At 35.7% G+C, this 144,179-nt stretch overlaps 1 pseudogene; it reads right to left on the bottom strand.

Moving 5' to 3' along the window:
• Positions 1–46,238: 46,238 nt before the first annotated feature.
• Positions 46,239–116,712, bottom strand: LOC131490967 (large ribosomal subunit protein eL39-like; annotated as a pseudogene).
• Positions 116,713–144,179: the final 27,467 nt, after the last annotated feature.

The raw sequence follows: 144,179 nt of genomic DNA, 5'->3' as shown, positions 1-144,179 counted from the left end.
GTTTTGCCGCTAATGTTAAAATGTGATTGAAATGTAAATACAGTAGCAAGTATTGCAGATAGCAATGAGTTCTAATATTTTTATTTAAAAATGTAATCAAATTGGAAGAGCAAGTTATAAACAATTTAATGAATAATTTAGGGTAAAACTGTATCTCTTCTCACTGAACATTGATTAGCTATTGCATTAATCCAATAATTGAGATGTTTTGCTTTTTTATTGTCACTTTTATCACACGGCAGTATCTATTTTGAATTAATCAGTGACATTGTCAGGCAAAAAGGCTTCCAACATTTAAAAAAATCTTATGCTTTTTATGTGAAAGACCTTTTTATATCTTGGCAATGTAATATAATTCTGCACTAAAGGTAGAGGAGAGATATGTGTGCCATTTTTGAATGAAATATTCATGTTCAGACTTTTTTTTTTTTTTTTTTTTGCTTTTTCTTTTCTTTCCTTTTTCATTTATATGATAAGATGAGGTTTCTCTTTTGGTAAAAGAGAAATTGACCGGCTCTTTAACAAAGGATTTTTCATACCAGTTTTGAAGCTTTATCTCTGTTTATCAGCTTATATCTTCTTCAGCTGTTCCTACCAGTACCATAGATAAATAAGTGAAATCAGTAGCAAGAGAATTGTTCTTTATAGATTGAGTCCTGCATCAGGTTGGCACTATCACCTCTTTGGGTCATCACCTTTTTTATGGTGATTGGCATATCTGATCTGACATTTTCCAGCCTGCCTTTCCATTGGCTGAATTTCTCTGTTAGCCCTCCCAAAGGCACAACCTTGGACCCTGTGCTTTGTCCAACAGCTGTGCTTCTCAGGAGTAGCTAAGCATTTTCATGAGGAAAGGACAGAGAGGTTAGGAAAAAGTGTCAATCATCTCTAGTTCTATTGCATTCCCCACTGCCCTGGAGATAAAAAGAATATCATTTAGGTGACTTCGGCATAAATACTATTATGTTCACTTATGTCTAATTGTATCATCTTGTCTGGCCTGGTCCAATTAATATAATTTGTGGAATCACAAGTCTATTTCAAAATATATATTAATTAGGAGATTATTGTAAATAAATATATATGTGATGATGAAATAAACCTTTTAGAAACTAATCACATAGAGTTCCTAAACTACTTTTACATGTCATTATACTTTTATAAAACTATTATAAAAGATAATGGTTTACTTTAGGAATAGGACTTTGTATATTCTATAAAGGAAGGTTAATCACTAAAACTTGCCACCAAAATTCAACTGATTAAATTAGAAGATCTAATTGACTTTATTCAATGATTCATGAACAGGTAACATCCCATCTAGCACACAGAAAGGAACTTCAAGGAGCTATACAAAACAGAAGACTTTTAAACAAAGACTTTCAAAGACTTTAAAGGTGGGAAAAGGAGGTTTCTGGCAGAGTGGATTGTTTCAGGCACAGTCTCCTTATCTCACTAGAGCTAACCGGGTAATTCCAGACTGTGCTAGTTAAAGATCACCTTTCTGGGACAGGCTGAAACTGCAGTTAGGTTGGGTATTATGTATTGGTTTGCTGATGTGGGGCTTAGCAGGAGTGACTCCATTAGGGCCTGGTGTTTCTTTCTGTCTTTAACAAGCTCTAAAGCAAACAGTCTTTCCCCAGTGACAGAAAGGAACCTTTCAAATGCTAACATATGTTTGAAATTAGTATAGGAAAAGATTTGTAGCCCCGTACATAGATTGCCTAGAAATTTATGCTTAAAGATGAAAAAGTAAGATATACACAAATCAGTTAGAAATAGCGGCATATTTTTCTGAATTGTTTCATATGATTTTTCCTTGGTAATATGAAGTAAGCATTGAGCTAAAATTTATTTCTACTTTTATTGATAGAGTTTTGTTTCCAAAGTATTAAAATATTCAAAGTAAAGAATAATAGAAATTTATTGAAGACATAGGAAATCATAAAAACCCACTGATGTGAAATTATGTCACATCCAAGCAAATATGCTTTTGTGAATGTCTGCATTTTAGCTATATTTTCTTGCCTGAAAATTTTCAATAGCCACACAAATTCATTGTAATCACAAAAGCATTTAAGAAAATTAAGTTGCAATGTAGCACAAGTATTTTATCTTTTACAAAAAAAAAGTTTCTAAAATGATCTCAAGGGATTGCGTTTCTTTTCTTTTCATAAGGATTCTTAGCAAATCTGGTGGGGAAATGTTTACCATAAACACACTAGTAACTTTGATGAAATAAATTATTTTGCTATCGGGGGTAGGAGAGGAGGAAAAAGCCTGTTCACTTTGTTAAGGAGCTGATCTAAAATGCATCAGCTGTCATCTGCGCTGTCCCCGTTTGACAGTTCAATACCTCCTCATCTTCTGAGAATGGCATTGCTGAACTCTGAGTAAACGGTGACTGTATGCAAACTGTCAAAGGGAGCCTGACATATCATTAGTACTGACCTCCATGATGACAGTCACAACATGAAACCAAACAGCACAGCTAATTTTCATTAGAGTTCAAATTAATCTCTAAATCTTTCCATCCCGGACTGTGCAAAGCAAGTCCCAGAAAGAAGGCATGTGATGAACTGTGTGATAGACGGACATAATCTTAATGCTTAGGAATCCTAACATAAAAGTCTGCATTCTAAAAGGCTTGTGCGATTATTTTCATAACTCAGGCAAAATGCAGCCTTTGCGACCAACAGTGGGATTAAATTAGTGTGTGGTAACTCACAGCAAGTATTACAAATTGCCCAATCTCAGCGGCACTGCGGCTTTAATACCCTCCGAGCTCAGATGCTTCTGAGGCACGCAGGTATGGCGTGGCGTGCCAAGCTCTCCGACGCTTCTTTGCCCAGCTGCTCCCTGGCCTTACTTCAGCATGAAGTGCGTGGGGAAATGCACAACACGTGACCTCCAGTGTGAGAGAGCCAGCAAGGGAACAGGACCAGCAAGTGTCATATTGAAAACACTGTGCAGTGATGCAAATGCACCAATTTTCTGGCGTTTGCTCTTCAGATTTCAAGAAGTCACAGAGCTAGGTCATCTGGGGGAAACAATCCTCCTCCTAGCCCCAGGACCTTAATGATCACACATGACCCATCCTCTCACCCTGGGAGAGTCAAACCAAATGACCCTTGGTCCTGACAAAGCCTGTTTACTAAAGCCATCAACACATTCGGCTTCAAGTTGTCAAGTCATACATCCAGCATATGTGATTCTCGGAGTATTTGTTCAACTCCATCTGGGGGAAAATGCATTTTAAAGATTAAAGGATTGATTTCAAATATTTAAACTGCCTATTTCTGTATCTTAATATATAAGTTGATTTTTTACAGAACAAGCCAAATTTTCCCAGAAAAGTATATTGGGCATCTTTCCAAGAGCATTAAATCTTTGAGGTAGCCCTGGTCCTGTTGCTCAAATTACTGCCTCCGTGCATTAAATATTGGCCTGTTTAGTGGCTCTGGGTATGCAAAAATAGGTAAGCCACGATACGTACTGGAAAACAAGCTCAAAATCTGAGACATTAACTGTGGGATATTGAAGGGCAAGATCAGCCAACTAAGTTGGGAGTTTAGCAATCAGATATGGAATAGTTCATTTTGTGCAAAGGCTCTGGACAGCTGGTGAGGGAAAGTGGCAGAGCTACAAACAGTGACAGGCTCTGGAGACAGTGACTACATTAGCAACAGTGATGTATATACAGTGACTCATTTTTTTTCCACTTTCAGCCATCCTCACATAAATAGCAACAGCATCAGCAACAATAACTAAGCTGAGATATGAAACATCAATGATATATTTTACATTTTCTCAACATTGGGACATTTGTCATAACTTAATGGAAGCCACATGGCATAGTAGAGAGAGCACAGGGCTTTGAAGTCATATAGACTATGGTTTCAATCTTGCTTTTTGATCCTTCCTGGTTTTATGACCTTGAAAGGGTTAAACTCTTTTATTATCAGTTCTTCTTCTGTAAGATAGTGATAATAACCTCCAAGTTACTTACCTAAGTATGGATTAGAAATGATATATGTGAATAGAGAGTATCTCTGGCGTATCAAGTGCTGATTATAGATTTTGCTTGGTGAGGCTGGATTTCTGGAGAGTATTATTTTCTGCTCGAGGCTTGAACTAAAATTTAGGTAACGGCTAACAGGTTAAGACTGTTTTGACTTGAATTTTGTGTTTTGAATATTTGGGTTTCCCCCGAAGTACAATTACCTGTGTCAAAAGTAATTTAAACTTTTTATTTACTCAATTTTATTTTTCTCATAAAATTGAGGATAACTAGTTAATGGCACATGTTGACCACAAGGAGGAGCTCAAGATTCCTTTATCCTCTCACTCATTCCCTTAGAATGGGATAAATCAAAGGACAGCAGAGGTCCAGGTGTCATGGGTAAGTTTGTCTCTGTCTATACCTTAAGACTGTCATGCTGTCCCATTGCAGCTTCTCTTCAGCTTCATCACACTGGAGCTGTAATCTCTGAGGTAATTACAAGGTTATTGGATTAAGTGAAGGCCTCTTTCAATATGAAGGGCTACATCTCTCAGAAGGCCTTGCATGGGGAGAATTCATGTAGTTGTGCTCCAAATTCTGAAGAGGGAAAACACTTTTTATTTTCTTTACTCTTCTTTGATCTGGTCTTTTCTTCCCCCTGGAGTGGTAATTTTTTAAGAACTATGATCTGGAAATAGGTTTAGGGAGAAAGAGATCAAGTAGGTTGCTTGACCTACTTAGTTGCCTTGTTTCAATGACAAGAATCTTTGCTATCCTACAGAGATCAGGCTGATGACACACAAGGAGATTTCATCAAGAGTTGTGTTAGTATAAGCTTTACTTGCAACTTAATACTACAAGAGATCGATTGCTGCATATTTGAGCTTTCAGGATCCTAGATCAGGATGCCAGGCAAAAAAATCATTCTTTACCTTAGTCTCTTCTTACAGGCAGCCATAGTGCATCCTCAGAACTTGGGTTCAAATCATGGCTCTGCCATTTGTTAGTTGTATGAACTTGGGTGAATTCCTTACTCTTCATGTGCTTGTTTCCTGATCTGTAAAATTAAGATTATAAAAATACATTTCTCATAAGGTTGTTAATTCATTTATTTATCAGATATTGATTGAGCCCCTGCTAGTTGACAGACACTACTCTAGACTTTAAAATATGATGTTTAACAACAAGCACTTGGTCTGCACAAGCTATGTTTTAATGAAGGATATTGACAATAAATGAATATATACATTCAGTAAATGAATTATATATATTTAATATAAATATAAAGTAAATATATAATTAAATATAAATATATATATATTTCTGTCTCTCTCTCAAAAATGAATATAAATTTAAAAAAATTCCCTGAGCAAAGGGGAAAGTGTAAGTGATATGGTCAGAAAGGGTCAAGAGACAGATAATGAAATGTCCTTTTGGGCCATTGAAAGAAATTCGGCTTTTATTCTATGTATGATGAGAAGGTATGTCCCTTTGAGCAGAAAGTGACCCAATAGGATTTCCATTTTGATGACATGTGGACAGTGAAACTTAGGCAAGTCCAGATTGGATGCACAGAAACATCGGAAGTTATAAAAGTGGCCCAGCCAATGATTATGGCTTGGACTGGGGCATACGTGTAAACATAATGGGGGAAGAAAGAGATTAGAAATATATTTGAATAGTAGAGCTAACAGAAGTTTCTCATGGATAGATGACATGTAGGGTAGAATATGAAAGAAATGTGAATGTGAAGTTTTTGCCTAAGAATGAATGGCAGTGCTAGGAGAGGGGAAGAATAATACGTATATCAAGAGTTCCTCTGAGGTGCTTGCTTAACATCAAAGTAGAGATTTTAAGAATATTCTGATAATTACTAAAGTCTTAAAACCATGTTTTACACATTAGAAGAACTCAAAGAACCATAGCTATTATTTCTATTTCAATTTCTGCTTTATCATCTGACATAATATTGACAGAGAAGGTGAATATGTGCACAGATCAAGGATAAAAGTGCTGCATGGGGACAATAGGGCTACAGTACTGAGAGCTGAAATTATTCTGGATGAAATCCCCTGTCTAAGTAACAGCATCTGGCATTTGCAGGATTAGCATTTATTAAGCAGGCTGGATGTATGGAATTTAGGGATTCAGATGTGCCCTGGTCAATTCTTTATGGGCCTCACTGGAGACAAAATTAGATGAATAGAAGCTATCTTTATTTTTAAGTAATTGTTCAGAGGAAAAAAAACACACACACACACATACCTGGATAAAATTTTTTACTGTATAGACCACCAACTGTTTTTTCTTCCTGTATAATTGAAACTATTTCTATCTTTAGGTCTAGTAGAATATATTCTTCCAACTCACCTAGGATCCTTCTAATATTGTCCATGGTGCTTTTGAACATGAATAACTTTGTGTCAAAGACTATTGCAGAGAATTTCAACTAGCTTTTTAAGTTATATTTTAATATTTTAAATAGAGAGGGTAAAGTACTTTCAATATAAATGGAGATATGGGTACTAAAATTATTTTGAATATATATTAGGAGACATTTTTAACACAGAAAGACCTAGAGAACAAAATCATGGGTAGTTATGTCCCTACCACAGAACATTATCAAAGATAAGCATTTTTTCCATAATCACTTCAGAATTTTTTGAAGAACAAAACTCTATAGGCACAGTTGAAATCCCTTATGGTTGTCTCCCAGGTCTCATTCTTGTTGACTACCCCAAAGAGAAAAATTACCTTGATTTGGAGTGTAGTTTTTCTTACACATCTTTCTAACTTGTGTTATATAGCTATGTATTCAAATACAGACTTTAGTATTTTTGCAGGCATATGGCTTTATCTAAAGAGTAACAGTCCACACCTTAATCATTTGCACTCAACCTTATACTTGTAAAAGTTATCCATTTTGATACATATACCTTTTGGCCATTTATTTTCATTTTTGGAAATATGCTGTAATGCATTAATATAGCATATTACTTCATTCTCCAGTTTGTAGGCTTTTAAGTTGATATAGTTTTTCAATATTAAAATGAAGTTGCAAAGAATTTTTTCCTATATAATCTCCTTGTGCACAAATTCACTATTTCCTCTCAGGCACAGACTATTCCCAGTGTGATACAAATGGATTTGAGTATATCAATATAGTTGTGCCCTTGGGCCTCTGAGCAGCTGGTGGCAAAGGAGAAGGAGCCTCCACATGTTGCCTCCTAGAACAGCTTAATTTATTTATAGGTGATCCTTCAACAGTATGGGGTTAGGGATGCTGACCTCCCAGACAGTAGAAAATCCAGGTATAACTTTTGAGTCCCCTAAAACTTAAGAACTACTAATAGCCTATTGTTGACCAGAAGCCTTATTGATAAGATAAACAGGCAATTAACAGATATTTTATATGTCATATATATCATGTGCTGTAATATTATAATAAAATAGAGAAACAAAAATGTTAGGAATATCATAAGAGAAAACACATTTACAGTATTGTACTGTATCAAAAAGCATCTGTGTGTAAGTGGACCCATGTAATTCAAACTCATGTTGCTCAGGAATCAACTTTAGTAGGTTTTCAAATATCATTCAGACATGTTTTATGGCAAGGTAATATTTGGGAAACACACATTCAGCTTATGTAGCTAAAAATGGAATTTGTAGTAATCGGGTGTGCAGAACAGAGTTGACATGGCAAGACTGAATGTTATCTTTTCAAAGGCCTGCTTATGAGGTTGGTCCTTACCTGACATCTGACATCTCTGAGAACTTGGATTCCAGGACGTTTTCACCACTCCCAAAACTGATAAAAGCATTTCACTGTGCCTAAAATATTTGTATAAACAATACAACTACTACTGAATACCTGCTTTCCGTCTGGGGTTCTAGAATTTTGGTACATGCTGGGCAGAAGACAGTATGTGGCTGGCCTCCAATAAAATCCCTGAGCACTAAGTCTCTAACAAGCTTTCCTGAGAGATACCCTTGTGTTGTCATAAGTCATAGCTTTGAGAGCTATGTGCATCCTCTGTAATGCCACTGGAAGAGGACTGCAACCTGTGACTGGTGTCTGCCAGATTTCATTCATGTGGCTTTTCACTTTGATGATTTTACTCTGTATTCTTTTTGCTGTAACAATCATAGTAATGAGTATGATTCCATGCTGCGTCCCGAGAGTCCTCCTCTTGGAGAATCATCAGACCTGGAGGTAGTCTTGGGGATTTCCCAACATGGAATATTGCTACATTATTCTTATTGTGAGAGATTCATTCGAAACATTTCTGGATTGTGACTCGTAAACCACGTGTGATGTGTTCTGTCTTGCAACTCGGAAGATCCTAATTCTTTTTTTTTTTTTTTTTTTTTTTTGAGAGAGAGAGAGAGAGAGAGAGAGAGAGAGAGAAAAGTGGAAGAGGGAGAGAAAAAGAATCCCAAGCAGGCTCCATGCTCACCACAGAGCCCAATGCAAGGCTCAATCCCACAACTCTGGGATCATGACCTAAGCTAAAATCAAGAGTCAGATACTCAGCCTACTGAGCCACCCAGGCACCCCTGAATATTCTGATTCTTTATCTGGATCCCAGAGCTTTCAGTGCAGATCCTCTGAAAAAAAGGAAGCTTCTTCTTGGTGGGTGCCCTTATTAGTGAGCAAGCAGCCAGGCTTCAGTAGGGAAGCTGAGTGTGTGGGCCATCTGTTACATCCTTTGCTTTTCTGTGCACCCCTTATGATTCACTTGTTTCATTTCACATCATAATATTTTTCCACTTCAGGAATTTCCTTATGGCTTGATTTCAAGCCACTTCTGTAACACCCCTCCTTTCCATTACTATTAATCATTATTTAATACTTTGCTTATAATTATCTCTGTACTTCTCAATAAGTACCCCAAAGATGAACTGTCTTTAAATGTCTTTTAAAAAAGAATATTTTTGTCTCATTAGTTTAATAATATCATAAATTTAACTGATTCTTTTCTCAGTGTATTCACTTTTCTATTCATTATACTTACTGAACTAAGGATAGATAGGTATATATGTATGTATATATGTATATGTATCATACTACATACATACGTACAAAGCACACTCTAGAATATCTCAAGCAAATGCTCATATTTTGGAAAAGCACTTAGATTGACGAGTTAAATATCCTCATCTCTTAAAGGATTAATTGCTGATTACTTAATTAAGTATTTAATTTAATTAAGAGGCTTTACTTGGAATAGATACATTAAAAACACCTGTTTGGGTTTTCACTGTTGCTTTTGTTTCTGAGAAATCTTGTTTTGCCAATATTTTGATATGAAAAGTGATTTCTAACCAAAGAAGCCTCTCAATTAAATTTTTTTCTTAGAAATAATAAGGAAAATGGAAGAATAACTTTTGAAGTTAGTCATTATATTTTTGTCTTAAAAAATTTTACCCAGACTTCAAATTTTGCTCTCTACAAAATGCTCTGAGCCACATTATTCAAGGTAATGTATTATCATTTCTGAGAGTAAATTTGGCAGCTTTGGTAGGTTCTTTAGTTGTTTCATAGCACATAAATGCATTTAGCAAGTAACATCCCATAATAAGGCTTATTTTACCAAGTAGGTTATAGATTCCTGGATGATAAGGAGACATGATATAAGGAGCTAAGGTAGGGTGTCATAATGATGCCTGGCCTTGTGATAGATGCACAGCAGCTGGACACACACACACACACACACACGCACACACACACACACCACTGCTAAATATATAAATAGGGGGATTACTGTTGACAAAAGAATAGAAAGTATATGATTTTTTTTTAACTTCATCAATGAGTCACCAAAGGGAAGACATCTTATAATGACTTTTTTTCTAAAGTTTCCAAGTTTGGACCAAACTTCTCCCAGACACCTCATCTGGGATCACTAGGGCCTGGGAAAGTCAGTAGGCTACTCTGACTTCCAGACTTGTAAAAATGATGATGCCTCATTCTTAGAAGTGATTTTTCAAAGAGTTCTCATCCAATTTCACTTTCAAGGCTTGCTTGCTGTGGTCCATCCCTCTTCTATTTACTGCACAGCATCCACTTAGATACCCTGCAGTAATTGTTAATGTAACTGCTATTGAAAAAATAGTGCTGCCAAGGGATAGAACACATGTTGCCTGCATTAGAACTTACTTAAAAATCAAGTGTTTTGGATGTCAAAACCAGTACAAACCTTAGGGACCTGACACTTAGATATCAATTCTTTGCCATTATGAGATAAATGCTTCAAGCAGAGTCAGAGATTTCTAGATGGTCCCATAAAAGAAAATATTACATATTAAAGGTTAATAAGTAGGTAGGACTTTTTATTGTGTACTTCACTGGCAAAGGTGAAAAAGAAATGAAAATAATGATGCATTTTTTGAAAATATAATGAAATCTGGAATAAAAAGATAGATTTGTTTTAGTGTTGTCATGGGTGCATTCAACTCATATGAATTTGAGTAAAATAGTTTACTGAGTGTCAATGAATCCTATAATTTTAGACAGGAAGGAGCTAAATTGAAAACCTACTTTGGAGATGTCAAAATTTTTTGAACATGAAAATCTTTTATTTTTTTTTAATTTTTTTTGACGTTTATTTATTTTTGAGACAGAGAGAGACAGAGCATGAAGGGGGGAGGGGCAGAGAGAGAAGGAGACACAGAATCGGAAGCAGGCTCCAGGCTCTGAGCCATCAGCCCAGAGCCTGACGCGGGGCTCGAACTCACGGACCGCGAGATCGTGACCTGAGCTGAATCGGACACTTAACCGACTGCGCCACCCAGGCGCCCCAAAAAAATCTTTTATTTTAAAACATCAAACAAAAAGGTTGTGTTTTCAATGCCTGATAACTTACAGAACATTTAAATATTTTTTAAGCTAGTATAATTTCAGTAGTGTTACTAAGTGTATACATACCTTTTCAAGATATTTTCTCTATTATGTATACACTCAGCACTTGGAGCATATGTGGATTCACCAACCACTTGCAATTATACCATTACCCTCCTCTTCTTCACTCCTGTAAAGTATCTGATCAAAAAGTTCAGACCCATGATTTAGAATAAGAAAAATCTGAAATCCAGGAAGTAAGTGATTTACATATAACTATGGATGTTCTAATAAAAAGACAAAGCCAGGACTCAATATCAGGTCTTCTGATTTTTAAGACTGCTTCCTGGGGTGCCTGGGTGGCTCAGTGGGTTAAGCATCCAACTCCGGCTTAGGTCATGATCTCACGGTTCATGGGTTCGAGCCCCATGTCAGGCTCTGTGCTGACAGCTCAGAGGCTGGAACCTGCTTCAGATTCTGTGTCTCTCTCTCTCCTTCTCTCCCTGCCTCTCCCCTGCTCATGCTCTGTCTGTCTGTCTCTCTCTTTCTCACTCACACACACAAATAAATAAACATTAAAAAAAATTGAAAAAAAAAAAAGATTCTGCTTCCTGAAGACTAGTCCTTTGCATTAAGGATATTGTTGTATAGCCAGAAAGGCATGAATAAACTTTAGTCTGGCTGGCATTTCAAAACAAGGAAAATGCTATTACTACAATCAAGGTCAACTTAATCTGACCTTTTACTTTGTAGTCTAGGTAATGAGGTCCTTCCCAGAATGGGAAGAAATGGGTATGCCAAGAGGAGAGGAAGAGCAGAGGAAAATACCACTGGTCCCTTACTGTCAATTATCCTTTGTTTTCCATATCTGCTCTGGCTTATTTATTTCCACTCAGAACTGGTCCCTGAGAACAGTAGCTCCAAAAGAGAGGGTCTTCTTACTAAGGGTCTTTCTGCAATACTGTTATACCCTCATTATACCCCATTACAACCAGGGGTAAGTTTGTGTGGTGAGGTCTGCAACTTTGTACTGAGAGTTTCTGTTCTGAATTCAGTAAGAGAAAACAGCAGGTGATACACTATTTTATTCAGTTCTTTAAGTACGGAGGTATTGGTGGACAAAGATTGTAACTAACTATAATAGGTGTGGCTTAGAGAACTATACATGGTAGCTACCCACTAATATTTAAAGGCTGAGCAGCCCAGGGGCAGAGTGTAAATTTAGCCAGATTAAAACAAGTAGGCAGGGGGAGGAAATATTATTAAAACAAAACATCATAATTCAAATGGAGAGAAAAGATGACTCTACCTGTAAATAGTAGATTAAATAAGCAAGTAATATGGTGAGGTGGAGGTCAGATGGAAAGATACTTCTTTTACGGGAGGCTCCTGTTTTGGGAAAGGAGTTTTCTGGGATATGGGGTAGGCAATATTAAGAGGTTCATTGAAGTCAGGAAGAGATAGAGAACACAGGTTAACTGTTAGAGCAAAATGATCTCCCCACATTCTTCTCTGCCTAATGGAGAAATATTTTATTCTAAATCCAACAAGTACTGAATTCCTGAAAATGTATGTGACTGTTTTTTTGTGGGGTATGTTAAATGAAAGTATGGCAACTCTCTGATTTTGAAAGAAGTTCTACATGGCATGATTATTAATAGAATTTTGAATATACTGATTGCCTAAAGCCTTCAATTTCGCTGTAATAAAATAGAGCATTTCCTTTAAAGAAGTTAAATAAACTTTAACAAAAAGATAAGCCATACATCAGTGTTAGAATGGATTATTTTAACAGCCAGTAAAAAACTATATAACAATTGTTCACTGCAATCCTTTCCTCTGAGTCCTCTTTACCCACCAAGAACTGATTTGCTTATTAGGTCAGGCAGTGATTTGCAGAAATGTCACTTACGATGGGTCTTTCTGCAGTGCTGTTACACTATCTTGTCCCTTTACAGCCAGTGGTAAGTTTTTGAAGTAAGGCCTGCAATTTTGTACTGAGAGTTGCTATTCTGAACTCAGTAAGAAAAACCATTAGATTAGAAAGCAGGTGACACACCATTTTACTCAGTTTTCTGACTAAGGCCGGAGGGATTGATTTATGGACAAAGATTAAAAACGCACAATGGGTGTGGCTCAGCTAAATGAGAGCTGTAAATGATAGCTACCCACTAATATTTAAAGCCTGAACAGTCCAGGGGCAGAGTGTAATTTTAGCCAGGTTGAAGTAAGAATAAGGGGTAAAAGAGGGTAGAACAAAATCAGTATAATCTAACCAGAAGAAAATGTCACTATGAATTAGTTTGCAAGAAAGAAAGAGGAAGCACTTCATTTACACACATATATTTTTTTAAATAACAGTTTAAGTAAAGTACTTCCACACTTTGAAATGTAGCTTCAATTTACAATGATACTACCTAGGAAGATGAGAATGGAGAATGGTATGACCCAACATGTGAATGATTTTGGGGATGAGAAGGTATGTCAGGAACTACTGGCTATTAATGGCTTTGGGTTTGTTAAACCTTAATAAATAGAATTTTAGTGTAGATAGTTTGGGAAATATAGGACGGTTTTTATTTTACCTATCAGTAAGGAGGGGGTCATTTGCAACTGGCAATATTAAGAACCCAAACAAGAAGCTTTTAAAAAATGCTGGAGGTAAAAAACCTATATAGAATAATGTCTCTGATATGTAAAATAATAGATTTCTGTGTACTGGTGTATAATGTTTATTGCCCTACATATTCTACATCACTTACATTTCCACTCCTCTCCATTTACACATCACTTAATAATTTTTCATAAATCTTAGATCCCACTAATCTTAATTTTTCCTTGAGTTTTTAGACTGAATCTGACATGAAAATACCTCAAGCTTCTGCAAGTCCTGTCTTCATATTATTATTATTTGTTGTTGTTGTTGTTGTTGTTAAAATATAACTTTTAATATTTGCTTTGCTAAGGAAAAATGATAAATTGCTTTAGTTTTATATGAATGAAAATATATTTATTTGGCCAATATGCCCATATCATGTTATTTGATATAAAAATCAAACTTGAGGGGCACCTGGGTGGCTCAGTCGATTAAGGCTCTGATTTTGGCTCAGGTCATGATCTCATGGCTCCTGAGTTTGAGCCCTGCACATCGGGCTCTGTGCTGACAGCTCAGAGCCTGGATCCTGCTTCAGATTCTGTGTCTCCCTCTCTCTCTGCCCCTTCCCTGCTCACACTCTGTCTCTCTCAAAAATAAATAAACATTAAAAATTTTTTAAAATCAAAGTTGACATTTATTTCTCTCAGAGCAATTAATGTTTTAATTTATTGCCCTCTACAATGTATTTGTTAAAAAAGAATTTTTTTTTCTTTTTTGGCCTAAGAATGATTTCTTTATAGATAATCCAGATAATTCTCTGACAGCTTTATATATATATATATATATATATATATATATATATATATATATATATATATTTCATTCTTGCTGTTTTGCGGCTTTAGTGTATCCTCGTCCTCTTTCTATGTGAGCACAATTGTGATCTAAAGATGCATTAATTTAGAGTCTCAGCAACTCTCTTCAATGTTTCTCTCCCTTTTGACCGTCTTCTGTTGGAACTTCCCATTAGACGTGTGACTGAGTTTCAGATCCACCCTCTAGGTCTCCTCATTGCTATTTGCTTTGGTTCTTCAAATTTGTGGTATTTTCAAAATCACCACATCTCTCCTCAAATGAATTCTGTCTAAAAGTTTATAGAGTTCCATTTTTGTTCAAATCTAACCCTGAGTGTTTACGTAATTTACCTTAAGGTTTTTTTTTTTTTTTCAATTAACGGAAGCCTGTATTTTACATTATACCTTATACCTATACATTCTGTAGGTATAAGAAATATGTAGTGACATATATCCTTCCTTATAATATCACACAAAGTATTTTCACTGAATCTATGCTCCACCTACTCATCTGCCTTTCTTCTTTAACCTCTGGCAACGACTGATCTTTTTATTTTCTCCATAGTCTCCATAGGTTTTTGTTTTGTCCAGAATGCAAAAATCATACAGTATGCAGCCTTTTCAGATTTGCTTCTTTCACTTAGTAATATGCACTTTTCTTCCAAGTCTTTTCATGGCTTGATAACTCAATTCTTTGAATCAGTAATATTCCATTGTACGGAAGCCCCACAATTCATTCATTCATTCATTGGTCTTTTGAGGGATTCCTTGGCTGCTTTCCAGTTTTGGAAATCATGAATAAAATACCTATAGACACCTGTGCGCATGTTTTTGTGTAGACATAAGTTTCCACTCATTTGGGTAAATACCAAGGAGCATAACTGCTGGATTGTATGGGGGAAAATGTTTATTTTTAGTTTTATAAGAAACTGCCAATTGTCATCTAAAGTGACTATACTATTCCCACCAGCAACGAATGAGAGTTTCTGTTGCTTCCAAACTTTCTAGCATTTGGTGTTGTCAGTGTTTTGCATTTTAGCCATTAAAATAGGTATGCATTTGTATCCTCTTCTTTTATTTTTAATTTGCATTTCCCTGCTTACATATGAAGATGAGCATCTTCTGATATGCTTATTTTCCATATGCATATCTTCTGTGGTGAGGTGTCTTAAGAGCTTTGGCCCATGTTCAATTGGATTGTTTGTTTTTTTATTATAGAGTTTTAAGAGTTCTTTGTTATAGTTTGGATAATAGTCCTTTATCAGATAGGTGTTTTGTGAATATTTCCTCCCAGTCTGTGGCTTGTCTTTTTACTTGCTTAACAGTGTCTTCTGCAGAGTGTGTGTGTGTGTGTGTGTGTGTGTGTGTGTGTGTATAGTTTATATATATATATATATATATATATATATATATATATATATACATATATATGTATATATATACATATATATTTATATATACATATAAACTATATATATATATATTTAAGTTTTAAGTTTTAAAAGTCAAACTTCATGATGTTCTTCTTGCATGGATCATGCTTTTGGTGTTGTATCAAAGAAGTCATCACCACACTCATGGTCACCTAGATTTTCTTTAATTTTCTAGGCATTTTATTGTCCTGCATTTTGCATTGAATTCTGTGATCCATTTTGAGGTTTTTTTTTCTTTTGAAAATGTCTGTGTCTATCTATGATGATGATGATGATGATGCAGCATGTGGATGTTCGTTCTTCCAGCACCATTTGTTGAAAAGACTATTCTTTCTCCATGAATAGATTTTGCTCCATTAGTAAAGATCAGTTGACTCTATTAGGTCTACTTCTGTGCTCTCTATTCTGTTCCACCGATCTCTTTGTCTATTCTTTTGCCAATAGCACTCTGTTTTGATTACTGTAGCTTAATGGTAATCTTAAAGTTAGAAAAAGTCAGTCCTCTAACTTCAATATTGTGTTGATTATTCTGCATCTTTGGCCTTCACATATAAACTTTAGAATTAGTTTTTCAATATCCTCAAAATAACTTGCTGAGATTTTAATTGGGATTGCTAAATTTATAGATTCAAGTTGAGAAAAACTTACATCTTGACCATATTGCGTTTTCCTATCCATGAACATGGAATGGCTCTCCATTAATTTAGATCTTCTTTATATATATATATATATATATATATATATATATATATATATATATAAGAATTTTGTAAATCTCTTATACAAATTTTGTTATACTTATGTATAAGTATTTAATGTAAATACAATTATGTTTTTAAATTCCAAATTTTTCATTGCTGGTATATAAGAAAGCAATTGACATTTGTATACCAACCTTGCAACCTGCAACTTTGTGATAATGGGAGAAGAGGCGTGAGGTTTAAAGAGTAAGAGGGATTTAGCAATGTACTACTGGCTTTGAGATGACAGAAGGGAGGCATGAGCCAGGGAATGTGGGCAACCTCTAGGAGATGAGAATGCCCCTTAGCTGACAGATAGAAGGGATAAAGGGACTTCAACTGATTTTACATATATGTAGCCTAATAAAATAATATATGTCAATTCACAGATTTGATAAGAGGGCTCTCAAACCAATTTTAAAGCAAATCACCCAAGACTGTAGTCCAAAACTAGACCATAGATTTGGTTCAATAATAAATCTGCTGCTTTAGTGAACCATAAATAAATCACTACTGTCTCCACCTGCTGATACAGCTTTTTTACCAGGAACCTTATATTGCAGTCACTAGTAAAATGCTGCCATTGGCATCACCAAACATCCAACACTTCTGCCATCAGACATGGCAGCAAAAATGAAAGTTTCACAGAGTAGAGTTTTTTTAAATTGCTTACTTGTGAACTGAAGTCTTATTGATTAAACCTATTGGCAAACCCTGGATCATAGTCCCGTATCCTGGTTTGCAGGACCTGCCTAGAATTTGGGTTTCTACTCCTACATTGGGGAACTAGGATTCATTATGTCAGTGTACCACCAAATATGTTTTATGATTTCAAATATACTATATGTAATGTTGGTAAAAGGAGAATACTAAACTTGTGGATTTAGGATAACTTATCTGGGATAGAAAATACATAAATAAAAATGAGATATGTGAATATGCAGATAAAAGGACAGGTGAGTTTATGTAACAGGGTAAAATAGGATGGGAGCCAAGATTAATCTGGGTAGGCAGTGATCCCTGTTGCTTTGTTTGTAGAACTCTATCCTCCTTTCATGACATTATAATAAAAATAAATTAATTGAATAGTGACCATGAGCCATTCAAAGCAAAATCTTACAAACTTTGTTTTCAAGCATCCATTAAGAAGCATATCAGAAGTATTTCAATAGAGGGTAAAGGGATAAACCATATGGGGGATAGCTTGGATGGAAGTATAGCCAGATCTAAGTATTCACTATTGTTACTTCTATAAAGTGGTCATGTACACTAAATCATTGCTCATAAACAGGCTTCGATTCCTGCAAGCCTCTGATCACATTTTTATCGACTGATTAAAACAAACTTTTTATGTGTGTTTCTTTTTGAAGATACCTTATTTAATATGTATTATTGGTTCCTTGACATTGACGTCATGGCCAAGAGAACTATAACTCGTATCTGAAAGAAGCCTGTCTAACACAAGGCACATGACAGCCTTCTTGCACTTAGGAACACTAGGCAGAACCTCAGCATTATACTTTGGGACTATTTAAAACAGAAAAAACACCCAAAAAAGCACAGAAATGTGAAAAGCATGGCACTAAAAAGACTGTGAAAGGATGCTTGTTTATAGTAAAAGAGCTGAGACAGAAGGCAGAGGGTTGCCTTGTTTGACCTCTCAGCTGGGAATGTGAGTCAGGTGGCTTAATTTTTTTTTTTTTTTTTTTTTTGCCTTTCTGCATATGTAGAAAGCCCATGAAATACAATGATCATAGGTTTTGGAGGTAATGAAGTTTGCAGATATGGAAACTATGTATAATGAGGCTCAACTACACATGGAGAACACAGAGCCTGCATGCTGGTCTTTTCTCCCTCTAGCATCATCTCTACCATGTACATAAACCAAGTTTCCATGATCAGTGTTTCCTCACCTTTCCTTCTTGTTGATACCATGTCTGATAAAGAACCCCAGGACGTAGCCTGGCAGCAAGCTCCGTATGACACATAACGCAAAATTGGGAATAACCTAAACTTCCAAACAAGAGGGGCTTGGGCAATAATCTACATAAAATTGTCAATGTTGTGAGATCATCTGAAGCCATTAAATATTATGATATACAATTATTAAGCTTCAGTGATGTGGAAATACTTTCATGTATTACAAATGATAGATTCCATCCAGAATAGAGAAGAGTGTCATCAATTTTCATAATTAATATATGTGAAATATATTTTTCTATGAATAGGACTAACAGATTTTCATCAAAATTTCTATCATTGTCATTCTTAGATTGTGAACTTTGAGGTGTTGTATTATTTTTTAGGTTTATTTATTTTTGAGAGAGAGAGAGAGAGAGCAGGATTAGGGACAGAGAGAGAGGGAGGCAGAATCCCAAGCAGACTCCTTGCTGTCAACACAGAGCCCAGTGTGGGGATGAACTCACAGAACTGCAAGATTATGAACTGAGCTGAAATCAAGAGACGTTCAACCAACTGAGCCACCAAGGGGCCCTGAGGTGTTTTAATTTCCACTGGTTACCTTGATTTTCTACTTTTATACAATGATTACATTTTATTTGTGCATCTAAAGATACATATAAAATAGAAAAAAATTAGGGGGTTCAAATTAATTCAATGAATTACCAGTAATTATGCAGCATTGTCCATATGCAGAACTGTTTGTTTTCCTTCCCTTCCTGATTTTTATTTTCTTCTCATTTTCAGTACATATTTATGGTTCATCTAATCACATTGAAATGCTGTCAGTCAAAAATACAGGAGCTGAACTGAATTCACACTTTAGTTTATATATGGCCATTGATAAAAACTAAAATTTGAATTATTTTAGTAAAGACTAAGTTCAAAACTAAGAACATTATATAAGTGACATTATTTGAGCTTTAAAATAATCCTGTTAAATGAGTGAATATTATTTGCATTTTTTATAGATGTGAAGTGCTGAAAGAAATAGTTTATTTAACTGTCTAAGAATATACAGCTAGCGAGATGTGAAAGTAAGATTTGTAGTCAGGGAGTCTAATTTCAGTGCCTATGTACAAGCCACTATGCTATTGGGCTGTCTCCAATAAGAACTTCCTGTTTTCTGCTTCATTGTCACTGTTGGAAATACCCTATAAATTTGAAGAATATATTTTTGAAATGGACATTTTTTCCGTCTTGGGACAAAGAACTATTTGAGGAGGGAGATTAAGGTTTGGTGTGGGTGGAGGAGTTGAACAGGAAAGGAAGAGAGTAGAATTCCCTTGGAAACCTTGAAACAATCTAGCAGTTCCCCATGTTAATGCCTGCTTTCCATCTAACAAGTCAGAGAAAAATATCAATGGGCATTTTAGATTTTTTTGCTCATAAACTCATTTGATTAATGATGTTAGCTGAGGAACATCAATTACAAAAGCACACTTTGCTCTAGGAAATCCCAAGATCCAGTCACAAAGGGATATTTATGGGAGAACACAAGAGATTTATGCTGTTTATGTAAAGCACTATATGTCTTGGATGATAGTTTGTTTATCTTGTACTTCAGAACAGGGATTCCAAAAATATGTATGCTATGAAAGACATCATAAGAGAAAGAGGCCCACAGTGTGATAAATGCACGCTTGCTTCAAGAACAAATTACTACCAAATAAACGGATCTCTTTAAAAATTTATGAAAGCAGAATATCCACTCACAACCAAATATCATTGGCTGGAAGAGAAAAAAAGAGACATCTACAGTAGTATATGTGCCTGCTAACTTTATTTTTCAGATTTCACATTGGAGCATATAATTTGCAAATTGCATGTTTAATCTTCCAGTTCATTCTGAGTGATTCAAAAGTGAGGAAGAATGCTACCATTAGCCCCTTCAGTGAGGATTTATTCTGTGATGCTGAACACACTTAAATTGTGTGGAAAAAGTCTGTAGCTAACAAAAAGAAAACCAAATAAAAACAAAAACAGAACTATAACCTGTGATATATTACTGGTACAAATTATCGTTGCTATCATTTATCTAATGTCTGCCATTTCCCAGGCATGTATGATATAACACAATATCATTAATTTCCAAACTTCTGTCCCAGATAGCCATTTTATTGCATGCTGACAGTTTAGCAAACAGGGCCTGGGTGACTAAATAAGTGACATGCCTAATAAAACTCCATTGAATTACGATGTATGTATTTTATTTATAACATATATTGTTACATAAAGGTCCCGAACTTCCACACCAGGCACAGAGTTTATAATTGCTGAAATTCAGCTATATTAAAGTCCCTACAACAAATCTTTGATATCAAAACCTGGTTTTGAAAGTTCAGTTTGCTTTGCACTTCATCTACCATATTCCACTAAAAACAAATATTGGTGCTGTGAGGCAACAGCAGGTGGGGAAGAGACTAGGACAAGGATAAGAAGAAAATTTTAAAAAGAAGGTCCAACTTGTAATCCAGCAGAAGTAATGCAAACTAGTGGGAAACAGGAAAGGAGAAGTAAAGAAGAAAAAAAAATAAAATACCTTAAGTGTAAGATGTATACAAGATGACAGAAATCATTCCTAAAATAACCAGAAATTTAAAATGTATTTAAGTAGGATAACTTTAAAAATTAAAGAGACTTTCAGATGAAATAAAAAAATAAAATAAAACTGTAGAAATATGTGGTCCACAATGAAGACACAGAGACTGAAATTTTAAATATGGACAAATATGCATTAGGCAAATATGAAAAAAAAGAAAACTAGAGTTTAAATTTTAATATATATCATTCTATGTCTGGACAGGAAAATATAAGCCTCTCTAGGTTTTTCAAAAAGAGAGAATTTAATGCAAGGAATTGTTTTTATTTTTTTATTTTTTTATTTTGTAAAGTTTATTTATTTGAGAGACAGAGAGAGAGAGAGCATAGCTGAGGAGGGGCAGAGAGGGAGGGAACAGGATATGAAGTGGGCTCTAAGCTCTGTGCTGACAGCAGAGAGCCCAAGGCAAGGCTCGAACTCATGAACCATGAAATCATGTTCTGAGCCTAAGTCAGATGCTTAACTGACTGAGCTACCTAGGTGACCCAGGAATTATTTTTTAAATGTTGGAAATGTTAGAGAAGAAAAAGTGAAAAGGGGAGATACTTCCAAATAACCTCAGGAAGGTGTTAACAATCCTTAGACTCAAGGAACGTACATTGAAAATACCCTTTGTTGATGTTTGAAACACAACCCTCCCCCAAACCAAGAGCCTGCACTTGCCCACCTGCCCAGCTGCTCTGAGGCTGCAGTGGCACCTGTAGCGGCTGCTACTGGAGATGAAGCCCACAGTGGTTCCTTCTCCACCTGAGACTGAATTGCTAGGGACTTTGCTTCTTGAAAGAAGTCTCAAGTCTCCAAGTCTGCATTTGCCTGCCACCATTCATATCGACAGAAGTGCTGCTAGAGGAAGAAAACAAAAGTAGGGGAAAATATGTTTTCCTTCCTCTGCTTTCCATTGTCTTTCCTGTGCCTTGCACTGACAGAACTTAATGGGGATCTTGTTGGTAAAAGTGTTGATAAATGTCGTTTGCACAGACCCCTAGTATAGAGAGGAGATAGATCATTGTTGGGTGAAAGAGATTGTAGAGCAAATAAGGGATCACCTCTTGGGGGAATAAGCACCCGTTCTCATCAACAATGCAATTTACAATATATAGAACAGTATTAACAATAACAAAATTCTGCCTAATATGTTACAGCTCTACCTTACAAAGACTAATTCCACACACTTACCCTCTCCCCCCAACTCATGCATCCCATTATTCACTGCATCCCTCACTAGGTGATATTAATACCTTATCTAGTTCAAAACATTCAACTGAAATATCCTATAGTCTAGCAACTAAATTGTTGTTAAACCAACACTTTATAAAGATAGGATGGAAAGGACAAAAAGTGACAGAACTGGTTAATGTAAAATGTGTATGTAGTACAAGAAAGTCAGTTTGCACAGTGCTCAAGTTTTCATTGCAGGAACAATTCATGGACATGTGTACAGGGTTATTGATTATAGTATTATTTCTAATAACAAAATGTTGGGAAAAACTCGTGTCCAAAAAGAAATGATTGGTTAAATGGCATAACCACACAAGTATATGTGTGGTTATACCAGTCCTATAAAGAAATAAGAATAATCTCAATGAATTGGTATCTTTGAGGTACCCAGTGTTTAAAAGTAAGGTGCAAAGAATATAAATAGTATTCTGACTTTTTGTAATAAATGAAGGAAATTAAAGAATATATTTATTTATGGGCGCCTGGGTGGCTCAGTAGGTTAAGCGTCCAACTTCAGCTCAGGTCATAATCTCACGGTTTGTGAGTTCGAGCCCCGCATTGGGTTCTGTGCTGACAGCTCAAAGCCTGAAGCCTGCTTCAGATTCTGTGTCTCCCCCTCTCTGTTCCTCCCCCACTCGCACTCTGTCTCTGTCTCTCTCTCAAAAATAAATAAAGATAAAAATTTTTTTTTAAAAATATATTTATTTATACACATATAAATACAGTCTTACATTTGAAAAAATAGAAGAATAAATTTGAAACAGAAGATTGCTACGTACAGGAGCAGAGACTTTTGTATAATAATAGTTTTCACTTTTGACAAATAAATCCATTATATTTTCAAAAATGAAACAATTTACAAACTTCTAAAATTAAAAATAAATTGAATAAATGAACAAGCTATATATCTTACTGGTTAAAAAACACTCAGATAAATAATTCATCATAAGTGACTGTAAAACACAGGGTTTTGACTGTACAAACAGTGGAATATATTCTAACGGCAAAGGAAACTAATAAAAATTTGTAATTTTACTCCAAAATTTTAGTTTTTATGTTGATATTGTCATTTTAGAAAAATTTTTTATAGATTTTATAGCATAGATTTATATTATAGATTTCAGTAATTATACTTTTTAGGGATTAAGATATTCAGTCTGAAAGGTAAAATGTAATCATGAAACTTTAAATATATATGCATAGCAATATTAAAAATAATTGAGACAAAAAGAATGTTTTTTAATGTTTCAAGACACATCATTAAGCTCTGTCCACTGACATGAGCTAATGTCAATACCAATCCAGGAGCAGTGAGTTCCCCTAGGACCTAGATTTCCATCTTAAATATAATTTCTTCATGGCAGAGCGAAGACTCTTTGGGGAAAGGACTGATTGTAGGTCTGAGTAAGAAAAGGTACAAGGTAAATCCCAGATATCTTTTTTGAACCAGAAAGCAAAGAAGTTTCCAAAAAATTTGTTAGAATCACAGAAGAATTAGGAGCTGGCCTATAGGAGCCTGCACTGGTGAGAATGATGGCAGTATGTGCATCTAAAATAATGACATCTGGGGCATCTGGGTGGTTCAGTAGGTTAAGTGTCTGACTCTTGGTTTTGGCTCAGGTAATGATCTCAAGGTTCATAGGCTCGAGCCCCGCATCAGGCTCCATGCTGATAGTGCCAAGCCTACTTGGGATTTTCTTTCTCTCCCTCTCTCTCTGCCCCTCCCCCTTTCTCTCTCTCTCTCTCTCTCTCTCTCTCTCTCTCTCTCTCTCTCTCTCCCTCTCTCCCTCTCTCTCTCTCTCCCAAAATAAATAAACTCAAAAAAAATTAAAATAATGATGTTACTTATTTCAAATACAATGAATCAATAACAGCCATGAGTACAGAATGATACTCAAAAAAGAGAAATCTAGGAAAAATTTTCACTATTCAATGCCATTGATAAATCATCTCCTTTCTTTCAAATATTGTAACTAAAAGAAAAGATGCATGAGGGTTTTTTCCCCCTTTCATTAGGCACTTTTTTCAAAGTAGCTGAATAAGGACCAGGAAAGCTCTTGACTGGGGAAAGCTCTACTTTACAGAAGACTTCAAGGGAATATTTTGGTAGAACTAATGCCAGAATTAGAAAATCATTCTTGTTGTATAGCCCTTAATGAAATGGTTGACATGCCAGGATTATCAGTGAAATCGATTTTATGTATCTTGTCAAAGCATGCATTGTTATGTTATATATAGTATACATAGTATTATATATACTTTGTAAAGTAAATACAAAGTGAACTATGAAGATTACCCTCTATTCTCAAGGGAGGAAAAACAAATCACAAAGAAGGGATCTCCCATCATCACCTTAAGCCAGTGGTCAATATTAACCTTATTAATGGAGAGTCATCTAGATGTTCTGAGTCTCCTAAAGTGATGTATAATAACATTTAAGATTGTATTCTACCCAAATATGTTTAACTTGAATTTATCACACTTTTAAATCTAAATTTAAATACAAGTGACAGATAATTTAAATGATACTACAGAAAAAGCAACCATGGAAATCCAAAAAATGAGACACTTTGGAGGACAACTGGTATGGATGAGTCTGTTCAATGAATCAAGGGCATGAAAAATAAAATTAATCTGATGTTAAAAACAAAATGACCTAGAAGGACACTATACCACATACAGTGCATTTCTTTTAATTTTTTAAATGTTTTTATTTATTTTTGAGACAGTGAGAGACAGAGCATGAGCAGGGGAGGGACAGAGAGAGAGAGGGAGACACAGAATCTGAATCAGGCTCCAGGCTCTGAGCTGTCAGCACAGAGCCCGACGCGGGGCTCAAACTCACTGACTGTGGGATCATGACCTAAGCCAAAGTCAGACGCCTAACCAACTAAGCCACCCAGGCACCCCTACAGTCTGTTTTTATAGGCAAATCTAACAAGTTTTACAAAGGAAATTTTGGGGAAAATTCACTTATGAACTTGGGCCTTAAATGAAATAAATATCTATTTATTAGAAAAGATAAGTTTTGTTTTGTTTTGTTTTGTTTTTTTAACTGAAAAGAGCAGTCTGTATACTGGCATATAATATGTGATAGTGTTTTGGTTAAAATGCATATATATATATATGTGTGTATATAAATACACACATATATATAATTCATAAAAATAGGTGATCTCTTAACATTGTTTTGATCAAGAAGGTAAGGGTATGATTTAATTCTTATTTTTGCTTTTCATTATTTCCTATCATTTTACAGTGCATATATACTTCTTTTTGCATAATAAAAGCTTGTGTAACATTAATTAGACATTATTATGACATATTAAAATTAGTACAAATATGATAACATATAGATATTAAATTAATCTCTTGCAACAGCATACATTTAAATCCAACAATTTTGTGGGAATTGAGCAAAAATTTAGAAGATGACTGGTCTAGATGAAGGGGACTTATTAGGTTCTCCTTTGAAAAATAACAGGGAGAAGCCAGAAATCCAATGGAAGGACTGATATCAACAAATAGAATTCAGAAAAGGAAGGTCAAAAGTCTTAGGCTTTTAGAAGAAATGGTCACATTCAATGGTAAACAGAAAAGCAAATTAAACAGTAGGGAAAGGCTACTCTATACCTAGTCAGCTGGCATAACTTAGTTGATACAGCCATGTGATATAGGTGCGTAGTTTCTACTGCTGAAATATAATATGGTACATTCTTTTTAGGGGGGAGGGGCAGAGGAAAGAAGAGAGAGAGAGAGAGAGAGAGAGAGAGAGAGAGAGAGATCTTAAGCAGGCTCCATATTCAGCATGGAGCCTGACATGGGGTTCAATCCTATGACTCTGGGATCATGACCTGAGGTGAAATCAAGAGTCAGGCACTCAACTGACTGAACCACCCAGGTATGTCCACATTCTTTCTTAAAAACAATTTGAGAGTATACTGATTCTCGGAGTCTTTTTCTTTGACAATATTTTGATTCTGAACTCTCTCTTAAAGTTCTCTATTACTATTACATATATAGTACATATGTGTCTATGTATATATTATGCATTTGTACGTGTGTATGTATGTGTATGTGTGTGGATGTATATATATGTATGCATATATGTACATAAAACGCAAGTGTTTCAGTAATCTACTAACCTAGGACCCTGTTATTTAGCATTAGTTTGTTTATTATGTTTGTTTGCTTATCTTGCGCTTCTCTATATAAGTTAGCAGTGTAAATTTAATACATGAAAAAAGGACAGCATGATGTTATTTAAGAGAAATATCTTATCCATGATCCTATACCAGCACCAAGACAAAGAAGGGTTCTTGTCAACATTTTTTTCCATTGGGCTAATAAATTTCCAATACACCCTTTTACTGACTTTTTAAAAATTATCATTATTTACATTTTAGATAGGAAAGAATTTGACAGAAACAGATAATGAGTAAATGACTAATGAAAATTGCAAATGAGTGAAGAGCTAATTGCACTGAGATTCAAAAGAGGCCTAAAGCACTGGAATCAAGCATCAGGATGCAGAAGTAGGTTTTGCTGTTTGGAGGGTAAACAGACCTTGCTCTGAATGAAGCAAAGAAGGGGGAATCGTGAAGATAGAACAAATTTGCGGGGGGTGGGAGGGGGAGTGGGTGTTGGTAAAAGACTGTGAAAGTTTATGAGGTTTAGCTGTTCCTCACTCTTAAAAGGAGCAAAGTGATTTTCCACTGGAGGGAAACGTTAAGACTTTGGGCAGTAGTTCTTTACTTTGAATACACATTGGACTCACCTCTAGAGTTTTAAAACTACTGATAATGGATTCCCATTCTCAGACTTACAAATTTCATTGATCTATGTTGTGTCCTGAGCATTGAGATTTATAAAAGTTTCCTTCCCAGGTGATTTTAAGGTGGAGCCAAGGTTGAGAGGCACTGGCAAAGGAGGCTTAAATAAAGTTTGAAAATCAATTTATGCATAAAGAGATAAGAGGCCATTTGTGGTAGATACGGGATTGCTGGGCAAAGTGAAAGCCTACTTAAAACTGGACATGTCACTTTGTAGTATTTCTAACCAGCATAATGGTCTAACACTTTAAACAATGTTGACACGTAGTCACACAACTAAAGAATGAAAACTGGGGGGTTAATACTCTTAGAACCTGGAAATAAATTACAACCTACTTCTCCAAATATCTCTATACCCAAGGTAAAAGTGACTACATGAATTGTCCAAAAACTTTTCTTTGGTAATATAGATTTTACCTAACCCATATCTGTTTCACAACAAAGTCTTCATGTGAACCACAATTTTTATCCATGTACTGAATACTTCAAAGTAAAGTTAATGTATGTGGCCAAATTGAACTTAATGCTAACACTCTAGATCTGAGGAACAATTTATCTCACATCTGACAGCTTTGATGTCCTAATCTCCTTCCAGTTTGAAGGCAAATTAAAAATAAGATTTTAATTACTATGTTATTGACCTAATGGCATTTTTGGGGTTTCTTTTTCTATAAAAACAAAAGCAAATTCTTTGATGTGCTAGAAAATATTTGTGCTAGAAATTTCTGTGCCTTTAATCACTGCTCTCATAGAACTATATTTGCATGGTTATAGGCAGCATCATACAAAAGAAAAAAATCATGACTCTTCAGTGACTTAAATTATTTTATTATAATTTTTTTAAATACCAAAGACTTGGTATAGGTTTCTTATGATAATAGCTCTTTTATGATTAAAAAAATATTTGGACAAATTAAATATAACCAAATCAAACAATGAATCTCAAATTAATAATATTAAATAATAAATAACATTACAAATAATATTTTACTGATAGCAAATGCCCTTTTCAACAAAAATATTAATGCCTTTATGGGAAACACTTTCCAACCCCTGGCATTTCTTTTTACCTTTGTAAGCTTCATCTCTACCACCAAATCTAGGACTGCTGCAAAAACCTTTATATAGTGCTTCGTTTACACATAAAATCAGCCTGTGTTCTTTTCTCATTAGCCTACAATAACCAAGCAATAATAGGCTTAAACCAATGAGATACTAGGCACAAATAAGATGGGCCTCAAGAGGGGCACCTGGGTGGTCTAGTCGGTTAAGCATCTGACTTTGGCTGAGGTCATGATCTTGTGTTTCATGAGTTCAAGCCCTGCATCAGACTCTGTGCTGACAGCTCAGAGCCTGGAGCGTGCTTTGGATTCTGTGTCTCCCTCTCTCTCTACCCCTCCCCTGTTTGCTCTCTCTCGCTCTCTCTCTCTCTCTCTCTCTCAAAAATAAACACAACATTATAAAAATAAAATAAGATGGACCTCAAGAGGTTATTTTAGTTCTCAGTTGTAAGGTAGCCATTCAGGTATTGGAGACTACAATAATAATGAATTTTTGTTAGGTTATAATTGAAAAGAAAAAAAATTTTATGGTGAACTCACATAATTCTAAGATACACCCTTTGATTCTGTTTTAGAAATAATAATATAATTAGCCACATGAAGAGGTACTAAACTGAGTTATTGTTCTATAAATCATGGACAATCAAAGACAATAGCATTTTATGTGTACAGGTTACCTATGTAAACCTTAAACAGTTGGCTATCTCTATAGCTCAGTTCCTTCTAATACCAAACACAAATAACATTATTATCAATTCTGACATTATTATCAATTCTGGCTTCCTGCTGTGAGGGTCAACAGATGTGTCATAAACACAACGCTGTATTTTTTTTTTTTACAAGAACAGATTTGAGTTTTGATCTCATGAAGACCTTCCCCTTGTTAACCTTAGAAAAGTTGAAAAATAAATTTCTAAATGTAATAGATGTCAGAAATTCACATAATTTTTTAGATAAAAGAAAGCACAGAAGAACATCTCAGAATGAAAAGATAATTACACAGTAGCTAAATGAAATGTTAAATGCAGTAACTAAAAATGAACTTAATAAAAGATCATTATTAATTGTTTTATTCTTAATTTGACTGCCACTTTAATGTTAAAATCCCTAACTGGAAGGGATGGGTATATTAGTAACTTATGTCTACACTATTTTTACTTTATATACATAGTGAAGATGTCCTCACTTAGCAGGAAAACCATTCAACCATTTCAATCAAAGATTAAATATTCATTCAAAATATGGTTTAAAAAACATATTTGAAACCTCAAAAAAATTGCATAACCATTTTATACTAGGCATAAGTGGGGTTTCCACAATTGTTTGACAATGGCTATTGCCCAGACTCCAGAATAAATATCTACCAACTTAAGTTAATGAAACATTGTGAATAGTTTTATAAAATTTTCAGTATTATCCATAAATGTTGCCATCTAATATAATCTGCACTTACCCTTGCAAAACTGAAGTTAGAGTTGCTCACTATATCCCAATTATCTGTTAGGGAGAAAACAAACAAACCAATAAAATTAAATCTACTAAAATGTTTCTATTACGTTTGCTGTTCCTTATCTTAGAAATAGATTAAGCTAACCAGTAACAATATCAGAAATAGGTATTACAATTCTCTTTGAAATTTCACCTGCCTTGTTTAATACTTCATTTGTTCTGATATGTGCTTTTAACTTTGAAGTTACTAGATCATTATAATGTTAACTGAAATGCCAAGTGTGACTCTTAAAAGAGACAGAAAATCATTTCTGAAGTGCATTTACGTATGGGTATTTTAAATGACTTTAATAAGCTATGAAAATATGAAATAGACACATGTTTTAAAAAATCATGACTATTCACTGTCCATATCTCTTTGTTTCACATGACCTTTTTTCTTTTTTTTTTGCTTACTTTGCTATTCTTTGTTTTAAATATATGGACGTTTTAAGAATTCTTGTCTCCCCTATCATCAACAATTATATCACTTGATATATTTGCATTTACTCAGAATAATCCAGTTGGATTCTAATGCCCTCCATATTTATGGTTTGGCACATGTTCTGGATATGTATTCATTTTCCCCTTTCATTTTGTTTATTACAACTATAGATAAGCTCCTCTGAAAACTATTTCATGAATTGTTGCCAAATACCTATCCTTAGAAAGAGAAGAAGGATCTAAGATCAGTGATATGAACAAAGTAACTGAAAACTACAAATTAGGAATACATTTCTTATGTTACTCCTCTAAAAAGGATTTTCAGAGATCTACGAGAGTGTCAGTAGTTGGTGAAGTGGTTTTAAAGCACAGCTATGAAGTTTGATATATCTGGGTTTGAATTAATTATGTGTCATTGAAAAACATATTGAAATTTTCAGGGCTTCATTTCCTTATATGTAACATAGGACTATAATACTGCCAATCCCTTGAGTTAGTGTAAGAATTAAATGAGATAGCATATGAAAGCACTGAGCAGAATGATTAACGTATAGTGAGTACTCAAAAATATTTAACCGTTATGTCTCTGGTTTTCTATACCCATATGTCAAAACAAAACAAAACAACAACAAAAAACCTTTAAGTGAGAAAGATATACATGCCTACACACCCCTTTTCCCTCCATGCCTCTACCCCATTATACCAAACAAACAAATATTATAAACATTTACATACCCAAAGAGGGACCTCAGAAAGAGTGAAAAACAAACTGTATTGCCAAAAAGCCACAAATATTAGAATAGAAAATTGATAAAGCACATTCAGTTCTGATATGTATGAAACTTGGAAACTATCACTCTGTCCTCACTATTAAAAAAAAAAGTTGGACAAATTGAAAATCAGTAAGTTTCTTGGATCCATCAAAGAATTGAGGTTGCAGGGCAAATTGAAACCCCCAAATTCAGATAGACAGACTGGTCTACCCCTGTGATCTGCTTACCTGGAACAGAAACTGCTGGACACCATAAGTGGTAAGACCACTTACTTCACTAGTAAATGTGATGAATTTACTGAGTGTAGACTAGTCTAGTGTAAGAGTTTGGAACATCTAGGGCCAAAAACATAGGTGGAGTCTACATAATTTCTCAATCTTTTCCTCCAGAAACCACAGGGTGGGGGGTAGGGGAGAATAAAACAGCCAAAACAGAACGTCCAAGAACCATGAGACAATATCAAAAGGTGTAAAGGAAGTGAAATTGGATGAACAGAAAGAACTAAAGACAAAAAGGAACAGAAATAGTTGAGATAATAATGACTGAGAGCTTTCCCAAACGAAGGACAGACTGAGGAAGTTTAGAGAACATGACATGATAAAAACCAAATAAACACACCTAGGGATATCACATCCAGACTTCAAAGAATCAGACAAAGGGAAAATCTTAAAGAAAGCCAGAGGGTGAGAAAACATCACATCATATCCATATTGGAACAAAGATGAGAAACCACATAAGTAAGGATGAGTTGAGTGAAGTGTCGAAAGTATTGAAAGGAAAAAAAGAAAGAAACTACAAACCTAGAATTTCCCTTCAAAAAATATGGACAAATGACTGTCTCAAGCAAATGACAACTGTGGAAATCCATTGCCAGTTTGCACAGTAAGGCATATTAAAAGAAGCCCATTAGGCAAAAGGTAGGTGATAAAGGTCTGAAGATAAATCTACCCAGAGAAAAGAGGAGTGTCAGAGGAAGCATAAGTGAAGCTAAATTAAAATATGTACTCTTTCTTATTCTTGAATGATCCAAAAGATAACTGTTTAAAGTAATAACACTAGCAATGTAGTGAGTGAATATAAGATATGGATAAATTAATTGAATGCTAGCAATATCACAATGGATGGGAGAAAGGATGGGAATACTTGGTTACAAAGTCTTTCACTATTCACAAAGGGAAATCATGGCATTTGAGAGTACACCTAAATTATTTTTAGGTGTTATTGTAAACTATAAGGCAATCATTAAATAAAAGATAATTATAATCGTTATGCTAAAAGAAGAGATAAAATAGAGCTGCAAAAAGTGCTCAATTGAAACATAGGAAGTCAAAATAAAAGGAGATAAAAAATAAATAGCAAATATAAACAAAAGTTACTAAGATGTTAGATTTAAATCTAACTATATTAATAATGTGAAATTTGAATGGTATAAATATTCAATTAAAAGATAAGGAATATTGGATTGGATTTTTTTAAAATGTGTGTTGTCTACAAGAAAGTAATTTCATAAATATATGTATTAATATCTTTATTTTTAAATGTAACTTTTAGGTTAAAAGTAAAGGTATGGAGGGGTGCCTGGGTGGCTCAGTTGGTTAAGCATCTAACGCTTGATTTCAGCTCAGGTCATTATCTCATTGTTCATGGGATTGAGCCTTGCATCCAGCTCTGTGCTGACATTGTGGAGCCTGCTTGGGATTCTCTCTTCCTCTCCTCTGACCCTTCCCCTCTCTCTCTCTCACTGTTAAAATAAAATATTTTTTTTAAGTAAAAGTATGGAGAAAGATATATCATAAAAAACCCAATCAAAACAACACTGGGATGGCTGCATTAATTTGAAGAACAGTTAAAAACAAGATTATCAGAGATAAAGGAAAACAAGATTTTAAAAAAGAAGGGCATCGAAAGAAGTCATAACAATTCTAAATGTGTAAGCACCTAACAACAGAGCATCAAAATACATGAGGCAAAAATCTAATAGAACTGAAGGAAAAATAGACAAATCTGCTGTTATACTGGGAGACTTCAACAACTCTCTGTCAGAAATTGATAGTTTAAGTAGGCAAAAAATTAGTAAGGAAATGGATGAACTGAACAGCAATCAAATTGATCTAACTGATAAGCATGTAATACTTCATCTAACAATAGCAGAATTCATGTTCTTCTCAAGCACAGATGCAATATTCACCAATAGATTACATTTGAGCCATAAAACATACTTTATTAATTTAAAGGAATAGAAATTATGCAAAGTATATTCTCAGATCATTGTAATATATCATATTAATGCATTAAAAATGGAAGAACATATGATCACATTAGAAGATGCAGAAAAAGCATTTAAAAATTTTATTACTCAGTCATGATATAAACCAGCCCTGCAAGAAACTTTAAGGGGGACTCTTTGAGTGGAGAAAAAACAACAAAACAAAAAAAGATCCAAAGCAGCGAAGACTAGAAAGGACCAGAGAATATCACCAGAAACACCAACTCTACAGGCAACACAATGGCACCAAATTTATATCTTTCAATAATCACTCTAACTGTAAATTGACTAAATGCTCCAATCAAAGGACATAGGGTGTCAGAATAGATAAAAAAAAAAAAAACATAACCTACCTATATACTGCCTAAAAGAAACTCTTTTTATATCTAAAGACACTACAGATTGAAAGTAAGGGGATGGAGACCCATCTATCATGTTATGTATGTCAAAAGAAAGCTGGAGTAGCCACACTTATATCAGACAAACTAGATTTTAAAACAAAGACTATAACAAGAGATGATGAAGGGCATTATATCATAATTAAGATGTCTATCCATCAAGAAGATGTAACAATTGTAAACATTTATGCCCCCAACACGGAATACCCAAATAATAAGTCAATCACACACATAAACTCATAGATAATAATACAATAATAGTAGGGGACTTTTACACTCCATTTACAATAATGGCCAAATCTTCTAATCAGAAAATCAACAAGGAAACAATGGCTTTGAATGACACACTGGACCAGTGGACTTAACAGATATATTCAGAACATTTCATCCAAAAGCAGCAGAATACATATTCTCAAGTGCACATGAAACATTCTCCAGAATAGATCACATACTGGGTCACAAATTAGCCCTCAACAAGTACAAAAAGGTTGATATCATACCATGAATATTTTCAGACCACAACACTATGAAACTTGAAATCAACCACAAGAAAAAATTTGGAAAGACCACAAATAATTTGGAGATTAAAGAACATCATAGTAAAGAATGAATGGGTTAACCAAGAAATTAAGAGTAAATAAAAAAGTACATGGAAGTCAATGAAAATGATAACATGACAGCCCAAAACCTCTGGGATGCAACGAAGGTGGTCATAAGAGGGAAGTATATAGCAATCCAGGCCTTCCTAAAGAAGGAAGAAATGTCTCAAATATACAACCTAACCTTACACCTAAAAAAGCTGGAAAAAGAACAGCAAATAAAGCCAAAAAGCAGCAGAAGATGGGAAATAATAAAGATTAGAACAGCAAACAATGATATTGAAATTAAAAAAAAAAGCAATGGATCAATGAAACTAGGAGCTGGTTCTTTGAAAGAATTAACAAAATTGATAAACCCCTAGCCAGATTTATCCAAAAGAAAAAGGATATGATCCAAATAAATAAAATCAGAAATGAAAGAGTAGAGATCACAACCAACACTGCAGAAATACAAACAATAAAAGAAAATATTATGAGCAATTATATGCCAATGAATTGGGCAGTTTGGAACATATGGATAAATTCCTAGAAATATATAAACTACCAAAACTGAAACAGGAAGAAATAGAAAATTTGAGCAGACTCCTAACCAATAAAGACATTGAATCAGTAATCACAAATCTTCCAACAGAGTATAAATATAATATATATAAATTTATATATTATATATGGGTACCTGGGTGCTGGGTGGTTCAGTTGGTTGAATGTCCGACTTTGGCTCTGGTCATGATCTTGAGGTTCATGGGTTCAAGCCCCTCATTGGGCTCTGTGCTGACAGCTCCAAGCCTGGAGCCTACTTTGGATTCTGTGTTTCCCTCTCTCTTGGAAGTCCTATCTAGTACAAAAAGACAGGGGAAAAAAAGCACATAGCTACAAAAGAAGAAACAAACCTGGTTTTATTTGCAAATGACATGATTGTCCTTATAGAAAACGTCAAAGAATATAGAAAACCTAGCAAGCAAGTATAATATGGTCATATGCATATGAGGTCAGTATACAAAAGTCAATTGCTTTTTTTAATGTTCTCAGAACAATTGGAATATGATATTTAAAAAACAGTTTATAGTAAAATGAAAAAAATTGAATTCTTAGATATAAATCTAACATAAAATGTATAGGATCTGTACACAGAAAACTACAAATAATGGGTCTCCTGGGTGGCTCAATTGGTTAAGCATTTGACTCTTTTTATTTAGGCTCAGATCATGATCTCAGTTTGAGAGATCAAGTCCTGTGTCAGGCTCTGTCCTGATGGTACACGTGGAAGCTGCTTGGGTTTCTCTCCCCCACTCTCTCTGCCCCTTCTCCATGCATGCACTCTCTCTCAAAATAAAAAATAATAATAATAATAAGCATTAAAAAATAAAGCTACAAATATTGATGAAAGAAATCAAAGAACATTTATGTAAATGACATTTATGTAAATGGAGAGATTTTCTATATGCATAGATTGAGAGACTCAACATTTTGAACATGTGAAACTTCTTGATATTTAGAGATTCAATACAATACCAGTCAAAATCCTAGCAAGTTTTCTTTTATAGATGTCAACAAACTGATTTGAAAATTTATATGGAAAGAAAAAGAATGTAGAATTCCCAACAGTGTTTAAAACAAACAAACAAACAAAAAATTTGGAGGGCTCACTCTAATTTTGAAACAATAAAAATTAAGAATAATCATGACAGAGTGTTACTGATGAATTAACAGACATACACATCAGTAGAACAGAATAAAGAACCCAGAAACAGGTCCACACAAATGTAGGTAAACAAGTGTTGACAAAGATACAAAGTCTCAATGGAGAAAGTTGAATCTTTTAAACAAAAGATCCTAGAGCAATTGGATGTGAACATGCAAAAATTGAGCTAAAACATAGACCTTACATCTTTCAAAATAATTCATTCAAAGTGGATTATAGGTCTAACATAGGTTCTAGAAGAAAACATAGGGAAAAACTTGAGTGACCTTGGGTACTGGGGTCAATTTTTAGATACTACACTAAAACTACAACCTATGAAAGAAAAATTTGAGAAGTTGGACTTTATTCCAGACTTGCTCTATGAAAGACACTTGGAGAAATATTTGTAAATCACACATCTAATAAAGGACTTGTATCCAGAATATACAATTATTTCTTAAAATTTAACAACAGGAAATGAAAATTCAATTTTAAAAAATGAGCAAAAGATCTCAATAAATATTTCACCAGATAAACAGATGACAAGTAATCATATTACAAGTTGCCCAACATCATCAGGGAAATGGAAAGTAAAACAATACTGAGATAATTATACAATTCTTAGAATGGTTAGAATTCAAAAATTGGAAAAACCAATTGCTGCTGAGGATGTGGAGCAGCAGGAACATTTATTCACTGCTGGTGCGGATACAAAATGGCACAGACACTTTGGAAGACAGTTGGGAGTTTCTTACAAACCACACATAGTCTTACAATACAATTCAGCAATCTTACTACTAGGTGTTTATCCAACTGATTTGAAATAATCGAATCCACACAAAACACTACACACAAATGTTTACAGTAAGTCTACTTATGATTACCAAAAAAAAAAAAAAGAGGAAGCAGCCAAGATATTCTTCATAAAGTGAGTGAATAAAAAAAACTGTAGTACATACATATAACTGAATATTATTAGTGTTAAAAAGGAATGAACCATCAATCCAGACAATGACATGGATGAATCTTAAATAAATACTACTAAGTGAAAGAAGCTAGTGCAAAACTGCTGCATATTGTATGGTTCCATTTATTTTTTTTTATTTTTTTTCAATATATGAAGTTTATTGTCAAATTGGTTTCCATACAACACCCAGTGCTCATCCCAAAAGGTGCCCTCCTCAATACCCATCACCTACCCTCTTCTCCCTCCCACCCCCCCATCAACCCTCAGTTTGTTCTCAGTTTTTAACAGTCTCTTATGCTTTGGCTCTCTTCCACTCTAACCTCTTTTTTTGTCCTTCCCCTACCCCATGGGTTTCTGTTAAGTTTCTCAGGATCCACGTAAGAGTGAAACCATATGGTATCTGTCTTTCTCTGTATGGCTTATTTCACTTAGCATCACACTCTCCAGTTCCAACCATGTTGCTACAAAGGGCCATATTTCATTCTTTCTCATTGTGACGTAGCACTCCATTGTGTATATAAACCACAATTTTTTTATCCATTCATCAGTTGATGGACATTTAGGCTCTTTCCATAATTTGGTTATTGTTGAGAGTGCTGCTATAAACATTGGGGTACAAGTGCCCCTATGCATCAGTACTCCTGTATCCCTTGGGTAAATTCCTAGCAGTGCTATTGCTGGGTCATAGGGTAGGTCTATTTTTAATTTTTTGAGGAACCTCCACACTGTTTTCCAGAGCAGCTGCACCAGTTTGCATTCCCACCAACAGTGCAAGAGGGTTCCCGTTTCTCCACATCCTCTCCAGCATCTATAGTCTCCTGATTGTTCATTTTGGCCACTCTGACTGCCATGAGGTGATATCTGAGTGTGGTTTTGATTTGTATTTCCCTGATGAGGAGCGACATTGAGCATCTTTTCATGTGCCTGTTGGCCATCCGGATGTCTTCTTTAGAGAAGTGTCTATTCATGTTTTCTGCCCATTTCTTCACTGGGTTATTTGTTTTTCGGGTGTGGAGTTTGGTGAGCTCTTTATAGATTTTAGATACGAGCCCTTTGTCTGATATGTCATTTGCAAATATCTTTTCCCATTCCGTTGGTTGCCTTTTAGTTTTGTTGGTTGTTTCCTTTGCTGTGCAGAAGCTTTTTATCTTCATAAGGTCCCAATAGTTCATTTTTGCTTTTAATTCCCTTGCCTTTGGGGATGTGTCAAGTAAGAAATTGCTATGGCTGAGGTCAGAGAGGTTTTTTTCCTGCTTTCTTCTCTAGGGTTTTGATGGTTTCCTGTCTCACATTCAGGTCCTTTATCCATTTTGAGTTTATTTTTGTGAATGGTGTGAGAAAGTGGTCTAGTTTCAACCTTCTGCATGTTGCTGTCCAGTTCTCCCAGCACCATTTGTTAAAGAGACTGTCTTTTTTCCATTGGATATTCTTTCCTGCGTTGTCAAAGATGAGTTGGCCATACTTTTGTGGGTCTAGTTCTGGGATTTCTATTCTATTCCATTGGTCTATGTGTCTGTTTTTGTGCCAATACCATGCTGTCCTGATGATGACAGCTTTGTAGTAGAGGCTAAAGTCTGGGATTGTGATGCCTCCTGCTTTGGTCTTCTTCTTCAAAATTACTTTGGCTATTCAGGGCCTTTTGTGGTTCCATATGAATTTTAGGATAGCTTGTTCTAGTTTCGAGAAGAATGCTGGTGCAATTTTGATTGGGATTGCATTGAATGTGTAGATAGCTTTGGGTGGTATTGACATTTTGACAATATTTATTCTTCGAACCCATTAGCACAGAATGTTTTTCCATTTCTTTCTATCTTCTTCAATTTCCTTCATAAGCTTTCTATAGTTTTCAGCATACAGATCTTTTACATCTTTGGTTAGATTTATTCCTAAGTATTTTATGTTTCTTGGTGCAATTGTGAATGGGATCACTTTCTTTATTTGTCTTTCTGTTGCTTCATTATTAGTGTATAAGAATGAGCTGATTTCTGTACATTGATTTTGTATCCTGCAACTTTGCTAAATTCATGTATCAGTTCTACCAGACTTCTGGTGGAGTCTCCCAGGTTTTCCATGTATAATATCATGTCATCTGCAAAAAGTGAAAGCTTCACATTATCTTTGCCAATTTTGATGCCTTTGATTTCCTTTTGTTGTCTGATTGCTGATGCTAGAACTTCCAACACTATGTTAAACAACAGCGGTGAGAGTGGGCATCCCTGTCGTGTTCCTGATCTCAGGGAGAAAGCTCTCAGTTTTTCCCCATTGAGGATGATGTTAGCTGTGGGCTTTTCATAAATGGTTTTTATGATGTTTAAGGATGTTCCTTCTATCCCGACTTTCTCGAGGGTTTTTATTAAGAAAGGTTGCTGAATTTTGTCAAAGGCCTTTTCTGCATCAATTGACAGGATCATATGGTTCTTATCTTTTCTTTTATTAATGTGATGTATCACGTTGATTGATTTGCGAATGTTGAACCAGTCCTGCATCCCAGGAATGAATCCCACTTGATCATGGTGAATAATTCTTTTTATATGCTGTTGAATTCGATTTGCTAGTATCTTATTGAGAATTTTTGCATCCATATTCATCAGGGATAATGGCCTGTAGTTCTCTTTTTTTACTCGGTCTCTGGTTTAGGAATCAAAGTAATACTGGCTTCAAAGAATGAGTCTGGAAGTTTTCCTTCCCTTTCTATTTCTTGGAATAGCTTGAGAAGGATAGGTATATCTGTGCTTTAAACATCTGGTAGAACTCCCCTGGGAAGCCATCTGGTCCTGGACTCATTTTTTGGGAGATTTTTGATGACTGATTCAATTTCTTCGCTGGTTATGGGTCTCTTCAAGCTTTCTATTTCCTCGTGATTGAGTTTTGGAAGAGTGTGGGTGTTTAGGAATTTGTCCATTGCTTCCAGGTTGTCCAGTGTGTTGGCATATAATTTTTCATAGTATTCCCTGATAACTGCTTGTATCTCTGAGGGATTGGTTGTAATAATTCCATTTTCATTCATGATTTTATCTATTTGGGTCATCTCCCTTTTCTTTTTGAGAAGCCTGGCTAGAGGTTTATCAATTTGGTTTATTTTTTCAAAACACCAACTCTTGGTTTCGTTCATCTGCTCTACAGTTTTTTTAGATTCTATATTGTTTATTTCTGCTCTGATCTTTATGATTTCTCTTCTTCTGCTGGGTTTAGGCTGTCTTTGCTGTTCTGCTTCTATTTCCTTTAGGTGTGCTGTTAGATTTTGTATTTGGGATTTTTCTTGTTTCTTGAGATAGGCATGGATTGCGATGTATTTTCCTCTCAGGACTGCCTTTGCTGCATCCCAAAGCGTTTGGATTGTTGTATTTTCATTTTCGTTTGTTTCCATATATTTTTTAATTTCTTCTCTAATTGTCTGGTTGACCCATTCATTCTTTTGTAGGGTGTTCTTTAACCTCCATGCTTTTGGAGGTTTTCCAGACTTTTTCCTGTGGTTGATTTCAAGCTTCATAGCATTGTGGTCTGAAAGTATGCATGGTATGATTTCAGTTCTTGTCTACTTATGAAGGGCTGTTTTGTGACCCAGTATGTGATCTATCTTGGAGAATGTTCCATGTGCACTCGAGAAGAAAGTATATTCTGTTGCTTTGGGATGCAGAGTTCTAAATATATCTGTCAAGTCCATCTGATCCAATGTATCATTCAGGGCTCTTGTGTCTTTATTGACCGTGTGTCTAGATGATCTATCCATTTCTGTAAGTGGAGTGTTATTACTACATTCTTATCAATAAGGCCTCTTATGTTTGTGAGTAATTGTTTTATATATTTGGGGGCTCCTGTATTCGGCAGATAGACATTTATAATTGTTAGCTCTTCCTGATGGATAGACCCTGTGATTATTATATAATGCCCTTCTTCATCTCTTGTTACAGCCTTTAATTGAAAGTCTAGTTTGTCTGATATAAGGATGGCTACTCCAGCTTTCTTTTGACTTCCAGTGGCACGATAAATAGTTCTCCATCCCCTTACTCTCAATCTGAAGGTGTCCTCACATCTAAAATGAGTCCCTTGTAGACAGCAAATAGATGGGTCTTGTTTTTTTATCCATTCTTTTCAGAATGAATATGTCTTTTGGTTGGTGCATTTAGTCCATTTACATTCAGTGTTATTATAGAAAGATATGGGTTTAGAGTCATTGTGATGTCCGTAGGTTTCATGCTTGTAGCGATGTCTCTGGTACTTTGTCTCACAGGATCCCCCTTAGGATCTCTTGTAGGGCTGGTTTAGTGGTGATGAATTCCTTCAGTTTTTGTTTGTGTGGGAAGACCTTTATCTCTCCTTCTATTCTAAATGACAGACTTGCTGGATAAAGGATTCTTGGCTGCATATTTTTTCTGTTCATCACATGGAAGATCTCCTGCCATTCCTTTCTGGCCTGCCAAGTTTCAGTAGAGAGCTCGGTCATGAGTCTTATAGGTCTCCCTTTATATGTTAGAGCACATTTATCTCTATCTGCTTTCAGAATTTTCTCTTTATCCTTGTATTTTGCCAGTTTCACGATGACATGTCCTGCAGAAGATTGATTCAAGTTACGTCTGAAGGGAGTTCTCTGTGCCTCTTGGATTTCAATGCCTTTTTCTTTCCCCAGATCAGGGAAGTTCTCAGCTATTATTTCTTCAAGTACACCTTCAGCACCTTTCCCTCTCTCTTCCTCCTCTGGAATACCAATTATGTGTAGATTATTTCTCTTTAGTGCATCACTTAGTTCTCTAATTTTCCCCTCATACTCCTGGATTATTTTATCTCTCTTTTTCTCAGCTTCTTCTCTTTCCATAATTTTATCTTCTAGTTCATCTATTCTCTCCTCTGCCTCTCCAATCAGAGCTGTAGTTGTCTCCATTTTATTTTGCAGCTCATTGATAGCATTTTTTAGCTCCTCCTGGCTGTTCCTTAGTCCCTTGATCTCTGTAGCAAGAGATTCTCTGCTGTCCTTTATACTGTTTTCAAGCCCAGTGGTTAATTTTATGACTATTATTCTAAACTCACTTTCTGTTATATTGTTTAAATCATTTTTGATCAGTTCGTTAGCTGTTGTTATTTCCTGGACGTTTTTCTGAGGGGAATTCTTCCGTTTCGTCATTTTGGATAGTCCCTGGAGTGGTGCCGGACTGCGGGAACTTCCCCTGTGCTGTCTTGAATAACTTGCGTTGGTGGGCGGGGCCGCAGTCAGACCTGATGTCTGCCCCCAGCCCACCGCTGGGGCCACAGTCAGACTAGTGTGTGCCTTCTCTTCCCCTCTCCTAGGGGCGGGATTCACTGTGGGGTGGTGTGGCCTGTCTGGGCTACTTGCACACTGCCAGGCTTGTGGTGATGGGGATCTGGCGTATTGGCTGGGGTGGATGGCAAGGTGCACAGGGGCGGAGGAGAGGCTCAGCTCGCTTTTCCTTTGGTGATCCGCTTTGGAGGGGCCCCTCTTCCATGGGCCTCTTGTCTGCACTTGGCTCCTGAGACTCCATTCTGCTAGTCTTCTGGTGGTTTTCTGGGTTATTTAGGCAGGTGTAGGTGGAATCTAAGTGATCAGCAGGATGTGCGGTGAGCCCACTGTCCTCCTACGACTCCATCTTCCCAGGATTCCCCCTGTATGGTTCCATTTATAAGGCAAAATGATGTGGAAGGAAAGTCATCACTGGTTGCTGGGAGTTTGCAGAAGGGGTAGTTTTTGAAGAGTTGAAATTCTGCATTTTTAAGAGCTATGAAACTATTCTGTATAATACAAAGTGGTATATTACACATTTGTCAAAATCCACCAAACTCTATAGCACAAAGCGTGAGCCTTAATATAAGCAATTTTGAAAAAATTTGACATTTGGGGATCCCATAATGAAATTCAGACTGTGACAAAATATTCCAACTGTATTACAATTGTATGACATCACCTCACTGAAGAGGGAAAAATAAGTGCTAACCCAAATGACCATCAGACTGAAGACAACAGGAGCTGTACATAGGCACTGCCCTCTAGTTAGCAAAGTTGTTTCTTCCTGGTGTATGAGTTAACAACTCTGGAACCACTGTAGTTGTATTTTTGGATCTAATAAATCAGTAAGTGGATGGAAGATGGTGGGAGCCAAGTTTCTCACTGTTGGAGTCAAATGTTAAATACAAGCAAGGAGCAAAATCTGGATTGAGTCATGTGATACTGGCTTAGAGTTGGCAACATTAGTGTCAATTTATGGTAAGTATAATATAGATACAGATGGACAAGTATAGAAATAGGTATAAGTACATGGGTACATGGGTTAATATATACACAAACAATCCCAAATCTAAGAGATCCTAGAAATAACACTCAAGTACCAAGGAGCCCACCTATTGCCCAGATCTTGGTTTCTAATACTGCTCCAATAAAAAAAATTAGGGCTTCTTGGATAAATGGCTTATTATAATACTGGAACAATAAAGATACGAGATGACCCTGGAGGTAGTGTTAAAAATTAAGAAAGTATTCAGAAAAAGAACCTATTGAGAATATGTCGAGAGGACACAGATGCTGATGGCAAGAAATCCAATGGCCAACATTGGAATAATTTGAGCAGCGAAATATATAAAGCAGTATTGGATTATAATAAAAAATCTAAAATAAATATGCCCAAGTTCATGCTGCAGAAATGATTGAATAAATAAATGGGAAAATAAGTAGATTTCTCAGGTAAAATAATTCCAAATAATTTATGTTGGTATTTCCCCTCATGGGGGTGGCATAACTTTTCATTTCTAAGTATGGGCTATACACATTGACCTCCTAAGAATACAGTATGAAAAGCTGGGGAGAGGGATTTTATAAGTGGAATAACTTAATACCTCAACCAGCTAATGATGGTTAGCATCAATTGTGATAACTCATGTTCATAAAATGTATCTGTCATATAATGTCATAAAAATAGCACTTTACCTCTGTGGTCTTCCTCCCAAAAACTCCTAACTCCTGTCTAATCATGAGAAAATACCAGACAAGTCCCAGTTAGAGGACATCCTACAAATACCTGGCTAGCACTTCTTAAAATACTTGAGCTCATCAAAATCAAGGCAAGTCAGAAAAACTGTCATAACTGAGAGGAGCCCAAGGAGACATAATGATGAAATGTGATATGGTATCCTGAATGAGATCCTGAAACATAAAACAAACATTAAGTAAAAACTAAGGAAATATGAAAACAGTATGGACCTTAGTTAATAATGTATCAATACAGGTTCATTAGTTGGGTGATATACATCATACTAATATAAGATCTTAACAACATCAAACTCGATATAAGGTATATTTAAATTCTATAAATTATTTCTGTAACTTTTCTCTGAATCTAAAAGTTTTCTAAAATAAAAGAGCATATTATCAAAGCAACGATAAACAACTGGTGTCACCTCTGAAAAAGCTATCTGGTTTATGTTTGTCTCAAAAGTACAGGACACAAATAATGCACAGCCTCTGATCTGAAATTCCCTTTCTAAAATTAACTGATAACTAGTCATAGTAATTATAAAGGCATAATTTTGTGATTTTTTTCCATTGAGATTTTTACTGGAATGAAGCCTGGGGAGCAAATAAACACTCTTTTATTCAATAATAAATACTGAGAGTTTCTGGGACTTTTCTCTCTTCAGAATAGAAGCATCATTACCTCTTCAAATTGATAATAGTTTCCCATTTTTCTCTCTCCTTTTTTCCCAAGGATTTATTCATGGTGCAACTAGTGTTACATTCTCTTCTTTAGGCACACTGAGGAGCTCTTTCCATTACAGTATATCAAGTATGTAGTTCAATGCTCAATAAATTTGTTCAAGTATAGCTTGTAATAAAGGGAAAGTAGAATGAATTTTATTAACCATCAGATATGTATTTTTTCTAAGAAATCTGGAGTAGAGAGCCAATTTGGAAGGCACACATAAATCTTATAAATGTATTGGTGGAGAACCAGTGAGCAATGCTATCAAACACTGTATTTCTTATAATTTGATGATCTTTAAGTAGATGGGTGTGCAGAGTGTCTGGAATGATATCCTGAATATTATTCTCACAGTTCTTAATATCATTCTCAAGGCTATTCACATATGGAGTCGTTAGAAAACATTATAAAATTGTTTAATATCTCTCATTTAATATTAGAGATTGTCTTTAGAATTTCAACATTTCACTGAACTCTACATATTTTAGTAAAATAAAAAAACCAATCTTTAGTATAATCAAAATGTCCTGATCAATTACCAGGGATTGATAAAAAGCCCTGGCTTAGCTTGATTAAATATAACTATTAATAAAGAATAGAACAATGAACTCGGGACTAATGTGTTCAGATACTGCACTGTAGATATGTCAGAAACAGCTTGAAGGCCACATTTCTACCAACAGTCATAGGGAGGAAAGACTTTTAAATAAAAGCACAATTGAACTGCAGAAAATGTTTGAATACAAATAATTATCTGGAATGCTTTTTGCTAAGATATTCCAGTAGATTATTGTACTATGCTAAGATCCACCAGTCATTTTTAAAATAATTGTAAGCATTTCAATAAAATTTAATGCTGCAAATATTTGTGAGCATCAGAATAATCTATAATTGTTACCCTTGCTGGGTTGGGCATGTGTTAGGCTATACATATATTTTCTGTGTGCGTGTGTGTGTGTGTGTGTGTGTGTATGTAAATCTGTAATTAAATTTATCTTAAGTAGAAAAGCAAACAATGATGTTGTGCCTCTGTTCATGTAATCTGCAAATTATTAAGTGCCAGGCATCATTCTAGGTTCTTGGAATACATCAATGAATAGAACAGACAAAAATCTCCATCTAGGTTCCCCATGAAATATTTACATTCGAGTAGTAATTTGTAAGAGTAAAGGAGCAGTGGGGGGGGGGGGATACTACAAATGATGTATCTAATAAATAAGTACTTCATATTGTGTATTAGAAGATGATAAGAGCTGTCAGAAGATTTTTAAAAAGAGGGGCAGGATAAGGGAGACCTGAAATGTAAGGGGGGTGGGAGAATGGGTTAATATTTTTAACTTTTTTTTTTCCTAGTGAGTGTCATTAAATTTAAACAAATATCTGAAGAAAACCAGAAAACTAGCAATATGGATATCTGATGTAGAGGAGTCCGGGACAGTAGGAACAGACAGTACCATGGCACTGTCAAAACACTGCTATGTGCTCCAGGATGAATAGAGAAGCGAGTAAAGTTTTAGCAGAGTGAGCAAAGTGGAATATATCAGGATATCATTCTAGGTTGAAAGTAATAGAGGTCATGCATGACTTTAGAAGGAATTTATCTATCTATCTATCTATCTATCTGTCAGTCAGTCAGTCAGTCAAAAGGTCTCACATGTTTATTAATGAACCAACCTACTGGTGCAAAAGCATCATAACAGAGAAAAGCCATTTCCCTGATAAAACAGATCTACTGGTCAGGCAGTAGGGAGGCAATGCAATAAGAACACAGGACTTTCAGGCAGCATAAATGTGTGCCATCTCATGTGTGGTCCCTTACAGCCCCAGCGTCATTCTTCTCCAATGCTGCCTCTTGGAGTTGTATCTGATTTTATTACCAGTTTTCATCCAAATCCACTGGGAAATGGGACGATTCTGCTGTTGTTTCTTGGCCAGGAATCACTGGATCTTGGAAGTCTTGTGAGAAGACCTGGCAAGAGACAGTCAGCAGCACACACCGCAATGGCAGAGAAGAGGAGCTATTTTAGAGGGAATTTAGATAAGTTTGCATTTTACTCTGATTTAAATGGGAAAACACGGAAGGGTTCAGAGCAAAGGAATGACAGTTCACATGGAATGTCACTCCATCCTAACAGCAAGCAAAAACCTGAACAAACTGGCAAATCAACAACTTATCTTAGTTCTGTCAGGGATGTGAGGTCACAAGGCAAACTACTACCCCGCAAATTGGAGTTACAGGCAGATGAACACAGAGCAGCACAACTGAACAGAACAGAACGCTCAAGCTGAAAGCTCTACAGGAACTAGTACTGACGGGAAAATCTAGACTATAACTGACAAATTTCTAGAGAGTCAGTGTAGACAAGTCTGAGGATAAAAACCGCAGGATGGCACAGTCTTAGGGAGTAGGGAGGCAAACTTACATGAATTTTAGCTCCAATAGCTCTACCAGGTACTCACAGGGAATATGGGAGAAAAAAGGTCCCTTCAGCCTTCTAACAGGGGGAGGGGAAAATAACCATTTTGAAATACATCAGAGCATTCTGTTCTTTGGAACATGGCCTGGTCTCAAGAGAAACTAATTTATCAGACCCTAACCTATTGTAGTTTTATCAGAACTTAATCTACTGAGGGGAAGGAAAATATCCAACTCCAGCCCCTCTAGCCATCCTGTCCCACTTAAAGGGAGTAGAGGACAGAGAAACACTTGTGAAGTTTACAACCCCGGGGCTGAGGCTTACTAACAGACTGAGACACAATCCAGGACTGTAGAACAGACTATAGAACTCCTCCCCATACCTTACTATTACATTATTAAAGGGCTATTTATCATGTACCTTTTCCCCAGTACATCATTTCTGGCCCTCAACAACAAATTCCAATGCCTATGAAAATGCAAAACAAAACAAAACAAAACAACAACAACAACAAAAGCCACTCAGAAATGGCATGAATGTTAGCCTCACCAGACCAGAAGTTTAAAACCATGGTGATTAATACTAAGGTCTAAAAGTAGACAGCATATAAGAACTGCTGGGTAATGTAAGCATAAAGATGGAATTCTAATTAAAAATAAAAAAGAAATGCTAGGCATAAAAACATTCTGACAGGTATGAAGAACACACGTGATGGGCTCGTCAGTAGACTGGACATGGCTGAGGAAAGGATCTCTGAGCTTGAAAATACGCCAAAAGAAACTTCCAAAACTGAAAATGAAAGAGAAAGAAACAAGACTGGGGGAAAAACAAACAAAAGCAAAAACAAACCATGACAGAATATCCAGGAACTGTGGGGCAACTACAAAAGATATAACACATAGATAATGAGAATACCAGAAGGAGAAGAGAGAAAGAAATAGAAGAAATATTTGAAGCAATAATGGCTGAGCATTTCCCCCAAATTAACACCATGCACTAAGCCACAAATCTAGAAATCTCAGAGAATACCAAGCAGAAGAAATAGCAAAATTAAACTACACACCTAGGCCTGTTGTACTCAAACTGTGGGAAATGAAAGAACAGAAGAAATCTTGGAAGAAACCAGGGTATGTGTGGGGGGAGGGCACCTTATATACAGAGAGGAGCAAATATAAAAATTATAACTGACTTCTCAGAAAAGGAATAGGAAGAAAGGTTTAGATGAGGTCAGAATTTTAATTTCAGGTTTATTAGGTTTAATATGTCTGTTAAACTCCAAGCAGAGATGTTAAATAGCACAAATAGCTATCTGTAGATTAGGAGAGAGGTCTGGGCTTGAAATATGCATTTAGGCATCAATGTCATGTGGACATTTAAAGCCATTAGAGTGGATGAGATCACCAAGGTAGTGTTGATAAAAAAAAAAAAAAAAAAAAAAAACCAGAAAGCTGATCTCTGGGGCAATCCAACATGAAGAGTTCTTAGTAAAGATAAGCAGCTCAGGAGTGTAAAGAGTGATCTATGAAGCAGAAAGAAAATCAAGAGGCTTCCTGTATTAAAAACAATTTAAATAGAGTTTACAGGGAAGAGGGGCACAGTTGCTAACATGTGGCTAATAAGGTAATTAAGGTAGGAACTGAGAATTGACCATTGGATTTAACAAGATGAAAGTTATTGCTGATCTCATGGAGAGAAGTTTGATGGAACGATGCAGAATAATTCTAACTGGATTGAGATTAAAAGAGAAATATATATATATATATATATTTATTTATATATATGGAGAGAATATATATATATATATATTAGATATAAAAGATATATATATATCTATCTTTTATATATATGGAGATATATATATATATATATATATATATATATATATATATATGGAGAGAGAGAGAGTATAAATAATTTACCCAAGGAATTTTGCTGCCAAGGAGAACAAAGTACTTTAGTGGTAACTGATGGGTAAGTAGAGTCAGGATTTTTTTTTTTAATGTGGGATAAATATTAGCATTCTAAGAAAAGGTAAAAAAATTGATAATATGGGAGATTACGGAAATGATGGTCAGAGGAGATATATGTAAATTAACCCAGCTGTTCTAAGACCTACATCTAAACCCTCCATTGCTTAACACAGTAGGAGTTTGTTACTCACTCAAAAGTTTCATGAGGGTCTCCAGTAGGTTGTTTTCTATGTAAAGTTTTCAAGGGACAAAGGCTTCTTCAATACTGAGCCTCAATCTGTCCCCTAAGACCTGAGAGTTCCTTTTTTGCCCCCTTGACTAGTTATTGGAAGGACAGCATGGAGAAGATACATTTTTTTTCTTAATTACTTGCCCAGAGTGACACATATTTCTTTCACTCACATACGATTAGTAAGAATAATATCCTTTATCTAGGTACAAGGGGAACTGAAAAGTGCAAGCCCAGGATGAGTAAGTTTCTAATTATCAAAATTGTTTACTGTAGAAAGAAAGCATGTATCTTTTGTGATCTGTCAGCCCTCTGTCCCATAAGATGGAATCTAGTGTTGAAATGGAGGGCTTTACATAGGGGAAAGTTATCATCACAGAATAAAAATGGGAGACTTTGGGGGCACCTGGGTGGCTCAGTTGGTTAAGCATCCAACTTCGGCTCAAGTCATGATCTCACAATTTATGAGTTAGAGCCCCACATCGGGCTTTCTGCTGTCAGCACTTAACCCACTTCAGAGCCTGCTTTGGATCCTCTGTCACCCTCTCTCTTTCTGCCCCTTCCCTACTTGTTCTCTCTCTCTCTCTCTCTCTCAAAATCAATAAATAAACTTAAAAAAAAAGGAGACTGTGGTATATAGGTTTTCAGAAATGGGAAGTGAATAGACTAGACCATATCATATGATTGCCTGGTAAGATTAATGGCCCATTTGAATTTCATGTAAATTTATAATAAGAACAATTAACAAGGTTATATGTTCTATCAAGCCACATTCATCTATAGAGATGTATGTCAGGGAATCAGTGATAAGTTGAAATTAACTAGACTTAAGCAAATGTGATAAAACATGAAAGGTGTAAAGGAACAAAGGGTATGTGCAAAGCATGATTGTAATGATTGGCCATAAAATTTTATTTCATTTTATTTTTTAAAAGTTTGTTTGTTTATTTATTTATTTATTTATTTATTTATTTATTTATAGAGCACAAGCAGGGGAGGGGGAGAGAGAGAGAGAGAGAGAGAGAGAGAGAATATCCCAAACTGGCTCTGTGCTGTCAGTGCAGAGCCCAACTCAGGGCTCTATCTCATGAACCATGAGATCATGACCTGAGCTGAAATCAAGAGTCAGATGCTTAACTGACTGAGCCACCTAGGTGCCCTTTGACCATAATTCTTTTTAAGTTTATTTATTTATTTTGAGAGAGAGAGAGAGAGAGTAATTAAGCAGGGGAGAAACAGAGAGAGAGGGAGACAGAGAAAAACCCAAGCAGGCTCCACACCATTAGCACCAAGCCCAACATGGGGCTCGAACTCAGGAACCATGAGATCATGAATGGAGCTGAAACTAAGAGTTGGGTGCTTAACCTACTGAGCCACCCAGGTGCCCCATTGACCATAAAAATTTTAAACGGAAGAAAGATGACATTACGAGGATGAGGGACAGTGAAAAATTGATATGATTAATGGATTGGAGGGTGGAAAATGTACATTCAGAGCCCTAGGAAGGGAAAAAAAAAAACAACCAAAAAACAAAAAAAGCAAAGCAAAACAAAACAAAACAGGAGGCAGTGGTCACAGAACGAGCTGTACAAAATTGATGTTTCAGAGAGAGTGCAATTATTAGTAACAGGTATATCTACAGAGTAAGTGGCTGAGGTAGGGTGGAGGACAAGATTATTGGATGCAGATAATTTTAAGGAAGTTGAGGCCAGATGGGTAGAGCATTATCTACAATTTAATTGAAATCACCAAGAGTTAGGATAGAGGTAATTGAAGAGGGACAGCTAGAAAATGACTCATGGAGAAATGAGTAGGAATGATCCAGCATTTGAGAGATAACAGCTACAATTGCAGGATATGAGGTTATAAAATCGAATAGTATGAAATACAAAGCTTGGGGGTTTTAGTGGAATTGAAGGAAAATGCTCTGAAACATGAGAAGAAAACTCAAAGACATCTACCTCATTACCATTTCTAGCGGTACAAGGTCTATAAGAGGGAAAAATAATTTTATAGGCTACAGAAGAAAGCATGCACGGAAAAACTCATCATAATTTAGGAACTGGGGTCAAAAATTAATGACCTATATAGGAGGATTATATTTTTGCAAGATAAAGAAAGTTACAAAGAAGTTGTTTTAATTGAACCATGCTGTTATAAGAAACACAAAGGCAAAGACAATGGGATGTACATAATGTGTAATTGACCATAAACTGAACTGAATAGTCCCAAATCATCATAAGGCAGTGTCACTTACTTACTAGCCCTCCTCCCCATTTTCACCAGGAAAATAAAACTTCTTCCAAAATAGAACTTAAGCCATCCTTTTTTGGGGGGCGGGTGGGGAGCAGGGACTATGGGCTTATACAAAGGCTGAAAGTCAGTGATCAACTGACTTTCAAACTGGCGTTGTGACACAATTTTCTTTGCAACGTTTAATGTATTTCATTCTGATTGTGCATATCAAGGAAGGATTCTTGGAAGAGGAACACATAAATTTCATTCTTTAACATGAAAAATTTGTTTTGTTTCATTTTTTTAAGTTTTAACTTTTATTTAAATTCCAGTTAGTTAATATACAGTGTAATATTAGTTTCAGGACTACAGTGTAGTGATTCAACACTTCCATACAACACCTGGTACTTCTCACAAGTGTGCTCCTTAATCCCCATCACCTATCTAACCCATCTCCCACCCACCTTTCCTCTGGTAACCATCAGTTTGTTCTCTATAGTTAAGGGTCTGTTTCTTGTTTTGTCTTTCCGTCTCTTTTTTAAAACTTTTTTCCTTTGTTCTGTTTCTTAAATTCCACATATGAGTGAAATCATATGGTATTTGTCTTTCTCTGAGTTATTTCCCTTAGAATAATTTATTTCACTTAGCTCCATCCATGTTATTGCAAATGGCAAGATGTTTTGTTTCATTTTTTGAGAATGGACAAAAAAATATTTTGACTGATATCTCCATATGTTAGGTGACAAATCAGAGCTATAATCCTCAAATAATTCCTAGTTTACAAGTAATTTGTCCCCACTCACTCTTGACTGAGAATGTCATTATTTTCTATATATGTCCACCTACATATATTTTTGGAGGAAGGAAAAGCTGTAATATTTCATTTCTCTTTTAAATAAAAAATTAAGTCAAATTATAACATACATGCCAAAAAGAATGCCACATCATAACTGAACAGTTTGAAGAGTGAATACATCCTTGTATCCACCATCTAGACAAATAAACCAAAAGATTATTAGCACCCTAGAAACTTTCCTTGAGTTCTATACCAGTCATTACTATTTCTCCTTAAAGGCAGACACTGTTTTGACTTCTTTCCCCAACATTAGACTTTTGAATTTTGTATAGAGTTATACAATACAAATAGGCAGAATTCTAAGATGGCTCTCAAGATTCCCTCTCCCTGATATATATGACCTATATATCCCCTCCTTCTGGGTATAGGAAGAACTTGTGAATATAATGGGACCTCCTTCCTGAGGTTAAGTTACTAATTAGTTGACTTTGAGTTATGCAAATGAGAGATTAGCTTTGGTGAGCCTGACTTAACCAAGTGAGCCCTTCAGAGTAATGGGACCCTTCCTGAGAGAGTTTCAAAGCCATATATGTTCTCCTACTTGAAGAAATAACCTGTCATCTTATGAGAGTTTCAAAGCCATATATGTTCTCCTACTTGAAGAAATAACCTGTCATCTTATGAGAGTTTCAAAGCCATATATGTTCTCCTACTTGAAGAAATAACCTGTCATCTTGGACCTGAGAATGACTTCCAGGACCTAAGAGCACACTGTGGCCAGCTACCAGCAAGGAAACATAGACCTCAATCCTGCAATTGCAAGGAACTGAATTCTGCTAACAGCTTCAATGAGTTTTGAAGATGACCCCAAGCCTCAGATGAGACTGCAATGCCAACAGACACCTTGATCAAACCTAGTGAGACCATGAGCAGAGGAAATAGCTACTCATTCCTGGAATCCTGACCCATGGAAACCATGAGATAATTAACATACATTATTTAAGCCACTAAATTTGTGCTAAATTGTTACACAGCAATAGAAAACTAAAAAAAAAAGAAAAAAAGAGAATATTCCTTGTTGTTGCATGCAGTAATAGTTTATTCATTTTTAATTCTCTGTACTATGCCACTGTATGATATAAAAATACTTCAGATTATTCACTCTATTATTCCAAGCTTTTGGCCATTACAGATAGTTACATGATGAACATTCTTGCTGTGTTTTCTGTGCACATGCTCTATTGAGTAGGACTGGAATTGTGACTCTAGAGCATGTATCTGCTCAGCTCTAACAGACACAAACAGTTTTCCAAAACAGTTGTATCAACTTAGAATCCCAAAAACAGAATGAAAAGTTTCACTCCCTCCATATGCTTACCACTAATTGACATGTATCTTGTAATTTTGTTTGTTTGCTTGGTTTTTTAGAGTTTAAATATCCTGGTGGGTGTGCAGAAGGATCTGATAGCAATTGCTACTCCCCACATTGTGAACCATCTTCCCCTTAGTCTTCTGTTTGGGTCTGTGCACTGATTCGTAAATTGTATTCAAATCATGCTGCTGTTTTTAAGCGAGCTAGCTAGAAGTAAGGATTTGACTTATGTGGCAAAGGATGGGAAGATTATCCCTTTAAAATCAGCAGGCAGCTATAATTATAATTCTATGAAAAAGGCAAGATGTTCCTTTAATCAGTTAGACTCCTTCTTTTTACCTCTGACCACTTCTCCAGAGGTGCTCCTGAGCCCCACGGTTCACCCTTAGTTTCAACTCCTACACAGTGTAAGCACAGCTGTTATGCACAGACATTACCAGAAATTTTAGCTCGTCTTAATATAAACTTATCAGAATTCCAGTAGTAAATGAAATAAAATTTTTGCTATTATATCCTTTGAACATTTTATCTTTTGTGACAGTTGATTCCAATAGAAAAAAAGTGCAAAAACCATGAACCCTAAAAGAATGTAGTATTCTAACCTTTATTTAATTAATAGTAGAATCACTATAATATATTAATAAAGTAATGCTTTCTCTCAGAAGAAAGACATATTCATTTTTAAAGATCTTTTTCCTGGATTGTTCTTATTTACCTTTTGATTGCAAGGGTATATCTAACATAAATTATGAGAAAGAATTATACAAACTGCATAATTTCCCTGATGTGCTCACTCTGGATCTCATCACCCTACATGTATGCCTTGTTTTAAGCAGATTCCATGTATAATAAATTCTATGATTTAAAATTTTTTTAGGGGCGCCTGGGTGGCTCGGTGGGTTAAGCGTCCGACTTCAGCTCAGGTCATGATCTCACAGACCGTGAGTTCGAGCCCCGCGTCAGGCTCTGGGCTGATGGCTCACAGCCTGGAGCCTGCTTCCGATTCTGTGTCTCCCTCTCTGCCCCTCCCCCGTTCTTGCTCTGTCTCTGTCTCTCTCTGTCTCAAAAATAAACGTAAAATTTTTTTAATGTTTATTTTTGAGACAGAGAGAGACAGAGTGTGAGTGGGGGAGGGGCAGAGAGAAAGGGAGACACAGAATCCAAAGCAGGCTCCAGGCTCTGAGCTGTCAGCACAAAGCCCGATGCAGGGCTCGAACTTGTCAACCTCGAGATCATGACCTGAGCTAAAGTCAGATGCTCAACCGACTGAGCCACCCAGACGTCCCATAAATTCTCTGATTTAAAAAAAAAAAAAAAAAAGACTTACCTGGGAGTCCCTTACATAGTAAGCTGTACAAAGTTTTAAAAATTATTACATTTATATAATACTAATTAACACTTTTTTAGGCACAGCTAGAGTATAAAGAAACATACACTTGTCATGTGCAAGTAGAAACAAATCAGAAGATTTTATTTCCATGAAGCATTTCAAGCCTATAAAAGAGTATAATATAGCATAATAAATAGCAGCACATCCATCATTCAAATTTACAAATGTTAACATTGTGTCATATTTGAGTCAGAAATATTTACCCAGTAAATAAAAATTACAGATGTTTATATACTCCTCTCCATCCCTAAGAGAGACCCTGTGCCTGAACTAGTTGTATCTCATTCCTGTGATTTTTTAAAATCCTGGATGCAACTTCAAAGTCATCTATTTCATGATAATTACCTTAGATAATAATAATAATAATAATAGTAATAATAATAATAAAACTAAAATTAATGGGGACGGGCAGGATGGAAGCTGAAATGACCTCCAGAAATCCCTGAGAATTGGTAAGTCACCTGACTGGAAGTCTGTCAGGGAGATAAACAAAGAAAAGCGGGATCTTCACCCAGCTCTACCATAAACCAACCAGCTGTGGGAAGACACAACACAAGTAGCCTGCCTATTTGTGGAGCAGTTGTCCAGAAGTGCTTATTGTTTATTTATCTGTTTGGGTTTGGGGGGAGCACATTTGACACATAATGTTACATTGTTTTCAGGTATACAACTTGGTGATTTCACAAGTACAGCTACCATCTGTCCTGTTACATAGCTATTACAGTACCATTGGCTGTATTCCTTATGCTCTTTTTGTTCACATGACTCACTCATTCCAGAACTGGAAGCCTCTACCTCCTTCTCCCCTTCACCCATTTGCCAGGCTACTTATTCCCCTTCCCCATGACAACCATCAGTTTGTTCTCTGTATTTATAGGTCTGAATCTGCTTTCAGTTTGTTTATATGCTCAGGGTTTATATTTTGCTTTTTTTTTTTTTTTTTTTTTAACGTTTATTTATTTTTGAGACAGAGAGAGACAGAGCATGAACGGGGGAGGGGCAGAGAGAGAGGGAGACACAGAATCGGAAGCAGGCTCCAGGCTCTGAGCCATCGGCCCAGAGCCTGACGCGGGGCTCAAACTCACAGACTGTGAGATTGTGACCTGAGCTGAAGTCGGACGCTTAACCGACTGAGCCACCCAGGCGCCCCTATATTTTGCTTTTTAAAAAGATTCCACTTATAAGTGGAATCATATCATATTTGTCTTTATCATTCTGACTTGTTTCATTTCACATAATATCCTCCAGGTCCATCCATGATCCATGCTGTTGCAAATGACACAATCCCATCCTTTTCCATGGCTAAGTTATATTCCAGTGTGTGTGTGTGTGTGTGTGTGTGTGTGTGCATGTGTGTGTGTGTGTGTGTGTGTACATCTTTATTATATTTGTCTGTTGATGGAAACTTACGTTGCTTTCCTATCTTGGCTATTGTAAATAATGCTACAATAAACATAGGGGGACATATATCATTCCAAATTAGTGTCTCCAGAAGTGTTTTTTTGCTACAGAATTTTTTAATTCCAATGTAGTTAACTACTACAATTACAATTACTACTATAACTAATATTATATTAGTTTGGGGTGTACAATATAGTGGTCCAACAATTTCATACATCACCCAAGTGCACTCCTGAATCCCCATCACCTATTTTCACCCATCTACTGCAATACTTAATACTACAATAGTATTTTAGGAGTTAAATTGTAAATGTCTATAAATTGAGCCCTTTTCTTTTGTGTACCACAATTCCTAAGACTCCCTTTGTCTTACACCAACCCACTTTATTATTTGAGCTTAATTCCTCCTAGTTAAGCCATTTTAGTTCGGTTTATGCTAACCAAACTATTTACATTTTGTGGGCCTTTGTAAGTTGAATCCAGTGTGTTCCTTGGTCACAGTATCTTGAGAACTATATACAGAGGGTCTGCCTTCTTTACCACCATATCTCCAGTTCTCAGAGTAGTCTTTGACATGGGTAAATCAATAAATGATGAAAGAAAATGATCTATTTCCCCCCAAAAAATCTCAATCCAAGGAAATAAAGTTTAACGTGCTAAATTACTTGCATTCCTTGAATAGGCTATTCTATTACTTGATAAATAATTGGTTTGAAAACCAATAACCCTTGGGATGACAATAGTCTTTAGCTCTTTGGGAAATTATGACTAAATCTTTACATATGCACATAGTTGAGTGTGTCTTCAGAAGCCTCTACATGTACAAAACAAGTAAATAGAAATTACTTATTATGCCCATTTTTGTAAGCTATATAATGAGTACATTTGAGCAATATTTCTAGCATAAAGCATAGTAGCTGTCTTTATATAGTTAAACATTTCAGAGAACTTTATAATAAGTGGAAATATTTTCAAATGAAAATAAATGTTATCAAATTCAGTCTTTTATGAGACATGATGAGTCCATAACATTTATTATTATTGAACTTATTTTTGTTCCCTTCCAAATCTGTCATTAAACCCTAGAAGAAACATTTTATTCCTAGCAGCTTCAGATAATAAACTTCTGCCTTCGTATTTTCCCACCCAAACTCCAAGATTTCCTTATACTCTAGGCATTTCCAAGCATTTCCTTCTCCTAAGGCAGTAACTCTCAAACTTCAGGGTATAATTAACTAAAAGGCAGACTAAAACACAGATTACAGGACCGTAGCCTGAGAGTTTCTGATTCAGTAGGTCTGGTGTGTAGCCCAAGGCAATAGAGACTGACTCCATTTTTAATATCCATTTCTGAACAGCTTTCAAACCCCATCAGTCCTTTTACTCCTTCTGCCCTCCATCTGGACAAGCTGTTGAATGTTCAGAAAGTCTATGTGTTCCCTCTTTGGTACTGGTGGGAAGTGCAATGAAGCAACACCAGTTGCAATCTCACCCCCTAACCGCCATAAGAACCCATGCCAGTCTCCTTTCCCTGTTTCTCAAACCATTTTTGAATCTGCTTGAGAGTCTACCATGATGTCAGAAATACTATCATGTGAGTTACAAACTTTTCAAATGTTCTGTGGTGGGGGCTAGGGGGCATCCATCATCCGTAGTAACATACAAACAAAATTTGGGATGGGACTCCAACCCATATCTGTAAGGTGATCCTGACACCCAGGAATTTAAATTTCTAGACAATTTCCAAGGTATAGTTATGCCACTGATCCAGGTTCCACCTTTCAGAACCCTTGCTCTAAGGAGTCCCACCCATTCACAGTTGACCCATTCTATAGACTGCTTCTAAATCTCTCTTCCAGAAAACTTCTATTCCATTTCATTCTGTAATTATTTCCTTAGTAGTATCCTGTATCCACAACTAAAGTTCAATCTCATGATGAGTAGATACTATATGTCATTTTTTTAAAATTTGCTTTACCTCATAGTATAGTATTAGTTTAATAGAAGTATTCACTTTTTTCTTCATTCCATGTAGGTACTAAGATTAGTGATTTAAATATCAGGCCCCTAGTTCCATTGTGTGTATACAACACACACACACACACACACACACACACACACAATAATTATAATCTAACCATTGCATTAGGTATGTCATACAAGCTCATCTAATTTTTTGCTGAATTTCTGCAAGTATATTGTTTTCAGCCCATTTTACAGATAAGTGCTTGGAGAATCAAGAGTTTAAGTGGAAGATATAATAGTTAAACCCAGATCTGTGTGACCCTAATTCCTTTTCTTTAGTTATATTTCATACTGTAGTCAGAATATATTATGACCTAGCAACAGACTCATCATATAAAAAGGTAAGTAAATAATTTTTATAAAGCAGATTTGTGGTAGAGAGTAGTGGGAAATAAGTGTTTTTTTCTTTTTCTTTTAAAGTTACTATAAATTCACAGAATGTGGCAAAAATCATTCAGAAAGATCCCATGTACCCTTCACCAAGTTTCCCCCAACAATAACAAATTTGTTACTGTAGTACAATAACAATTCAAGAAATTGACATCAACAAAGTACATGAAAGTTTTATAAGATTACTCCAGTTTTACAAGTACTCATTGTGATTGTGTGTATGAATGTTTGTGTGTTTGTAGGTATGAGCAGCTTGGTTACACATACAGATTCATGAGACCACTACCACAATAAAATTGTCACATTGCCACAAATAACTCTTGTGTTACCTTTCATAGTTACACTGGTGTCCAGAGTGGCTCTATCATTTTACATTCTCATGAGTAGTGTATGAGAGACCCAAATTCTCTGCATCCTCTCCAACATTTGATATCGTTACTTTTATATTGTATTAGCTGTTGTAATAATATGTGTATTCCATATGTAATAATATGATAATTCCTTATGGTTTTGATTTTCATTGCTCTAATCATTAATAATGTTAAATATATTTCCATATGCTCATCTGTCATTTATGTATTCTCTTTGGTGAAATATCTGTTCATTCATTTAGCCCGTTTTCTTTTTGGATTGTTTCTTACTGTTGAGTTTTGACTTTTTTTTTTAATATATATATTCAGGATAGGATAGGATTCATTTGTCATATATGCTGTTTGCAGATATTTTCTTCCAGTCTGTAGCTTGTTATCTCAGCTTCTTAAATGGGTCTGTGACAGAGCAATTATTTTAAGTTTTTATTAAGTCCAATTTATTTTTTTTTTCCTCTATAGATCATGCTTTGTGTTTCAAATGTAAGAACTCTTTACCAAGTTCTAGGTCCCAAAGATTTTCTCCTGTTTTATTCTAAAAGGCTCATAGTTTCACATTTCACATTTAAATGATCTATTTTAAATGATTTTTCTATAATGTTTGAAGTTATTTTTGTTGAGGTTAATTTTTTAGCCTATGGAGGTCTAATTCGTCCAACACCATTTCTTTCTTTCTTTCCTTCCTTCTTTCTTTCCTCCCTCCCTCTCTCCTTCCTTGCTTCCTTACTGCCTTTCAAATATTGTTTTTTAAGTATAATTGACGTATACTATCTTATTAATAGCAATTCGGTATTTTTATACACTAAAAAAATTATCCCCATGATAAATCTAGTTTAATCTATCACTATATAGTTATCATAATATAATTGTAATATAATTGAAATATTATAATAAAAGAATTGCATAAAATAATGTAATAAAATATTATAATGAAAAATATTTTTGCACATATAGTTCATATCATTTTACATATATGTTTTTCATTATACTCTTTAGGTCCATCCATGTTGTCACAAATGACAAGATTTAATTTTTTTCTAAGGCTGAATAATACTGCATTTTAATATATCACATCTTCATTATCCATTCATCTATTAATTGTCACATAGGTTACTTCCATATCTTGGCTATTGTAAATAAAGCAGTGAACATACAATTACATATATCTCTTGAAATTGGTGTTTTTTTATTGTCTTGGGATGACTATCCAGAAGTGAAATTGCTGTATTGTATAATAGTTCTATTTTTAAGTTTTTTGTTTTTTTTTTTAATGTTTACTTATTTTTGAGACAGAGAGAGACAGAGCATGAACGGGGGAGGGGCAGAGAGAGAGAGGGAGACCCAGAATCCGAAGCAGGCTCCAGGCTCTGAGCTGTCAGCACAGAGCCCGATGCGGGGCTCAAACTCACGGACCGTGAGATCATGACATGAGCCGAAGTCGGACGCTCAACTGACTGAGCCACCCAGGCGCCCCCTATTTTTAAGTTTTTGAGCAACCGCCATACTGCTTTCCATAGTGGATGAACCAATTTGTATTCCCACCAGTAGTGCATGAGAGTTCCTTTTACTATACATCCTTGCCAACATTTATTTCTGGTCTTTTAGATAATAGCCATTTTAACAGGTGTGAGGTCATATCTCACTGTGGTTTTGGTTTGCATTTTCCTGATGATTACTGTTGTTGAGCATCTCTTCATATGCTTGTTGGCCATCTGTGTGTCTTTGGAAAAATGTCTGTTCCTCAAACATAAATAGGTTGTTTGTTTTTGTTTGTATAAAGTTGTAGAAGTTCTTTATATATTTTAGATATTAACCCCTTATTGGATGTATTATTTGCAAATATCTTCTCTTGTTCAGTTGGTTCCCTTTTTGTTTTGTTGATGGTTTCCTTTGCCATGCAAAAGCTTTTTATTTCAATGTAATCCCATTTGTTTAACTTTTGTTGCCCTTGACTGAGACAGGTCCAAAAAAACTTACCAAATACTCACCACCTATAGTTTCTTTTAGTAGTTTTATGGCTTCAAGTCTTACATTCAAGTCTGCAATCCATTTTAAATTTACTTTTGTGCATGGTATGTTAGTTGGTATAGTTTCATTCTTTTGTATGAAGCTGTCCTTTTTTTTTTTCCAACACCGTTTGTTGAAGAGACTCATTTCCTCATTGTATATTTTTGCCTTCTTTCTTATAGATTAATTGACTACATATATGTAGTTTTATTTCTAGGCTTTCTAGCTTATTCCATTGATCTATGTGTCTGGGTTTTTTTTGTTTTTTGGTGTTTGTTTGTTTGTTTGTTTGTTTGTTTTTTGCTAACACCATACTGTTTTGATTACTAGAACATCATAGTAGAGTTTGAAATGAGGGAGCATGAGACCTCCAGCTTTGTTCTTTTTCAAGATTGGCTTAGCTATTTGAATATTTTGTGGTTTTATACAAATTTTAGGATTCTTTATTATAGTTCTGTGAAAATCCAACATCATTTCTTTAAAAAAATATTCTTCTTGCATTTGATTGTCTTTGTAGTTTTGTCAAAATTCAGTTGTTGATATTTCTGTGGGTTTTTTTCTGGGTTCTATATTCTGTTGCAATGATTTGTTTATTCCTGCTACTAATACCACAATCTTGATTACTGTAGTTTTATGGCAAGGCTTAAAGTCAGGTAGAGTGTTTCTACTCTCATTTTCCCACATTTTACCCAAAATTTCCATATTGTTTTTCTCATTCAAACTGTTTTAGCTATTCATTTTAGAATAAAATTGTTTATATCTACAAAAAATCTTGCTGAGATTTTGATAGAAATTGAAATTAAATTGAGTATACATAAAGTAGGTCACAAATCGATTTGGGTAGATTTAACATTTTTATGAGTCTTCCAACCCATGAACACACTATGTCTCTCCATTTTTTAAAGCAATTTTTTAAATTTCATAATCATTTTGTAGTTTCCACCATATAGATCCTATGTATTCTGTTAAGCTTATACCTAATTATTCCATTTTTGGGGTACAATTGTAAATGATTTTGTGCTTTTAATATAGAAATATAATTGACTTATTTTATCTCTACCAAACACTGATCATTTGTATTGCTGTAGACAAGAATTATTTACATTGCTATCAGCTTTGCACAACTTAATGTTTATCACAACAGTGTTATAAAAAGGAATCATCACTTAGAAGCACAGAGGTGCACATCATATTATTTTTAATTTTTAAATTAATTAATTTTATTTTCTTTTACTTATTATTTCATCATGATAAGTGTCCCTTTAATTCCCATCCTCCATTTCTTCCATCTCTCTACCCTCCTCTCCTCTGGTAATCATCAGTTTGTTCTCTGTAGTTGAGAGTCTGTTTCTTGGGTTGCCTCTCTCTCTTTTATTCCCTCTGCTTATTTGTTTTGTTTCTTAAATGTCACATATGAATGAGATCATATGGTATATTTATCTTTCTCTGACTAATTTCGCTTAGCATTATACTCTCAAGCTCTATCCATGTTGTTACAAATGGCAAGATTTCATTCTTTTTTTTACGGCTGAATGATATTCCCTCATATATATATACCACACTGTCTTTATCTATTCATCTACTGATGGACACTTAGGCTGCTTCCATAGTTTGACTATTGTAAATAATGCTGCAATAAACATAAGGGTGCATGTATCCCTTTGAATTAGTGTTCTTGTATTTAGGGGGTAAATATTCAGTAGTGCAATTCCTGGATCATAGGGTAGTTAATATTGATTAATTAATGGGTTGTAATATTAATTACTACCCATAGTAGAGTCTGGAACAGCATGCCAACATCAAGCACATTAGTATTTTTAAACAAAAATTTAATATACACATCGAATATAATAAAGTTAGCAAATAACCTCACTTAAATTTAGAACAAATTTTGCTATCAAATGGAATATTTTGAACTTTGTTTTCCAGAGCTTTTTAGATTCCATGAGTGTAGGAAAGGGTTTATGTACTTCTATGGGCTATCTCATGCTATAAATATTTTGTTTATTTTTACATGTTCTTATTTTGTTATACATTTAAATATTTAAATCACTTATTTATACTTGACTTTTATAATGAACTAAGATTTTAATGAAGATTACAAACTAGATTTTTTTGTATTCTTTGTGATGAAATAATCAAATGTTATTGCTTGGTTAAACAATTCAAAATCAGAAATCATGACCTCCCAAATCCTTAGGGAGAGACCAATCTTAGCAGTGAGCAATGCAGCTGTACACACTTGTAATTCAAAGGCACTGAGGCAAAAACTGTCAAACATTACTAAAATTGACAAGGATACATGGTTCATTAGTCTAGGAACTGATGCATTATAAACCAGTCAGTGATCAGCTTAATAATTTGAATTAAGTTGCACGTTTATGAAAAAAACTATACTAGCTATTGTAATTAATTTTCAAATCATGCTTGGAAGAGAGGCACATACAATTTTGGACATTTATCACCAGGTTAAATCTAATGCCTATCAGAGCAAAATAATCAATAATCAAATTTAAAATACTATTGTTTTAACTGAAGATTTCTTACTATTTTCTCAGTATTGATTTTTAAGGCTCACCTGTGTCAAAAAGCCAACTCTTTGTTCATTGACATAGAATTAACTTGGAAATGATTCCCCATTCAGAATAGCTAAATAAGACAAAAAAACAAATTTCACCTGTAATTGGAAATATATTGCCTCTCCAAGAGTTATTTTTCCTGACTTACTAAATTCAATCATGCATGCAAAATATTTTTATTATTTACAGTTGACATTGTTATTTTAACAAGGATTGTTCTAAAGTCCCTTATCCAGTAAAGATTCTGTATAAGAAATCACTTATAGTTCTTCATTTCATTTTTAACATGATAATTATATGGTTGTGTGGGAAGGAATGTATGTGTGTGAATAAAATGGAACTTACTGGTACAGAAAATTTTACCTGGAGGTGGAGTGCTAACATAAACCTAAAGTGCATGGAAACGTCTCAGAGGTTGGACAATTGGTGGTGAAAATAGATACTGCATCAGGGAAAAATGATAAAACTATTGCCTTTACTAACACAGAAAGTAGACCATGTTCCCACCAACCCTACTATTTGCTCTAGGGAAACATATTAACAAAATTTACAATGATGATATGTGATCATTGTTTTAGTAAAATTCTACAAGGGCGGGATGAAGTCAAACAAGAATTACATGAATTGACAGAGACGGAAGGAGAAACAGTACAGATAAAAGAAATTGCTTGCAGCTGTTTGTTTTCATTTTGTCATAAATTTGTTATCATTGAATTGAAGAAGAAAGAGATGTGTATAGCATAAAGACCAATATGTGTACTCTTTTCTAAGCTCAAAAATTATGACAAGAAGAGAAGTTTGGCTGTGATTATTTGCAGAAGAGATTTGGATGAAGAGAAGAAAAGGAAAGAAAAATGGAAGCTGATTAAGTTTTGGGGGATTTGATTGTCAAAAGAAACATAAGCCCTGCCTTAAAAAAATCCTCTGTTACTGCCTCTAAAGCAATCCCAGCCTCTGAAACTATACCAGCAGAATGCAGACTGTGAAAGCTATGGTTTGCCGAGCTACTTTTGATCATAAAGAGTAGAACGATATTCTAACAGAAGGAAGAACAACACAATAGAGGGAACCAGAATATCTTGATGTAGCTATGAAACAGAACACAGTCACTTCAAACCAGGACTCTGTATCTAGATTGTTTCATGGGAGAAAAATAAACTCTTGTCTGAGCCAATATTCTTTAGGGGGTGCTCTTCTTATGGTTCATATCATGTACCCTAAAAGTGAAAAATGAAACAACTGCTAAATTGTATTAAATGATCTGTTTAAGATGATCTGAGCATTATAAAACAGATAGCTTGATGAAAAGAAAAGAAAGAATAGTAATTAACTGAAGCAGGAACATTTGTTCCTGACTAAAATAGGATGGATTGTGGCAGATTAATGCTTCCACAGGTAAACTAAAAATTTAAGTAAATGAAAGAAAGAAGGAATGAGGCACTTGAGAACTGCAGAAGTAAGCCCAATTTGAAATGACAAGATCACACAGTCAGGAGAACCATTCCATGTGGAGTATTCACTGCTTCTGGGTGCTAGACAAGAGGCTAAGAAGCTGAATCACTGATAAAAGAGGTAAATATCTGACTTTAAACACCAGCAGAGTTTTTGGCAATTTTGTTAGTATAAGTTTTCAAAAATTAGAGAGTTGACCAGCTAGAAACTCTGCAAATTGAAATTGATATTCAACCTGTTTTCTCATTAAGACATTTATAAAATTCAAAAGCTATTCAGAACAAGAGACTGAGAAATTGGAGACTTCTTTGAAAAGCAGAACAGAGACTTGCTTCTGCCTAGGATGTAGAAAGCTGAAAAGAATATCACTCATTCTGAAAATACCAGATAATCTACAAAACCATGGCTGTTCTTGAACCTTTTAGAGAACTCAGGTCACAAGCCAAATAGTCTAATATCTAAGGAAAGTCAGGAGCTTCCAAGAAGAGAAAGAGCATGAGCACTAGATCACCTATGTTGAAACATGGGCGAAAAAATCAGCCAGATATACAAGTGAGTAAGAATTCAGGTTAAAATTGTAACTAATTGCTAAGATCTGGGTATTGCCTAGCATGGGAATCTAAATCCCAAGGAGTCACAGATACAGGAGGAAATTGGACCAATTACAGACTCAGCTCCATGGATCTCTATTAGGCACTCACAATAAAGATCATGGTCAAGACAGTGGTGCAGTCCTGGAGGAAAGAAATGACTATAGCTGCAGGAAAGATAGAAACTCAAACTCAGATTGTTCTCTCTTAAGTGACAACTGATTAGGCTCTTAGAGGAAAACCAGCAGAAACTATTGCCCTCATGGGACAGGTGAATACCCTTTGTAGCTAGGGAGTGGAAAAAGGAACCAAACCCTTTACCCGTGAAGGAAAAACAGGAGCAATTCTGAGCCCAGACCATTAGAGGTCTTCTACTGCTGGCACAGGGACAGATCACATCATTGAAAAAGGTCCATACCCAAGACTCTGCTATACAGACCCAGGCCAAAACTAAGGTAGTTCTGGGACAACAGAAAACACTCCACACCCAAACACCAGACTGCCAAATACTGAGTAAAAAGTGATAGCAGTCTACTGCTATGTGCAGGCAAAAATGTGAGCGAGTCTCTCTCTAAGGCATAAGAGGAGAGAAATGGACTAAATATGAGGTGAGAGGAGAAACACTGGGAAAAAAATCTTCCCCTTAAGCACATGGTAATCAAGTAAGAATTTACACTGTTTAAAAGACTGACCACAACATAGGTGCATAAAAATCCAAAGTCAACTCAACTCTTGACTATGCTGACTCAACCTTCCTCTCCCGTCAACGCATTAGCATAAGAAATATAACAATGTTCCGGTATAAATACTATTTACCTGATTTTGTTATCCTACATATGATATTCAGCACTGAGTCAAATATTTAAAGACACGCTTTAAAAAAAGGCAAGGAGGGGCGCTTGGATGGCTCAGTCAGTTGAGCGTCCGACTTCGGCTCAGGTCATGATCTCACGGTCTGTGAGTTCGAGCCCCGCATTGGGCTCTGTGCTGACAGCTCAGAGCCTGGAGCCTGTTTCAGATTCTGTGTCTCCCTCGCTGCCTGACCCTCCCCCATTCATGCTCTGTCTCTCTCTGTCTCAAAAATGAATAAAATGTTAAAAAAAATTTTTAAATAAATAAATAAATAAATAAATAAATAAATAAAGGCAAGGAAAAATTATCCGCTGTCAAGAGAGAAAGCAAATCCAAAGGCCCAAACTCAGATACGACAAAGATGTTAGGTTGGAATATTCAAAATAGCTATAAGTAATGTATAAAAGACTCTAGTATGAATAATGGCTAAAATAAATGATCAGATGGGGAATTTCAACATGATACATTTAAAAACAAAAACAAAAACAAATTAAAAATAAACATCTAGAATGTAATAGTCAATTTATTGAAAAGCAACACTAAATAAATATCTTATCACATATCGGAAAACAAACTAAGAATTACAACAAATTTTCAGAAATTCTGCAAACTTGAAGACAATAGGAGGCATTAAAATATTTTTTTAATGTTTATTTGTTTTTGAGAGAGAGAGCCTGAGTGGGGGAGGGAAAGAGAGAACAGAGGACCCAAAGCAGGCTCTGCACTGACAGCAGAGAGCCTGATACAGGGTTCAAACTCTTGAACTATGAGGTCGTGACCTGAGCCTGAGTCTGGTGATCCAGGGACTGAGCCACCCAGGTGCCCTGATAGGAGGACTTTTAAAAGGCTAGAAGATAAAAACTGTCTTCTCCAAATTCAGTACCTTTTTGAAAATGGGTTTCAAAAAGAAGGAAAAATAAAATCATTTTAGATAAGAACTAGAGAATTCATTGCCAGGAAATCTGCACTACAAGAAATTTTAAAAGAAATTATCAGGCATACCAATATAGTACCAGGAGAAACGTGGATCTACATAAACATATAAATAGCTCCAGATAAATTTTAAATAACTGTAAATATAAAATGTTTTTCTTCATTTTTAATTACTCAAATGGCTGTCTAAAGCCAAAAGAGTAGCAATCTATTGTGAGTTTATGGCATATGTAAACATAAAATGAGTAACAATAGCAAAAGAAGTCCATTCCTGAAAAATCTCTTAGCCAGCTAGGAATAGAAAGTGTATGAAAAATAACACACCACTGCCCTTGTATCTGACATGAAAGTCTGACTACTTCCCCCCTCACATCACGCATAAAGAAAGATATCTGGTCTCATCATTTCTATACAACAACCTACAGAATATCTTTGCTGGTATAAGAAGGCGATTCAAAGAAACTAAAGTTATACATATTTGAAAGGAAGAAAGAAAATTGTCTCTATTCACATATGACGTGAACTTTTATGTAAAAATCTCCAATAATCTACAAAATGCTTCCAGAACTAATCAGTGACTTTGGCAATGGTGCAGTATACAAGGTTACTATTACTAGCAATAAACAATTGGGAATTGAAATAAAAACCAGTAGCTGCTACTGTAGCACCAAAAATATGAACTACATAGATATAAGCTTTACAAAATGCATGCAAGATCATATGATGGAAACTACACTCACTGTTGAAAGAAACAAGATTTAAATTAATAGAAATTCTCAATATTTAGATATCAATTGGTAAGTGTATAAACTGGACACAATCTCACTCAAAATATCAGCCAGATGTTTTGTAAAATCAATAAGCTGAACTAAAATGTATATGGAAGGGCACCTGTGTGGATCAATCAGTTAAGCATCTGAGCTTGGCTCAGGTAATGATCTCGCAGTTCATGAGTTCCAGCCCTGCATCCAGCTCTCTGCTGTCAGCGCAGAGCCTGCTTCAGGTCCTTTGTCCACCCCCTATCTCTGCCCCTCCCTTGCTCTCTCCCTCTCTCTCCTTCTCTCTCTGTCTCTCAAAAATAAACATTAAAAAATAAAATGTATGTGGAAACTCAAAGGAAATAAAATAGACAAAATAATATTTAAAAATAACGAAGTTGAAGGGTTCACAGTACTTGATTTCAAAACATATAATAAAGCTATAGTAATCAACAAATTGCCGTAACTATCAACAAATGGATCAGTGGAACAGAATAGAAAGCCCAGAAATAGATCCAACCTTATAGTCAGATAAATTTTTTAAAAGGCAACAGAAAATCCAATAGGAAAGAGATACTTTGAACAAATGGTGTTGTTGATATACATAGGGGTGTGAGGGAAAGAATTTGACTCCTGCCTCACGTTATATGCAAAAATTAACTTCAGATATACCATAGATAAAAACATACAAGCAACAATTATAATGCTTCCAGAAGAAAACATGTGAAAATATTTTCATGGCTTTGGGTAGGCAAGATTTTCTCAGGACATAAAACACAATACACAGAAAACAAATCTAGGAATCAAAACTAGACCAAAACAAAAGAAATAATAGATGTAACTTTTCAATTTCTAAAGGCAATATTATTGAACTACTTTTAAGATGAATCTCTTAACCGAATGGTGAAAAGGAATATTTTATTGATTTTAATTTTCTAATCACTCAATTCAGGTAAACTAACTCAGTATTTTCCAGTGTGGTCTTTAAACCAATTACATAAGCTATATGACTCAATTCCCTAGGTCCAGGACAGTATTACTGAAACAATCTCAGATGATTCACACAGGAAATCTGTACTTTAGCTAGCATCTCAGGTGACTCCTAATACACCTTAATTTGAAATTACTCTAGATAAGATCCATATTCTGCACACCAGTTGAATTTACCCTATCTGATTGTCTCAGCAAAACTGAGATTCACCTTATAATGTAGTTGTTGCTTACATCTGTTCTCCCACTTTTGTATTAACTATCTTTTCTTCCCTTATTTCTATGGCATACAGTGCCCTAACTCTCTAACTCTATAGCCCCATAACCCTATCTCCTTCGAGTAATCTCTTATTCCTTGTTTTGGAAGTACTCATTGGGTTGTACTACAAATTAAAGAATAAGTATTAAAGCCAGTATTGACATTTACAATAATTCCAAATATGTTCATTTTTATCTATTGTGCAAGAAGAAAATCCAAATGTATGTTCTCCCTGGATAACTCTGCACAGTGCCTGGAAGAGAACCCTCTCACAACAATCCCTTCTCACACTTGGTTCACATTTCTGCCTGCATCATTCAATATTGTTTGTCCAGTGAAAGAAATAATGAATGTGAGAATAATGATAACGGATTTACATAAATCTGACCATTTACAAAGTAATTCCATGTTTATCTTGGATTCTCCCAAGAAGCCTAGGGTTGAAAGAAATCATTATTTATAGAAGAGGAAACTGAGTCATGGAAAAATAAAGAATTGGAATAGATATCAACTCATTCCTGCCACCTGCTATTCGAGTGGGTCACAAGACTGGTAGATGGGAGGTGGCAGAAGTGAGGCTTAATATTTGGAGCTACATCTCTTCCAATAATCTGCACTGCAGCTTGGGCTTTTGTAATGAATTTTCTCTTTCAGAGCTACCCTTGATGTGTTATTTGAGTTCATTTATAAGGAGTATTAGAGAAAGACAAATCTTTTTACCCATTAGCACCTTCATGAAGAACCTTCAGGGAAATGAAAAGTCATAGTGTGAGGCACATTGGGAAGGGAAATGAATATTATAATATTTTTCTTGCACTTTGTTAACAAATATTAAATTTCAATACTAGAATGGTTTTCTTGGTCTCCAACTTATTCAATCATGGTCTTAATCAGTGCTGAATATGACCAGTATCTTCGTCTAAAAGCAAACACAAAAACTCTTCTGGTAAAACAACAGCATCATAGAAAGGATGCTCAGAGATTTCACTGTGATATTAACAACACATTGCAAGAAAATAGAGTCTTCTGGAACTCAGCTGTACAAAGTAGACATATCCCTGTTTGTAACTACTGTCATGCATACAGGTGGTCATCCAAGGATATAGAAATCATACTAGACCTATTCATCTCTGGAAATACAACAAATTAAGAAGCATTTGTTACCCTTAACCTTGTAGCTATGGAATTTGATTTTAAGTATCATAATGCCTTGTTGTATGGAATTTTGTTTTTAAGATCATTTTAATCCTGGGATCTTTATTTGTTGCTCTTGTACAAGGGACAGCAGCTTCCAATCTTAGATGGAGTGAACTAAACACCTTACATAAAAGGACAGGTGTTTCCACTTCCCTGTTAATGACTCTCTAAGTGTGGATGATGATGATCCTTATCAGTCATTACTAAATTTACTTCACAGAAATTAAGAATTAAATTACAGTTTCAAGGCTCATTAGGTCTTGTTAAATTTGTTGAATTGCCCACGTGTGTATGTCTTGTCCTCCATGGGATATCTGTAAAGCAGGTGTTTCAATTCATTTTAAGTTGGTTGCTTTCTATTCTGCCCAAAGATTATTATACAATTGTGTTTGAAATTCCAGGTTGGGTTCTTATATTTGAAGATCAGACTTCAAATAGTCATATTTGACTATCAAGTTTAGCATAAAGAGGAATAATATGGAAATGGTCTCTTATGGGAGCTTTTAAAAAGGAGTATTGAATGTGAAATTCAAGGGCAGAATAGGGACCATATTCCAAATTTTATCTTTCTCCCTTGTCTCAATATTGTGATGCCAAATAATTCCAAATACAAGTGCAAGTGGAAAGATCTTTTACATTTTTATCCATGCCTATGGGGATGTGTCTTCTAATGCACTCCAAGTACAACTTATTTCTCTTTGTTTGAATGCAGGGTATATTAAATCAGATAAAATCACTGCTGTTGTAGAAGTCCTTTCTGCCCTCATTGTCTGTATACTCTCGTTGGTGAGAGGAAAATGCCCCAGACAATGTCACCTTCAATTGAATGTTCTTCTGTGAAAACTTAAACCAAATCAAACAAACTGTATATTTTGGGGTGCAGAAAAGAACTAGATTTGGAAGCAGTTCAAATAATTGTCTGGGCTTTTTAAAGCAAATGTTTATACTTGTAAATCAACCACTTTAATATGATAAGAGAATTACATAATATTTGGAAGATCAATTAATATACCTAACCTGTTAACTCATAATATATCATGAGATGCTGTAGTTGTACTAAATTTACATTGGAATTTTAGAAACACAATGAAGTCTCACATCAGATGTCTTACAGAGGCATCCTGAGGCAATGCAATGTCACAAAAATGGAGAAGATATTGAAAATGGATTTCAGCTTCTTTGATCCAGGTTTAGTTTCTTCTCCACCAGATAATAGTGCCTGCGTTTAAGAATGAAAAGAAATACCTTCCCTGACATTGACATTGATGATGATGATGGTAGCAGTAGTAGTAATACCTGAAGCCAGTAGCAACTATAAAATTACTCAAGGACTACTTGTTATCCCCAGGACAGAGTTTTCTTAGATCCATGAAACCAAAAATAGGAAAGTTTGTGAAATAAATGAGGGTTTTTAATGGTCAAAAACCAAGCCCGTAGCAGATTTGCTCAAGAAGCTAGTGTTTTGCACCCCATCTTTAATACCTGGGGCAATAGTACATCAGTATATTCTGTCATCTGGTGATACACCCGCACTCTCAAGGCAAATCAATATTCAAATCCTTAAAGAGTTTCCAAGAAAGAACTATTTACAGTGGTATCACTGAAACAAAGACAACTGACTCTGCTAAATTATATATATACCTTCCCACATAGACAGTGACTAAAAGAGATGCAAGAATGTAAATTCTTGATGCCTTCTCAATACAACCCTGAAAGGCCAATACAGTGGAATAATTGTGATCTAATAATTTATGAGAGAGTAGTGAATAATCATTCAGAATATAGGCTTCAAAGTCAGACATCTCAATTGCAGGCATACCACTTTTCTCAATATTTGGATTCTAAATATGTCAAAAAAACAAATGCAAGTAAAAAGAGTTTTAACTTTGTGTGACCTTGAAGAACCTCCTACTCAACTGTAATGTTCAAAAGGATAATATAGTGGTAAACAGGTCAGGATTTGTTAAGAGGGAAAAATAGATTGTGCTTATCACCTGCTGGCATAGGACATGCCACAGATTAAGCACTCAAAAGATATAAACTACTATTATTATGGTTATTAATCTTACTGTTGTTAAGAGTTTCTTAGAGTGTGCCTGGGTGGGTCAGTCAGTTAAGCCTCAGGCTTTTGCTCAGGTCTTGATCTCCTGTTTCATGGGTTTGAGCCCTACTCCAGGCTCTGTGCTGACAGCTTGGAGCCAGGAGGCTGCTTTGGATTCTGTCTCCTTCTCTCTCTCTCTCTCCCCCTCCTCTGCTCATGCTCTGTCTCTCTCCCTTAAAAATAAACATTTGAAAAAAATTTTTAAAAAAGTTTCTTAGAGGTATGGCACATGTACCATTTATTCTGCAAACTTTGTGTTGTAACAATAAATGTTATATAAATGGAATTCTGAACCATTAAGGCCTCCAGTACAATTACAGTTAAAACATAGAAACAACATTAATCAGTAGACTCCATTGCACTTTTAATAGGCAAAAAGATAACTTTAAAAATTAGCATGTAAGCATTTTAAAGTACTGCCTAGAATGCTTCCATGTTTCAAGACCCTCAATTCTTTCCAGATTCTTTGCTAATATTTAGTGTCATGTCAGAGGAGATTTTAATGGCAATAATTCATAGCATAATTTTGCAAATGACAAAAATTTCTGACTTCAGTTTGACTAAAAAGTATTGATTCAGAAGAGAATCCAGATTTTTCCAGACACCAACATATTTGAAATGCCAGACTGGCTTTTATTTTTAATCCAGTGGATACATTTTCTCTGCACTATTATTGCACCCTCTATTATTTTCTGTACTAAGGCAGCAAAAGACACCAAAATAGAAGCCTTATAAAATTCATAATTTAATATTGCCTTAAGATGCAGTAATTTTGCTGATGAAACTTTTTTTTCCCTTGAGGTCTGCTGAAATTCAAAACCCATAATGAATTGGGATTACAGTACCTAATAATCATGTTTTAAAAAATGCATTGGAATTCAGCTTATAACTCTCAAAAAAAATTTACCAAAGGATACATCGTTTATAAAATATCATTATATGGTAGTCTACACATTCAAATACATTTTTAATTCTAAATTTTTCTACAGCTTTCCTTTTTCTCTGTGTTTTCTAAATATACTCTCCGTATATTTTCTAAATATACATATAAAGATATACAAAATAATCAGAGAAAGTTAAGATTATATCAAAATAAATCACACTAGCAAGCCATTCAATAATTTAATATTACCTCATGTTGACTGGTGATGCATTTTTATCCATTATTTAAATATAGCTAATTCAAATCGAAATATAAATTTATAAATACCACAATTAATGGAAGAACATAAAATCATGTGTAAATGTTTTAATATCCTCCATTTGTTCTTCATATAAATAAAATGATCTATTTCCTTCATTAGTTTTACAACATTGAAGTCCTTTTCATATGGAAATTACACAAGTTAACTCCCTTTTTACAAAAACAAAGTAAAAGATGCTTGTATTTCTATAAAAGAATAAAAAAAATACCAATTAAATTGTGTTTAAAAGGGTGTGTTTTTCTAATAACAATTATTTTGCATTGTAAAGCATCCATGAATCTCTGCATTTGAATAAATATATCAAATTAAGTCACCTACTGCCTGCTGTATACCTTTAAAAAAATACAATTACATTGTCCTATCTTATTCTCCACAAGCAATAGAATCTCATCCTCCAAATAAATAATATACTGGTATAAACATAACCACACAGATCTCTTCTAAATTATCTCCATTTATTTTTTAAAACCCTGACTATATAAACGTTTTCACCATAATATTTTAGGGTATTTTTCAGATAAACTTTAAACAAGTACACAAACCTATAATTGACTATATTTGCATAAGTTTTAGTTTTTCTTTAATTTCTTTAATATTTCTTTTAATTTTTCTTGGTTATTTTTAAACCAATTTTAAAATTATTGCTACTGTTTTATGACGTCCTTGTTAAGAATTTCAAAATAAGTTACAGTTTTTCTTTATTTTATCTAGTTTAATTGTACCACAACTTTCCTCCCTGGGAAGCGCCCTTTGAAGACCCTTAGAACATGAATATGAATCCATCAGGAGCTGTTCTGTCATTTAGGTTTAGTTGATGGCACCTGATGGGATAAACATGCTAAGGTTGCTTGTAAATGGTTCCAAGGCATTGATTTGAAATATAAATTCCTTTGTAGTTTAGATTCTGACCATTTAAAAAAATTTTAAGATTTTTATTTATTTTTGAGAGACAGACGGTGAGCATGTGAGGGGCAGAGAGAGTGAGAGAGAGAGACAGAGAGACAGAATCCAAAGCAGGCTCCAGGCTCTGAGCTGTCAGCACAGCTCGAACCCACAAACCATGAGATCATGATCTGAGCTGAAGTCCTTCACTTAACCAACTGGGCCACCCAGACACCCCTAATTCTAACCATTTTACGGAATCCTTCCTAAAATTCCAGTCAAGAAAATAGCAATCAGAGTCATTTTCTTCCAGGATTCTGTGATTTAATCCAGAGAGGTCTTATACAGAATATCATTTGCTCCAATGACAACAAATTTCTGGGTATTAAGTGAATGGACCAATTAAGTGTTGTGGGCTTTCACTTACTGAGAGCTGTATGTGGGAATGTGATTGGACCACCACTCTACTCTTCTTCCTATCAAAACCACAAAAACAACCAAACCAAAATCTCAGTATACTTTTTGGCAATATTTTGGGTTTTGTTCTTACAAAACATATGACAATGAATAGATTTGGAATTATTGTCAGCATATATTTTTGAAATAATATTAAATGTTAGTACCATTGGAAAGTCCAATATCTTAGGAGAAAGTTTGGGAACTGTTTCTATCTCCCCTTCGTTCCCTATTCAACTAGCCTTTAATATTTTTAGTTTACCCTATAAACTAAAGCTGATCCTCTACTGTTGTTTTCTATTCTATTCAAGTGATGTGTTTAGCTAGCCAATATAACCTGTTAACACCTTGAATTTCCTAGCAGCGACTCAGTAGCTGTCACAGTAATCAACATGGGAACACCTAAATGCTATAGATGGCTTCCTATTGATTGCTATAAAAACACACAAATAAAATGTGAACTCTAAAAATCTATTTACAACCATAGATGCAGTCCTTAAGTACAGTTTGCTGATTTTCAGCTGCCTTTGCTTGAGCAACTCTCTTTCAAGGACATCCAATAACAGCAATATTATAATAAAGCCTACAATTACAGGGTGTTCAGGAAACACCTATCTTTTAATTTAAAAACTAAATAAATAAATAACACTTTCTTGACAATAAACTAATAAACCCACTTGACTAGACTTTATACTCAGGTTATATTCCACTGCATAGTTAATGTTCATATGATAAATCCACCATTTTGAGGACACAATGGCAAATTGAAAAACCCTCTGGAGTGATGTGTCTTAAATTGAATTTCTCTTCTGACACTTGAGTCTTAGTTTTTCTTATCTGTAACATGGAAATGCTAGTTCTTTCCATTCCTAGAATTACAACATTCAGAGAGTTTCAGAAGTCTATGACAGCTTAAAGGTTATTTACTCTGTCGTAGACTCTAAGTGTAAAGTTCTCTTTTGGCCAGAAAAAGGGTGGACACAGGATTAAAGCAAGAGATGGCTAATGTCCGGGAAAAGACAAGAGCCCCAAATAAGCGTCCTTGCCCCATTTTTATTAGGATCAGACGGCTTACAAGCATGGCAATGGACGTGCACAAAGAGACAATGAATCTGTGAGCATTAACTTGTGGATGTGAAAGAAGGGAGTCTTGAAGATATTCATGGTTAGAGGTTTGGGTTAATACAAAACAAAATCCAGGTGCCGGGCAGTCGGGAGGAGGGTTGTTTACATTGGACATGAGGTAGCACCTCTGTTTATCTTAGCTAGTCTCAGGGATGAGACAGGTAGGGGAATAACCTCAGGGTTGACAAGGCACCTTTTCTTAACCATCTCCACTCTGGGCTGCTTTGACTGCAGTGCAGCGGTCCATAGTCCAATTCACCAATTTACCTAACCTGGCCCTATCCTCCAGTGAAAGCACCTTTTCTGCTGTAGTACTAAATTGGGGGTGCTTCCACCCTGAATATCTAATCTTGTTTATTTCATATACCTATGTATTGGGCACCTTTGCACTGTTTCTATTTTAGGCCTTTTCCTCTCTCTCTCTCTCTCTATTCTGGGGGCTCTGCACCCCCTGTCTATTTTGGGGTGCCTTTGTACCTCCCTATTCCTGGTGCCTTTGTATCTCCCTATTCTTGGGGTGCCAATCTGATTTATCCAAACTCGAGTGTGAGCATTTTATGACTTCATATTTCTTTATGCCTTGTCAACCCATTGGTGTAAGCCCTGGGAGATTCCTAGGTTTATCCCCCACATTACTCTAGTATCTTCATTTTACATTTGGAAACTGAAGGCCAATAGCTGGGCCCAACGGTAGTCTGAACATTACTCCTGAGAGAGAAATGACAAGGATGATATGCACAAATTTAATAGCTGCGAAAGCAGCCCACCAATCAGGCAGAATTAATGGCAGCTAACTAGAACACCTGCTTGCTATACACAACCAATCATGTCTCTCCTAGTATCGGTTGGGTAATGTATTGGTTTGCCAGGGCTTGTAACAAAGCACCACAAACTGAGTAGCTTAAACAACAGACATTTATTGTCTTCACAGTTCTGGTAACTAAAACTTCAAGATCAAGGTGTCAGTAGGTGATGGTACTTTATGAGTAGTGAGAGGAAGAATCTGTTCCATGACTCTTTCCCGGGTTCTGGTAATTTGCTGGGAATCTTTGGCATTTCTTGGTTTGTGGAAAAATTCAAATAAGGTCACATCCTAAGGTATACCGGAGGTTTGAACTTCAACATATGAATGGAATGGGAGCACATTTAAACCCATAGTAAGTAGACTAAAAATGTAGTAGATAAGGATGATGCAGCATGAATTACCAATGCTCCATTGGTAAACTTAAGTGCTCCTGAAAATATTCAGTAATTTGTCTCTCATAGTGCCATTGAGTTTCCAGTAATTCTTTTTCTCTAGAGAAGTGTATAGAAAAATGTTACCAGTAATAAATTGGTATGTACTTTTAAACAATTCATAATAATAATAGAATTGATATCTTCATGACCAAAACTTGGAAAATCTATCAGACGCTGTGAAAAACCAAGGTTTTGGTAACATCTAACATGTTACATCCTGGTACTGTAGCAGCCAATAAAATGAACACATTAAGTCAGGATTGCATCACTAAGAGTTTGGCAAGGATTTGCAACAGCTAAACATTTCTCAAGATTGAAGAAAAACAGTGACAATTCAGAAAGAAACAAGTAAAGATAATGCAATAAAATTTCTGACAGACACCAAACCACAAGTTATATGCACACATACATACATATGTACATGAGCATCATAAGAAGTGACACTTGTATCCTAAATTCCCCCTGAGAAAGGGAACATTCTGATTTAATCTCATAAAGACACTCATGGCCCGCCCAATCCAGACATCCAGGAGAGACCTTAACTACAAACTTGAGGTCTTAATGTCAGTCCTGAGGTTTCCATAGTACAAAGCTGAGATGCACCTTATTTCCTTGAGCTTCATGAGGGTAGGATGTTATAAATATGTAGTCAAGTAATAGATAAGCCTGATACTTTAGGGCTGTAGCTGTGGACATTTGCTTCAGAGCAAAAGTGCTTGGGGCATAGTTTTATCGAGGGGCTGTATTTCATCACAATATCCTTCCACTCTAGCTTATAAGAGTAAATACAGTGGAGCTCACTTAAAAATTTCTTAAAGACTGTCTTTGGAGAGAAAGAGAGTTCTTGTTTGCCAATAGTACCATTGGCTTTTTTCTTTTTACTACTTTTTCCATTGAATAAGTAATGATGACCAGAGAATATTAGCACTTTGGAACTAACATTAACTCCTTCAGGCTATTGGAGTATCCAAATGAGTCACTTTAAACCAGAAAGGTGTTGCAGGATTTTTTTTTTTACCTCTAATGTATGTCATACTTGATCGGTATATGGCAACATTTGCATCATTTACATTCAAATAATTTTGTTAAACATTCTTTCCTTTTTGGCATCTTTCACTTTTAATATATCTCGGTAGTTACTAATGAAATTTAACTAAGTAATTTAACTACTAAATGTAACTCCCTAAAGGATGTTTTTTGTTCTGACTTCATGAAACAAAACTCTCCACTCTGATTCCATTGAAATTTATAGAATAAAGATTTGGGAACATAGAACAGCACTCAGGTAATGATTTGAGCTATATTTACAGATTCAACTAAGGAAAATCTCAGGTCTATGTGGATTCACTCTACTGTAGCATTTGTCTGAAAGCAGATCTGTAGATATAGTAATGCTTATTTTAATACAGCACAGGCTATCATAAAAGCCACTTTAGTATATCATTCTTGAAAGGGATAGGAGAGAGACAAGTTGATTATACATCATTTAGAGAAATAATTATAATAGGATAATAGCTAACATGTATTTTATATCCAAAATGTCAGGTACCATGCAGTATACTTTCTACAGATGGTCATAGTAGTATTTACAAAAATCTTACATAGTAGAGGATATTATCCCCATTGTAGAGAAGAGAAAACTGAAGTTCAGACAGGGAAGTAAAAAGCATCTTTTTTTAAAGTTTATTTATTTATTTTGAGAGAGAGAGCAAGTGGGGTAGGGCAGAAAGAGGGGGGAGAGAGAGAATCCCAAGCAGGCTTTGCACTGTCAGTGCAGAACCGATGTGGGGCTCGAACTCACAAACTGTGAGATCATGAGCTAAGCTGAAATCAAGCATTGGACGCTTAACTGAGTCACCCAGGCGCCCCTAGAAAGCATCTTTTGAGCTGCATAGCTACAGTTTATATTTTTAAAAATCAAGATAAGAAATCTCAAAAATCATTTTTTAAGGAAGTACTTTATTTGTTGTTTTATTGGAAGTACTGAAGTGCAATGGAAATAAAATGGTTTAGGAAATAAATACAAGCTTGTTTTTTACACCTGTGCTAACACTAATGGCAAAGAGGAAAGCAGAAAATTCATGCCAGTTTGAGGTTTTTCTTAAAAGAAACATTTTCTGAGAGGAAAAAAAAATCCCTGATGGTTTTCTTTATGTCAAATGTCTTATAATGAAAGACATGAAAGAAATATTTTCTAAGGGAAGTTTTTTAAAAAGTCACTGAACAATTATTCTTTTTAGTCTTCTCATCTGTAATAAAAGAAAAAATAGAAAAAAATGAACTATAAAATAAATACAAAATATTCCTTAATGATAATAAGGCAAACAATTACACTTATTTATATTTCCCCATGGAGAGAGAACCTTCTAACAATTCAACCTGAAAAATCATCACAGACTCTCATTCTAAATAAAAAGGCTGCTATGACCTTTTGCAAAAGACTGCATTTGAGACATATATCTGAGTGCATATATCTGTAAGATTTTCTTTCTCTTTAATGAGACAACAAGTGGACAAAATGAGAAAATCCTCAGGCTCCATGGTCCCTGGCCAACGTCATATAGGACATTTATTTTAGTTCATTGGTGATATCAAAATCTCTGTTTTTGTTTGTTTTTTGTTTTCTTTGTGTTTTGGTTTGTTTGTTTGTTTTTACAGCCACTCTCAAGAGAGCATCTGCCCCAACAATGTGCAGGAGCAGTTAAGGATGATCCTAAGATCCTGAAGACAGTGCCCAATGCCCTGATCATAATCCTGCTTTCTTTTTAGTCCTGCAACTTGCTCCATCAACAAAGGCCCCACATACCAATAAAATTAAAGAAAATTCTTTTTCTCTCCTTTCCTGTCATAATTTTTTCACAGCTTAATGATGTGCTCTTTATCAAGCCTTTCTTTTCCATTTTGTCAGATTCTCTATCACTATTATGTGGGCTGTTTTTTGTTAAATTTCTGTGCCATGAAGCAATGTCGGTCACTGGCTATTTACAACATTATTTGGCTGCATACATACTAAAAAAAGCTTTTTTAATGTTTGTTTTTGAGAGAGTGTCAGCGGCGGGGGGCAGAGAGAGAGGGAGACTCGGAATCCAAAGCAGGCTCCAGGCTCTGAGCTGTCGGTACAGAGCCTGACGCGGGGCTTGAACTAACAAACCGTGAGATCATGACCTGAGCCAAAGTCAATTGCTCAACCAACTGAGCCACCCAGGCGCCCCTGGTTGCTTATATACTAAATGTTATTTTTAATGTATTGCTATGTCTAAGTAACTTTCTTTCCTTCCTTCCTTTTCGTTTGCCAAAATATGGCATTGTTTTCTTGTCATTCATTAGTTTTGCCTATTTGTTTTCTTCTAAGATTCTAAGCAAAGTCAAATATAAATAATGAGAAACATGAAAATGAAGAATTTTTAGAAGTTTATAACATAAATTTTAGAAGTTATATATAACACTTATAACTTATAAATTATATAAGTTAAGTATAACTTATATAATTATATATAAGAAGTTAAATATAACATAAATTTTAGAAGTTATAATTTTAAAAGGTAGAGGAAATAGCACAAATCCCATTGTATGGATTACACATGTTCTGATAAAATAATTAATTTTACCCAGTGTTTAAGTATTTAAATTGCTAAATTCTGAGGAATTTTTAATCCCATGAAACCCTCATTAAATATGGCAAGAGAAATAACAGTTAAATTTTATGATGTGAAAGATGACAAACACTTCATCCAGGAAGTAAAGTATAGAGCAGTGGTTAAAAAACAAGGCTCTGGAGTTATGGATATATGGACTTGATTTCTGTTTCTAAAACTTTTTTTAATGTTTATTTATTTTTGAGAGAGAGAGAGAGAGAGAGAGAGAGAGAGAGAGAGACAGAGCATGAACAGGGGAGGAGCAGAGAGATAGGGAGACACAGAATCCAAAGCAGGTTCCATGCTCCAAGCTCTCAGGACAGAGCCGAATGCAGAGCTTGAACTCACAAACCATGAGATCATGACCTGAGCTGAAGTCGGAGGTTTAACTGACTGAGCCACCCACACACCCCGATTTCTATTTCTATTTGTATTAACTATATGTCTCTGGCTAATACTTTGTAAGCCTTGGTTTATTTACTTATAAAATGAGTATAATGATGACCCCTATATCATTGGGTTATTGATATGACTGCATAAGAAAAAAAAAAAAAGAAACTAGGCAGAGAAATGACCAGAGAAAAATACTTTGCAATTATTAATAATTAACATTATCAGTCAGAACTGAAGTATTATTAAGAAACCATGGAATTATTAGACAATTATGATCCTAAATCCATAGTTAGGTAATCCTACAATAACAAAAGAAGGAGGAGGAGAAGGAAAAAGAGAAGCAGAAACAGGAGACACAGAAGGAGAAGAAGGGAGAGGGGAAGCGAGAGAGAGAAGGAGGAGGAGAGAGAAGAGAAGGTTTATCGCCCACATGTGCATGTCTTTTCTATTCAACATCATCATGGCTTTGGGACCCCGGCCCTCAGAACAAGCTCTGTCTGGAATGTTTGCTTTTGTGGCAGAAAGGGAAAAGACAGACATAACAAACACCTGCTGACTTTAGGCTTTGTCTTGAATGGAATCTTGACATGTTAATGCTAAGTCTTAACCTGGCCTAACAGTGGGTGAAACAGTATCCAAGAGCTCCAGAAACTTTGCATTTAGAAAGATTCAAATCCTAAGTGTTATAAACTGGGTGACAAAATAATCAACCTAGATCAATACCCTGAATTACCACCTAAGCCAAAACAAAACAAAGCAATTTTCTTTTGAAGGAAAGTAGCTACACATTAAAAAAAAGTCGTAAAGACCTGGCTTAAAATTCTGATTTTCTAGGCCACTCGCTTGTTTTTACACATCAGTAGAAGACACGTATGTAATTTCATCATTGAAATTAAGGTTTCTAAGAGCATTTATTTTGATGAGATATTAATCGATGCACCCAAGGAAATTTTCTGAAGCAAAATTCAACCTTATGAAATAATATATTTGCTTGGCATTTCTACTATGAACCCAGAAATGTTTTTAATGTTAGAAGAGGCCTGCACAGTGTCCCCCCTTACCAATACATACATGTATTTCCCCAAAGATAATAGTCCAGAACATAAAGTCAACAATGTCAGTCCATGAACCTGAGAAAGCCTGAGAAGTCCTCAATGTTAAATGTTTATTTCCAACAAGAGATACTACTCTCCTTCCTAAAATCACCATTAAAAGATGTGGGGAAATCCACATGTCAAATCTCCACAAGTTCAGTTAAAAAGAGAGGAAAAAAAAACACACAAAATAAACATGCCCCTATCTCTTTGATTACCTTATGTTAACCTCCTTTGCTAGCTAAATTTTCTGAAGGGTTCTTCCTGTCTCCCTCTATTCTCTGATTTCTCCCTCTAATTCATGCCTCACCTTCCTGCAATCTGCCCTCTTGTCCCACTTTTGCACAATACTTAAGCCATTTGAAATGTGTGAAATATTATACAACCAGTTTTGCTCAAAAGACTTTTTTTCTTGACCACCTGTAACTATTTTAAATGTGTATTTATTTATTTTGAGAGAAATAGAGAGAGAGAAAGAGCGTTAGTATGGGGAGGGACAGAGAGAGAGGGAAAGAAAGAACCCCAAGCAAGCTCCACATGGACAGCATGGGGCTCAAACTCACAAACCATGAGATCTTGGCCTGAGCTGAAATCAAGATTCAGACACTTAATTGACACAGCCACTCAGGTGCCCCTCTTGACTACCTTTCAAAATCTTAGTGAAAACAGGATGCAAATTGAATAATTCAATAGCAGGTGGCTACTGGATTGAATATTTTGTTAATTTATTGCTGACCTTAGAATGAACAATTTCAGTGGCTACCCTGCTTTTCACAACACACAAGTGCTGTGTTATACTGAGGACACACAATCTGCCTTAAAACCTTCTTGTTCCTTGGCTTTCGACACACCACTTTTTCTTGATTTGCCTTACAACTCACTCAACATTCCACAACTATTTTTTTAACCCGGTGGCTACTCTTATTCTAGACATTTCTTAATTGCTGGTATAAATCAAGATATTATTTTTGCTTTCTTCTTACTCTACACAGTGTCTTCTGAGTCAGCCCATCATTTCTTCCACTCTGAATTTGTCTTTAATTCGTCTTTATTTCTTCCTCACAATGAATGGTATTACTAACCACTTTTGTGCCTAAATCAGAAACAGAAGTTTCACTCTTTTTTTTTTTTTTTTTTCAACATTTTTTATTTATTTTTGGGACAGAGAGAGACAGAGCATGAACAGGGGAGGGGCAGAGAGAGAGGGAGACACAGAATCGGAAACAGGCTCCAGGCTCCGAGCCATCAGCCCAGAGCCTGACGCGGGGCTCGAACTCACGGACCGCGAGATCGTGACCTGGCTGAAGTCGGACGCCTAACCGACTGCGCCACCCAGGCGCCCCAGAAGTTTCACTCTTAATACTCTTACTTCTTCTCTCTACTTTATCTCATTGCATTCCAGCAGTCACTGACCCCTCTTTCTCCTACCTCTAAATGTATCTGTGAGCAATCCTTTCCCTTGCCTTCATCCATAGTGCTGCTCCCAGTTTGCATTATTTCTTACCCAGGTCTTCATAATATATTTTATCAAGTGATTTATGAGCGAAAAGAATCAAACATCTCCAGGAGTGTGAGCACGCTTATGAAAACCTGGCTGGCATTCTCTGTAATGCCAGATACAATGAGACTTCTCACATTTCTTCTGGGTTACTATATATACAAGCATGTATCGTGCAAGCAAACTGCTTATGCCTAGGCTAAGTATCAAACCTGAGTGAATGTGAATAAATAGGTAATAACCATCAACCAATTTATTATGTTCTTATTTATAGTCCCACAAACAGTGCAGGTCAATGGAGTCACATAGAAATGGGAAATAGGAAACCAAAATACATTGACATCCAGTAAATGTTGGACAATCCTAGATACTTTACATATATTATCTTACAACACTATACAGTTTTTAACGGCAGGAATTGTGTTCTGTTCTAAAGCCCCAGTACTATTTTTATGACATAATAGGTATTCAATGAGATCTACTTATTAATTAAAAGATGTTTTATTGCGATAATATGTGGTAGGTTCTACTACCATGACAGTTTAACAAATGAACAAATCAATATTTGGAACAGTCTAGAATAAGTTTCATTCATTTGTTCAATTTTTTAAACTGAACGACCTCTGAGGATACATGACTTATACAAATAAGACAAACTAAACTTGTTACTTTCACAAAATTTTAAATCTAATGAAGGAGACAGACAAAACAGGAAAAAGATGGATGGGTAGATAATTGCAGTAGCCTGTTTTAGTCACTATTCTTCTAAGGTGACCCAAAAATCCAAAGAATAGTCAACATCATCCATTCAGCAAACATTTATTGGTACCTATAGAAATAACTTAGCTATTTTTTCAGATGCCCATAATCTCTATGAATAAAATAAAGCAGGATCATGTGACATAATGGAGGGAAGTGGGACAACCTTAGATGTAGTCAGGAAAGGACAATCTGAGGCAACATTTGTGGAAGAGTGAGAAAGAGTAATCCATGTGAAAATATGGGGGACAGGGGGCACTAGGGGGAGAAAAAATAAGTGCAGAAGCCCACAAAACAGAAGAATGGCATCCCCAGTGGGTACGAATAGAATGTGGAGTCTGATTCCGAGGGCCCTATTGTTTCAGATCAATTCAGTAGCCACAGGAAATTTAGCTTGAAATTTTATCTTCTTGGAAATGGCTTTACAGGCATTTTGCATATTGGAGTTGTAAATGTCAAAATGGTACTTTAGTGAAGCAAATGTACATGGCAGATAAAGGGTAAATTATGTCCAATTTCAATTTTTTAAACTTAGAGATTAAAATAATTTAGGTATATATGTGTGAATTTGTGTGTATGGATGTACATGTATTTCTTTACCACAGAAACATGTAAAGGTCTTGTGTCTGTAAATAAATTGTGTCTATAAATAAATTCTTAAAGATAAGTTTCAAAGCCTATATTTTCTTGTAAAAGTCATCTGGATTTAGAAATCCTATGTTATTTTAACATCCCCTAGTGGTTCTTTGATAAAATTGGGGGTTTTCTTGGCAAATTTAAACTGTAAGTCTAAGGAAGCATATTTTCTTCTCAAAATAAAGAGTCTGTTCCATTTGTTCCAAGTAGGAAAAAAAAATGAAAAGATAAAATGTTTATCCTTATGACATAAGATACTAACCTCTTAAAAGATCTAAAGCAACTTTCCTTCAAACTACACCATAGCTGACAATAGCTTCAAAAGTGAGAAAATAGAAGTTGCCATCTAAATACCATCACTCATGGACTTCCCTCCGATACCAAATGGAAAACAGCAACATAACAGACTAGATTTTCCTCTTAGGAAAGTTTATAAGAGTGGGGAAAAAAAGTTAAAAATCTCTCAGTAACATGAATTTGGAGATTCTTCATCCACAGACAGTGTTTTTCTCCTCCAAATAATTATATGAAATCAATAAGAGAGGCATTGTTTGTCTTCTTTCCCAATTTACATTTGTAGGACCTTTGGTACAAAGTCACTAAGTCACAGAGAAAGTCTGGGGCTGAGCCAAGACTTTCAGGTATCCTGTTTGCTAACTTCTTGTTACTTACACTCAACCAGGCTCTCAATTTTTTTTTCCTTCTGAATACTTATCATACATCTTTCAGAATCTACCAGCTAATTGACTTCATATTTATGATACTCAGTGGGTTTATGTACCTTTGTCTCGTGTGGTGCTTAAAGATACATGGTTAGGGCGGTCCTCCCCACTTTGTGTGCTAGTGAAAGGGAGCTCTGTAATCTGCAGCCTTACTACGAAAGAGAGCTGAGAAATCTCGTGTCCAGTCTCATATACATTGGAATATTTAATTCTGAGTATTTTCATTCTGTCCTCACATTCATGGGATCTGTAGCCACTTACTTACAAGATGTTGACTATAAGTTCATATCCTATTCTCGCTAACATATAAAGAGATGGTTTTTAAAAAATTTAAAAACTTTTGAGCAAACCCAAACAACCAGTTATGTAATCTGTCTACACATTTTCAAATGGCTAGATTATAGAAGACACTAAAAATGTTAGTGGCATGATTTACAGTATATCTCCTGCCCTGTTAAGGAGGACGAGATAGAAATGTTACATGTTCAGAGCTTCAGGAAGATAGGTAGGTATTTAGCTGGGGAAAAAAAGCTAATTTCTTTCACCCTTAGTGGTAGAAAGAGTGGGCATTTCGTTCAGCTGATTTGGTTTTATGCACTCTTATGCTCAAGCTGAAATATATAAATGTACAATAATAAAGTAATGATAACAGTCATGTTCCATTTTCCTTTTCTATCTTAATAGCTCCAGGTAGGTAATTTTACTGTGTATATAAATCATTAGTCTTCAGCAGCCACCCTGTTCTCTAGTTATTCTTAGACTCCAAAGCAGTTTTATTTTGCTAAGAGCCATTTCCGATTGTCTCTGGAGTAATGGCAGGGGTGAGGGAGAATTCAAATTAGCTTCAAGGTACATTTAGTTCTATTACTCAGGAATAATACCCCCATGACATATAGACCATTCCCTAGTCAAATACTAATTTACAATTGTCCTGCATCAGTATAACCAGCATGTACTGCTAGATCTTTTCTAAGTTTGATTTCAGTGGTTGAAACTGAGCATTTTTAAAAAAAAAAAATTTAATGCTTATTTATTTCTGAGACAGAGAGAGACAGAGCATGAATGGGGGAGGGTCAGAGAGAGAGGGAGACACAGAATCGGAAGTAGGCTCCAGGCTCCGAGCTGTCAGCAAAGAGCCCTGTGCAGGGCTCAAACTCACGGACTGTGAGATCATGATCTGAGCCAAAGTCAGAAGCTCAACTGACTGGGCCACCCAGGAGCCCCTGAAACTGAGCATTTTTGATGATTCCAAGCTTCCTAGTGAAAAACAAAACAACAAACAACAGTAATGTTTCCCCATAATTTAAAAAGATAACCAAGAAAAGGCATCAGGGAGGAATCCACAAGGAGAGTCTATGTAATAAATAGAATTCCCCAAATTGAGCCAAACAAAATGTCCAATGAACTTCAAGGATTTAATAGATTTACTAAACCACTTCAGTCAGAAAAGTTATGAAAACAAAATTAATTATAATCAATAGACCCTTTAAAGATTCTGGGCCTAAATTCATGTTAAGAATTCCTGGTTTACTAAAGTTTAATATCAGTGTTTTCAAAACTTTTATGCTCTTACACATGTGTGTTGCAAGTATTTAGGTTACAATTAAGTCCGTAATAGTTGTGGGTTTTTTTTTAAGGAATAATGGAATAAATAGAATAAAGGAATAGTGTATTGTTCTTTTCAGGGCTTTCTTGATCTTTGCTTATTTTTGCTATATAAAAGTGCATAATTATAATGTGAAGGTAAGTAGGGAGAAGGGGAATTCTATGCTCTTCTATTTTCCTCCCAGAACTAAAAAATAATATAATGCTATAGTGTAAGCAAGAAGAATAAATAATACAACTTTTATGTTTGGCACATAATAGGCACTTGATAAATATTTACTGAATTGACACCATAGCTCCTAGTGGTCAAAAGGTGAGAATTAAAGTGACAAAAGGAATAGGAAGATAAAGCAAGGGAATAAGCATCCATAAAGTAGGTCCAAATTGCCTCACTTCAATTAGTCCCCAGTTCGCGCAAGTTAAAAAAAAAGTAGTCCTTCTTTTGGGTGGCCCTCAAACTTTGGTGCCCTTTGAATGTCTCTTAATAGTTCCAGTTCCACCAGTAGATGGAAGCTTTTGTAGAGCAAGTGCTTGATGTGCTTAACTTTGTACACTGTTTGTTCAATTTGCGGGTCTATCAGTTACTCTTTTAAGTTTTGGTTTTTTAATTTATTTTGAGGTTGAGAGAGAAAGAGAGGTGGGGAGGAGAAGACAGAGAGAGAGAGAGAAAAAATCACAAGCAGGCTCAAACTCATGAACCACAAGCTCATGACCTGAGCCGAAACCAAGAGTTGGACCCTTAACTGACATAGCCACCCAGGCATCCCAGTTATTCTTTTAGAAGTCATCATAGAGAGTGTTTTAGTGACTGAGGTAACTTTTGTACCTCTCACATTTTGTCTGGGCTCATGAAATCCTGCCTATATCTGGAGAGCTTGTTAATTCATGAGTGGAAAGAGGCGGGAGGGTGAGGGTGTGCCAGGCAGTTAAAGAATGTGGTGTTTTGATATTGTGTCCAGATGCAATCACATCACCACTATCATTTGACTGACTTATCCTCCTAGAAATTCAGGGTAAGCCTGAGCCTAGCCTTTCAGAGATATGCTGAGCCTTGTATGAAGAATTGGTGGCCATGCTCCTGAGGAATCCATTCAGTTTCCCTACCCCTGACCATCTTGTTTGCCCCCCTTGTTCCCCTTTCCTCTAGCACTTGTGGCCTGTTTCCAGCATGGGTCACAACTGAGAACAATTGATGTTTAATCTAACACATTCCTCTGCCAATGCTTCTACTCCCTGAGGAGGTGTTAAGTGGTTGTAATTTGCATTCTTGAAATCTACTGTATCTTAAAATGTTCCTTTTTGAAATTTTTTGGCTCCCTCACTGATGCCTATGGTTTGGATGAGGAGAAAAACAACCAGTAATTAATAGCATGCCCTTTCACTAGAAATGACAGATCCTTCTCACCAAATTTGTGTTTTATTTCATAATTAAATTTTCCTCTCATAAACAAGACTCTAGTTAACAAGACTCCAGTTTGTAGGTTTCAATCAAAGGGCATTGTACCTGCCTCAGAAGGATTAAAGATAACCCTTACATGGCAATGGCAATGTCTTCTCTCATCTCCATCCAACTTTTTCGTTGTCTACCAAGATCCTTCCACTAGACAAGATTGCATTCTCCAACTCAGTGGGAAAATGAAAGATATACAAGAGTACATCTTAGAACAAACATACGTTTTAAAAACTATTTATAGCTCTTTCCTTCTGCCCAGTATATAAAGCAATGGCACACATATATAATAAAGTATTAAATTACATAAATTCACTTTCAACAATCACCCTGTAATATGTATTTTGCATGAAATTTCTTGATATCCAAAATACATTGGATATCAAGGAACATATTATCTAGATTTTACAAAAGATATCAAGGAAAATATTATCTAGATTTTACAAAAGAAAAATTAAAGCTTAAAAGATAAAGTAATCTGCTTAATATTATCCCAGCTAATTAATACAGGACGAAAGGTTCGATTCTAGTTTCAATGCTTTCAAAGGTCATAATGTTAAACAAAATAAAACCTTATCTTCCAACTTTAATTCTTAAGTATACACTTTAACATCGCCTTGGGAAGAAGGCAAAATTTGGTCTACAAAAAAAAAATTATAGATTTGGTAAAGGCCTTTTCCTTAATAATAAAAATAACAATTATTATTACTATTATTATAATGGAGGGGAATGTAATGATTAAGAATTAATCCCAGCTGTTATTTGGGAATAAAATAAAAGTTTCCCAGTTGTCTATTTTATGCTTTCTAGGAGGTGAGAGGAAATGAAATGTTCCCACAGATGCTTCGTTCACTCTGGTGGCATTTTGCCATATTCACTGTCATCATCTAGAGGGCCAGGCCCTCAGATAGGAGCTCCACTTTGACTCTGGCCAATCACTTCTTCAAGGAGAGAAAAGTCTTGCACTCAGGGCTGCTAATAAAACCTGTCCTTACATTTCCATCATGCTTTCTTATTTTGTTTGCCCTCCTGATTCCTTGGTGAGTTTCAAGATTCACAAGGAAGGTTCAGGGTATCACAGTGGTCAAAGAAAGAGCTGTTTCTCTAGCCTGTTCAATCAGCTTAATGAACTCTGGGCCACCCAGCTCAGGCTGATGCTATCATATCCAAGAAAGACTCTAGGTAGAATTATCAACTCCTAAAGTAAGGGCAGACTTTATTTATCATCTTGCTAAGTTTTAATTAACAGAGGAGGAAACTAAGGACCCGAGAATTAATGGTTTGTGAGATTCTAATCCTAGGTTTTGGACTCTCAGACAAATGCTCTTTCCATCACACCACCTGTCTAAAACAAACATCCAAACCCAGACTAACTTAGAGCGTTTTTTTTTTTCACGAAAACACACACACACACACACACACACACACACAAAATCTTTTAAACCATGAGCTACAGTAGGCAGGCACAGCACTTACTATTATGAACATAGGTTCAAGCACCAAAATCTAGCTAAAAGTTAGACTCCAAATGAGGGACCTCAACCCCTCAGATCTGCGTGTTTTTTTATCTGCGTGTTTGAGGAAGTGTCAACCCCTCTAGGTTCAAGCACCAAAATCTAGCTAAAAGTTAGACTCCAAAAGAGGGACCTCAACCCCTCAGATCTGCGTTTTTTTTTATCTGCGTGTTTGAGGAAGTGTCAACCCCTCTGATGGCATGATCAGGAGCTGGAGTTCAAGTCTTGTGGTTTCACCTGTATAACCTGTGAGACCTCTGCCATTAACTGAGCACTCCAGGATGCATCATTCCTGTGCCTGCTATAATCTGGGGCTATGGTCAGAGACTTGAGCCCTGGAAACTTCAGGACCTGAGCAGCCAGGGGCTTCCTGTTCTCATCTGCCACCTCAGCATCCTACCTGCCTTAAGCATCTGACCAGTTTCCTTGGAGTAGATTTCAGTGACCTGCAGGAGGCTAACTCTTGGAGTAGATTTCAGTGACCTGCAGGAGGCTAACTCTTTCTCTGGGAAGCTATCCTATGGAGGAGGTCTCTATCAAGTAAGCCCTTACCTCACACAACACACACTTATCATCATTAACTATGGGACAAACATCCAGCAGTGTTAGGAAAACTGGCAGGGTTATTTGACTCTGAATATAAGTGGCCTCAATATTTTTTAGACACTGATATTCATGTTTGGCATTTCACTTAAATTAAGTACCAGAAGTACCACAATTACATCTTTTTGTTTTTTAGAATCTTCTTAGGAATGAAATCTGTACCTAAATGTCTTTTTAATTTGGGATTTCCTATGAATCCAAATGTCTTACTATGTGGTGCTACCACTAAAACTCTTTAATGCAGCTCCCAGTGTTAATTTTGGGCTTCGTTTCAAGAAGTACTGTCTTGGGGCAACAGTTGTCACTCCTGCCTGCATATTAGAATCATCAGGGAGGTTTTAAAAATCCAAATGTCCAAAGCACATCCTAGGACATATATATACATATATATATGTGTGTGTGTGTGTATACATATGTATATATACATATATATACAATATTATATATATATATATATATATATATATATATATATATATATATATAAAATACACACATGCCTGCATCTGTGTGTATTTCTTGCTAATAAAATAGAGAATTTATTGGGGCGCCTGGGTGGCGCAGTCGGTTAAGCGTCCGACTTCAGCCAGGTCACGATCTCGCGGTCCGTGAGTTCGAGCCCCGCGTCAGGCTCTGGGCTGATGGCTCGGAGCCTGGAGCCTGTTTCCGATTCTGTGTCTCCCTCTCTCTCTGCCCCTCCCCCGTTCATGCTCTGTCTCTCTCTGTCCCAAAAATAAATAAAAAACGTTGAAAAAAAATATTTAAAAAAAAAATAGAGAATTTATTTATTTTTTAAATTTTTTAATGTTTATTTATTTTTGAAAGAGAGAGTTAGCAGAGAGAGAGGGAGACATAGAATCCGAAGCAGGCTCCAGGCTCTGAGCTGTCAGCACAGAGCCCAGTGTGGGGCACAAACTCACGAACTGTAAGATCATGACCTGAGCCAAACTCAGATGCTTAACCAACTGAGCCACCCAAGCGTCCCTAAAATAGAGTACTGAAAAATTTGTACATTGTCAATCACAAATGTGTCTATTGCAGAGAAGCAAGTAGCAATTTATTTTTCTGCAAGCAGTCAATATATTCAGTTTATACTTTTCAATGCTAATTTAGAGTTATTTGCATTGTCCTGATGGAAATCCAGTACCCAGATATTTTGGGATCACCTCTATTTAAATATTGTAACAAGGGAATTACCTCCAAATTTCACATAAATCAATTCTTGAATGTTTTCTGCTGTTACATGATACCTGGGAAGCTGATTTAGATAAAAATAGATGCTAGCCAATGAATTTGCTCGCTGCTGCTTAAAAAGACATATATCAGCAGCCACAAAGGCAGTATCATCAAATCATGGGAATTGATCGATTATTTCAGACCACTATGCTGCAGACTCAAGTTTGAAGGTATGCAAATGGAAATATATTCTCTTTGGAGCCAATTCGGGTTTTCTCTTCTGAAGTTATTTCTTTGGGTTGTACCACAAGGAGTTGATTATTCATCAGTTACTGAATCAAATACTTGTGAAGTCTATACTTTGTGTTAGGCCTTTTATATGCAATGTTTGTGTTTTAAATAAATAAAGAAAAGGCATTTGTATTTTATATAAAACACAGGATCTAGCAAAGGAAGTCATAGCTATTTTCATAAATATGTTTCTGCTTCTACTAAGATGCTAAAGCTTCAGTATGAGGAAGACACTAAGATGATTCTGTATTAACTCGAAGTCTCACTGTTGCCCTGGAGACACCCAGTCACAAGTGAAGATAAAAGAGGAGTATGTCATAATCTCTATTGATGGGGTAACTTTGCACCTGAACTCTATCCATGTATGTGAATAACCATGTGATGAAAGCTGCTAACTGCATAACATTTGAAGGAATTGCAAAACTCATATTTTAGGGGTGTGAAAAAGCAAGAAGTTTGTTGGTTATGATTTTTTTCCAAAAAGGACAATCTGACATGGAGGGATGGCTTAGAATTGATTGAATTAAAAGCAGCTTGGTTTTTAACTTTATTTGAAAAACAATGCACTTAATTAAGTCATCAGCACCTTCTCTGCCTACATTTCTACAAAAAGCAAGAAAGATTCTCACAGTGATTAAATTCTCTGAAGTGTCAAAATATGTAATACCAGTGTCTCAAGCAGGGAATTCAAAAATTAGGGTAAACAGATCTGATTTGGGGCAAGAAGGATTTATTAAATTAAATTGTAATTTTTAACTATGCTATATAATTTATTCTTACTTTGGATGTCTTTAATCATAATAATAACTAAAATTCATGAACATAAACTTTTGAGAGAATACATGTTACGACTGTGTCATCCCGATAAGGAAAACCATAAAACAGAACATTTAGGTAATTTGATATGCATCACATAGCCAATAAGTGGTGGGTCCAAAAAGAGGGAGTTGATCAAGCCCTCACCTATAAAAATCATCTAGGAAGGGTAATAAATGACATGAGTCACATTCTAGCAGTGCTAGAATGGCAATGTAGTTTTTTTTCTTTTAAATAAGTTCTCTTAATGGTCCATTTTCTGAATTGAGTTAAGATTCTTAGGGGATCTCATGACTCTTGTGATAACCATCACCACTTTCAGTTTGTTAATTCTCTTAGATTACAATCTATATATTTTATGGCAATAGAGAATACCATCTCATGACTGTAATGAAAGATGGGTATTTCCTAAGATTTAAAATACTCTAAAGGATATTTCTGTTATAACGGGATAAAGACTGCATACTTTAGAAGCTATGTGTGAGCATTACAGAAAAAAAAATATAAATATTTGTCCTAAAAAGTTTTCCTCACCCTTAGCTCATGCTACCAGTCTCCCTACCCAACCTCTTCCCAGACCTGTTGCACTTTGTTTTTCACATGTGCAGGTGAAGACTGAAGACTTCCAGATGAATTTAGTGGTCATGTAAGGAATTGCCTGATCAATAGAGGCAAAAAGTGGTAGCTACTAGTTTTAAGGTGTGAAGAGAAAGCAGAGCATATGGCAACCACTTTTCACCGTTTTCATGCACCAAATGAAGAACAGGATGCAGACTCAGAGAAAAAGTTCAATGTACATGTATGTTTCTATGTGTCTGTAACTCACAGTGGCCTGTTCTCAACCAACTATAGGGACGTAAGGGGTGGAGCTCAGGGAAGAAATCAAATTGATTTTTGTTTTGATTTGTTTTTCTGAAAGGATTCTTCTGCAACTGATACTTTTTGTCTCCTCAGAGCCTTAAGAGTGGCTCAATCAAAGTACTAGTCCCTCTTATGAGTCTGAGAGGGAGGTTAAGAAAGGTTTAAGTAGGAGGAGTGTACGCAGTCTCAGAGCATTGCTTCCCAAACGTTAAGATGCCCACAGATGCCCTGGAATCTGGTTAAAAATGCAGTTTCTGGGTTAGTAGGTCTGAATTGGGGCCTGAGACTCCTCCTTTCTTTTTTATTTTTTTATTTTATTTTTGTAACGTTCATTTATTTTTGAGACACAGAGAGAGAGAGCATGAGCTGGGGAGTAGCAGAAAGAGAAGGAGACACAGAATCCAAAGCAGGCTCCAGGCTCTGAGCTGTCAGCACAGAGCCCAATGCAGGGCCTGAACTCACAGACTGTGAGATCATGACCTGAGCTGAAGTCGGATGCTTAACTGACTGAGCCACCCAGGCGCCCCTCAGACTCCTCCTTTCTAACAAGTTCCTGACCATAGCAATGCTGCTGGTGTTTGGATACTGACTGGTTCAGTTATAGAGCATAAGATGACCTGGAACACATGGCACGTGACCAAAATATGTCCCAAAAAGAAGCATTGCATTTTTCGGTTAAAAAAAGAAAAAGGAAGCTGGCTACAGGATGAGCAATCCCCCCAAAAGAGATTTGTGTCATTTGTTAATATCCGGTGTTGCTTTTCTGCATTTTAATGTTTATCTATTTATTTGAGTGAGAGATCTCAAGAGTGTGCACAAGTGGGGGAGGGGCAGAGAGCAAAAATACCAAGTGGGCACAAGTGCCTTTTCTTTCTTTCATATTCAGGTCAACCAGTTATCAACATGTGTACTATCTATTTTCTCATAATTATGGGTTTTCCAAGACCAATTGTGTATCCCATACTGGCTTTCCCAAAATAGTGCATTCCTGAGCCTCAATCCTGCTATTCTGCCAATGTGTCCACACAGAAAATATAAATACATTTATAACATGAGCCCATGAATATATAACTAGGAAGAAAAGTTTTGAGAGAGAAATAACTATATTTGAAAACAAACAGATACACATGTGTATGTGAGATACACACACACACACACACACACACATACACACACACAGTCACACACACACTATTATAGACTAAGACACCAGGCACCTCCAGTTCAGGGTTGTCTCTATCAACCAACCATATAACAACCTCGGCAAGTCTTTGAACATCTTTAGACCTTAACTTTCTTTATACGTAAAATGAAGGATCTGAGATATGTTGTCTTTAAGTTTCCTTCCAGATACAAAATTCTATGGATAAAGAACAAGTGAATATCTTTTAAAAGACTTCTCTTTTGAGTTTGTCTCTCTTTCTCTAAGGAGACAAATACTGTTACTTTCTGTCCCGCAGGGCAGCCTGACCCCACTCTCTCATCAGTAGCAGAACATTTATTAAAAACAAAAATGCTGACAGTGACTTTGAGGCCTGAGTTAGTTTGTGTTTTCAAGATACAAATGCTCCCCATCAGTCCTTTTAATTGAAAGTAAATGGTATTAGGAAAGTGATTACGACAGGGGAAAGGAAGGGTGGCCCTGCTTATGGTCTTTAGCCATAAATAGCGTTTCTTTAAAGGGCCCATTCAATAATGAGATGCCTGGTGGGCAGAAAACAAGCAGAAATAAGATATTAGCTTCTATTCTTTAGTGAGTGAGTCCCTTGCTGCCTCATTTACCCAAATAATAAAATAGAAAATAAGTTTAAATTCCTTTAAGAAAAATACCACTACCGCCAGAAACTCTGTATCCTCCCTAAACATTACCAAGTTATCTGCCACAGGTACCTTTTACTCTTATATGAAATTAAGACTCATTGAGCATATGTGAGGCACAGTGCTGGATGTTGGGGTTATATAGATGAATAAATAGCATTTCCTGTCTGGCAGGAATTCATTTATAGCTGTGACAGAGACAGAAAAATAAAGGGAAAATGACATTTATTTGGTGTTTGCCACATGCCAGCCACTGCTGGACCAGGTATATATATATATTAGGTTATTTTGGCTTCACTGCAGCAACTCAGCGGAGTAGGTATATGTGTCCTCTTGCCCAGAAAAGAACTTGAAACTCAAGAGAGATTATACAACAGGCCCGGTAATAGTGAGTACAGCTAGGACTTGCACTCACGCTTTTCTGACTTCCAGACTTTCACTTGCTCAGGACAGCTCCACTCATCCAAACAGATTAATTGTAATACTCCATGAAACTGAGCGCAATGAAGCCAAGAAAGAAATAAAACTAAATCTGCTTTGAGAAAACATAGAAGCCTTGACATCGTAGAAAATATGTGAGCTATGCCTCAAGGGATGAGGATTTTGCCTGGAGGAAAAGGGCTCTCTGGGCAACAGAAACAGTATCATTTATTCAGCTTCGGGGGATGACAAAGGCTCCCAGTAGACCATGGGAATGGCTGACAAAAATGTGTTCAGCTTTATAAAATGTTTTTTGGGGGCTCTTGGGTCGCCACTTGGTTAAGCATCCAACTTTGGCTCAGGTCATCATCTTACAGCTCGTGAGTTCGAGCCCTGTGTTGGTCTCTGAGCTGACAGCTCGGAGCCTGAAGCCTGCTTCTGATTCTGTATCTCCCTCTCTCTTTGCCCCTCCCCCACTCACACTCTGTGTGTGTGTGTGTGTGTGTGTGTGTGTGTGTGTGTTTCTCAAAAATAAATAAACATTAAAAATAAATGAAAAATAAAACATTTTTTGCCCGCTTGACAGTGACATTTTTGCTTAGTCACCCTGGCTGCTATAACAAAATACCATAAACTGGGTGGCTTATAAAAAACAGAAATTTATTTCTCACACTTCTGGAGGCTGGAAGTTTGAGATCCAAGTGCCAGCAGAGCAGAGTTCTGGTGTGAGCCCTCTTCCTGGTTGCAGACTCGCAAATTCTCCTTGGGTCCTCACAGGGTGGACAGCAGAGCAAAGGAAGCAAGCTCTCTTAGAATTTATAAGAATACCTTCATGATTTCATCTAATCCTAATTTATTTCCCCAAAGCATCACTTCTTAATACTATCACATGGGGGGAGAGGGGGTAGAATTTCAACATAGGAATTTGGGGAAAGGGAATATAAATATTCAGTCTATAATACCTTTAAAGAGTAAATGTGTATGTGTTTAGCAAAATACAGGTTTAAGAGGCAACATAATTTTGAAAGACCATAAGACCTACTTTACAAAATGTATCTAATCATTTAATAAATGCTTAACCTTGTTCAAATCATGACAGTTTAATGAAATCTTGCATTTGTGTAAGAGTTTGCCATTTCAAAATACTTCTTTATTATAGTCAGAACCAGGAGACGATCATTCCAGGTACCTTAACACCTCTAATCTCAAGGTTCTTACCAACTCAGTGACAAGTAACATGTAATTGGAGAACAACACAAAGTATGACAAAAAAGCAAGTTATTGAAATTATAAGCTAGTAAGAATCCAATTTTGATCAATTTTCCATTGTATACAAGTAAAACCACCCAAGGCTTTCTGTGTCCACTTTTGAAATCACAAAATAAAACTTTCCCTGAAAAAAATGAAGTGTTTTCTGATACAAGACAGAGGAGACTGGGAATGGGTTGATGACAGTGTGTTTCCATGATACAAATATAGTCTTAGTATTTATAAAATTCCATAGGATTTTAAATTTGTCAGTCAGTACTTACAGAGATGAAAATCAGTACTTTTCCTTGGTATTGGTTTAGCTCTCTAAATAAGAACTTGTTAGCACACATATGCCTGAGAATCCTAACTTCATAACATTTTTTACTGAAGTTGAGGAGCAAGTTTTCACCTATCACATAATAATTTCATCTTATAAACGGCATAGTGGCTCATTATAACACATTCCCATTTAATAGCCCGTGGTAAAGTTATGCACCATAAATCTCTTATTGTGAATTTTCTAACATACATATGGTTCATATATATTTATTTTATTAGTAAATATTAGGTGTTTATCATTCATCATGATGTTCCTCAGGTCTACAGTGCCCCTTGCTCATGGAGTTGCTAACTCGATGCCAAAACAGGGAAAAGATAGGAAATGACACAGAAAACATATCACATAAAGAGACCATCATACACTGTACAAACTATATGAAATTGAATTAGCTTTGAAGGGTCATTATATTGTGGAGTTGGAGAACAGTGGGACAAGCCAAGTATAAAGAGAATAGACTTCAGAGCCAAATTTGCCTAGACTCCTATATTGACTCTACCATTTAGTAACTATAAAGCCAGTTGGCATATTAAATTCTTTGGAGAGCTGATGATAAGGTTAAACATTAGCTTTTTATGAAGTCTTTTCTGATCCTATGTCCTTCTCCACAACAATCTTCACCAGACCTCTGTGCTCCCAATAGAACTATATTTATATTTCTATTTTAATATTCACCCTCTCATCTTTTATATTCACTGTATGCCAGGTTTCATAAGCTAGACTATGAGATCTTTGAGGACAGGGAGGTTTTATCTTTTTATCATCAGTACTTAGCATAGTTATAGATGTATAACAGAGTAAAAATTCAAGAGTTTATTGAGTCAATGAAAATTGTAGCAGAGCATTATTTTTAAATCAACATCATAATAAATATTCCAGAAGAAGGCTGTGTACTTTTTTTAAAAAGTGATTTTGGGAGATCCCGGGAAGATGGCGGTGTAGGAGGACACTGGGCTCACGGCACGTCCTGCTGATCACTTAGATTCCACCTACACCTGCCTAAATAACCCAGAAAACCACCAGAAGACTAGCAGAACGGAGTCTCCGGGGCCAAGCGCAGATGAGAGGCCCAGGGAAGAGGGTAGGAAGGGCGGCGAGGCGGTGCGCGCTCCACGGACTGGCGGGACGGAGCCGGGGAGGAGGCCAAGCAGAGCCCCCGAGTCTGGCTTGCAAAAGCAGAGGGGCCGGAATGTGTGTATTCCAAAAGCAAGTGGGACTTGACATCTGGAAGGTTATAAGCTAACAGCTCTGCTCAGAGAATCGGAGGGCTGGAGGACAACGGGAGGGAGAGTTGTTGAGCCCCGGACGACAGAGCTCAGCTTGGCAGGGAACAAAGGCACTTGCCAGCACCATCTCCCTTGCCCATCCCCCAGACAAAATCCCAAAGGGAACCAGTTGCTGCCAGGGACCTTCCTTGCACCACACAAACACCCAAAGCTGTGCTTCTGTGGATCCATCCCTCCAGCGGTTCTGACTCCCTCCTGGTGCCACAAGGCTCCTCCGGAAGCAGATCTCCAAAGGAAAAGTGAGCTGAGTCTGCCCCTCCCGCCCCTGTGCACCTTGCCGATCCACCCCAGCTAATACGCCAGACTCCCAGCACCACAAGCCTGGCAGTGTGCAAGTAGCCCAGACAGGCCACGCCACCCCACAGTGAATCCCGCCCCTAGGAGAGGGGAAGAGAAGGCACACACCAGTCTGACTGTGGCCCCAGTGGTGGGCTGGGGGCAGACATCAGGTCTGACTGCGGCCCCGCCCACCAACGCAAGTTATTCAAGACAGCACAGGGGAAGTGCCCCGCAGTCCCGCACCACTCCAGGGACTATCAAAAATGACCAAACGGAAGAATTCCCCTCAGAAAAACGTCCAGGAAATAAAAACAGCTAACGAACTGATCAAAAATGATTTAAACAATATAACAGAAACTGAATTTAGAATAATAGTCATAACATTAATCGCTGGGCTTGAAAACAGTATAAAGGACAGCAGAGAATCTCTTGCTACAGAGATTAAGGGACTAAGGAGTAGCCAGGAGGAGCTAAAAAATGCTATCAACGAGCTGCAAAATAAAATGGAGACAACTACAGCTCGGATTGGAAAGGCAGAGGAGAGAATAGGTGAACTAGAAGATAAAATTATGGAAAAAGAAGAAGCTGAGAAAGAGAGATAAAAAAATCCAGGAGTATGAGGAGAAAATTGGAGAACTTAGTGATGCACTAAAGAGAAATAATATAGGCATAATTGGTATTCCAGAGGAGGAAGAGAGAGGGAAAGGTGCTGAAGGTGTACTTGAAGAAATAATAGGTGAGAACTTCCCGGATCTGGGGAAAGAAAAAGGCATTGAAATCCAAGAGGTACAGAGAACTCCCTTCACATGTAACTTGAATCGATCTTCTGCACGACATATCATAGTGAAACTGCCAAAATAAAAGGATAAAGAGAAAATTCTGAGAGCAGCTAGAGATAAACGTGCTCTAACATATAAAGGGAGACCTATAAGACTTGTGACCGAGCTCTCTACTGAAACTTGGCAGGCCAGAAAGGAATGGCAGGAGATCTTCCATGTGATGAACAGAAAAAAATATGCAGCCGAGAATCCTTTATCCAGCAAGTCTGTCATTTAGAATAGAAGGAGAGATAAAGGTCTTCCCACACAAACAAAAACTGAAGGAATTCATCACCACCAAACCAGCCCTACAAGAGATCCTATGGGGGATCCTGTGAGACAAAGTACCAGAGACATCGCTACAAGCATGAAACCTACGGACATCACAATGACTCTAAACCCATATCTTTCTATAATAACACTGAATGTAAATGGACTAAATGCACCAGCCAAAAGACATATCCATTCTGATAAGAATGGATAAAAAAACAAGACCCATCTATTTGCTGTCTACAAGAGACTCATTTTAGATCTGAGGACACCTTTAGATTGAGAGTGAGGGGATGGAGAACTATTTATCATGCTACTGGAAGCCAAAAGAAAGCTGGAGTAGCCATACTTATATCAGACAAACTAGACTTTCAATTAAAGGCTGTAACAAGAGATGAAGAAGGGCATTATATAATAATTACAGGGTCTATCCATCAGGAAGAGCTAACAATTATAAATGTCTATGCGCCGAATACAGCAGCCCCCAGATATATAAAACAATTACTCATAAACATAAGCAACCTTATTGATAAGAATGTGGTCATTGCAGGGGACTTTAACACCCCACTTACAGAAATGGATAGATCATCTAGACACACAGTCAATAAAGAAACAAGGGCCCTGAATGATACATTGGATCAGATGGACTTGACAGATATATTTAGAACTCTGCATCCCAAAGCAACAGAATATACTTTCTTCTTGAGTGCACATGGAACATTCTCCAAGATAGATCATATACTGGGTCACAAAACAGCCCTTCATAAGTTTACAAGAATTGAAATTATACCATGCATACTTTCAGACCACAATGCTATGAAGCTTGAAATCAACCACAGAAAAAGTCTGGAAAACCTCCAAAAGCATGGACGTTAAAGAACACCCTACTAACGAATGAGTGGGTCAACCAGGCACTTAGAGAAGAAATTAAAAAATATATGGAAACAAACGAAAATGAAAATACAACAATCCAAACGCTTTGGGACCCAGTGAAGGCAGTCCTGAGAGGAAAATACATTGCAATCCAGGCCTATCTCAAGAAACAAGAAAAATCCCAAATACAAAATCTAACAGCACACCTAAAGGAAATAGAAGCAGAACAGCAAAGGCAGCCTAAACCCAGCAGAAGAAGAGAAATAATAAAGATCAGAAGAGAAATAAACAATATAGAATCTAAAAACACTGTAGAGCAGATCAACGAAACCAAGAGTTGGTTTTTTGAAAAAATAAACAAAAATGACAGACCTCTAGCCAGGCTTCTCAAAAAGAAAAGGGAGATGACCCAAATAGATAAAATCATGAATGAAAATGGAATTATTACAACCAATCCCTCAGAGATACAAACAATTATCAGGGAATACTATGAAAAATTATATGCCAACAAATTGGACAACCTGGAAGAAATGGACAAATTTCTAAACACCCACACTCTTCCAAAGCTCAATCAGGAGGAAATAGAAAGCTTGAACAGACCCATAACCAGCGAAGAAATTGAATCGGTTATCAAAAATCTCCCAACAAATAAGAGTCCAGGACCAGATGGCTTCCCAGGGGAGTTCTACCAGACGTTTAAAGCAGAGATAATACCTATCCTTCTCAAGCTATACCAAGAAATAGAAAGGGAAGGAAAACTTCCAGACTCATTCTATGAAGCCAGTATTACTCTGATTCCTAAACCAGACAGAGACCGAGTAAAAAAGGAGAACGACAGGCCAATATCTCTGATGAATATGGATGCAAAAATTCTCAATAAGATACTAGCAAATCGAATTCAACAGCATATGAAAGGAATTATTCACCATGATCAAATGGGATTCATTCCTGGGATGCAGGGCTGGTTCAACATTCGCAAATCGATCAACGTGATACATCACATTAACAAAAAAAAAGAGAAGAACCATATGATCCTGTCAATCGATGCAGAAAAGGCCTTTGACAAAATCCAGCACCCTTTCTTAATAAAAACCCTTGAGAAAGTCGGGATAGAAGGAACATACTTAAAGATCATAAAAGCCATTTATGAAAAGCCCACAGCTAACATCATCCTCAACGGGGAAAAACTGAGAGCTTTCTCCCTGAGATCAGGAACACGACAGGGATGCCCACTCTCACCGCTGTTGTTTAACATAGTGCTGGAAGTTCTAGCATCAGCAATCAGACAACAAAAGGAAATCAAAGGCATCAAAATTGGAAAAGATGAAGTCAAGCTTTCGCTTTTTGCAGATGACATGATATTATACATGGAAAATCCGATAGACTCCACCAAAAGTCTGCTAGAACTGATACATGAATTCAGCAAAACTGCAGGATACAAAATCAATGTACAGAAATCAGTTGCATTCTTATACACTAACAATGAAGCAACAGAAAGACAAATAAAGAAACTGATCCCATTCACAATTGCACCAAGAAGCATAAAATACCTAGGAATAAATCTAACCAAAGATGTAAAAGATCTGTATGCTGAAAACTATAGAAAGCTTATGAAGGAAATTGAAGAAGATATAAAGAAATGGAAAGACATTCCCTGCTCATGGATTGGAAGAATAAATATTGTCAAAATGTCAATACTACCCAAAGCTATCTACACATTCAATGCAATCCCAATCAAAATTGCATCAGCATTCTTCTTGAAACTAGAACAAGCAATCCTAAAATTCATATGGAACCACAAAAGGCCCCGAATAGCCAAAGTAATTTTGAAGAAGACCAAAGCAGGAGGCATCACAATCCCAGACTTTAGCCTCTACTACAAAGCTGTCATCATCAGGACAGCATGGTATTGGCACAAAAACAGACACATAGACCAATGGAATAGAATAGAAACCCCAGAACTAGACCCACAAAAGTATGGCCAACTCATCTTTGACAACGCAGGAAAGAATATCCAATGGAAAAAAGACAGTCTCTTTAACAAATGGTGCTGGGAGAACTGGACAGCAACATGCAGAAGGTTGAAACTAGACCACTTTCTCACACCATTCACAAAAATAAACTCAAAATGGATAAAGGACCTGAATGTGAGACAGGAAACCATCAAAACCCTAGAGGAGAAAGCAGGAAAAGACCTCTCTGACCTCAGCCGTAGCAATTTCTTACTTGACACATCCCCAAAGGCAAGGGAATTAAAAGCAAAAATGAACTACTGAGACCTTATGAAGATCAAAAGCTTCTGCACAGCAAAGGAAACAACCAACAAAACTAAAAGGCAACCAACGGAATGGGAAAAGATATTTCCAAATGACATATCAGACAAAGGGCTAGTATCTAAAATCTATAAAGACCTCACCAAACTCCACACCCAAAAAACAAATAACCCAGTGAAGAAATGGGCAGAAAACATGAATAGACACTTTTCTAAAGAAGACATCCGGATGGCCAACAGGCACATGAAAAGATGCTCAATGTCGCTCCTCATCAGGGAAATACAAATCAAAACCACACTCAGATATCACCTCATGGCAGTCAGAGTGGCCAAAATGAACAAATCAGGAGACTATTGATGCTGGCGAGGATGTGGAGAAACGGGAACCCTCTTGCACTGTTGGTGGGAATGCAAATTGGTGCAGCCACTCTGGAAAACAGTGTGGAGGTTCCTCAGAAAATTTAAAATAGACCTACCCTATGACCCAGCAATAGCACTGCTAGGAATTTACCCAAGGGATACAGGAGTACTGATGCATAGGGGCACTTGTACCCCAATGTTTATAGCAGCACTCTCAACAATAGCCAAATTATGGAAAGAGCCTAAATGTCCACCAACTGATGAATGCATAAAGAAATTGTGGTTTATATACATAATGGAGTACTACGTGGCAATGAGAAAAAGAAATATGGCCCTTTGTAGCAACATGGATGGAACTGGAGAGTGTGATGCTAAGTGAAATAAGCCATACAGAGAAAGACGATACCATATGGTTTCACTCTTATGTGGATCCTGAGAAACTTAACAGAAACCCATGGGGGAGGGGAAGAAAAAAAAAGAGGTTAGGGAAAAAAAAAGCATAAGAGACTCTTAAAAACTGAGAACAAACTGAGGGTTGATGGGGGGTGGGAGGGAGGGGAGGGTAGGTGATGGGTATTGAGGAGGGCACCTGTTGGGATGAGCACTGGGTGTTGTATGGAAACCAATTTGACAATAGTTCATATATTGAAAAAAAAAGTGATTTTCAAAATTATCAAATAAACATAGGAAATCCATCTATATACAGGATCCCAGTATCTTTAATTTTCTATGAACATTCAATTCACAGAAAATATAAGTACAAATACCTTATAAGAAACAAGATTATTTCTTGCTAAAACAACTTAAACGTTATCAGCACAGATATACCAATTTCTACATAGTAGAATTTAAAATTTAGTTGATTATACATTCTTTAAGAAATCAAACTTTAAGTAAACAAATGTATGAGTTCCTTAAATTTGTGTCTTACCTTTTTATTTAAAACATCTTTCCTGAGCCCCAACAATGTGGTCAGCACTGTATGGTATGGGACACGTGGGTGGGGGGCTTGAAAAAGAGAATAACAATTCAATTCCTGCCTTTGAAGCTCTCAGCCTGGTGAGAGAAAGAAAGATGTAAATAAGTATCATAGCACAAGCTGGTAAGTGTTATAATAGAACTAAGTACATTATATTACAGAGGCAGAAATGCTGGAGTAACTGTAAAATGTCTCTTTCTTTTTTTGCTTGCTTGAAACTAGAAAATAATTGTCAATTATGCTAATAATGAAATCTAGGTCCCTGCTATTATAGCTGCCTTCCCTTTGAAATGCCTTTACTTTAATGGCTTTGTGAAATAAAGACTGTGACTATTGTAGATAAGCTCTGAAAAGCAAACACTGATTTTAAAAAGGAACTGCATCACAGGGACATGGGCTTTGCCAGTGCATTTATACTGATTTTAGCAAATATTGAAACTTCATCTGACACCACAATGATCTAGACAAAATTATAATAAAATTACCTGTAATTAGAGAGTGAAATTTCTCATGGAAAGCTTTCATTTGGGGCGTTTGGAAACAATAGAGTTTTCATTTCTGCCTGGCAGAGTTATGATCTTTGTTTGGATAAATACTGTGTGGCATTTAAATAAGATCCTCTTTCCAGAACAGGCAATGGGGATTTGGGGAAAAAGACAATTAGTCTGGCACCGACTAACTAATGTTAGCCTGCTTATATTTTACCACAGGCAGCCCTTTAAATCTCTGTCTAGGACAGTATATAGTGAAAATGTGGAAAAATATTTGTTTCTGACTAGAAAACATCAGGTTCCATCATTGTCTCAACAATGCAAAGTAATCTGTGTATTACTTTACATAATCTTTAGATGGAAAAACACAAACTACGACCTTTAAGGAAGTCAGTTTCTTGGGCACCTGGGTGACTCAATCGGTTAAATCATCTGATTCTTGATTTTGACTCAAGTCATGATCTCACTGTTTATGGGTTTGAGCCCCATGTTGGACTCCATGCTGAATGTGCAGCCTGCTTGGGATTCTCTCTCTCTTTCTATCTCTGTCTCTCTCTCTCTTTCTGCCCGTACCCCCAATGTGCTCTTTCTTTCAAAATAAATAAATAAATTTTAAAAAAGGAAGTCAGTTTCTGACCCTCAGTTTTTCTTATTTGTTTTTCTTATATGTTCGAGCTCCGCATTGGGCTCTGTGCTGACAGCTCAGAGCCTGGAGTATGCTTCGTATTCTGTGTCTCATTCTCTCTCTGTCCCTCCCCCACTTGTGCTCTGTCTCTCTCTGTCTCTCAAAAATAAATAAATGTAAAAAAAATTAAGAATGATATCTTGCCATTTGCAAAACGTGAATGGAGCTAGAGTGTACAATGCTAAGTGAAATAAGTTAGTCAGAAAGACAAATGCCATATGATTTCACTAAAATGTGGAATTTAAGAAACAGAACAGATGAACATTGGGAAGCTAAAGAAAAAAAGAGAAAGGGAAACAAACCTTAAGAGACCCTTAACTATAGAGAACAAACAGAGGGTTGATGGAGGGAGGTGGGTGGGGAGATGGGCTAAATGGATGATGGGCATTAAGGAGGACACTTGTGTTGAGCACTGAGTGTTACATTAAGTGATGAATCACTAAATTCTACTCTGGAAACCAATATTACTCTATATGTTAACTAACTAGAATTTAAATAAAAACCTGAAATTAACTAACTAAATACAATACAATACAATACAATACAATACAATACAATACAATACACCAGTAGACTTTGAGTAAAGCAGAATACTCTTCATAATATAGATATGCCTCATCAAATCAGTTGAAAGTCTTAAGTCCAAGGCTTCCAAAAGAAGAAGGAATTTTGCCTCCAGACTGCCTTCATACACATAACTACATCAGCTTTTCCTTGAATTTCCAGCCTTCTGGCCTACATTACAGTTTCAGACTCAGCAGCCTTCATGGTCACGTGAGCCATTTTCTTAATTAAATCTTTATTCATCTGTCAAAAAAGAAATAAATAAAAAATAAATTGATGTCTTCAGTCCTGAAAACAGAGAAGGGAAGGGGGAAAAACCTGTGAAGTAGACATTGGCGTACCTTCTCTAGGATGTATCTGAAGGCAGGGATGACTGCTGCATCTGGTCTCCCAAGTAAACGCTGGGTAAGTGAGTGATAGTGAGTGATAGGAACTGTCATGAGAGCAGAAGAAATGGTTGGGTAGATGTGTAAACAATGAACTTGAGATGATCTCCCTTAACCCTAGGAGAGAAGGAGAATATTTTGGCTTCATCACATAGTGGTATAGATGTGGCAGTAGGAGCTGTGGGACTCTAGAGTCTGGCATCTGGACCCAGAAGACATAGCAGTGACTAACCTCCTTCTCTGCATCTCACTTTCTCTTGTCTTGCCCACCTTAAGTGCAGCTCAATGCTTCCCTTCTTAAGTGAGGGAAGCTGCCTCACTTAATGGAGGATTGCTGCCAATCCATCAGGCAGCAAGTAGCCTGTTGCTCTTTGAAATATTCACAACACTTTAACCATACTTCTCTTTGAGCACTTGTTACCTTTTCTCCCTGAAAAGATTATAAATTCCTTAAAGGGTGATTCAGATTTCATTGTTGTATACACAGTGCCTAACATAGTGCAGACATATAATGAGTACTCAATAAATATTTGCTGAAAAATTAATCTGTGTATATTTAATAATAACTTAGAAAATAGCCCTGATGAGAAATATGAAAATGAGGTAAGTTTACTAAAACCAGATGCAACTGAAAGGCATTTTTGAATGGTGATAATGTAAAAATCAAACAAAGGGAATAAAAATCAACCTCATACTAAAATTCCTGTGATCTGTGAATATCACCATGACAGAAGTAATCTTTCCTTTCTTATACTTAAAGAACACCAAAAAAAAAAAATCAATATTATTAGCCTAAGTAAAATTTCACCCTGACATTGCCTCCCCAATGGCCATGAAAGAATACTAATGGTCTTGTTGTGGTATTTGGATAACCTGACATGTCAATATAAATTAACTCTGCTTTTCCTGCTTGCCAGCTTCTATCTGCAACCAATTCATAACTTTGTTTCTCAAACTTGTGCCCAAATAGGCCACATTCCTGGCAAACATTCAGCTATCCCTTCCCAGGCTCTGACATCTCTATGATTTCTCTGACAGCCTTTAGAAAATGTCCTGTCCCTCACAAAGTTTTTTCTACACAAATGTGAAGAAAAGCCCCTTTCTTCCCAAGGAAGCTAAAAAATCTCTTTCTCTCTTTGAAGCATAAAAGAAAAGGCTTATTCCCATCAGACTAAGTAAATAAGCAATAAAGCTGGAATCAAAGGTGCAAGAAGAGGAGTTTTCAATCCTACCTAAAGAATGTTTATATATGTTGGCTAATTCCTTAGAGAAATGATTTATTGAGTAAAATATTTATCTTCTGCCAAAGTAGTGGCTAAAAATAAAGTCATGATATTCTTTGTGCAGATGGTAGAAAAAGACTCAACAGATCATTGTAAGGAAATGTCTAAAGGTTTTACACAGATACTTCATCGGGAAATAATCTAATCAAGTAAGTAAATACAGGGGTTCGTTCATTCATTCATTCATTCATTCACTTATTCATTCATTCATGGCTCAGCCTTTAAAATATAACCTGTCAATTATGGATAAGTATAATACCTGGAAGTGCTTTTCCTTCTCATTAAAAGACAGATCAAAATACTGTAATCCCCAAATCAATGGCTCTCCATTGAGGGTAGAGTCAGAAGAAGACTCTAGGCAAACGTTCCTTTAATTGAGAGGCCTGATAGGTATCTTCAATAAGAATCCAGATTTGATTTACAGATATAAAGACCATGCAAAACAATCGCAAAATCTGTACCCGGGTCTTTCTGAAGAGGGAGAAAGTCAAGTGTGATAAATAACAAGTTACTTTATAGACTAGTGAAAAACTTAACTGACTCTCAGAAATATATGGAGAGTATTTAATGAATGAAAACAAACCACAGACTGCAAAACTAATCAGCCAAAGGAAAGGAAGAAAAAGAAGGTAAAGAATTGCTGAGGCAAAATCTAAAGGAATTTAAGTTTCACTAGCTCTAATTATGTGGCAGACATTTTTCTTCTCTGTGATTGCATTTTATCCAAAGTTTTAGTTACTTCTCAGCAAATCCTAAGCCATTAAAATGTCTCTCTTAAGGAAAAAAAAGGGGCTAACCAAGGCAGAATAATGAATAAAACTTTTTATCTTATGTTTTCTTTAACTGGAGTGTCTAATAATATTGAACGTTTGATGCACAGCTAAACCATCAACAAGTCCATCGTTCCTTTAAATTAACCTGAATGCAAAGTAAAATTTAGCAGCTTGTAATTATTCACTATACATCCTTTTTTTCTGTCTCTTCTCTTCCTCTTTGACCATTTGCCAAGTTTATTTCTACACTTTTCATATCTTCATTGCTGTTGGGAAGGGAGAATTTCAATAAATCTATGGGGGGGAAAAGGCTAAACAGTAATTTCGGATTGTATTTGAAATTTTCTTATACACACCATGTTTATATATGTTATGGTAGAACAGGAATCACAGTGAATAGTAAATATTTTAGCAATAGGCAACATATCTTAATGATTGAGCACGTTGTAGGTGGACTGCATGAGTTAAAAATTGCAGGCCTGAAACATACTAGCTGAGTGAACTTGAGCAAATCAATTAATCTCCCTGTGGTTCCATTTTTTTAATGCAGAAAATGGGCCTGATAATGATAGTACCTGCCCCTTGGAGGTGTTGGGAGGAATAAATAAGTTAAAACATGTAATATACTTAGAAAAGTGTCTGACATATAGTAAATGAAATATAAGTATCTAGTATTGTAATTACCAATTACCAATTAAAAGCAATGTCAGACTTCTCTCCTGAGTCGTCACCCTGGGGGAGTCTGGTCACCAACTAAGTGTGCCAGTTTGGGGCTTTATAGGAGCAATAAGTGAACTTCTGTGTTTGTTATGTCAGCTGACATTCATTTACCTAATTCAGTTGTCATACATGGTTTCTGCAACCATAAAGTATATATACAGCTCACTCTCTGGTTGAAAATTCTATAAATTATATTAAGTTGCAAAGTTTCCTTCCATCTTGTTTTTTTTTTTAATATCCATTCACATTTAAACATGTAGATCTACTTAATTCATGTTTAACTGTTGTAAATATTACCTTTTATGAATAAATGTTGAACTGTTCTGCTATTGATGAGTTTTAAGATTGTGTCTAGCTTTTTGTAATAAAAAGTGCTCCAGTTAACATCCACATACATCTTCTACAGATATAATAAAACTTTCCAATGACGAATGCTTAGAAGTGGATTTTCTACATCATTGGGGATATACATCTTCAGCTTTAATAGATAGTTCCAAATTGTACTTCAAAGTGCACTTATCAACATATTGAGCTATGAAATTTAACTTTACCAAACTGATACACATAAATATATTTTGTTATTTTATTATTTGTTACATTTCTTAATTATTAGTAAAATTGAACATATTTTAATATGTCTGCTGGCCATTTAGTCTTCTTCCTCTGTCAGAGCCATCATTTGTCATTCTATTGGAATGATTCTCCCTTCATTATTAGTTTACAGAAGCTTCCTGAATACTGTCAACATTAATATTTTATATATTTTAGATGTTGTAAATATATTCTCAACTATTATTTATCTTTTCAATCTAATTTGTATGATTTAGTTCAGTCTAGTGATATTTAGATTATTGTGTGCTAATTTCTTGATCCTTTCCTTAATTTCTGCTCTTTTGTGCCCTTTTCAAGAAAATTTTTCATACCCAATATCTTTGGGGGGAAATGCCCCATATTTTCTTCTAAGTGGTTTATAATTCAGGAGTATGCTGGTTTCTTTGTGTGTAAAATATGGAGATAGTTGTATTTCATGAAAGTGTTATGACGACTCTTTAGAGTCAGGCTTAACTCAAAGCCTGACTCTCATGTGGTAGATTTTCAATAAATGTGAATTACCATTTTATTCCATTGCCTATAGATCCAAATTAATAGGAGTTAATTCCAAGTTTTAGAGAACTTGGAGGGAAAAAGAATCAGAATACCTTTGGGGGAAGTGTATTTGAAGAAATTTAATATGAATCCAAATTTAATTTCCTCCCTCCTACCTCAACCAAATGTCTGAATTGCCAAATAGTAGACATGATTCAGTATCCTCGGGTCAAAGAAGAAGGCAAAAGCATTTGATTTACAAGATGCTCACTAAATAAGGTAAAACTGGAGTGCTTTCTGGCTGAGTATCTTCAAGACAAAAGTAAATTTACCATGGGAATCTAGGAAAGTTGCTGAAAAGGAGATCTAATTTAAGAGAATTTTACATGAGTTATAACCTCAAACAGTGACTGAAAGGTAAATAAGGATCTGGAAATTCGGTGATTAAAGACTTGAATCAAACAGGGCTTAAATATCGGGAAGCAAGCACTAGATGTGTTCAGCTAACAAATGCGAAGCTACTTAATTTCACCTTTCATTTTGAAATGACAGTAGTTTATTTTATGCTGGCATATATATAAGGGGAGAGTAAATATTTCTGTCATAAGGTCGTATGAGTTTTATCTGCCCTAGTAAAACTAGTCATTAATATTCACTCACACCACCATCGTTTGAGCACGGAGTCACGTGGCTGTGACTTGTGTTTCAAATATATTCATTATAAATCCTTCAGCGTGGCTTTTCAAAAAGAAACAGCCAGCATCCCTTGTCAGATTGAAATAAATCTATTTTTGAAGTGTTTATTCTCTTTTCGAAGGATGTTTTTTTCTACCATTTCCTTATTAAAAAAATTTTTTTAAGGGGGCTGAGATTCAATTTTGGGTGATTCTGATCTCACAGAAAGCATTTATTGTACATAGTTCATGGAATATGAGGGTAGAGTATATAGCTAAACATACTGAAAAGTATAAACAAAATTTACAAACAGTATAGAGATATTAAGCAGAAGGATAAACCTCTTTTCTAAACTAATGTGTGTGTGTGTGTGTGTGTGTGTGTGTGTGTGTGTTTTAACTTATGGAGTGAGGAGATAGCACTTTACCACCTCTCCCTCCTACTTTGCTTATCTTCAGTTAAAGAGACCATCCCCTGTAGACACAGCTCTGAGTCTTGCCTGAACCAAACCTAACAAACCCTGAAAGAATATTCAGAACATCATCCACCAAAGTAGGTAAGAATTTGAAGTCTGATATCCAGGAGGTCTGGACCATTACCCCAAGTGATTTGCTTATTTATAAGAGTGTATCATCTTTTCTTCACATATGCTTTCCTTTTGTATATTTAGTTGGATTTCCTTCCTAATTCATGATTTCATTGCAGTTTCTCTACCCATTCTGCAAATATGAGGAGCAAGTACTTGCCTAGATTTTGCTAGTTTTCCTCTTTTTTGTGGGGAGACTCTTTACTGTGCCTCTGAATATAGTCCAAGCTCCAACATATATATACCTGAACCAACTAGCTTAAGAAATATTCACCAGCATTCTGGGTACCACCCTTCTATCTTTCCCCTCCACTTATGCGTCTTGCAAAGTACCTGCATGTCAGACTAATGTTCAACTTGAAACCTTCATATGTTCTTGATCATTATACACTTATGCCTAGGAGAATCTGTCCTCAGATACAATTCTCATATCCCAGGGCTCACATCATTCTTTTCTGCCAAGTATTTCCTCATTTTTTGTATTATGTTAAATTATTTTATTTATTTTGTTTTCTCCTTTACCTATGGGTCTCACTGGAGACAGATGTCTGACTATATTTGGAACATGTTTATGATGAACCAATTTAAAAATATATTTCTGATGCATTTGCTTTCAAAGTAATTTGTGTAAATAACTCTCCCCAAATTATCTCACTTCAGTTGTTTTTAAGTTAGAAGGTAGTGAAATCTAAATATTAATTCAAATGAAGTTATTTTTTAAAACAAAGAAATGGATTCTGCTTTTAATAACAGCAAGTTAGGTAATTTTTTCTTGACTTTCCCAGTGAGGGCAACTTGGAAAAAAATATCAGTGTGAAGGTCTCAGAGAGCTAACGTGATAATGAAAAATAAATGGATCAGATTCCAGTAAAGAGAGGCCCCTGGAGGTGTATCCAGCTGTGGGGCTTTTTGTCCTCCTAAGACAATTGCTAATTCCAGAAAGGATGGCTTCATGGATGAAAGGCTAAGCAGGACTTTTGACAACCTAACGTGTCTGGGAAGACAGATGCTGGAATCTAGGACTGACAAGGTCATGTCCTGCTGAACCTCCCTTTATTTGGATTGTGACCTGAAGGATAAGCACATTCACAATAACACAAACCAAAAATCAGTAATCTTTTTCAGGGGCTGCATTCTGCTCCAGAGCCCAAGTCCTGAAATTCTACTAAGGTGACCCCAGAATTTCTATTGCCCCCAAGTACTTGGCAGGAGCAAATGTAGAAATACTCTAAAACTATTTCTATGAACACATTTACAAACACAGTGCACATATACAATTTAAAAAATAACTAGAAAAACAAAGTAAAAACCACGTCTATAAAAATATTTGAGCCAGAAACCAGAAGAAGCAACAGACAACAGAAATAAACCACCAGAGATTCTAGACATGGACACATTTATCTGCTTACTGCATTCAAGAAGATAAAAGAAAATACTGAATTCTGGGAGATAATTATAACAAAATAAAGTATAAGGAAACTCTATATGAAAACAAACAAAAACAGATTTACCTACTTTGTTACAGACAAGCCACAGCCAAAAATAGAACTGGAAGAAAATATCTGAAAGATGAAGATAATCTTTCACGTTCATTATGCCACTATTTCCTCTACTTACCTGGCTTAAAGACATCTGAATTTGTATAGATATGTGAATTGACCAGTAGTAGTAATAGCAGATAATTTAAAACATATCAGTTGATTCTAAACTATTCAAATTCAGTGTATGTTGCTTAGGAATTGTGCCCCACCTTTAGTAAATGCTTAATACATATTTGCCGAAATAATAATAGATGGATGGATAGCTGAATGAAGATAATACAGAAGATTTTGCTGTGATTAGTGATCAGTGGCCCTTTCATGATCATAGCTGGAAACAGCCCATGAAAACAAAAAATCATTGCTTCTCTGTTATCTGGTTGCAACCATGATCTTTGGCCAATATAGACAGCAGAGTTTATGTTTGAATGGACTGTTTACTACGTCCATGACCTACAGTCCTATTTTCTTCCAAAAAAGAACAGAAGCAATTATGTGAAAAATTTCAAAAAACAAAAAACAAAACAAAACACAACAAAAAGCAGTTAAGGAGTGGCATGGCAATTTAAATTTAAATAAACACTTTATGCAGACTAATTAGCAGTGACTACAATGACTGCTCCTTTTCTTAAATTGTCATTCCTATTTAAGAAATTAAACTCAAAATATATGTTACAAACATGTATTTTTTATTTTTTTTTTTTAATTTTTTTTTTTCAACATTTTTTATTTATTTTTGGGACAGAGAGAGACAGAGCATGAACGGGGGAGGGGCAGAGAGAGAGGGAGACACAGAATCGGAAACAGGCTCCAGGCTCCGAGCCATCAGCCCGGAGCCTGACGCGGGGCTCGAACTCACGGACCGCGAGATCGTGACCTGGCTGAAGTCGGACGCTTTAACCGACTGCGCCACCCAGGCGCCCCACAAACATGTATTTTTTAAAAGCATGTGTTTATGTTAAAGTGGATTTTGGTCTTCAAGGTGGCTATCATATATGATTTAAACTATGCAATACAAATGTGAAAATAATCTCTAATGTATATCTATCAAAAGCTATTTTTTCATTTAACACTCCACTCAAACAGCAATTTCAAAAACAATTTTCTTATCTCCTTTTCTATCAATGATGAAGCATTATTACTGGCCAGCAAGCAATCAAAAGCAATAATAAAAAGATATCCTACCTTAAGCATCCTCATAGTAGGTTTTAAAAAGCCTGAGGTTTGTACAATAAAGTACTTAATCACCTTAATAATTTTTCTCTCATATTGCTCTTTGATCTTTATGTTACTTGAGATATGTTTGTTTCATATGATTTAGTTTTTCAATGTGATATTATATTCTCAGCTTTAAGAAAATCGAAATATTAGACTACAGAATGTAGTCTTTAAAATTACTTATTTGCTATGGATCTATTGTTAAACTGTAACATACAGTTATCTTACATATATTGCCTATAATATATATTATTGTATATCATTATATATAATTTTATAACTTTACACTTTCTGCATTATTTTATTTGTTAAAACAGTTTTAAATCATTATGATTGTGTGTTAACCAAGGCATCAGAATCTGACTTTAGAGAGTAAGAACCATCATTATTATTATTTTAAAAAGCAAATATTATTTTTAATTAGCCTCAAACACTGTACTCTGGCAGGAAATCCAGAATATATTAGATACAAAAGTGTTGGAAATGGTGCCTTATTATCCTAGCCCTTCTATCACTGTATGAAAGAAAATATATATGTGTATATTTGTCTTCCTCTTGGTTAGTTGTCACTGAACCAAATGCTGCTCTCCTCACCAATCATATCTTTTTTTCTTAAAGAAAAAAAAAAGAAAGTACTGGAGGAACAGGAATCTGTATCTATTGTTAATCAGGACCATAGAAAAATTCCCACTGTCACTACTCAAGCCCACTTTTGATGTGCTGTGAATGTTTTCCACTCTCATACCGAGAGTGCAAGTCTCACATTCACTGCTTTATGGAGCTAGCAATGTCCAAGACTCATAGGTCATCCACAACATTATTGACAAGTCAAGACAGGTGCAAGTAGGTGGTTTCCACATTCCAATTTTCCTGGTCCACAAGCATCACGAGTTTGGTGCTGAGTTCCTTCCACTCAGCTTCCTGTCTTTGTAATGGCATTACCTTCATCATTCCTTCTGCTTCAATTAGAATTAATTTTTTTTTACCTCTTTTCCTGTCCTTTCTCAGCCATGGTCTTATCTAGTCTTTGGATGTGAAAATAATTTTATCTGTGAATATGCATCTGATTCTGCTTCTCAAGGATCTCCCAGTTGGTCAATCTAACTGTATGAATAGCTCTACTCAGTTTGAACAGGAAGAGGGAAAAACAGCTCTTGGGATTCTGGTAACTGTAGCAAGCAAAAGGCCTACAATGGTGGTCTAGGAACTTGTTCTAAAACATGTGGTTTTCATTATTGAAGCTGGGGAATGTCTGCAAGGACACCAATCATGTCCTATATGGGACTTGAACAACATTTGCCTAACACAGCAGAAACCTTGAAGAAAAAAATTTTCTCTGCTAGGATCCTCCAAAAGGTTAGTACTTTCTTCCACATTATCATAATACTATTATTATCATACTAACTAGACATCAACCCTATAATTTAAAGGGGTTTCATAAAAGAATAATAAGTAAAATCTAATAATTATTTATTTTTTAAAAAAGCATGTAAGGCATTGCATTTAGTACTTTATATACATCATATCATTCACTTCTCAGAATAACACCAGGGATAACATTTAAGATTCCTATTTTACAAATAAGAAAACTGAGGTTATGCTCTTAACCATTATATGTAGAACTGAAGTAAGTAAAGGATGCTCTCACTCTTTTTCTGGGACAAATATTGGCCTGGATATAATTTTTATCATTTAGTATGGGACCTCTGTTAAGAGTCACTAACTTAAAGAAGTAGAACTCAGAATTAAAACCAGCAGAAACATATTCCTTACAAACGAAAGCAGAAATAAATGTACAAAGAATTTACATTTCAGCATCACCGAAATTCATGACATTTAACTTTTATGAAAAATATAAATGAAAGATAAGGCAATAAGAGAAAAAATAAGGTAAAAGTAGAGTTGGCTGAAAGTAAACAGAAATTAAAAAAAAGACAGGTAGAGAATAAAATATACTAAGTAAGTAAGAGAACTCAACACTAGGTAGTACTAATTGTATTCCAGGAACTATTCTGAGTACTATGTTTATACTAACCCATTCTATCCATATAAAAGCCTATCAGTATTGATAATATAAGATAGGATTAATAGGATCAGTATTGAAATGTTTATTACTGTTCCCATTTCTTTGAAGAAATTGAAGCAAAGAAATGTGACTTGTCCAATGTCAGGCATCTGTAAATTGATAGCATTGAGATGTAGAACTAAACACAGTTCTCACTCATAACCCCTTCTACTATCCTGCTTCTTGAGTTACAAACATAATGCATAATATTATAGAACCTGAGAAAAATAACTTGGGCTCTGGAGATAAGAGAAGTTTTTATCTTCATTATGCTCCAGGATCTACATATAAAAAATATGGCTTATCTCTGCACCACAGTGTCTGGAGGCTTATCCCAGAAAACTCAAAAGCTAGAGACTGGCATCATCTGGAGGCCTTTTCTTCACATGTCTGATTCCTGTACCGGTAGGGTAGGACTTGAGGACTGCTAAGCACAAGACTTACCTACGGCTTCTCTGTGGACATGGGCTCTCACAGGACTGTAGCTGGATTCAGAGAGGAAAGGTCCAGACCATGAGACCTTCAAAGAGAACCAAGCAGAAACTGCGTGTCTTTTTCCAACTTAGCTTCAGAAGTCACATAGCATCCCACTTTATTGGTTGAAGAAGTCACAAGCCCACCCAGATTCAAGGGGAAGGAAATTAGACTGCTATGGATAAGGAGTGGTATTTAGAGAACATATGAGATGGGAGACAATGTCAGGGGCATTTTTAGAAAATGTGATCTGCTACAGAAATAAGAAAGTTAAAACTAATATGATATAATTTTAGGTGAGAAGAGTAGGTCAAAGGATAGAGCTAGTGTCCCTTTTAGGGACAGTGCTCAGGGAAGTCATTTCAGGAGAAGCTACATTTAGGCAGAGACACGGATGATAAAAAGGAATGAATTATGCAAAAATCTGCAGAAAGTATGAAAGTATATCCTAGCAGAGACCATGGTTAGTGTCCTTGTCCTGAAATGGGAAAAGTTTAACCTATTTGCGAAAAGGAAGGAAGGCCATGGTGTCTGGAATCTAATGAGAGTAAAATAAAGTAAGAGAGAAAGTGGATGACATAGGAGAGCCCAAATCATTTTTTAAAAGCCCACTAAGTATTGATAAGATATGTGGATTTAGTCAAATCCTAATTAGAGGTCTTCTGAGAGTTATAATCAGGATGGGTAAGGTGACCTAATTTACTCCTTTTTTAAAAAAGTCACTCTTGGGGCACCTGGGTGGCACAGTCAGGTAAGCATCCCAAGTTGGCTCAGGTCATGACCTCACAGTTCATGAGTTCAAGCCCCGTGTTGGGCTCTGTGCTGACAGCTCAGCGCCTGAAGCCTGCTTCAGATTCTGTGTCTCCCTCTCTCTCTGCCCCTCCCCTGCTCATACTCTGTCTCTCTCTCTCTTTCTCAAAAATGAATAAATATTAAAAAAAATTTAATAAAAATAAAAAAGGTCACTCTTGGTGTCAAATAGAGAAGTAAAAATGACAGCAGGAGGTCTATAGAAGTCTGGTGTCATCAGTCACAGGACCATGTGACATAGACCATGGTGATAATGAAGGGGGTGGTAAGAAGATGCCAAAGAGCTCATGGAGGTGCGAAAACTTACCGATGGATTGGAAGTGGCATTGGAGAGGAAGGGAGGCATTGGAAATCAAGGATGACTCCACAGTTTTAGGGCAAGAATTACTGAGTGAATTGTGATACCATTCCTTGTCATGGTACAACTGGGGCAGAGGGGACTTTGGTAAAACAGATCCAAGTTCTCTTTTGGGCATGTTGCCTTGAGACAGCCCATGAAATATCCCACATATATTGTAGGCATCAAGATGTATCAAGAAGAATGTCAGGAGACAAATCAAATCAATATGGTATTCTCCAGCATCTACTGCACATGACTCTAAAATTCATTAGAATTATGTAGTGATTCACATGAAACAATTTTATAACTCAAGAAAAAATAACTTAGAAGCAAGTTTCTACTTAAACATTTACAGTGCTATCCCTTACAAGCTTACAAGGTTAATTTTTCCTATCAAATCGTGTTCTCTCCCTAGCAAATAAGAAATTACAAGAAGAAAAAAAAATGTAGGGCAAAAAGGGCCTATATTATTTAAAGCCAGACTCAGTCCCTTACAACACTTAAATTATTAACATTATCATCAAAGTCAATGTCCAGAGACTATGATCTGCTGGCAACCTCATTTCATTATTCAGCTCAACTCTGAAGAAATGCTTCCAGCACAAAATGAACAACCTAGATTATCTTCCTCCCAGGCTCAAATCATCCTTTCTTACCATCTCCAGGGGGTTTAAGAGCAGAGAGAGGTTGAGAGGCCTGTGTGCTTGCCAGAGGGTGTCTCTTAGTCAGTTAAATGGCCTTTGAGAATCTGCCTCTTCCCTTCCTGAGGCATCTAGGCCACAAGAGTTTCTCCCTCTCTGAGAACAAATAAAAGAATGAAGATGTTACCTGGTACGTTTCATTCCAGAAAACAATTTCTGCAAAAAACAAGTTTCCGAAGACATGCTTCTATTATAAAAATAGTGGCAAAAAAAGCAACAAAATGATCACTTTGATTTCTAAAAAAAAGATAAGAGGTTAATAAAGTCAGATTCAATTATTTTTAAGAGATTCAGCCTTTATTAGTTTTAATCATATGGATGCATGCTTTGATATTAATTTGAGAAATTGATGCAAGAATCGTTTCTCATTGGAAAGGCCACTTAGTATAGTTGTTACCAGCTGTCTCTGATATCCAACTCCTTGGCTTTGCATTCTGACTGTGCTTCTTCCTAGCTGCATAATCTTGGCCAGTTTTTATAATTCTCTATGCCTCCATTTGTATATATGTAAAATTATGATTACATTAATAAAAACTTCCTCAGAGGGCTTTTGGGGTATTGAATGCTTAAATAATTTAATACAAGTAAATAACTCAGAACAGAGAATGGCACACAGTATGCCCTATGCCAGATAAGTTTATATATTAGCTATTATTAACTCTCCTTCCCATTCTCACCCTTTAATTTGCATCTCACTCAAGGTGATAGTACTCATTGTACCATTACACGATCCACATAGATCCTTTAGCCTTCAAAACCAAGAATTCCTCAATTAGAGGTACAGAATACTGAATTGAAATGCTCATCGTACGTTTAGTGATATCAATGTAATTATGCGGAATATTGTAAGGAGGGTAGGAGACACTCTAAATTTTACTTTGGCAAAAAAAGAATTGTCATTTTGTTACCTCTTTGCCTGTTACAGATGTTTCAATCATAAATAATATCTAAAGACTGTTTTGGGTGCCCAGTGAAATTGTGTGAGTGTGTATATCCATTCTATCCAAGCACTATGCTGAGTGTTTTATATGTAAATATCATTCAGTTCTCATAGCAACCCTATAATGATACATTATTTGTCCCATTTTACAAATAAAGAAACAGGCTTATGAAGATATAAATATGCCCTAAGTCCCATCAATGGCAGACATGACATTGGAATTTGACTCCAAAATCCATGCCTAAGCATGGCAATAATAATGGAAAAATATAAATAAAAGAAAACCACATTACATATTGCTGTATTAAAGTTTCTGGAGTTCTATGAAACCAGTTTTTCATTTGGTTTCCAAATACAAGATGGTTCTTTTTGACCTCATTCATTAAGAGAGGCCATCCGAGTTGAATATAAGATACAACACAGTGTTTTGCTGGACAAATGGCCTTGAACTGAAGGATATGTGACTTTACTGTCTATGGGGATTTGCAGATAATTTTTTAAACGTTAAAAGGCCCCAGTTTCCTCAGTTTGAAAGCAGAATGCTAGATACATTTGTTTCATACTGTTCTAGATTCAGGTGATGATACACAGAAAAGATGGCTAAGTGGATTTGTTTTACATATTAATCTTGCAATTCTGTAAAATGCTTCTTTTAAAAAATGCTTAACTTTTTTAAAAAGCTCACCAGACTAGATCATTTATATAGGGTCAATTACCTCGAAGGGTAGGGAAACTCCTTTGAGTCAGTTAGGGTGCTAAACTTTTTATGGCAATCTCCTCACATAATATCCCCTGAAACCATGGTGGGTATTTATTATTATTCCAATTTTCCTGAAAGGAAACTGAAGTTCAAAGACATAAGCTGAATGTCCAAGACACAGAGCTAATAAACAGTGGATTCAGTTCTGACCAAGTTTGTCAAAATCCACGTTATTTCCATTACACTTACTCTGCTCTTCTGCAGGTATTAAAAAGAGCTGAAAGTTGAGTTACTTTGAGTGTATCCTATTGACAAAAATCCTACTGACAGAGGTGTCCTTTTTAGAGAAAGATCCCCGGACAAGAACCTATTATTGTTTCATTGATACACATATTGTTAACTGTTGGGAAATCCACTATTATTGTTGACTGTTCATAGCATTTTCATTTGAAATGCTACTGTCCTAGTCATCTCCTTACCAATTACTGAGCATAGTCCTATTCTCTGATTGTTTTTGTCTGGCATCTCCTACAGATACTCACTAAAATACCAGCTTCTATATCTGGAACAGTAGTTAGTGGGCTACCACATGGACACGAATGATGACAGACTTGAATGCAACCTCCATAGTGGAAAAACTCCACATGAGCTAACACCAATGTGTGATCTTTCATGTGTCTATTCACTCGGATGAAAGATAAATCCTATCTTTTTAGGGAGATGACTGCGTTATTGAAATCTTTCTATGGGTTTTCTAATTCGCAGAGTTTTATCCTCTCCATGCATGAGATTTTTGTATCTCCAGTAATGGTGACTGTATTCTCTTTACCTTGAAAAATATACTGTCCTCCCACACAGAAGCAAAGGAAATGTAGAATGTCTTAGGAATTGCTAGTTTAAAAAAATCTTTTTATAAATTTGGAATGAAAAGTTCTTGTTAACTACAAAATTAACTACATCTGACTTAATTGTCATTAACAAAACTTCTTCTTAAGGGCCTGTATCAGCTGTCAAACTTATTAAGTCCCAGACTTTTTTAAAAAAGTTTATTAATTGCAACATCTTAGAATTGTGTTTGTATCTAATCTCATCCAACTGTCAAAATCCAAGGCCACAGTATGTTTTTGAAAAGTAAGTTAAGTACCTCTAAGAGTTAAAATCAGAGTAATGAAAACCTAACATCTGGCTTCCTGTTTGATACTGAGATGTCATGCCCTTTAATCTAAGAAAGGATAAAATGCACGAATACTGCTGAAACCAAGACAACAGGCTCAAAATGGAGTCACTCATGCTAAGTACCACATGACCAAACTTCAACATATGTACAGTTTCACCTCTCCCAGAAGTGGAATCTTAACCCAATCAATCAGGAATCACCTGATCAGCACTAGTTAGGTAATCTGCCTGATACACCCTTGCCGTCCCCCAAAGAAAGGTGGCCTTGCAATAACCAACCCACTTGTTTGCCTAATATAACTTCCTTGTCCCACTCCCTTCTGGCTATGAAGTCTGTCATTTTGTACAGCTAACTCCTCACAGCTCCTTTCTATCTGCTAGATTGGATGCTGCCTGATTCAAATTGATTTTTGCTCAAATAAACTCTTAAAATTTTTAATACACCGCAGTTTGTCTTTTAACTGTACTCTCAATAGCTCTGCAAAGTTAAATCTCTCCAAATGCCCTTAGAGGTGGGCACGGACCTTGTCTTTAAGGGTCTTCTTTATGCAATATGTGCTATATACTGGGGCTTTGGTGTCTTTCCCTTATAAGAAAAGATTTCCAAATTTCCTCTCCCATAGAAATAGATTTCTCTGCTCTGCCCCAAATCTAGGTTTACAGACTTTTACACATAAAAAATACTTTTGAAATGTTCCCCAAGCTCTAAGAAATAATCTTCTTAAAAAGATTTGCTCTCAAATATGGAAGCTGTAAAACATTTAGAACTGTATTACATGTGCTTCTTTCCCATTTCTATTTTTTAAATTCTAGAACTTTTCTCACTTTCCTGAATGAAAAAGGACTCTCAACAGGAAAAAAAATAGAATAATATATAACATATAACACATAGCAAGCAAAGTCACTATGTCACTCAAACGCCTCCCTATTCTAAACCAAGTCTCTTTTCATGGCTCACTCTGCTCTCCACAGCGTCTGCCTCCTCCAGGCTTCACCCTTTGCTTTCTAACAATTACCATTGCCAATCACCCAGATATCTCTCCCCATGGGTGTGTGTGTGTGTGTATACAAGTCTTTGTATGGTCATTAAATCACCTTATCTATAAGTTACCAATTCCTGACTTTTAAAACAATATCTATGTTGAAGTAAAACAAAGAACACATACTGTATAGACTCTGTGGCTGATCTGTGTTTTAGTCTAGACACACCCAGAGATAATTCTTCTAGCTCTATGGCAATAATTATAAGAACATCTTTGTGTCAAGTTCTGTTATCCTGGGGAAGATAAAATTCATAGGAACTGTGTTACTGTTTGTATGTACTGTTGTTTACCATACTATACTCTTTGTTGTATTGTGTGTGTGTGTATGTGTATACATATATATATATATATATATATATATATATATATGTGTGTGTGTGTGTGTGTGTGTGTGTGTGTATATATGTATACACACATACATACATATTTAATGCTGAGTTTAAGATGGTACATCTAATCAAGATATATAATCATGCCACCATATATCCATAACAACCCATGTGCAGAACTGCTCCAGCTTGACTATATTTCAGAACTTTTGAAGAAATAATTGCTAATATGGCTGTTACCAGGAACAACTACATGATTTTGAGTGTAAAATCCTGGGACATTGTCTCTGCTTTGGAGAATGTTGCTAAGCTGCCTTATGTGTATACTGATCACACTGAATTTTTTACTTAGACTTTAGATCTGGAAATCCTGTTTCATTGACCCAAGAACTGTCTTATCAGTTCACACCTAGTAATATTTGTCAATAGATCTTTCTTGCATATAAAAATTGCAGTGAGGAAGACCATTTAGCGTCTGTGATAGGACTGTACATGATAGCCATTCCTAGGATAAAAATTGTCCTCAGTATTGTGGGCCCAGAAATTTCATTTGGTCAGAAAAACATCAGCAACATTCACTAAATGTCCACTATCTAAACATTGATGAGTACCGATGATAAAAAAAAAAGGAGTAAAATACAATTTCTGCCTAAAAATCCAGTAGTCTAAACATGAAAGATGTTTAACAAATAGCATACATTGTGGTCAGTAGTACTTTATAGAAAAATATGGACTCTTGTAGCAAGGAGGATGTACACACTGAAGTTTTTTGTTTTTTGTTTTTACCTTAGTCTAAATTGGTAAATGACATCCACGTGCAGAAAAGTTGAAGGAAGAAGGGTGCCTGGGTGGCTCAGTCAGTTAAGTGTCTGACTCTTGATTTCAGTTCAGATCATGACCTAATGGTTCCTAGGATCCACATCAGGCTCTGTGTTGACAGCACGGAGCCTGCTTGGGATTCCCTCTCTTCCTTGCTCTCTGCCCCTCCCACCACTCACACACACAGGTGCATTCTTTTTCTCAAAATAAATAAATAAATAAATATATTTAAAAAGTCTGAAGGAGTAAACCTGTGATAACAAAATTTTCTACTCCCTCAATATAGTATTTCCCTCATCTTTGGCAATGAACTCCACATTTTTAGCTGAGTAAATGGCCATCCAGAGTAAACATTACACTTCCCATCCCGATAGGATAGACAAAGAAGTGATGTAAGCAATTTTAAGACATGTCTATAGAGGGAGGGAGAAAACAAGCCCTCCTCTGCTCTTTGGACTGCTTGGAATATAGATGAGAAAACTGAAGCTCAAGGAAACTTCAGATTTCATGAGAAGAAAGCATGTTGAGAATTGTGAAGTAAAAGATTGAAGGTACATAGGTCCCCAGTGATTGTGGCAACACTATGGTAGCCTGAATCTCCTTATATTTAGATTTATTTTTGAATAATTTTTATACATTTCTATTCTTATTTTTATCATATTTTTTTTACCTTTAAGAAATATAAGCCTTTCCTTAGGCATAACTTACATACAATGAATCACACCCATTTTAAACACGGAGTTTGATAAGTTTTGACAAGTGATTTTGCAGTCAATCCCACACATTCTCCCCACAAACTTCCTCCCACAGAAACACAAATTTGCTTTCTGTCAAGAAAGATTACTGTTTATTTTCTGGGATTTCTTAGAAGAGAATAATAGACTTTGTAGTCTTTTGTGCCTGACTTCTTTCACTCAGCATAATGAAGTTTCATACATCAAGAGTATGCATGCCTCTTTTAATCCTGAAGACTCTTTCATGATATGGATATACTACAATTCAGTTATCAGTCCCTCTGTTGATGACCTGGTTATATCTGGGTTTTGGCTATTGTGAATAAAACTCCTATGAACATTCTTTTTTTTAATTTTTGAAAAATGTTTTTATTTATTATTGAGACAGAGAGACAGAACATGAGCAGGGGAGGGGCAGAGAGAGGGGGAGACACAGAATCTGAACCAGGCTCCAGGCTCTGAGCTCTCAGCACAGAGCCCGAACGCGGGGCTTGAACCCACGTGAGATCATGACCTGAGCCGAAGTCGGACGCTCAACTGACTGAGCCACCCAGATGCCCTTCTTTTTTTGTTTTTGTTTTTTTTATAATTTATTTATTAAATTCAAGTTAGTTAACATACAGTGTAGTATTGGTTTCAGGAGTAGAATTCAGTGATTCATCACTTACATACAATACCCAGTGCTCATCACAAGTGCCCTCCTTAATGCCCCTCACGCATTAACCCACCCCTCATCCACCTCCCTGCAAGCAACCCTCAATTTGTTCTCTGTATTTAAGAGTCTCTTACGGTTTGCCTCCCTCTCTGTTTTTATTTTTCCTTCCTTTCCCCTATGTTCATCTGAACATTCTAAGTCTTAGAGTAGACACAAGTTTTGCTTTTTCTGTATAAATAGGAGGGAGTGTCTTATGCTAAGTGTATGCTTAACTTTCCATTGTTAAGAAACTGTCCAATTCTTTTCCAGTGCAGTTATGCTATGTTACATTTCAACAACTGAAGTTCCAGTTGTTCCATATCCTTACCAACATTTGGAATGGTTAATCTTCATTTTTGTCATTGTAATGGAATCTCATTGTTACTAGGATTTAGTTATGCTGTTTTATCATTGTGGCTTTCATTTGCATTTCCTTGAATAACAATGGTAACATCTTTTATGTATTTAATAGCCATTCATATATCTTCTTTGGTAAAGTGTCTGTTCAACAATTTGTCCATTTTGAAGTTGCCTGCTTACTGAATTGTAAGAGTTATTTATTTTTTACAAAAATTCCTTGTTCATCTATGTAGCACAAATAGTTTCTCCCAGTCTGTAACTTTGTAGTGTTAATAGTGTCTTTCAAAGAGCAGAGTAAGATTTGTGTTTTTTCTGTCCTATGCAAGAAAGTTTTGTGTACCCCAATGTTACAAAGGTTTTCTCCTATATTTATTTCTAGAATTTTTAAAGTTTTAGTTTTTACATTTATGTCTATGATTCTTTTGAAGATTTGTAGATTGTGTGAGATAAGTCTATGTTTTTTTTTCCATATCAGTATCTAGTAGTTTCTTTTTTTAAAAAACGTTTATTTATTTTTGAGACAGAGAGAGACAGAGCATGAATGGGGGAGGGTCAGAGAGAGAGGGAGATACAGAATCCGAAACAGGCTCCAGGCTCTGAGCTGTCAGCACAGAGCCCCACGCGGGGCTGGAAATCACGGGCCTCAAGACCATGACCTGAGCTGAAGTCGAACGCTCAACCCACTGAGCCACCCAGGTGCCCCGAAATCAGTATCTAGTAGTTTCAACACTATTTACTGAAAAGAATACTTTCCCTATTTGAATTGCCTTGACTCTTTAATTAAAAATTAATTTAGGGGCGCCTGGGTGGCTCAGTTGGTTGGGTGACCGGCTTTGGCTTAGATCATGATCTTGCAGTTTGAGTTTGAGCCCCTCGTCGGGCTTGTGCTGACAGCTCAGAGCCTGGAGCCTACTTCGGATTCTGTCTCCCCTTCTCTCTACCCCTCCCCTGCTCACGCTCTGTGTCTGTCTCTCAATAATAAATAAACGTTTAAAAAAAAAGAAAAAATGAATTTATCACGTGAGTGAGTTTATTTCTGGACTCTATTCTACTCCATTGATCTATAGTAATACTCTTTTGCAAATATTCATTGTCTTCATTACTGTAACTTTATAGTAACTCATGAAATCTGATGTTGTTAATGCTTCAAATTTGTTCTTTGCTGTCAGCATGGCTTTGCTATGCCAGGTCATTTGCATTTTCATGTAAACTGAATCATCTTGTGAATTTCCTCAGAAATGCTCAAAATTATTTTGATTGCCATTAAATCCAAAGAGTTAAAGATTAACTGGGAGAAAATAGCATCTTACTAATATTCTGTCTCTGATTCCAAAGGAATGGTATATCTTTCAATTTCCTTAGGTCTTTATTTTAGCAATATTTTATAGTTTTCAGTGTATAATATCTATGCATATTTTGTTAAATACATTCCTAAGTATTTCATGTTTCAGAATACTGAAATATGGAAATGTATTTTTATTTCCTATTATAGATGTTTAATGTTAATAAATTGGCACAATTATTTTGTATATTAACTTTATATACTGTGACTTTGCTAAACTTATTCATTCTTGTACTTTTTCTTGTAGATTGTTTAGCATTTTCTAGATATAAGTTCATGTCATCTACAACTGAAGGTAGTTTAGCTTCTTCCTTTACAATATGTATTCCTTTTTTTTTTTCTTTCTTTATTACCCTGGCTTGAATCTCTTGTATAATTTTGAATAGAAATGATGGAAAAGAACATCACACCTTCTGATCTAAGGATAAAAGCATTTAGTCTTTTTCACCAAGAAGAGTGATAGCTGTGGTGCTTTGGTGGATGCTCCTTAACATGCTGAGCTAGTTTCTTTTATTCCTAATTTACTGAAAGTTTTTATCATGAATGTGTGGTAAGTTTTGTCAAATAATTGGCCTATTGAGATGATCTCTATTGAGATGATCATATGGCTTTCTTCATTTATTCTCCACATGTGATAGAATGTATCAGTTGATGTTTTTATTCTAAAGTTATGTTTTATTCCTAGGATAAACCCCAATCAGTCATAATTTATTATCCACTTTATATATTTTTAATTCAATTTGTTAGTATTTAATTTTTTAAATATTTTTTAAAGTTTATTTATCTATTTTGAGAAAGAGAAAGTGGAGGCAGGGAAGGAGCAGAGAGAGGGAGAGACAGAGTGACAAGCAGGCTCCACCTTGTCATCTCAGAGCCCAGCCTGGGGCTTGAACTCCTAGGGAACCCTGAGATCACGACCTGAGCTGATTTCAAGAGTAGGATGCCATCCAGGAGCCCCAGTCATTTTATTAGTATTTTATTAAGAAATTTTGTGTCTGTATTCATGAGAGATATTGGTGTACTGGGTTTATTGTTATTATCATTATCATTATTATTATCCAGATATGTGTCTTTGGCAAATATTTTGTTAAAAATGAATGAATCAAGCTTGTCATTTCAAAGAAAACAATTGATAATATTTACTGCTAAAGATCAACACTGAGTTTCCAAATGAAATTTAGAATTTCGAAAAACCTGTACCTGCCACAATGAGCTTAATAACATATGTTATCTAACAATAACATATTGTTATCTAAAGTCTTTTATTTTCTTTTTTAAGTTTATTTATTTATTTGTTTATTTTTAAAAGTTTATTTATTTATTTTGAAAGAGAGAGCAAGTGGGAGAGGGGCAGAGAGAGAATCCCAAGCAGGCTCTACACTGAGATCGAGGGCTTGAACTCATGAACCAGGAGATATGACCCAAACCAAAATCAAGAGTCAGACGCTTAATCAATTAAGCCACCCAGCCACCCCAATTTAAAGTATTCTCTGATGAAGCTAATGGTTGTATTAATAAATATGATTTTTATGTCATATAATAAATGTCTTAATATTTGAAAATTTTACATCACTCAATGACCCAATTTTCCAAATCACCAATGCCTGTTGCTACAAAACATGCATGTGTCAAAATACTCAAAGTGCAAAATAGACCAATGAATTTTGAAAATTTCATCATGTGGTTTCAGATTTGACAATGCAATGAACCTTTAAGTCACTATCACTTGTGGAGTTTGGTTTTCAATCAAAGAGGAATATTAAAAGTTACATGAAAAAGCTGATAAAATATTCATTTTCTAACCACTTATCTGAAACAATATTTTCTTCATACATTTCAAACCAGTCTATTGTATTATAATAGATTGAACGTATAACCATAGAGTAAAACCTTGAATTTAGAGTAACTTGTTCTGCTAGTGTTCCACAAGATGAACAAACATTTCTAATAAATTTTAACTTATTAAATGAGTGATGTCTTGCAATACAAATAGTATGTGATGCTGAACATCACATGGTCACAACTGAGCCAATGGTTCTTCTGTCTCTCTCTCTCTTCCTGACCCCCAAAACCCCTGATAATCACTAATCGGCTTCTGTTTCTATGGGTGTACTTATTCTATTTCATATAGATAGACTCATACAATGTGTGACCTGTTTTGCTTGACTTCTTTCCTCTAACATCATATTTTTGAGGTTGGTCCACATTGTAGCATGTATCTGTACTCCATTTTATGGGAAAGTAATATCCCATTGTAGGTATATGGATTGTTTTCACCTGTTTGGCTATTGTGAATAGTGCTACTATGAACATGTGTGTACATGTGTTTGAATAACTGTATTCAGTTCCTTGGTGTATATATCTAGAAGTAGAATTCTAGGTGATATGTTAATTCTTTACTTTGAAGAACTACCAATATGTTTTCCTAGATATAACTTTTTATATTTGCGCATGCATTTAGTGTTTCTAGTGTTTCTCATCCCTTCTTTAGAAATATGGGTCACTATCTGTTCCCAGTTCCCCTGAACATGAAGAATGTCCTTTATCAATTCACATGACTGTCTACATCATTTTTTTACCCATTTTTGTTTACCTGAAAATATCTTTTTTTAATCTTCACTTTGAAAGATAGTTGCACTGGATATAGAATTTTTGGTTGACAGCCTTGCTTTCCGTTACCATTACTTTAAGTATGTTGTTTTAATATCTTTGGCCTCCACTGATTATGAGGAAAAGTCATTTATCAAACATCATCCCCTGTTATATAAATTCTTTTATCTGTTTTTAAGAATTTCTCACTATCTTTGCTTTTCAACAGTTTAACTCTGAGGTATTTAGGAGGGTTTTGCTTTATGGTGACATTGCTAAGGGTTCAATGAATTTCTGGTTCTATAAATTAATGTTTTCAATCTTATTTGGCAAATTTCCACCCATTATTTTTACATGTTTTTCCTACCCTTTTATATCTCTCCATTTTTTCTAGGACTCCAATTACATGCATGTTATATTGTTTGGCACTATTCTTCACATTTTTGTGGTTTTGTGTACTGTTTACCCATATTTTTTTATCTCTATTCTTTGGACTAGGTAATTTTTATTTATCTAACTTTGACTTTACTAATTCTGAAAACTCCAGTTTACTGCTGAGAACATTTCATAAATTTTTGCTTAAGTTATACTTTCACCTTCAAATTTTCTATTTAAACAAGTTTCAATTTCTTTGTTGTGGTTTCCCATCTGTTTCCTTATTGGAGTCATTTTAGAAATTATTCAAACACAATATAGTAGTTGCCTTAATGTTATTTTTACTAATTTTTAATAGACATCACATTTTCTTATTTTTTTGTATGTCTAGTAATTTTTGGTTGAAAACTATACATTTCAGATAATATAGTGTCTATCCTTCTGTGTTCTTTAGAGAAGACTTGGCTTTTTGATTCTTCTTCTTCTTTCTATTATTATTCTATTAACAATTAATTTGCTTAGAATCAAACTAGAAATTCTGTCTCACCAGGTGTGCAGTAGCTGATATCTCTGCTCAGTTCTTACAGAATCGGTCTCTGGTTTCTTTTATTTCATTTACCATGTCTCCTTGATGATCTCCCTTAGGTTTGCATGATTTGACATCCACCAGGGATTTGGGCAGATTGTAGACTCGTATTTCAGATATCACCATGTTTGTGATTTTCTTACTTCTTGGGAATCTATTTTAATTTTCTGATGTCTCTGCCAGCCTTTGCTTTTGTCTTTCTATACCTCAAGAAAATAAGGTTTCTTCAACTTTGCTTTAACCAACTTGCAAATAGCTGGGGAATGCATTCAGTTAAAAACAATGAAGAGAAGAAAAACAACGGAACAAATTCACTAATTTAAACTGAGATCCTTTCTGATCTTTCCCTGTTTTGTTTTTCTGTTTGTCTTTACCCAATTCTCAGCAGACGTTCTTGTGTATGCTTAATTGAACAGTCATTCAGGTGTTGGGTCAGCTCTCCTGGAGCTCTCTTGCATTAGGATATCTCTCTTAACTTTCCACCTGTGTTTTCAGCCCTAAAATTCATTTCTGCCTCCTCAAGTGGAGTAAGTCAGTCTTTGGTTTTTATCCACTGTAGCCATGAGTGCTAGGGAGTGCCCTTGGCCAAGAAAGGTGCAAGCTTGCATTATGTATCTTTTCTAATTGAAATATTTCAAGAGTAAACTGTTCTGGCTCCTGTATGCTTCAAATGCTTTCTCATGTCTTTTACCCCTGTTTTAAACGGTATATATTTCTCAAGATTGGATCTATTATCTGTGGGGGAGTGACTAAACCTCTTCATTCTACCACTTTTCCATTATAGAAGTTCATCTTTGGCTTTTTTATATAAGAGAAATAATATTCTCTTTTGTTTAAACTACACTTATTTTGAGTTTCTGTCACTAACAGGTAGGAGAATTAAATGAATTTATACCAATAATTTCCTTAGAACAATGTCTAACATATGTTAAGTGATCAGTATGTTATCTATCATAATCATCATTAATATTATAGCCCTTTATGCAAACCCAAGTACCACTCCTGCTCTACAAAGGCCAGAACACTCTTGTCAATTATTTAACAGGAACCAACTTCAAAGAAATCCCCATATGGTAGAAATAGAGCTACAAAGATAAGGAGAGAGAAAATCTGCCTGCCTGCAGCCAGGATACAGCCTGCATTAAAAAGAAAAAATATATATGTAAATGATAATAATAGGATAAGGTAACTGATAAAATGGAGGTATATTAAAGGGGCAGAAAGTCTGCCCAAGATACGATGGGAAGGTTTCTCATAGAAGGTAATATTTGATCCAAAATTTGAAGGATAAAGGATTTTTACATGGTGGACAAGGAGAGGCATTGTCAGATCCAGAATCTTCTTTTTATCATACCCATCTAGTACAGTGTACAGCTGAATATTCAAAGTTCCCTTTTATACTCTATACAAATCATTCCTGCCATGGGGATTATAATTAATTTTGTTAGATTTTATTTTCATTTATAATACTTTTTCATATGCCCAAAACACTTTGTTAAGGGTTCAGAAGTCCCAAATCTACTCAGTTTTTATGAGCTGGTGAATTGAACAGCTGGCTAATACCATTCATTACACATTGAGAAGGTAACATAGTTTCTATATTCAGAGAATATTTATATTCTTGAAATCTATGATAATGTTCTTCTTCCTTCTACCCAATTTACACTACTTTCTCCTCTTTTGATCCCAAACAGCCATACAAAGAAAATATTTGTAAAATCAACAGTACTGTAACTTCCAAGATCGTATCCTTCAAATGTTACTATCTCTTGTCAGTTTGGATTGATCTTAAGAGTTTTATGCATCTAATACCAACCACATAATGCTTTTGGGGGCTGAGGTTAGATTTTTTTCATCCTCCACCCTCATATCCCACATCACATTTCAGGCAAACCATCTCTGATTTATCCTCAGTGAGTGCTCTTCAGTTTGCCCCTAAAGCAAATATAAACCCTAAGACCGCATTTCTCAAGACATCTTTGATTAAGAGTTATTATCATTTTTTGGTCTCCAATCCAGTCCATTCCAAAACTTCTCTAAAATGCTAAAAACTTAATTAGTAGGAGAAATATGATATTTAGTTGATGTAGCAATGTCAAACTGCTATGAAAGTTTTTAAAGGCTTACTCTAAATGTCAGTACCTCACCAGTGTATGAAACACATGTAAAGTGCCTTTGGTTTTGTATATGCCCACAGAAACTGGTCAAACAGAGTGGGAAAAAACTTTTCCTTCAGTGAGGGTCCCATAATCAGTGTCATGTGGTTAACACTGTTTCTGACATAGATTTTATCTGGCGTCCTGATATATGGTCTCCCTGTAATCAAACTTAGCATCATTGAATTTGTTGCCATCCATCTGACAGAGATGATGTTAAATCAATCCAAATTCATCTTATAATTAGACTGACCTTTGAGGCTTGTGTTGATCTTCTGAGTGTTTGAGAAGCCTGTGGGAAATATTCATATTTTTTGAAAATCAATATGTGGGGTATTCTGGTTTGGCTCTCATATTTATTAAGTGCAGAGTGGCATTTTGCAGGGATATTTTATGATCACAGTATGAGAAACATTTCATTAAGCTATATTTGCATTAATTTAGTGGTTAATGGCATCTCAAATCAAGAGAGCTGGATGAGCTGAGACCTCAGAGGTCTTTTTTTCCCCCCGTTAGCAATGACATCTCTATTTCCTTGCTATAAAAATTCACTACAGGAAAGCATGTTCTCATTAAAATAAATATATCTTCCCATTGGTTTCCAAGTTGGGACGCAGAGGCCTATGAAAATAATCAATCTGGAAGAATTCCCATAGTTTCTGTTACCACTGTATATTGTTAAATAGAATCCTGTTGTCTAATGTGCCACGTCAAGCCAAAATGGGAAGATATTTCCCACCATGGCTGTCTCAAACATACTGTGACAAACATCTTCACAGTTAAAATTCAAAGTCAAGACATATCGAGGAAGCAGACATGAATTTGCAGTTCTGACTCAATTCATCTGGGCAAAAACCAGAGGAAATTTTTTATTTCAGATACTGTTTCAATAGGAATTGCTTTTGCCACAGTTGAATGCATTTTAAGCATTCATTCGATATTTCAGAAACCTACCGAAGTGAAATTCACCTCTGCTTCTATAAGTCCCCAAATATAAGCTACACTCAAGATAACTTTCAGATTTTGCAGACCAAAACCAAGAAGGAATAATCTGTTTTTTCATGATTTTTTTTTCTTTGCCATGGACCTATAATGTGAGAATCCTGAATATTGTCAGAATAGGTAAGTAAATGTTTGATTTGAAGATCTGAGGTAGGGTGGGGGTTGTTTTAGTTGGTTCCCTAGTATTGTTGGTCTTGCTGCCCTGTAGTTCATTTGCATGTGATTTGATGTTTTGATACATCCTTTTTAATATGGGTAAGTTCAAGTGAATCTCCTAGAGTGCTTCATTCTTTCAACAAATATTTCCTGAGCACCTAATGTACAGCAAGAACTAGATATACAGCAATGAAAAAACAAAAACAAATAATACCATGGTCCCCCAGCCTTGGCTAGTGGAGCTCACATTCACAAATCAATATGTGCTGAGGAGAAAAATAATACAGGGAAGGAGAATTAGACATGCTAAATGTTGTAATGCCCCTGATTTCGAATCTGAGAGACCACCAAGAAGCCGATAGTGGTGCAAACGCAGGAGGGTTTATTTGAAAGCTCGAGGTTGGGCCCAAGTATACCCAACACAGCAGAGCAGGGACCTGGACCCCTAGGTTAAAAGGCGTAGCAGTTTTATAGGGGCCAGTGGCCAATGAGATTGTAACACACACAGAAAGTTGCATAGTCATGCCAGTCCACATGCAGGTGGCCAACTGAATTACAATTTACCCTATAGTAACTGTTTGAACTAGCCTATCACTCTGGTCAGAATTGGCGGGTAAGTTTGGTGGGCAAAAGGCAGGGTTTACATTCTTTGGTGGTTAGGGGTTCCGCATTCCTATATGAGCTGGTTTCCAGTAAGGGTGTGCTCAGCAGCTTGACTAGGGTGGGGGAGTGTTTTAAGCAATAAGTAGGTCATGTGGCGGTTATACATGAGATGATGGGTGTAGCACAAAATAGTTAGGCTTGCTCTGTTTGTCCAGGGGTAGGGGATTTTTGTTAACTTCCTTGGGTCCCACAATGTGAGGCACTGTTGGGGTTATAAACTTTTGCAACTTTTGAGACTCCTTTGATCTTTCCTTCTTATTAATGTTCTGCCTCCAATTTGCCACTTCTGTCTTGGATGAAACTTCACATCTCAGGATGCAGATCTGGTTTCCTGAGCAATACCCTAAGGGGACATTTGATACAGTCCTCTGATGATGGGGGACTGAGAAAGACTAGGGACGTATTTTGACAAGTGGAAAGTGGGAAAGAGCTGGGCATTTAAGCCCACCTTCTTTGTCATTTTCGTGGACTACTCTGATACACAGTCTTTCCAGACAAGACTTCCTTTCCAGACAAGACTTCCAGACAAGACTTTTCCAGACAAGACTTCCATACCAAATGAATTTGTCTCTTCTACGCTTACTGTGAAGACAAATATATTAGAAAACAAACACAAACAAAACCTCTCTGTTTACTCTACAAATGTTTCTGCCTCCCATTTCTTGCCTTTAGAAGTAATTTTCACAAAATAATGCTCACACATACTGAATTCAATTTTTTTCCCTTCTCTCTTGAACCCATTGCATTCATAGCTGTATTTCTGCCACTCCACAAAGACCACCCTTGTCAAAACCACCAGTGGAACAGAAATATTGATGATATAGGAGAGAGAGGAGGAAATTGCTTGCATTTATAGAGTCCCCTTTTCTAAAAGTGTCTTGAAATAAGATTTTAAACATCATGTGTGAGTTTAAGAATGAGTTTCTGTGAAGACCAATGGAGCCATATGTGATCACTTCTATTCTTTGTATAAGGGTGACCACGACACAAAGGAAGAACAATTATTTTAGCAATCATGTAGTTCACACATCATTTGTAGACTCAACTTCAAGGATCATTCAAGTCCTATATCCTGTTAGTCATTACACTTAATGAAAGGAAAGAATGCATTCCTGGTGCATTAAATCAGTAAGGCAATAAAATGTCGTTTTTTGAGTTCTAAGCAGATAGACAAATAAAATGTGTAAAAGAAAGAAGCAGGATAAAAAATCAGTAGTAATAGTAGTAATTGTATGTAGTAATAGTAATAATATTAATAGCAACAAAAATAATAGTTTACACTCACTATTTATCATATCTATCTGTCTATCTGTCTATCTAGTTTATCTTCATGATAAAACATTTTGAGGATTATCAGGACTCTGAGGCATAGAGAGATTGATTACATAGCCAGTAAGAGACATTATTTATACATTTATTGACATGTTTCCTCTCATAAGTTTTCATTTAGATTTAGCAGTTCTACAGTACATAGCAGTATTTTCAAATATTTTGCACTAACAACTACTAAGTGGGATGGAACACTGCTAATTGAGAACAGTGCAATAGAATAAATTTAATCCATTTCTAAAGAAATGATGCATGTTAAAATCTAGGTCTTATGCTCACATTTTGACTTGTTCATATTTTTATTATAACTTTTATAACTTGGCCTAACTCTATACTAATTGTTTTAATCACTGCAACTTCAAGTTATATGAACTACTTGGCCATAATTAAATAATACGACATGACAAGCAGTCCCTTTCAGGATGATTACAGGATATTATAATTTCATAATAAACTACAATGATGTTCTATCTTAATTATACACATTAATAGATTCTGTACACATTTAATTATCTTCTACATTGATATTCCTATAACTTTTAAACAATTCTGCTTGAATATAACCAGTGCTCAAGCATAGATTCACTAATGGGGCGTAACGAACAAGTTACTACCGTACTTTAGGATGGAAACCACTCATTGATGTATGCGATTTTTCATAGTTATACAGGTATAAAACTGAGTGATTAAAGCTTATAGTTACAATATTTATATAACATATATATTTGGCAGATAATAAAGTAGGGCTATGAATAAAATAACCATTTATAAATAATAAAATATACTTTATTTGCTTTTTTTCTCCCAGAGAATGGACTACTTTTACATACAATAAAGTGTGGATTTAAAGAGTTTATTAAATATTAGGAGTGCCTGGGTGGCTTAGTCAGTTAAATGTCTACCTTCAGCTCAGGTCATGATCTCAGGTTTCATGAGTTCAAGCCCCATGTAGGCTTTGCCTTGACAGCTGGAAGCCTGCTTCAGGTTCTCTGCCTCCTTCTCTTTCTTTGCCCCTCCCCCGCTTGTGCATGCTCATGCTCTCTCTCTCTCTCTTTCTCAAATAAATAAATAAATAAATATCTTTAAAAAATAGTTTATTAAATATTTAGAAAGATTTGTTCTAATATTTTCAACTATAGAAAGTTTAAAAATGTTTAAAATTTATTCATTTTTGAAGGAGAGAGACAGAGTGTGAGCAGGGGAGGGACAGAGAGAGAGGGAAACACAGAATCTGAAGCAGGCTTCAGGCTGCCAGCCCAGAACCCAACCGGGGTTCTAACCCATGAACCGTGAGTTCATGACCTGAGCCAAAGTCAGACGCTTAACTAAGCCAATTTGCGTGGCCACCAGAAGCTATATGTGAATGCCTGGTTTCCCACTGACTTGCCAATAAAAGGTGTTGTCATTCTTTTAAATGTGCGTCAATTTGATAGATGTGATAATATGTTTTAATTTTCATTTTCTGATTGTGAGTGACCTAAAGGCCTTTTTTATGTATTTTAATTGTGTACTTATGTGTATTTTTAGACTTTTTCTTCCTTTCGTTTTTTTTTTCTCTTCTGTTCTGATGCAAAGTTTGTCCATTCATATGCCAGAACAACAATATTTAAAAATTTTTTAGCGTTTTATTTATTTTTGAGAGACAGAGAGAGACAGAGTGTGAACAGGGAAGGGACAGAGAGAGAGGGAGACTCAGAATCCCAAGCAAGGTCCAGGCTTCTAGCTGTCAGCACAGAGCCTGATGCGGGGCTCAGATCCAGGAACCACAAACTGTGAGATCATGACCTGAGCGGAAGTTGGACACTGAACCAACTGAGCCACCCAGGCACCCCCAGAACAATATTTTAATTAAGTAAGTTATACTATATTTTAATACCTGGGAAAATTAAATGTCCTTATAGTTTTTTTTCCCCAGTGTTTCCCTGTCTTTTCTTACAAGTTTGCTTTTCTTCATATTACCTTAACTCCACCAAAATAATAATAATAATAATAATAATAATTTGTATTATTTTTACTTGGATTGTATAAAATTTATAAAATAAGCAGAACATAAATTTTATGATGCTTGTCCTTCTATCCAAAACCAATAAATGTCTTCACTTTTGTTTATTATCATTTTGTATCTTTCACAGCTTAAAACAATTTCATCATATACATTCATATAATTTTTTTACATTTCTTGTTAATTTTATTACTAAATATCCTATCTTTGCTGCTGTTACAAATGGGGTTCTTTCTTTCATTATATATTCTGACAAGTTATTAATTGTGTACATAAAAGATGTTGATTTCTGTATGTTAATTTTATATCCTATTTTTCTGTGTTCTTATATTTCTTGAGTTAGTTGTATAATAGATTCATTTTTCAGCTTTACTATTATATCATCTTTAAAAAAAGATAATTTTATTTCTTTTCCAGTGATTCATTCCTCTAATTGTTTTCTCTTGTTTAATTGTACTAATACTTCCAGTACAGTATTGAGTGGCAATGGAGGTTGCTCTTAATCTTAGTGGAGAAGTCTTTATTCATTCCATGTTATGTAAGGTGCTTTCAGGGACTCCTGAGTGTGTCAGTCAGTGAAGCTGGACAGTGTGGAGCCTGCTTAGGATTTTCTCTCTCTCTCTCTCTCTCTCTCTCTGCCCCTCACCCACCACCACCACTCATAAATAAACATAACAAACAAACAAATAAATAAACATTAAAACATTAAAAAACATAAAACATTAAAAAAATAAAATGCTGGTCTTAGGACCAAGGGGTATTTTAGTTGTATCTTTATCTTCTCTTTTCTCTCACAAGTTATGTAGTGGTTTGTATATTTTGTTAATTAAAAAAAAAAAACCTAGAATTTGATTTATTCATTTGTTATATAATTTCTCTATTGTCTACCCTGTTAATTTCTCTCATTTTTACCAATTCCTTATACATTCTTTTGCTCTTCCTTTCTAATTTTTTTTGGGGAAATTATTTTCTTTATTTTCACTTTTTAATCTTAATAAGATGAGTGCCTGGGGCTATTATTTTTCCTCTGATCAGTGATTTCAATGCAGCGCATAGATGACTATATGGATGTTTTTATTGTTGTTATTTTTTAGGAATTTTAAAATTAAAATTTTTAGTTTAAATTTAATTTTTTTTTACATTTTAGTGATTCTCTTTTCAATCAGATTTTGTTTAATAAGCTTTTAAAAATATTCTTTGTTGGAAGGATATTTTTATTCATTAATAATTTCTAACTTGTTGCTTTGTCATCAGCTAATGTTTAAAATATTTCTAATTTGTTAAAATTATTTATGTTTCCATGATGTCCTAAACACTATCAATTTTTTTAAAGTTGCTTATTGTCTTGAGAAGAAAGTGTATTCCGATATCACACTCCATTATCAGTATGTAAAATTCAATATATATCCATATGCTCTACCTTACTGATGAAGTTTAAGCCTTCTATAACTTTTCTTATTTTTGTCGACTTGGACTGTCTTGTATTGAAAGCGATATGTTAAATTCTCTTCTTATTATCATGCTTTTATTTCTGTCTTCTTGAAACTTCTCTTTATATTTTTTCCTTATAAAATAGCTGTTTTGTTATTTAGAATAGACATGTGTTATATTTGTATTGTGAATTGTACCTTTTAGAATTAAAAGTGGATCTCTCTTATAGTAATGGGCCTAATAATAGAGTAGTCAAAATTCTAAGATGTCTGTCAAGATCCCCATTCCTGTGGAACATACCTTGTATAATATCTCCTGTCTTTGAGTGTGGGCAGGACCTTTGAATATTATGGGATATTACTCACAAGACTAATATATATTTTGTGGCAAAAGGGATTTTGCAAATAATCAATGTTTCTACTGAGTTGAATTAGAGTTAATCATAAATTCCATAGGGTTTCTGATTAGAGACCAGCTGAATGGACCCAATTTATCAGGCAAGATTTTAAAGGAGACAGATACTCTCCTGCTAGCCTAGAAGAAGCAAAGTATCATGTTTCCAATATGTCACACGGCAGGGCAGAATAGCAAACCTATGAGAGCTGAGAACGGCTCCCAACTGAAGATGTATAAGATAATGGGGACCTCAGTTGTGTAACTGCAAGAAATTGAGTTAACCCAACAATGAATGAGCTTGCAAGTGATCCTTGGTCTTAAGATCATGGTCTTAAGTAACACCATTATTTCAGTCATATAAGACCTAACCTGAGAATTTTAACCTATAGAATTGTGAGACAGTAACGGTATATTGTGTTCATTAATTGTGATAAAATATGCATACATAAACTGTACCATTTTAACCATTTTGAGTGTAAAGTTCACTAACATTAAATATATTTCACAGAGTTGTGAATCACCACAGTGCATCTCCAGAAACTTTTCATTATCTCATACTGCAACTCTGTGCCCAATAAACAAGAACTCCCCATTATTTCCTCCACCCAAGCCCCAGAAACCACTATTTTACTTTCTATCTCTCTGAGTTTAACTAGTCTAGGCACTTTATATAAGAGGAATTATATAATATTTGTCTTTTTGTGTCTGACTTATTTCACTTATCATAATGTCTTCACATTTGTCTATGTTGTAGCATGTATCAGAATTTCATTTTTTTTGAGGCTGAATAATATTTCACTATATGTATATATCAAATCTTATTTATCCATTCATTTGTCAATCGACATTTGGGTTATTTCCACCTTTTGGCTATTTTGAATAATGCTGCTTTCAACATTGGTATACAAATATCTGTTTGTGTTCCTGCTGTCAAATCATTTGGGGATATATCCAGAACTGGAATTACTGGATCACATGTTATTTCCATGTTTCTTTTTTTGAGGAACTGCCAGAGTTTTCCATAGTAGCTGCATCACTTTATATTCCTGTGAGCAATGCACAAGAGTCCTAATTTCTCCACATGCTGCCTAACAGTGGTTCTTTTCCTTTTTTCTTTCTCTTTCTTTATTTTTTTAAATTGTTTTTCTTTTTTTTTTTTAATTTTTTTTTTTAATGTTTATTTATTTTTGATACAGAGAGAGACAGAGCATGAATGGGGGAGGGTCAGAGAGAGGGAGACACAGAATCTGAAACAGGCTCCAGGCTCTGAGCTGTCAGCACAGAGCCTGACGCGGGGCTCGAACTCATGGACCGCGAGATCATGACCTGAGCCGAAGTCGGCCGCTTAACCGACTGAGCCACCCAGGTGCCCCTTAAATTGTTTTTCAATAATAGTTATCCTAAGGTGTGTAAAGTATAATCTCATTGTGGTTTTCATCTGCATTTCCTAATAACTACTGATGTTGAACATCTTTTCATGTGCTTATTGGCCATTTATATATCTTCATTGAAATAATGTCTGTTCAAGTCATTTGCTCATTTTGAAATTGAGTTATTTTGTTATTGATGAGCTGTAAGTGCTCTTTATATATTCTGGATGTTCATTTCTTTTTTTTTAATTTTTTTAATGTTTATTTATTTTTGAGAGATAGAGTGTGAGTGGGGGAGGGGCAGAGAGGGAGACACAGAATCGAAAGCAGGCTCCAGGCTCTGAGCTGTCAGCACAGAGCCTGATGCCGGGCTCGAACTCAAACTGTGAGATCATGACCTGATGTGAAGTCGGCCACCCAACCAACTGAGCCACCCAGGCACCTTTGGATGTTCATTTTTTTTTTTTAATTTTTTTTTAATGTTTATTTTATTATTTTTGAGACAGAGAGAGACAGAGCATGAACGGGGGAGGGGCAGAGAGAGAGGGAGACACAGAATCGGAAGCAGGCTCCAGGCTCTGGGCCATCAGCCCAGAGCCCGACGCGGGGCTCGAACTCACGGACCGTGAGATCGTGACCTGAGCCGAAGTCGGACGCTTAACCGACCGAGCCACCCGGGCGCCCCTGGATGTTCATTTTTTAACAGATTTAAGATTTGTAAATGTTTTCTCTCATTCTATGGGTTGCCCTCTTACTCTTTTGATAATGTCCTTTGATGTAAAAGGTTTTAAATTTGATGTAATCCAAATGATCTATTCTTTTTTTTTCTTTTATTGCCTATCTTTTTGGTGTGCTATCCAAGGAATCATTTCCAAATCTGATGTTGTGAGGATTTTCCCCTATGTTTTCTTCTAACGGTTTTATTGTTTTAGCTCTTACGTTAGGTTCTTTTATCCACTTTGAGTTAATTTTTCTATATGATATGGCTAAGGGTCCAACCTCATTATTTTGTATGTGTGAATCCAGTTTCCTGAACACTATTTGCTGAGAAGACTGCCCTGTCCCTATCAAATGTCCTTGGCAACCATGTCAAAAATCGTTTGACAAAATACATGAACGTTTATTTCAGGGCTCTCTATTCTGTTCCATTGGTCTATATGTCTATCTTTATGATAGGACCACACAGTTTGGATTACTATAACTTTGTAGGAAGTTTTGAAATTAAAAAGTATAAGACCTATGTCTTTGTTCTTTTTCAAGATTGTTTGGGCTTTGGGGTTCCCTTGAGATTCCATATGCATTTTAGAATGGGTTTTTCCATCTATTTCTGCAAAAATCATCATTGGGGTTTTGATAGATATTGTATTGAATCTGTAGATAGCTCTGAGAAGTATCAACATTTAACAATATTGTATCTTGCAATCCATGATCACAGGATATCTTTTCATTTATTTATGTCTTATTTAATTTCTTTCAGCAGTGTTTCATAGTTATCTGTGTACAAGTCTTTTGCCTGCTTGGTTAAGCTAATTCCTAAGTATTCTATTGTTTTTGGTGCTATTGTAAATGAAATGGTTTTCTTTATTTTCTTTTCATATTGCCCATTGCTAATATGTAGAAACAACTGATTTTGTATGTTGATTTTGTATCCTGCAACTTGTTGAATTTGTGCTATCTTCTGGATTTTCTACACATAAGATCACATTATCTAAGAACAGGGATTATTTCTTTCTTTCTTTCCAGTGTAGATGCTCTTATTTCTTTTTCTTGATTCATTGCTCTGGCCACAACTTCCAGTACTTTGCTGAACAAAGGAGGCAAAAGTGGACATCCTTGTCTTGTTTTTGATCTTAGAGGAAAAGCTTTCAGTCTTTCATTATTGAGTAAGATGTTAGCT

The sequence above is a fragment of the Neofelis nebulosa genome, chromosome 2, assembly GCF_028018385.1.
Source record: "Neofelis nebulosa isolate mNeoNeb1 chromosome 2, mNeoNeb1.pri, whole genome shotgun sequence".
Lineage (NCBI taxonomy): Eukaryota > Metazoa > Chordata > Mammalia > Carnivora > Felidae > Neofelis > Neofelis nebulosa.
This window is presented reverse-complemented; position numbering and strand designations above follow the sequence as displayed.